Genomic DNA, 144,179 nt, shown 5'->3' with positions numbered 1-144,179 from the left:
TTAGGACTCCAGAGTCCCTTGGTTTTCCTGATATCCCACTGGCTTTTCCTTTCCAACCTCCTTTGTTAGTTTCTCCTCCGCGTTTATCTAATCTCTAAATAACGGAGTCTACACGACATTTTGTCCAAGGCTTTTTCTCCAGATTATATGATCCAGACTCATGTCTGTCTAGTAAGCATCTAAACTTTAAAACACCCCTGATTTCTACCCACAAAACTGATTTCCCCAGTGTTCCTCATCCCGTTGAACGGTGCCGCTACAAGCCATACTGCTTAGGTAACGATCCTGTGCGTCTTCATGTTTGATCTCTCGCTCCGTGGCCAGATTCAACATTGCAGCAAACGTGGTGCACTCCTCCTTCAAACATATTCCAAACTCAAGCCCTACTGACCAGCTGCACTACTAGCATTTTGGTGCAACATACCAACACTTTTGAAGCTAAAGCAGCGCTTAGAATGAGATTCATGGCTCTAAGTGCCTAGTTTCTCTGCATTGATATCCTCTATTTGGTGATACATGGGTCTCCTGGATTCCTTGTGTCCTTTGTCCACACTTGCATTTAGATCATGAGTATATTTAAGATAGTTGATTTAAAGTCTTCTGAACAGGGGCGCCTGGGTGGCTCAGTCAGTTAAGCGTCTGACTTTGGCTTGGGTCATGATCTCACAGTTTGTGGGTTTGAGCCCTGCGTCGGGCTTTGTGCTGACAGCTAGCTCAGAGCCTGGAGCCTGCTTCGGATTCTGTCTCTCCCTCTCTCTCTGACCCTCCCCTGGTCACGCTATGTCTCTCTCTCTCTCTCTCTCTCTCTCTCTCAGAAATAAAAAAAAATAAGGTCTGCTGAATAGCAACATCTATGCTTTTTCAGGGAAAGTTTCCATTGACTACTCTTCTGCCTACACGTGAACCCCATTTTCTCATTTCTTGGCATATCTCATGACTTTGTGTTGACATGTGGACATTTTATATAAGATAATGCACCGATGCCAGAAATCAGATTCCTCCTTATTTTTGCTGTCTGTTGTTTACTTTTTCAGTCACGTTCCCAGATCAATTTCTCTCTGAAGTCTTGTGTCTATTATAAGTAAACTCTTTGTCATGTGTGGCCACTGAAGGTGTCTGCTTGGTTAGATTACTGGTCAACTAACGACTACCCACAGAGATTTCCTAAATGCTGGAACTTAAAGTCTCCCAGTGTCAGCCAGGGGTCTCTGCCTTCCTGGTTCCTGCACTCAAGACGGTGTACAACACTACTTTAGTCTTTACGTCCTGCTTGCAAAGAGCCTGAAGTTCAACTCAAGGTAACAGCTTAGGATGCTCTCAGGTCTGTCCTGAGTATTCACAAAAGCATAGGAGCACATACTTCCCAACACATGTGCACAGCCTTCCAGATTTTTAGGAATAGGTCAGAGCTCTTCAACATCCCCGAAGGACATCTTATCTCCAAGCTTTCCTTTTAAGCTTTTTGGTTGGCCTATCGTTTACTCTGTTACCAACGCCTCAAAGAGCTATAATTTTAAACAACTGCTGTAATTGTTTTGAACAAACGCCTTTGAGAAAAGACAGCATGGGGGGACTTTTGAGTTAGGTCAAATAAAGACAGGCCTCAGGAATGGCATCTTCCAGGGTGCTTTATGCTGGTCTCAGCCTATAGACAGTAATCCTATGGGCTACACACCCCTGGGGGCCCTTCCCACAGCCATCTCCTTCCAAACCAGAGTCAGGACTGACCTTTGTGGTTCTCACTATTGCAAGAGTCCCTTCAATAACAACCATCAGGAAACTTTGAAAAAGGGAGGTTTACTGCGTATACGAGTGGGAAATCACGCATCACACCTGTGGCCACGTAGCCGGGCGGGGATAGGGAGAGAGACTGAGTGAACACATGGGCTGGGGCTCTGCTTTTATTGGGGTCAAAGGTGAAAGCATAGGGTTTTATGGGCTCATTTCTTATTGGTGAATTTAAAACGTAAGAGCACGAATTTAAAGGGGGGGGGGGGCGGAGAGACAAGTGGCCCAAACAGTCAGTTACTGAAATCAACCAAGAGCCCTAAACCAAAGGAGCCTCAGTGCAGAGAGGTGGCCTGGATCTTTACCTACTTCCTGGGTCAACAATATGTTCATTCCAGAAAGCCAGATAGCCACGTCGGAAGTAGACGCCTAGGGACACCTGGGTGACTCAATCGGTTAAGTGTCTGACTTCGGCTCAGGTCTTGATCTTGTGGTTCGTGGGTTCGAGCCCTGCTTCAGGCTCTGTCCTGACAGCTCAGAGCCTGGAGCCTGTTTCAGATTCTGTGTCTCCCTCTCTCTCTGCCCCTCCCCCACTCATGCTCTGTGTCTCTCTGTTTCAAAAATAAATTTTAAAATTAGGAAAAAATTTTTAAAAAAGGAAGTGGACGCCTAGGCAATCAAAGCTTGTCAAACACCCGCGTTGACAAACAGGAAACAATAGAAAAAGGAAATAACCCACAACAACTGTCAGGGCTTCCCCTACACCGGGAGCCCCGGATGACACAATGATGGTGATGTGGCTCTCCTCCCCAGTGGCTGCCGGATTGCTGCCTTTCACTCAAGTTGCGGGTCGTTGGCGTTTGAGGCTGCCGTAGAGCAGGGAAGAGGGGCCGAGGAACAGGGCAAATCAAAATGCCACAAAACTCCTGCCCTTACCAAGATTCAGTTATTTTTCTTGAATAAATGTTCCCAGATTGTTCCAAACCTCTGGTGAATTTCCAGAGTTCTGAAAAAATTGATTCTGACAAGTTCTGCCAGTGTTTTCATTGCTTTTCTGGGAGAGACGGGTTTCGACGTTCCTTACTCCACTACTCCCCCTGAGCTCACCCAATCGCTGGTATTCTGACTAGAATGTTCCTTCTGCGAATCGCTGCATAGTTGGCTACCTCACTTCAGTCAGAGCTTTGCTCACATTGCAACTCCTCAGAGTGACCTTTTTCACCCACTCTTTTGCCCTTACCCTGCTACAATGTCCTCACGGCACCTGCTGGGTGCTAGACATTTAACCATGGTCCTTCCCTCTAGAGAAGCACTCAGGAAGAATGTGGACTTTGTGAAGTTTGTTTACACCTTTAACTCCTTCACGTAGCACTTTTTGGCACCTAGTATAAGCTCAATAATTGTTTGTGGAATAAATTGAGCTATTTCTTTTATTCTTCTCTCAAATAAAATATATGGCTTGAGGTGCCTGGCTCGTTCAGTAGGTTAAGCGTCTGACTCTTGGTTTTAGCTCAGGTTGCGATCTCATGGTTTATGCGATCCAGCCCCTCGTTGGGCTCTGTGCTGACAGTGTGGCGCCTGCTTGGGATTCTCTCTCCTCTTTCTCTCTCTGCCCCTCCCCCACTAGCGCACACACACCCTCTCTCTCTCGAAATAAATGAATAAAACATTAAAAATAAAGTAAAATATCTGACTCAACATAATCTATTTTTGATAAAGTAATATTCATTGTTTTGTATGTTAATGTAGGAAATACTAACTAAACTATGGAAAATCTAGAAACGTATAGAAAGGAAATAATTACCCATAGATATTCTTATGAACATTTTGTTAGATATCATACCAATTTCTCTTACAGAATAAGATTGTTTTTTATCTGAACACATCTCTATATGTGGATGAAGCATAATTTATTTAACCATTTTATTTTTATTGATGGACACTGAAGTTGCCTCTAATCTTTTTTAAAGTGTGATGAACATCTCTGTAGTAAATGTTTCATTTTTATGTCTGTTTCCTAAGAGTAATCCTACAATTAAACTTTCTTGTCATAGAGGGGTACTTGGCTCATTCTGTCAGTAGAGCACGCAACTATTGAGGTCAGGGTCATGAGTTCAAGCCCCACATTGAGCATAGATAGAGCTTAATTAAAAAAATAAATACATTTTGTGATCATGGAATAGACAAAATGGCAAATAATTTTACTAAATTTACTAAATTTCACTCAAGACATGATTTTATTAACTTATAGCCTGATCAACGGTGTTGGGGCTTTCCTATCCCCTCACAGCTTGCTTGCTTTCTATTTTTTTTTTTTTAAGATTTTTTTACTTTAAAGTAATCTCCACAGCCAACGTGAGGCTCAAAGTCACAACTCCAAGATCAAGAGTTTCGCACTCTACCAACTGAGACAGCCAAGTGCCCCTCCCTCAACACTTTCTAACCTTGAATACTTTTATATTTACTTTGTCATTCCTTAAGCCAATAAAAAGCAATGTTTTATCTTTTTTTTTTAATGTTTTATTTATTTCTAGGAGAGAGAGAGAGACAGCGTGAGCAGGGGAGGGTCAGAGAGAGAGGGAGTCACAGACTGAAACAGGCTCCAGGCTCTGAGCTGGCAGTCAGCCCAGAGCCTGACGCGGGGCTCGAACCCACGAACCGCGAGATCATGACCTAAGTGAAAGTCGGACGCTCAACCGACCAAGCCACCCAGGCGCCCCAGCAATGTTTTATCTTAATACCCATTTCCTTAAATAAAGCTGTGAAGTGTCCTATGTTTATTGAAAATATCCATTTTGATTTTATGATTACTTGCTCTTTGATTTTTAATCCTTTTTTATCATTCAATTTTTCCTTATTGATAAGAGAGGACTCAATTAAGCACACATTACTGAATATGTAAACTCTTTCTTGGGTCCTCCTTTCTACTTTAATGTTTTAATTTATTTTTTATTTTTTAACATTTTTATTTATTATTTTTGAGAGATAGAGAAGGAGCAGGGAAGGGGCAGAGAGAGAGGGAGACACAGAATCAGAAGCAGGCTCCAGGCTCCGAGCTGTCAGCAGAGCCTGATGCAGGGCTCAAACCCACCAACTTTGAGATCATGACCTGAGCCGAAGTCGGACGCTTAACCAACTGAGCCACCTAGGCGCCCCTAATATTTTTATTTGTAATGCTGCCAAATGCCACAATTTTATTTATGTAAACATGGAATATTACTTGTGTTTAATTATTGATATTTTCTTGCTGCTGTGAATAGGATTTTTGTTCTTTATTTTTTTGAAATAATACTATTGGTATATAAAATAGGTCTTGATATTTAATTTTAGTAAGTCTACTTCTTTGTTCTAGACAGCATTATCTCTGTTTAAGAAAAGCCAAGGAGCCTGGAGCCTGCTTCGGATTCTGTGTCTCCCTCTCTCTTGGCCCCTCCTCGGCTCGCGCGCTCTCTCAAAAATAAATACACACTTAAAAAAAAAAAGAAAGAAAAAGAAAAGCTAAGGAAATATAAAAATACTTATGAAAAAGTAAGCAGCAGAACCTAGCCTGTCACTGATGGATCAGTCTCCTAGGAAGATTCTCAAACTATAATACTCAGGGTCAAAATGAGCCATGTTGCTAAATGAAAGAGCATTTGCCCGACTGCCCACGTACTTTTCTGAACACTGCAAGTTCTGGCTTCGAAATTTAACAGAACCAACTGCAATGGTTCTGGTTGGAAAATACTCCCCCTCCTCAAAATCTGTAGCTGCCCTATTCCTGGCCAAAAAGCAAAACTCACGTTGTTATCTTGCAAAAATATAATCACCTTACACGCTCAGTAATGATCTGCCCGATGCTGTTCATTTCCTTTCCAACATTTTATCACGATCACTGTTCCATTTTCTGCCTCTCTCCACTCCATGTTTTCATTAACTGTCACTTATTTCAAGTTCTTCCCCAATTTTGCCCTGTCACTCTTATAATCAATCCACTTTTATTTTTCTAAACTACCTATTAGTTTATTCTCTTTGTTTGCATGCAGATTGTGATGTCACTTAAAAATAAGGATTCATTTATTCCTGCATTCACCACACCTTTTTTCAGTACCGAATCCAGGCCAGACACTGTCCCTCACACGGGGGATATGTCCCCAACTATGGAACAAGACAGACGATAACTCTACCCTTACAGCAGAAAAGAGATAATGATCAAACAAAACCTCCTACAATATATCCAGGTGGCGATAAGTGTTATGAAGAAAAATGAAACAGGGAAAGAGGATATTGGGTGATGATGGCAGAGAGAGGTTGCAATTTTAAGTAGGGTGGTTCAGGAAGGATGCTCTGATAAAGTAACAATTACGAAGAGACCTGAAAAGGGGCACCTGGGAGGCTCAGTCGGTTAAGTGTCCAACTCTTGGTTTTCGGTTCAGGTTCATGAGTTTAAGCCCCGCGTGGGACCCCGCATTGGGCTCCGCGTTGGCAGTGTGGAACCTGCTTGGGATCTTGTCTCTCCCTCTCTCTCTCTCTCTCTCTCACACACACACACACAAAATAAATAAACATTTAAAAAAAAGAGACTTGAAAGAAGTTGGGGGTTAAGCCATGAAAAGATTTTCACCTGGGTAAACAATGTTCCAGACAGAGAGAACCGCAAGGCCTTACATCAGAAATGAGTGACATTTTCAAGAAAAAGTTAGAAGACCAGTGTACTTGGTTTGGAGTGAGCATGCAGGGAGAATTAGGTGAGGTGAGAGAAGTGGGGAGGGTGGGAGAAGAATGTGTAGGACCTTGTCAAATTTGCACTTCTACTCTGAGCAAGGTGGGAAACCATAAAATAATTGCAATGAAAAAGGCAACCTGACCCGACTGAAATTTTATAGTGATTACTCTGGCTGCTAGATGAAGAGTAGGCTGATGGGGTAGGATGGAAGCCCGGAAGCTAGTAGAGAAAAGGCTATGTGTAGACAAGAGATGATGACGGCAAGGGGGTTGTGACGGAAGTATTTGGATTACGGATATATTTTGAAGGTAGAACCAATAATAGTTACTCATGGGAATTATTTAAATTAGAAAGGGGATCAATAGCAGAGACAAGTATTTGTCATTCTGGGGACTGACTAACTGCATTAATGCAGATGGGGGAGTTCGGGAAAAGATCAGATTTGGGGTGGCAAAGGAATCAAGGGTTCTGCTTTGTACACATTAAGTTTGAGCTTTCAAGTAAACATCCAAGTGGAGAGGCGTGTAGCCAGTTGAAACCACAAATAACAAGTTCAGGGGCATGTCTGGGCTAGAGATTTAAGTTTGGGATTCATCTGTTTGTAGATATAATTGAAAGCCATTGGGGTTGGAGGAGATCACCAAGTAATTTTGCATATGAAGACAAGATCTCAAAAGTCTGAACCCTGGAGCACTCTCCAATATGTGTGTGTCAAGAAAATGAGGAAGCGGGGTGCCTGGGTGGCTCAGTCGGTCAAGCATCTGACTTCGGCTCAGGTCATGATCTCACGGTTTGTGTGTTTGAGCTTTGCACCAGGCTCTGTGCTGACATCTTGGAGCCTGGAGCCTGCTTCAGATTCTGTCTCTCCCTGCTCCTCCCATGCTCATGCTCTGTCTCTCTATAATAAAAACTTTAAAAATTAAAAAAAAAGAAAATGAGGAAGACGCAGGAATGGAGATGGAAAGGAGTGCCCGTGACAACCAAGAAAGACAACCAAGTGGTGTCATAGGAGCCCAAATCAGAGAGAATTTCGAGGAGGGATTGGCTATGTTCTAAAATTTATATTTCATTTATTTATTATTGCATTGTCTAGGAATTCCAACACTAATAATATTAACAGTTAAAATCCATTAAGTACCTAGTATGAATTAGACATGGGTTAAGCACTGTACATGCATTATACAACTTATTTCTCATATTAATCTTAGGAGTAGGCAAAAATGATCATCATTTTTTAATGTTTATTTTTTTAAAATAGTTTATTGTCAAGTTGGTTTCCATATAACACCCAGTGCTCATCCCCACAAGTGCCCTCCTCCATGCCCATCACCCCCCTTCCACTCCCCCCCTCCCCCATCAGTCCTCAGTTTGTTCTCGGCATTCAAGAGTCTTTTTATGCTTAGTTTTGAGAGAGAGAAGTCCGATGCTTAAGGACTGAGCCACCCAGGCACCCCTCATCCTCATTCTCTAATGTGCAAATGCTTCAAGTTTCACGGCTTGTAAGTCTTGGATTTGTATTTGAACCCAGGTAGTTAGAAGTTAAAATCTGTGTTCTTAAACACTATGCCATTTTGCTGAAGTAGTGTTAATTATTAGTGATTTTTTAAAAATCTTTTTTTAGCATTTTTTATTTTTGAGAGAGAGAGAGAGAGAGAGCGAGCGAGCATGCAGAGGAGCGCCAGAAAGAGAGGGAGACAGAGGATCCAAAACAGGCTCTGTGCTGAGCACCAAGAGCCTGATGAGGGGCTTGAACCCACGAACTGAGCTGAAGTCCAACACTTAACCAACTGAACTACCTAGGCACCCCAATTATAAGTGGTGTTAATAGTAATCATTATTGGTTTTGAAATACCTTTTACATTTATGCATTGAATATGATGCTGGCTGTTGATATGTTCATAGATTAGATGATACAGAGATAGACATATAGACATAATCATGCTATGAAAATGTAAGAAAATGACCTACTTCTAACTTAGTAAGAATTTTTATTAGGAATAAATGCTGAACTTTTTAAAAACCGATTTGGGGCTTTCGGGGATAAATATTGACAAGATTATTTAAAAATGTATGTGGAAATTAAAAGTATTTAGAATAAGAAACAATTTTCAAAGAGAATGAAGTTAGAGAACTTACTTCCTCTGATTTTAAGACTTAATATAACACTACACTCATCAGGACAATGTGGTATTGGCATAAGGATATAGACATTCAGGTCAATGGAATAAAACAGAGTCCAGAAATAGACCCATACATATATGATCAGTTGATTTTTGACAAAGGTGCAAAGGCAATCCAGAGAAAGGATAGTCTTTTAAACAAGTTATATTGAATCACTTGGATGTAAAACAACCTGATGCTTTTTTTGTACCATACAAAAAAATTAACTTGAACCACATCATAGACCTAAGTCTAAGATCTAAAACTATAGAGGCACCTGGGTGGCTCAGTCGGTTAAGCGTCCGACTTTGGCTCAGGTCATGAACTCGCAGTTTGTGAGTTCAAGCTCCGCATCAGGCTCTGTGCTGACAGCTCAGAGCCCGGAGCCTGTTTCAGATTCTCTCTCTCTCTCTCTCTCTCTCTGTTCCTTCCTCTCTGTCTCTCAAAAATAAACATTAAAAAAGTTTTTTTAAATAAATAAAAATAAAACTATAAAACTTACAGAATGAGAGAGAGGAGAAAATCATTCTGACCTTAGGTTGGGCAAAGATTTCCTAAAGGGGACACAAAGGGCATGAAAAGAAACTCTGGAAAATGGGACTTCAAAATGAAAAAGTATCGCTCTTCAAAATACATGGTTAATAAAAAGAACACGCAAGCATCAGATTTGGAGAAATGGTTGTGAAACATACTGATAAAAATCTTACATACGAAATATACAAAGAACAGTTCTACAGTAAGGTACACAACCAAATAAAAATGAACAAAAGAGGTGATCAGAGACTTCACAAAAGAAGGTATATGAATGGTCAGTAAGCACATGAAAAGATGCTCAACGTCACTAGTCATCAAGAGAAGGGCAATTCAAACCACAAGGAGATACGACCACATACCCTTAGAATGGCTAACATTTACAAAATGATAGTAAATGATAACTGGAACAGTCATACATTTTTGGTTTGGATATAAAGTAGTATAACCACTCTGGAAAATAACTGAGAAATGTCTTATTAAGTTAAACATATGCTTATCATGTCGCAGCAATCACACACCTACATTTTTATCCAAGAGAAATAAAGCCATATGTGAATGTCCCATAGCAACTTGGTTGGTAACAGCCAAAAACTACATCTCAAATGTTCATCAACTCATCCATGCAATGGAGTACTATTAGCAAAAGAAAGGAACGAACTACTGATATATGATACATCATAGATGAACCTCAAAAAACTTAGGCCAAGCAAAAGCAGCCAGACGCAAAGAACATAGAGTGGATTTTCCCATTTATATAAGACTATAGGAAAGACAGCATAATCCCTGGTGACAGAAAACAGATTAGAAGTTACCTGGAGCTCGTCACCTGTATGGACTGAGGAGGGTTGACAGTGGTGGGATCATGACGGGACCTTGATGACAGAAAGATACTTTGGGGGATAACAGAAAAGTTCTTTATCTTGACTGTGGTGGTGGTTATAGGAGTGTATCAACTTGTCAAAACTCAAAAAAATGCTCACTTAAAGTTGTATTCTAGTGTAGATTTATGAAAACAACAACAAAGGGCACCTGGGTGGCTCAGTTAGTTAAGTGCCCGACTCTTGATTTCGGCTCAGATCATGGTCTCGCAGTTCATGGGCTCGAACCCCGTGGAGGGCTCTGCACCGGCACTACTGAACCTACTTGGAATTCTCTGTCTCCCTCTCTCTCTCTCAAATTAAAGAAATTAACTTAAAATAATTAACTAAAAATAAATAAATAAAAAAGACAGCATGTTTAGGTATCCATGGTGGTAATCTTATGGTTTCTCCTTTCAATGATTAATGTAACAAATGTACCAATAAATTTCCTAATATGTAACTTCTTTGCATTTCTGAAGTAAAACACATTTCATATTATTATTCATGGACTATCTTGCTAGATTTCAGTTTTTAGGGCTGCATTCAAGGTATTTGCATCTATTTTCATAAAATTGGTCAGTGATTTTGGTTTTCTATTATTTGTTGGATTTTAATGTCATGGCCATAACATTACAGAGAGATTTGGAAGCAGTTTTAGAACCGTTTAATGATAAGAATACCCATTTCCTGGTTTACAGAACTGGAAAGTGCAATGATACTCATTTTAGGCAATACTGTAGCCAGATATAGGAACGATGTCATTAATTTTCTGTTGTTCTTAATTCTACTTTTCTTTTGGTTGGCTTAACTTCAGGCTGATCCATTTGGTGACCAAGATGGCCCTCAGAACTTCTAGCTACACATCATCATAGCTACTGATGCCAGCAAATAAGAGCATTTATTGCCATACAACTTCGGGAAAAGTCTCACAGAAGATTATGATTGCCTCAGCTTGGGACATGTGCCCATCCTTAAACCAATTATATTGGGCCAGAAAATGGTATGCCAGGCCCCGGCCTGAGCCATACGCTCACTCGTGTAGTGGTTGAAGGAAAGCTCAATCCCATTAGAAGCACATAAAATAGGCTCCCAAAAGGAACAAATGATTTGTTACCAGAAAAAGAGGGGACAGCAAATGTGCTAAGAACGCAAACACTGTATAAACCACACAATCCTCCAAGTACACTTACACTTCTTACCTCTCTCTCTCTTTTACTCCCTGGTAGTTTTTCATAGTCTGGTATGAGAGATCAAGTTCATTACTATTGAGTTAGAGGTTTTGCTTGTGCATTTTTTTTGAGAATTATTTACATAATCTTTTATAACTTTATGTAACTTGCTTAGTGAATGACCTGGGCTCTGTAGGGACCAGAGGAAGCTCTTTGCCTGTTTAAAAAAAAAAATTGGGGGGGGGGAGCAGAGAGTGGGAGACACAGAAACCAAAGCAAGCTCTGGGCTCTGAGCTGTCAGCACAGAGCCTGACGCGGGACTCAAACTCGTGAACTGCAAGATCATGACCTGAGAGGAAGTCGACCGCCTCACCGATTGAGCCACCCAGGCACCCCACTCTTTTGCCTCTTTCTTACCACCTCCTATTAAACTTGCTCTATCAGTCTATTACTCAATCTCCTTAGTTAAAATATTGGGCATGTTCTAGGTCTCTTCTGGTCATCTTCAGGCAACAGAAAAGTTGCCCAGTGACTTTCAGGTAAGGAAGAGTACATTTCAGTGTAATATCAACGTCACATGTCAAGCTCTCCAAACAGTTCTCTTGAAGTGGCCCTGACTTGGCTTCAGGTGAGGAGAAATAGCTTCCTCTCCACCCTCATGAGGTCATGAGGGATTCTATACATCACATCAAAATTCTAAATGTGTCACACTCTTCAACTTCTCAAAGAATTCTTGGCCTTTGCTTATATGACTTGGAGATGAATGATAAACACATGGTGGTAGATCTAGTTTGGGGACACACCCTTTACAAGTCCTAATAGGTGGCTTAGCTCCTCCCTTTAGAAAGCAGAGGTTTTTGACACCTATTACTCTCAGCCTTTGGACTTTCTGCAAACATCCCGATGCCGCAGGAAATATCTCATTAAACAATCAGCTACATGAGATTCAAGTTATTTAAAGTTAAATCTGTATTTAACTGGTTTCAGAAGTCACATTTCCCATTTTTGGGTTATTCATTTTCATATATCAGACTTTTGGCTGATGAAAGTCATTGTGTATATATATATACACACATACATACACACACACATATATATATATATGTATACACACACACACACATATATGACCAAAAGGATATTTTGGTCATTCTCTCAGTTATGCAAAGGCTCAAAAAATATGTCTATAATATCTTACCTGAGCAGATAATATTTAGCTTAAAACACTTCCCTCAAAACGATTTCCCAAAACACATTTTGTGAATGTAGATTACTGACTATTATCACATGAAAAAAGGGGGCTTTAATACATCTTTCTCACACACAAAGACCAACATGAGTGGATGTTCCTTCTGTACACTTCTTACCTACCAGTGTGCTATTCAAGAGACTGGGCAGATATATCTATTCAACATAACAGTTGGTGATGGAGCAGGGTATGGAAAGGAAGTTGGTGCTTTGGTAAAGCCATTGAGCTATGGGACAGCCTTTCGTATTTAGAGGTCTTTTAGCCTCGCCCCCATTCAGGCTCTTTGATGGTTCTGTCTGGCCTTCTTCCCGGGGCTGTGGTCAGCAATGGAGCGTCTGTACAACTGGTGATTTGCTCCAGGGAGCTCCGTGCATCCTGGAACCTTCCAGGGTAGCTGCTTGTTGAGATTATGGCTCTTTATCCGCACAAGGGGCTCCAGAAGTCTTGTTTCACATCTGCCCTAAGGTTCACCCTTGCCTGCAGCCCTTGGCCTTCCCAATGAGGGGGTCATGGTTGGCTTTTTCCATGATGGCCTGTACACGTAACCATAATTGTCTGACACCTTTTCACAAGAGAGGGGAGACCGGGATTGGCGCCTTTCTTCAATGTGCTGACGTGCTCATTATATTTAGAAGAAATTCCTTGAAATTTCTAGTATGTAAATAGCACTCCTACCTACTTCCCAGAGATGAAACAGGTACCCTGCTATCCTTTTAATTCCTTTGCTAATACCACAGGTGGATATTTGGGAAGAGGTAGACACTTCTATTCATGTACATAGAGTTCTAGAAATTCACTTTAAACATCTGAAGACACATAAACATTCAGAAGGAAATTAAATATCTCGGCTCGAAATGCAAATGTCCTGCTAAATGGCAGTTGACATTGAATCAAATCCATTTCAGCCCAATCAATGATGTAATGCACTATGAAGGGACCTAGTTTGTGGCCAAGGGCAAGGGAATTAAAATTTCAATTTCTCCATTTCCTGATCTGTAAAAATGTTTGGAGGAGAATATAGTTAACTGAAACTACACAGAAGAAGAGTAAACTATCCCATATCTGTACTATGAACTTCAGGATTAAATGAACAGAAGAAAGGGACAGAAGAGGGCATGTTTTTGTTTACTTTTTTTAAAGTTTATTTTGAGAGCGAGTGTGCATGTGTGTGTGCATGTGAACGGGGGTGGGGGGGCAGAGAGAGAAGGCGACAGAGAGAATCCCAAGCAGGCTCCTTATGCAGGGCTCAATCTCATGAAACTTGAAATCATGACCTGAGCTGAAATCAAGAGTCTGACATTCAACCAGCTAAACCACCCAGGTGCCACCAACTGTTTTTTTAAAGTAAGCTCTACACCCTTAGTGGGGCTTGAACTCATGATTCAAGATCAAGAGTAGTATGCTGGCCCGACTGAGGCAGCCAGGTGCCCCTAAGAGGGCATGTTTTCAAGGCAGGAAATAGCAGACAATAAACAAAGATTCTTTCTAGCTTTGATATTCTACTACATCATCTGTTTCAGTGTGTGACCAGACATTTCTTGAGATTACCACTCTCATAAAAAATGGGCTCCCACGTTCCCAAGAAATATATACATTGAATATATATGCAACTACTTATATACATATATAATTTGCACACACATGTACATATTAGTTATTTTTGATTTGGTGATTTTTAGATTTTAAATATATTTTATTTTCTACAGTTTGCAAATTTTCTACAAAGCCATTCTTTTGGGGTTGCCAGACCCAATTCCAACGTGGGAGGGGGATTCCTCCCACGCCTCAGTTCTGATGCTATCCACCCAGAGCTACATCAGATTCCACAGGTTAAGGGTTCAGTCCTCCAAGACTGCTCCCTGCGCGCCCCACTTCAGACACGAGACACGAGCCTCAGGCTCTTACCTGTGCTTCTGACCAACAGGCTGCAGTGAGCAGATCCAACAATCTCCCCCTCAGGTTCTTTTAATTTGTTAGAGCGACTCACAGAGCTCGGGGAAACACTTTCGCCAGTAAAAGTTATGATAAAGGATACCAGTCAACAGCCAGATGAAGAGATGCGTAGGGTGAGGTCTGGGGAAAGGTGCAGGGACCCCCACGCCCCTCCAGGTATTCACCAACCAAGAAGCTCTTTGAACCCCCTCCATTTGGGCTTTTACGAAGCCTTCATTGGATAATCATGATGAAGTCATTGGCCATTGGGTAATTCAACTTCCTGTCCCCTCGCCTCCCCGCAAGTGGGGGGAGGGTTAGACTAAAAGTTCCTCTAATCACTAAGTAGGTCCTCCTGGCAACCAGCCCCTGCCCTTGAGGGGGGGGGGGCGGGGGAGAGCGTCTCATTAACATAACAGAAGACACCTTTATCCCCCTTATCACAAGAAACTTCAAGTGTTTTAGGAACTTCTCGCCAGGAACTTGGACCAAAACAAAAAAACATGGTCATCTCAAGGACCAAGGATATAGTTCCATACATCACATATCACAACCAACATATTACATATTTAATAATAAAAAAGGGAAATGATCATTCTTTCTCCATAACGACGACCCATTTGGATAGGGGGCTGTCTAACAAAGACTGATGGGCTACACAATATTCCGCTATTAGTTTCCAAAAGAGATAATAGAACAGCGGAGGCAGCAGCAGCAATAATGACAGAAAACATTAAGCTCTTATTTGAGCCGTTTTTTGTTTTATACTTGTAATTTGGTGTTATAAAATACAGGGAAAATTGCTCGTTTGCCATGTGCCAGTGCCTGTTCTAAACTCTTTGCCTAAATCTTCGTGAGAAAACTATAAGAAAGGTACTATTACCATCCCCGTTTAATATATTAAAAAACCTAGGGATATGGAGCTCTGTATCCTCAGAATGACACACCGGCATTTGAAAAGCAGAGGGGGACCATATCAACCCAAAGAACTCCGGGTCTCTGGTGACGGAGCATTTAGAAAGTGCTTTCCCTCTTTGTTCCCTAGAGCTGTCTCAGTTGTGTTGAACTGATACATAAATTGTGAAGGATGTCAGGCATGTTTTGTTACTAATACCAGTTTGGGGCGCCTGGGTGACTCAGTCGGTTGAGTGTCCGACTTCCGCTCAGGTCTCGGTTAGCTGACAGCTGGGCTGACAGCTGGGAGCCTGGAGCCTGTTTCAGATTCCGTGTCTCCTCCCTCTCTCTTTGCCCCTCCCCCACTCTGTCCCTTTCTCTTTCTCAAAAAATAAACATTAAAAAAACCCAACTAATACCAGTTCAAAGTGAGCTAATCATGTACTGTTTATAATGTTAAAAAAAGTTTTTAATTTTTTTAATGTTTTATTTATTTCTGAGAGAGAGAGAGAGACAGCGTGAGCAGGGGAGGGTCAGAGAGAGAGAGGGAGATACAGAATCAGAAACAGGCTGACAGCTCTGAGCTAGCTGTCAGCACAGAGCCCGACGCGGGGCTTGAACCCACAAACCGTGAGATCATGGCCTAAGCAGAAGTCCGATGCTTATCTGACTGAGCCACCCAGGTGCCCCCTTTTCAAATTATTTTTTAAAGTTTTTTTAATTTTTAATTTTTTAATTTTAATTTTTTTAATAGTTTATTGTCAAGTTGGTTTCCATACAACACCCCGTGCTCATCCCCACAAGTGCCCTTCCCCATGTCCATCACCCCCCTTCCCCTCTCCCCCACCCCCCACCAACCGTCAGTTTGTTCTCAGTATTTAAGAGTCTCTTATGGTTTGCCTCCCTCCCTCTCCTTAACTATTTTTCCCCCCTTCTCCTCCCCTATGGTCCTTTGTTAAGTTTCTCCTGTTCCACATATGAGTGAAAACATATGGTATCTCTCTTTCTCTGCCTGACTTATTTCACTTAGCATAACACCTCGAGTTCCATCTACGTTTAGCAACTTTATTTGCAATAGACAAAAAGTGGAAATGATACAAGTGTTGTTCAATAAGTAGGTGGTTAAATATACTGTGGCCCATCTATACTGGGGAATACTGTGCAGCAATAAAAAGGAATGCACTTGATACATGCGACAATGTGGATGGACTACTCACTGATTTCAATAATTATTGATTGATTTCAGTGATTGATTATCATTATCATTATTGATCCTTCCAGCAACTTGGATGGATCTCAAGGGAATTTGACAGAATGAGAAACGCCAATCTGAAAGCGTCGCACACTGATGGCATTTATTATCATATCCTTGAAATAACAAAATTGTAGAAATGGAGAACGGATTACTGATTGCCAGCTTCTATGGGTGGGGAGGATGAGAGAGAAACAAGTGTGACTATAAAGGAACAGTATAGGGGTCTTGTGACATTGAAACAACTCCACATCATGGCCACTGTGGTAGTTACACATGTGATAAAGTTACACAGGCCCATACGCATCCATGAGCACATTATAAAATAGATGAAATCTGAATATGGTCTGTGGCTCATACCAATGTCATGTCCCTGGTTTAGCATTGTACTATAGTTATATACATGTGTTAATATCGTCCTATAGTTATGTAAGGTGTTATTATGAACTAGGTAAAGAGCACATAAGACTTCTCTGTACTCTCTGCATCCTCTATGAATCTATACTTATTTCAAGATGAAAGTATGAAGCAATCAGAGGAGACTGCTTATTCTTCCAATTGTAGTATTGCACTCAACTACATTCTTTTTGTTATTTTAATTTTTTAATTTCAATTCTAGTTACTTAACATGTATGGTAAAATTGGTTTCAGGAGTAGAATCCAGTGACTCAACACTTAACATACAACACCCAGTGCTCATCACAACAGCTGCCCTCCTTAACGCCCATCATCCATTTAGCCCATCCCCCTACCAATTTTTGATGTCTGAGTAGTATTCCATTATACATACATACCACCTCTTCTTTATCCATTCAACAGTCAATGGACATTTGGGCTCTCTCCAGTTTGGCTATTGTTGATAATACTGCTATAAACGTTGGGGTACGTGTGCCCCTTCAAATTTATATTTTTGTATTCTTTAGGTAAATCCCTAGGAGTGCAATTGCTGGGTCACAGACTAGTTCTTTCTGAACTTTTTGAGGAAACTCCACACTGTTTTCCAGAGTGGCCATACCAGTGTGCATTCGCACCAGCAATGTAAGAGAGTCCCCTTTATCCACATCCTCACCAACACCTGTTATTTCTTGTGTTGTTAATTTTAGCCCTTCTGACAGGTGTGAGAATATAGGGGAAGGGAAAAAAGAGAGAGAGAGGGATGCACTTAGCTACACTGTGATAGCTTTCTTCATGTAGAGAGAAGAGGTGGGAGGAAGTCAGAACTAGTAATCAGGAAATTGAAAAGAACCACAGTACATCCATTTGAGTGACTATCATGGCAGAAACACAGGCTGTGAAGCATTCTCTTCTGGTACCACAGAATAAAGAAGGATAACCCAATGATGGAGAGAATGGAAAGAGTATAGGTTTGCTTATTTGGGTGTGTGTATGTGTGCGTGTGCGTGTGTTTGTTATTAAATCTTTATCCTGTAAATGTCTCATAGTGAGTTTCAAAATGATAGTCTTTCAACCTCATTTTATTCTGCGTGAACATTTCTGGTTCGGAGAAAATGTAAAATCTTTGATGTGTTCTTATGCTAGCAATGCCAGGAAAGAAGGGGCAGATGAGTTTTCCTTAAAAAACCCTACAGCCCAATGGTCTGAACTGACTCGGTTTCTGTAATTGGCGGCAGGAACCCTACTCTTTGCTATGATGTCGCTAACGTATCAGAATGTGGTCCTGTAACACTTGGTAAATATTATATTAACTTCCAGTCAGTAGTGGAATTTATTTGTAGACATCCTGTCTTCCTCATTAGACCATATTATTTTCTAGGACAAGGATATCTTAATTTCATCCCTATATTCTGTCTACATGAGACCTGGACCTTAGTAAGAACCCAATAAATGTTTGATAAGCAAATGACTGAGTGTGGCACATGAGCTTATCAGTCTTGAAAGATGTATATTCCTTGGTCCTCAGTCTTTTTTAAAATATTTTTTAAGTTTTTTTTATATGTTTGAGACAGACAGAGATAGCATGAGTGGGGCAAGGCAAGGCAGAGAGAGAAGGAGAGAGAATCCCACGCAAGATCTGCACCATTAACACGGAGCCTGACGCAGGGCTTGAACCCATGAAACCACGAGATCATGACCTGAGCCAAAATCAAGAGTCAGACGCTTAACTGACTGAGCCACCTAGGCGCCCTGGTTGGTCCCCAGTCTTGATGATGTGGGTAACATATTTCATTGTCTTTAGCATTTTAAGTTTCACATTCAGAATTTGAGGTCCAAATACGGTCCAGTAGTGGAAGAGTTCTAGACTCAGAGCCAACTTAATGCATAAATAGACTGGGAATTGCCCAAGTGTGATGTTTTGAGGGAAGGACTTCACCCAAGTATCTTTCTCCCCATCAGATACCTAAAAGGCCTTTGTCTTTGTCCATTTGGGCTGCTGTAGCAAAATACTACAGATGGAGTAGCTCAGAAACAACAGACATTTATTTTTCACAGTTCTGGAGGCTGGAAGTCCAAGGTCAGGGTACTAGCACTGTCAGGTGTGGGCTCCTCTCTGGGGTGCAGACTTCCCAAGTGTCCTCATGAGGAGGAAGAAATGACAGATCTCTGTGGGGTCTTTTAATAAACACTGATCTCGGGGCACCTGGGTGGCTCGGTCAGTTGAGCGTCTGACTTCGGCTCAGGTCATGATCTCTCTGTTTGTGGGTTTGAGCTCCACATTGGGCTCTGTGCTGACAGCTCAGAGCCTGGAACCTGCTTCGGATTCTGTGTCTACCACTCTCTCTGCCCCTTCCCCGCTTGCTCTTTGTCTCTCAAAAATAAAAAAATGTAAAAAAAAATAAACACTGATCTGATTCATAAAAGCTCCACTCTCGTGGCTTAAGTCCGTCTCAAAGGTCCCGCCTTCTAACACCATCACATTGGCCGTGAGGATTCCAACATATGAATTTGGAGGGAGGGGGGACACGAACATTCCAACCATAGCAGCTCTCACTATAATTCTAGACTAGGATAACCAGAGTATCCTTAAACACCATTGATTCGAAATCCCTCATTTTCTAAACGAAGCAGCTGAGAGAGAGAGGAGATGCATCTTATCCGAGGCCATCAAGTGAGTGAGTAAGAGGGACAGAACTAGATAAAGCACATACCTCCCAAATACTAATAAAATGAAAATCACACTCAGCTTCTTTCTACAAGGATAAGACTTTCTTCAGGGAATGAGGAGTGTGGACTGAAGGGATGTAGTGGGGTCATGTCATGTATAACATGTGAAAGGGAAACTTGTCAGCTTACTACAAACGTCCATTTAAAAAAATCTTTTTTAAGTTTATGTTTTTATTTTGAGAGAGACAGAGGCAGCATGAGCATGGAAGGGGCAGAGAAAGAGAGAGAGGAGAGAGAGAGAGAGAGAGAGAGAGAATCCCAAGCAGGCTCCACACCATTGGTGCAGAGCCCAATGTGGGGCTCAAACTCATGAAACCGTGAGGCCATGACCTGAGCCGAAACCAAGAGTCGGACGCTTCACCAACTGAGCCACCCAGGCACCCCTCTAATGTCCATCTTGAAAATAACTTTCTTGTTGAGGTCACAGTAACAGGACAAAAGAACACCTCAAACGTGCTGCCGGCAGAATCGTCTGGGAGTAAAGTGAAGAGAAAATTACGCATCGGCATCATTGCGCAAGTCGTGGAGGAGCTGAAGTTCTGACCCACTCCTTGCTCAGGGCTGAATCACGCGTCACGGTGTAATGAAAGGGACTGAAGTGGTTCTGGGAGGTTGATCAATCCACAGACCCAAGAATACTTTGAAAAGATAGGACCTATCAATTAAATAATCTAAGTCTAAGCCGAAATAGTTATTGAAAGGCAAGAAATGTTAATGTGGTGCAGCTATTAAAAATAATAGGAATGGGTTTTACTTATGATCGGAGATAACATTTTAAAGTTACACCTTGTAATATCTGGAAAGGCTGAATTTTATGTAGTCAGAATGACATTGTCAAAGGGCTCAAAGAGTTACCGGATCACACACTTATTTATAAAGACGACTGGGAGATGAAGTGGGAGAGTTGGAGAAAGTCCATGTGTAGAAAAGCCTCCAAGTCCAAATCTAGCGGTTTAGAATTCACCAGATGGGGGCACCTGGGGGCTCAGTAGGTGAAGCGTCCGACTCTTGATCTCAGTTTGGGTCATGATCTCACGGTTCATGAGTTCAAGCCTCATGTTGGGCTCTGCACTGGCAGCATGGAGCCTGCTTCTGATTCTGTCTCTCCCTCTCTCTGCCCCTCCTCTGCTCATGCTCTCTCTCTCTCAAAAGTAAATAAATAATCTTAAAAAAATAAAGTTTATTTATTTGTTTTTGGGAGCAAGAGCAAGCTGGAGAGGGGCACAGAGAGGGAAAGAGAGAGAATTCTTAGCAGGCCCCACACTGTCAGCGCAGAGCCCAATGCAGGGCTCGAACTCACAAACCATGAGATCATGACCTGAGCCAAAATCTAGAGTTGGATGCTTAACCGACTGAGCCACCCAAGTACCCCAAATAAATAAACTTAAAAAAAAGAATTGATCATACATTATTAAACAAGGTAATAATATGGCCTAAAAGACTGTTAGAAAGATAATCTAACCGGGATGTGAAGGGGAGATAGTGGGTGACAGTAGCATTAATGTAGGTAGAATATTCCAGAGAAGGTAGCAGTAAGACTGGCAAAAAAAAAAAAATGGAAACGCAAGAGCAAATATATACTTGGCAACCTTCAATGATTGGCTGAGTGTGGGAGACAAAGAGGCAATTCAAAGACCTTGTTTGTCTGAACTTGAACCTGGGAAGGATGATCTTAATCCTGATTCGAACCAGCTTGGAGGAAAGCCTAATGAGTTCGATCATTTACTGATGTGGAGAAATGTCTAAGCTTTAGGGGAATGTAGACATGGGTTTGGGTTTGAATCAGACTTAGCTGGAAATGAAGATCTGGAGATTCGTTAATTAGCAATGATTAGTGGAAACACGAGGTGAGGTGAGCACTTTGAGGGGATGGAAAAGGAGAAGGGCAGAAGACCAAAGAGCGAGTCGTGAGGGACACCTCCAGCTACCAGCAAAGGACCTCGAAAAGCCATCTGGGAAAGAAGAACAAAGCTGAAAGAATTATTACCTGACTTCAAGCCCTACTCCAAAGTTATGGTAATTTAGACAGGGTGATATTGGCATAAGAATCAATAAGTACACCAACAGGGTGGATTAGAGTATCTAGAAATAGGTTCACGCATACATGGTTATTTGATTTCTGACAAAGACACCAAAGCAACCTGATGTGAAAATAAAATTATTTTCAACGAGTGAGGCTGGAGAAACTGATATCCTCAGACAAATAAACTTAACCTCAACTACGACCTTACATCATACACAAAACTCAATTTGAGCTGGATCATAGATATAAACATAAGTGCTAAGGACAGGACAGAAAAATCAATAACCATAAAAGAGAAGAAGTTAAGAAATTAGACGATCAAAATGAAAATTTCTGCTCGCTCAAAGTCACCGCCAAGAAAATGGATACAAATCGATAAACTGGGAGAAAATATTCACAAATCACATATCTGACAAAGAAATGGTATCTAGATTATATAAAGAATCCCTACAAATCAATAATAGAAAGACAATGCACTATAAATGGGCAAATCAGGGGAGCAGATACTTCACAAGGGAAGATAGGTGAATGGCCAACAAGCACATGAAAATGTACTTGCCTAACCAATGGCTGGGGACCTGGGGATTAAAAGCACATGTGATACCACGACGCACATACCAGAATAACTCAAATTAGAAGGACTGGATACACCAAATGTGGACGAGGATTTGGAACGACTGGGAGTTTCATACACTGCTAGTGTTACTACTTTGGGAAAAGTTGGAACAGTAAGCTCATACAAGGAACCATACACCTACCCCAGGGCACCGAAAACCTCCTCAGTATTTACCTAAGACAAATGCGAGTGTATTGCCAAAAAAACCTTGCATAAGACTGTTTCTAACAGCTCTCTCCTCAAGACAGCGCAAATCTGGAAACAGCTCAGGTGTTGACTAGAAAACGGATAAGGAAGCGACGATACACCTTCGTGTTGCGGAATGCCACTCAGCGAGAAAAAGGGATGGGCTTTGCGACATGGACGGATCTCAGAAACATTTTCCTGAGCGAAAGAAGACTTCCACAAAAAGCACAGCATGGAATGGTATCTGTAATAAATTCTAAAACGGAAACAGGTAATTTAACTTAAAAATACCTAGAGCGCTGGCTGCCTGAGGGTGGGGTGGGTGGGTGAGGATTGAGTGGGAAAGGGATGAAGGTGATTTTCTGTGGTGATGGAAATGTTCTATGTCTTTTTCAAAAATGTTTATTTACTTTTGAGAAAGAGAGAGAGAGAGAGAGAGTGAGTGAGTGAGTGGAGGAGGGGCAGAGAGAAAGGAAGACACAGAATCTGAAGCAGGCTCCAGGCTTTGAGCTGTCAGCACAGAGCCCAATGCAGGGCTTGAACTCATGAACCGCAAGATCATGACCTGAACTGAAGTCAGACGCTTAACCGACTTGAGCCACCCAGGTGCTCCGAAAATGTTCTATGTCTTGATAGGGGCTTCGGTTCCATTGGGTATGCATTTGGCAAAACAAATGGACTGATACACTTAAGAGAATTGTACATTACCTTATTTGAAAATTGTAGCTCCCCTAACAAGAAGTGTACAAATATCACGTGAGCATGTGTGTGTGTGCACACATGTGTGTATGTGTGTGTATGTGCAATCGAGAAAGACAAGAGGGAGGGTGGGAGAGACAAGGGCCATTTTCAACCATTTTGGAAGTCTGAAAATTCCAAATAAACTGAACTCAAAGGAATACAAATCATTAAACTTCCGCTGTTGGATAGAAAGACTGTGTTTGAAGCAAGTTTCCCTTGGATCATCTCGCTGCCTTTTTTTTCTTTTTCTGCGTGATTGCACTGGCCAAACAGCCCGTAATACTTGACAAATCCTTGTCGGAGCAGACAAAGGGCAGACTGTTCTAGGGCAGAGAGGGAAGGATCGGGAGCCCAGTCCACCCTGGTCTAATGAGCAGGGCTGTGAATCACACTTGGCTCATAGGCTGTTTCCTTGGGCTTTTGTCTCCTGAAGAGACCAATGTACTCACTGGGTTTCTACATAAGAGGGAGCAACCAGGTGTCGGAGACATTCCAAGAACCCAGGCCTACGCGGCTCATGGTTTCTTTCAGGCATTGAGACAAGAACACAACGAGACATGGGGCTGGGGCGTTCTTTCCCCAAACATCGTTCACATGACAGGGGTTGCGCCTTCTCTTGTGAGGCCTCACGAGGCTTAATTAATGTCTCCTGGACACTTGGTGCCATTTCACGACTCTGTGTCTTTCCCTAGAACAGATTCTGACCTAGAGTTGTCTATACTACCTTTCAGGCTGTTGAATCACTAGTAACTTTTAAGACGCAACTAAGAAAATAACTCCTCTTTGAAACTTTTTCGAGTTCCCGAATCAACTCTTTGTGTGTGTGTGTTTATGTGTGTGTGTGTGTGTGTGTGTTCTCCTGCACCTTGATTGTACTACAGCATTTATCAAAATAATTTGGTATCTATTTAGTATGTTAGCCTGAAAGTTTCTAGAAAGGAAACCTGTGTATTTGGTTTCTAGCATGGATTATAGTCACATGGTTTTATACTTAAAGCATGTGACTCAAATGACATTTGAAGATCTCTTTACTGAAATCTCCTTGAGAGTAGGTAGCAAGACTACTTAGCGTACTACCCCACAACACACACACACACACACATGCACGCACACACACACCCCTCATAGGGCAGTGTTCTGTGTGTATTTGGCATTCAGTATGTTGGTGAAAATAATCATTACGTATTTTGGAATGTCCCTAATGCCCATGAACCCACGAAACTCCAGCATCGATCAAACTGTTTTGTCCAGCGATTTTATATTAAAGGGGAAACTGTATTATATAGCCAGCCTTTGAGGATGAATTCTTTCTGGTTTTGCAGTTTTGAAAGAAGAAAAAAACACTTGTGTAGGAAGCATCCAGTTTGTACAAGGGTATTAGCAACGGAGAGGTTCACTCACGTATGGACGGAATGGAGACATGAATAATTATTTCCAACTGGAGTTCCACTTTATTAATTCCGGTAAGCAAATAAAACTTCCCTGTTGCTAAACCCCAGACTATCTCTTTTCCTGCAAGACTGACTCAGTCTCAATCCATTTGTCCTTGCGGGAGTGCTTTATCCAGGCCTCAGTCACCTGCTGCGCTGCGCTGACAGCTTAGAAGGTAGTAAATATCCACGGAGCCCACAAGGTGAGCAATAAGGGAGCTGAGCTTTCACTCATTCTCCACCCTCGTATATTTCTCTTACTCTAATTGTTAACTTTACACAACGGCAAACAAATTACTGCAAGGGCGGGCAGAATTATTTAGGGGACAGAATGTGCAGACATGTGAACATGTTGAGGGGATGGGCCTGGGTGACACTCCTTAGTGTACGTAAGTGTCATGGCTGGTAGGGCCGGGGAGGACTGGCGTTTTAATGTCTGTTCCAGTCTCCCTACTGAATAGATCTACGTTCACCCTCTCAGAGGACAGAGCATCTTTGAGACCTTTCAGCACCCACATCTGCATGTTGTGTGCCTGTGCGATGTGACCATATGAGAGAGAGGGAAAGAGGGGGGAGAGAGAGAGAGAGAAAGAGAGAGAGAGAGAAGCAGAGTGTTTGTAGCACAAACTAATAAAGGGGCGCCTAGCTGGCTCAGTCGGTTAAGCGTCCAACCTCGGCCCAGGTCATGATCTCACGGTTCGTAGGTTTAAGCCCCACGTCGCGATCTGTGCTGACAGCTTAGAGCCTGGAGCCTGTTTCCGATTCTGTGTCTCCCTCTCTCTCCACTCCTCCCCTACTCATGCTCTGTTTCTGTCTTAATAATAGACATAAAATTAAAAAAAAAACACTAATAGGAAAGGAGAAATGGGATTGCTATTTGGTTAGTTTAGTTTAGAATTCTAATACTGAAAACCATCCACATTGAGTGTTCTAGAAAGACTTCCTGCACAATGACAGACTTGCAGCTGTTACAAACCTCTTGAAGAATGCCCACAGAGAAACTGGAATCCTCCCAAAATGCTGCCATGTACTTTTCTGTAGTTTTTATTAGAGTAAATGTGATGAAGACAATACCAGACACTTGTACTCATGTGATATTAGCAAAAGGGCTGGTTGATTTGGCAAAGATTATTGTTCTCGGTGCGACGAATTCAAACTAACATTTAAAAAGCGGCAAAATGTTTAGGAGATTAAAAAGGTCCAGCAGAGGGGCGCCTGGCTGGCTCAGTCAGAAGAGCATGTGACTCTTGATCTTGGGGTGGTGAGTTCGAGCCCCACGATGGGTGTAGAGATTACTTGAATAAATGAAACTTGACAAAAATAAATAAATAGGGAGCAACTGGGTAGCTCAGTTGGTTAAGCATCTGACTTCAGCTCAGGTCATGCTCTCACAGTTGGTGAGTTCGAGCCCCGCCTCAGACTCTGCACTGACAGCTCAGAGCCTGGAGCCTGCTTCAGATTCTGGGTCTCCCTTTCTCTCTGCCCTGCCCCTGTTCGCACTCTGTCTCTCTCTCAAAAATAAAAACATAAAAAAAATTTAAAAAAAAAAATAGAAGGGTCCGGGAAAGTTCTCTGAAAGAGTAACACCCACATGCTGTTTCTCCAAGTTTGGATTTTTCTCTTTTTTTTCCTTAATGTTTTACTTATTTCTGAGAGAGACAGAGTGCGCATGAGCAGGGGAGGGTCAGAGAGAGAGGGAGACACAGAATCAGAAGCAGGCTCCAGGCTCTGAGCTGTCAGCAAAGAACCTAATGCAGGGCTTGAACCCACGAACCGTGAGATCATGACCTGGGCCGAGGTTGGACGCTTAACCGGCTGAGCCACCCAGGCGCCCCTCTCTTTCTTTCTCATTTAGACCTAAAAAGCAGCCGAGAATTAGAAACACAGCCTGTTGTGTGTACTAGAGCATGTAGGATTCTCAGTCCTCAGGGGGAAAAGGCACAACGCTAACTGACGGAATAAGGAAGTGTGTCAGCCTGGTGCCTTCGTTCCAGGGTAACCAGACGCATCAACCCAAGCCACGGGGCCACATCTTCGCATCCAAAGTGACGAAAAGTATGAAAACTTGTCATCGTAAATATGGTTCATAACGTGGGGTACTAGTGTGCCCCGCCTTAGCTACAGTTCTCCACTGTTTGTTTTCTAAAGTAGGCTCCACGCCCATCATGGGGCTTGAACTCGCGCCCCTGAGATCAAGACCCTGAGCCAGCCAGGCACCCTTCCACTGGTTTTTCTGATTGGAAGTGGTCATCCATTATACCACTGTCACATCCCTGTACAGACTTGGGGACTGGCAAGTGGCTGCTGCTATAATCAATACCTAAAATGCATTGTACATTTACAATGGCTCTGGGCAAGGGGTGGAGGAATTTTGAGAAGCATGGTATGAAAAGCCTAGGCTGTCTGAAAAAGACTGTCGGTCCCTGCTCCCCTCGACCGTTTGAGGGTTCCATGGCAATGAGTATGTGCTCCCTCTAGATACAAACAACTCCTGGAGGGAAAATGCTGCCATTTGTTTTGCTTTTATTTATTTACTTTTTAATGTTTGAGCGAGAGCGTACGCAGGGGAGGGACAGAGAGGAGACGAAAGCGCGCTGTCAGCAACAGAGCCCAACGCGGGACTGGGACTCGAACTCACGAACTGCAAGATCATGATCCGAGCCCAAGTCGGACGCTTGCTTAACCGCTGAACCACCCAAGCGCCGCTGTTTTGCTTTTCAATAGTTATGAGTAACTCAAAGACAGTGTTATTTTCTGTATCGTTGCCCGAGCAGAGTACAATGCAGGGATTGGATACACGCTCCCAGACCGTGGGGACAATATGAAATTGGGTGCTGTGTCATAGAGCAGGGGTCCTCAAACTGGGGTGGGCATCGGATTCAAGATTCCCAGGCCTCACCTAAAGCCACGGAAGTGGATGCACAGCGCATGTGACTCAGGTGCCCGCGAGAGGCTTGAGCCTGGGGGTCAGTATGTGCTCTGTGCGACTACGGATTTGTGGCCAAATACATCTCCTTCTCCCAGTATTTCTCGAAAGTGAGCAGGCTTCCTTATCACAGGGCCTTTTAGAATTCAGCGTGCTAACAGCACATTCTGAATCCCGAAGAAGGGACAAGTGTATGTCTGGTTCTCAGGGAGTGCTTCCCCAGGACCAACACTGTGTCACCTGTGAAGTTGTTAGACATCCGAAGTCTTGAGCCCCCCCTGGGCCTCAGCAGAAACTCTGGAGGTGGGGTTCAGCAGGCTGGGTTCTCATAGGCCTTGTAGGTGCTTCTGACGTGTACTGAGGTCTGGGAGCCCACAGTCTTTGCAGCATTTTCCAAAACCGTTCATCAAGCCTGTAGCGGAGCTAATACTTTCTACCATAGAAGGGTGTATGTGTGTGCATGATGATGTGTGAAATTGTCACTTGTAGGCAGGGTTCTAGGATGGCTACTGAATTCTCGATTTACTTAAACACCACTTTCCGTTAAAAACAACTTGAAATGGCCCAAAGAGAATGCTGGGGCTGACAGATTCGCCCTGGGTATTTCGGCCACTGTTTAGTTACACCCAGCTTCCCCCGGACACCAATGTTCCGATCTGCTTATTGCCAGCAGACCTATGCTGTTTCTGAACAACGAGAGAGCGAAACCAGCTACCAAAATGGTCAATAACCAACCCCCCAAATCCTTGGAACAAGAGGAAGACGATGTGTTACTTTTCTCTACGATGGAAAACTCGTTAAGACTTACTAAGGGGCAGGTTGAGTGATTCTACACGTGGTACATAAAAGGCCCCGGAGTCGGAGCTAGCCAGGCAGCCTCACTTCATGCAGGGAGCCTTCCGAGCTTGGACAGGGTGAGGGCTTAAGATGCAATCGCAAGGTGACCGGGCTGGACTAGGAGCCCCTGCTGAGTCTGGCCCACACACCTCAGGAATGGGAAGCCACCCCTCTGTGCAAAAGCTTGCTGCTCAGTGGGGGGTGGGGGGGGGGGGACTCTGTTTTGATGGATGCCCTGGAATGCACCAAGCAATTATGCTTTCACCTGTTCCTCCACTCTTTCCTTCATATATCGACGATTCCCGAAGCATGCATTGCAAGGCAATGGCAGCTTTGGGGAGTTAAGTGTGAAGTCACTGACACGAAAAACGCTTACGTTTTACCTCAGCCTTCGGAGGGAGGAAGGGACTTTAGATATTTAATCCTATACCTTCCTTCTACCGAGAGAAATGAGCAACAGAGAGGGGAACTGATGGTGTGAACGGCAGGGAGAATACCAGCACGTAGGCCTCATTGGTACAATTGCATCACTGAGTGGGAATGAGAATTCTCTGTTCTGATCTGAAGTCGTACAACAGACACACTTGAAGGAGTGTTCACGTTAATATGAATGTCTAGACCGTAGATTATGGGCGGGGGGCAGTGACCTTATATACGGAATTCAACATTCAGCTCCAGTGTCTATGACACTTAATGACACGTAACACAATAAGTGTACAGTGAAGGATTTTTCTTTGAATGAATATAAAGAGTTTATTTGGTGCGTATTTGGGTATACAACAACACATATTAAACAACTTTTTTTTTTTACTTTTTTTTTGTGCACAGGACAGAAAACTGCCTGCACATGCTATGTCCACTTTTGGAACACAGATTTTAACAATTATTAATGCACAAAATCTTACATGTCATGCAACTCTATGCCAAGATTCCAACTTTCTTCCATGCAACAGATATGAAGATCTAAATGGAAACCTAGCTAAGTCTTAAACACTTTTCCAGAAGCAAGTATAAGTATATGTTGGTTAGGGGTAACCAGTCTTAAACGTTTCCTTGTACACGATATTCACATGCCAAATACAACAACAGCAGGACTCAGTAGTACATGTACAGATAGGACGTTTCTTACTGTAACAACGCAAAAGACGACACCACACTTCCACAGTTCGTGTCTTTGTACAAGAAGCCACAACAATAGTTTAACGTGGTAACACAAATGGAATCAAGAGAAATCTACACTTGAGGATAATCTTTTTTTTTTTTAAGTAATCTGTACTGACTGGGGTTGACGATACGATTCAATTTCTATGCACAGAATACAGCACGAGAACTTGACCAGAATACACTACAAATCTAAAAAAAAAAAAAAGAAGAAATTGGTAGAATCACAAGAACACTGTTACCTTGAGCCTGAGAGGCCAATTCAGATTCAACCCTGAATTTGGTTGATTTGGATTAAGTGACAAGAGTCAGTAGAACCGCTGAATTTTGGAAATCACGGAGTCGCACTATTACGAAAGTGAAGAATACGTGTGAATCAAGCGTAGATAGAAAACATGAAGCCAAGAAAACAACACAGGTCACAGAAGTTTTGTTTGCCCCTACAAAACATTTAAGCAGTTAATTTTGTTTTGTTTTTGTTTTTGTTTTTGAAGAGCGATTGTGGTCTTTTACATTTTCTTGGTTGGAGCGCAAATTTTGATTAGCATTAGTGCTGTGAAAGATTTTTGGCTTGTCATCCCCAGAGCACAGGTGAGATCATGAGAAAAATTGGGCAGGCCCTTCTCTCCAGGATTTAAGTTCACTGATCATGCTTGGCCATCTTTTGCACAAGCTCTCTCGAAATTATGGGGCTTTAGTGTGGATGATCGGAAGGTTTTAGGGCAGATAGACTAGTGAATTCTGCCTGTTTGTTTGGTAAACGTCACTGACACATGTGAACTTTTGGGCGAAGGACCTGCTAGAATTCAACAGCACCTGGAGGTAAGGTTCTGTTACAGAGCCCTTGTTTTGCCCTCACTGGCTACGTTGATTCATTGTGGCTCATGGATTTGCCTCCGTTCAGCACGCCGGAGACGCTTCTGCTCTTGGTTGGGGTGCCGCTTCCGGACCGGGAGAACTCCGTGAGATCGTGCAGTGACGGCTCCTTGTACATGGCCACTGAAAAGCACACACAGGTGGAGTCAGAGGCCTTCGAATGCGCACCCCCCACGGGCCCCCCAGCTCCTCTTCTGGCTTTCAGCCCGACACGGAAAACGCCCCTGGCTCAGCTTAAGCAGAATCGAGCCTTGGTGCAGTGTGCAAGGCACGCTAATGCCTCATTTCCATCCCTGACGGGTTATGTACATGAGAGGATTAACAAAAAATGCATTTAATAATGCTCTTCGAAGTTTAAATATAATCTACAGCACGCTGTGCAAGCCAAATATGAACACTGAAAACACTGTAAAACACTGATTTCCATCAGACTCGAGATGATACTCTCCAAGAGTCTAAGTGTTAGTGCAATTCTTAATGAATGCAATAAGCGCTGAGCATTATTGGTGTTGGGCTATGGGTAACAACACTGGCTTCCGCCTGCAGAGCGCTTTCGACGTGCTAGGCACCGTTCTAAGTGTTTCGCACATGTCACTTCATTTAATCCACCTAAAATTATCCGTAATTTCACAGTTGAGAAACTCGAGGGCCCCACACACGGGTCAGTAGTGCACCCGTGACCATCCGCTTAGTAAAGAGTGGCACTGGGACTTGAATCCGAGTAGTCTGGCTACAGAATGTATCGCCGTTAAGCGTGCTAAGCTCATCCGACGGGACGGGCCGCCGCTACTCGGACCTCAGTTCGAACCCCAGGCCGGCAGCCTCTTGGATGCCTTGCTCTGCTTTGCCACGGTCCCTATCCCTTCTCTACTACGTCTCAGCGTCTTCTAACAGCCTCATCTTGAGCACCCCATTTCTATCCCTCGTTCTTTCCAATCTGCCACTAATCTCCTACTAATGGCTGTGAGACAAACGCCATGAATGAAAACTGTTGGGACGATATTGCCGGGCCCCACCGAGGGCCCAAGGAGCTTCCCGGTACGTGAGTGTACATTTTAGCATCTGCGTTTCTATCCAGGCACTGTTTTGGCATCATTTGGCATTCTTGGCTCTCCTGAGTTAGCAGTCAAGGTACTCCCACATAAGTAAGGTGTTACTATCTATAGATGTACTATGAGAAAATGAAAATCAGAAGATCAGGTGCTATGGTCAATGCTTTCAGGTTTTAAGTATGATAGAACGTTACCCAGTTTCGGTATAACTGCCCTAATGGGGAAGAGTTAAGGTCCGCTTAGAGAAGCATGATAGAGGACCGACTGAAGTACTGACACTCATTTAATGCACGGTTCCTATCATATCAAGTTTACCTTTCAGTGGTTTGGGCAGAAAGTGGGCTGCAGGCTTGTTCTTCTTCACGTGGTTTCCTTTCATGATCTCTCCTTCTTTGTTCAGACCCAGATACCACCCTCGGCCTGACTGCTGCTGACGATATATCATCGACGAATAGGTCACGTAATAATTTTCAAACACCGATTCTTTGAATTTGCACTCCGGTGTAAAATGTTCCTACAGGAAAAGCGAATAAACCACGGCTCAGTATGCACTGCTATGAATTTCACGGACTGTCCTTCAGGTATTTCCTTCAGGAGTTTTGTTTTTGGACATACTTTGTTCAAACTTGTACGACCGGTGCTCTATTTTAATAGCATAACTTATCGTCGCTGGAAACCACGACTATATATAACAGTTCACGTGATGCTTTGGAAAAAGCCCTAAGTATAAGTGCTACTGATCAATGATTAGCTCGCTCTGTAATAAGATAATGGAAAAATTAGAACCAGCTGCATAGCTGGAATATAGTGGACAAATACAAGAGCTAAAGATTGAAAAGACAAGTATAAAGCTTTCACATGAACTTTGTTCCTGTCCGCCGTTTGGATTAAATATGAGAAAATAAACATTTGGTCTTTCTACTTAATTTTCAGAGGCTGTCTGGTTACTACATACTATAATTGTCAACTGCCCAAGGCTAAGATCCATGTTACAACGTTATACTACAGGCTGCCTATATTTCTAGAGGGACACTACAAAGAAAGGCCACCTTTGGCTTTTAGGTAAACCAAATTGATTTGTTTTTTAATCATTGAACCTTGACTTAAAAATGAAAAGAAAATCCCCCCCGCCTCCCCGCCTCATCCTTGCTTTACAGTAACGTTTACAAGCAAATCAATAGAGAAGCAAGGAATTTACAGTAATTCTACAAGCAGACACGAGAGAGCAGCCCAGGGGACTTTGAACCCTGGAATGTGATTTCTGCCTTGTACTTGGCCGTGTTTTCTTTGGATTTGCCCACACAAATGAAGTGCTCTTGCTCCCACGGAGTGTTTCAGAAAGAAAACAACCTGAAAACCTTCTTTCAGGTTGTGCAGACGTGTGCGTGCGCTATAAACAGCCATTAAAAATAGCCTATTTGTAAGCCCGATGAAATGAATAGCAGATTCTCATCTCTCAGTAATCCACGGAGTAGTAGAGCATAAGGTAGAAAACAACAGTTATTTGCTCAGATGTTATCAGCAGTAACTTCTGATAAAACCCTACAAAAGAAACCACCCTGTAAAAATATTGTGTGCTTTCTGGACACCACTCTTTTCTGAACAATGCCTCCATGGTCCTACCTTCTTTCATTTTCATATTAGATAGCGGTCTAAGCAACGCACACTATCTGAGCGACAGAATCTGAAGTGCTCTCAGACAGTCACTTCAGCAAAGAGGGACAGATTGTTCAAATGAGGCAGCCTTTCTCTGAAAGTGAAACAACAGAACATTCTCTTCTGGGAAGTCACAAAATCCGTGTCACTCCATAATGTCACCGAGTGCATGGATCAGAGTCATCTCTGGGGGTTGTTTCCGCCTAGGGGCACACGTGATAGGTCCTCCGAAGGTTCACACAAATTCAACCTGGTCAAGCAGAAAGGGACTTCCAAGGTGACCATCGCATGCAGAAACCAAAGGGTTCTGTTTCTGGGCTGTGAAAACTCCTCTGTAGGATTCTCAACATAGGGAAATACAACGTGCGCCTACAAAGGAACTTGACTACAAGTTTCCACCTCTCATCTAGTGTGACGAGGACAGCTGCATAGAACGCTGGTGAAATTCTTTGGGAATGAAATCACCATTTGGGAAAAAAAAAATCTCACCCTTGGTGGGTGAATTTTACTTTCATGAAGAGTCAGAAACCATTTGAAAATCAATACGGTAACGGATATGATTGAGGTAAGTGATACTGTGTAGGCGCATAGACATACTATGTGATGGACTCCAAAATGGTGGAATGGGGGGGGGAGGGGGGGCTGCGTGCTCAGGCCGGTGCCGCAAAACGGCTGCATTTAACGTCTTGTGTGATGGCAACATTCATTCATTTATACACATTTTCCGACAACGCACTGTATGCTTGGGTGGCACTAAGAGTTCACAGGTAAATACGAAGCGGCCTCAGGAAACTTGCAACGTATTCGCAGGAGTCGGCCATGCACCCAAATGACGTGGACGCAGGTGTGCTGCTGCTAAGCACAGAAAGGGAGGCATAAGGGAGGGGTTTTATGAGGACAGAGGAAGCCGGGTTTCACTCTCGCTGGGGGCTGCAAATGGGCAGGGTTCACAGAGAAGGTGTTATTTTAGCTGAGCTTTGAAGGATGGGCAGGAATTCAGACCAGAAAAAGGGGTAGGATAACACTTAAAACAAAGAGCCATAGTCCCTCTAAATTCCACTTCTGTGTCCCCTATGTCTCAGTAATTAGTACCATCCATCCTATTCTGGTAGCTGCTCACACTTAAAACCTTGGGGGACCTTCAAGTTCATCCACAATCTCTCCAGCCCATGAGTTTTACCTTCCGTTGCCACTGCTACTGCTCTGGCTTGCGCTTTCTGACCTCTCCGCTGGGCCTGCGGATTCCCCTCCTAAAGCAAAGGTCCCTTCCTTAGGAACTATTGAGGATGCCACCTGTCTTACAGTAAAAAGAACATCCTGACATGGCATCTAAAATTCCCCAGGGGCGCCTGGGTGGCTCGGTTGGTTGAGTGCGGACTTTGGCTCAGGTCATGATCTCACAGTTTGTGGTTTTGAGCCCCGCGTTGGGCTCTGTGCTGATGGCTCAGAGCCTGGAGCCTGCTTCAGGTCTGTGTCTCCGTCTTTCTTTGCCCCTTCCCTGCTCATGTTCTGTCTCTGTCTCTTTCTCAAAAATAAAATAAAAAACATTAAAAAAAAATAAAATTCTCCACAATTCATGGGGCACCTGGGTGGCTTGGTTGGCGACGCTTCCGACTCTTGATTTTGGCTCAGGTCACGATCTCACGCTTCATGAGATCAAACCCCGCATGGGGCTCTGTGCTGACAGCATGGGGTCTACTTGGCATTCTCTCTCCCTCTCCCTCTGTGACCCTCTCCTGCTCACGCTCTCTCTCCCCTCTCTGAAAACTAAATAAAAGCTAACAGAAATAAAAAATACAAATAAAATAAAATTCCCCCCAATCCAGTCGCCACTATGACTCCGGCCTCACCCTCTGCCACAGACTCATGTGAGCCTTTGTGCCTTTCCCGATGCCGCTCATTTCCTTTGCTTAGAATGTTATTCTGTCTTTACCTATTGGCTTTCCTCTCATCCTTCAAGGCCGGGCTCAGCCTGCCTCTGGAATCACGGACGACCTCTCTGAAGAGATCCTCCGCCAGAACTGATGACACTTCAGCCCTCCCTCCACCTCTAGCTGGCCCTGTGACTCCAGCACAGGTGTGGCCAACTCCAGATGGCAGGCGACTGGTCGCATTTTCTGAACCCACCTTCTACCCTCGCAGGCGACCGGTCGAACTGCCTCGCCCACAGCAGACTGCTTAACTACCACTTAGAGGGTTCGCATTTCAGAGATTCAGATTTGAGTTTTGGAAAGTCCAGGATTCAGAAGCACCAACCAGTAAAAAGTCTGCAGGGAACTTCCTTAATACCATATGGGGACGGCTGCCTGCAGAAGGAGGCTGTCACTGCACGGACAGGTCCTCTCCATGTGCGATTTAGTATCTGTTACGAATAACAGATACTACACAGATACCGGCACCTACGATGTTAGGAGGCAAAGCTTGGTGATTGTTACAACTATTGGAAAATGGCAAGGAAGGACTCAATGAGCTGAATGCTCTGTCACATCCTGGCAATTTCTTAGTCATCACCACTAAATTTGGACTCAAAAACTCAGTAGAAAGGAAAATGAGGCCAAAAAAAGAATGTGGAAGCAACCGAGGGACTGTTCTGTTCTGTGTGACACTGTCATTTCATCCAGTGCTGGGATGAGTAGGCAGAAGAGGCTTCGTTTTTATCCAGTGTGGAAAAATGGGAACTTCCCACCCAACACAGGAAGGGCCCGCACAGGGAAGAGGGGTAACACCTGCCTCTCCGTCTCGGCAGTGAGTCACATCGGTAGCACATACTGGATTTGACTTTATCGGGGAAGCCCTGTTCAGGGGATGCCGGGTTCACAGGGCAAGGAATCAACGTCCTCTCATCGATCGGGAAATGCTTAGTAGTGCTCACAAGAAAAGGTACTGTTGTAATTTAAGGAACAGAACGGATGAACATATGGGAAGGGGGGTGGTAAGAGAAGAGAGCGAAACAAACCAGAGACTCTTAATGATAGAGAACAAACTGAGTGAGGGCTGACGGAGGGATGTGGGGTGGGGGGACGGGATAGATGGGTGATGGGCACTGAGGAGGGCACTTGTGGGGATGGGCAATGGGTGTTATATGTAAGGGATGAATCACTGGGTTCTACTCCGGAACCCAGTAGTGCTCTGGGTGTTGACTGATACTTAAATAACAATTTGAAAAGGAAAAAAAAAAAATAAAGAAAAAGGTACCCTGGTGGCCTGGAGCATCACTTTTCTGTACTTCATATGCATTAGATAAATATCTGCTATCATGATAAATGAACAGTTTCCAAAGACGCCAAGCATTCCCTGAGCAGGCGCTAAGAAGTTATTTGGCACAGGTACAAAAGAAAGGGTGCTTTCTTTATATCTGACAACTTTTTATGCATTGATTACTCTTAAAAGTTGTTCCTCTCGCGTATTCATGTATTTTTTTCCAGACGAACAACGTCTTTTTGGTTCATGAACTAATCAATCTGTCTTTAAGTCTCCACTGTACCATCATCTCTATTCTCCTTGAAGTTCAAGGTTAGTGTTTTCTCAGTGAATATTGAACCCTTTTATCTGAAGAATCCATACCAGTTAGTTATAATGATTATATTTTGGGTAAGGGAGAAGAATCTGTGCAGAATGAGCAGATCCAGGAGCAAAATCTAACATTTCTCTTTAACAGTTTACTCACTAGTGAGGGGGAGGAATCGTTTGTTGGAGGTTGAAATATCACTGACAAGAAATGTCTGCAGCCCTCCACATCACGGTGACAGAACACACTGGTCAGCCACCCTTAGCAGGACTCAGGACCTCTAAGCAGATTCTTTTTTTTTTTTTTTTAATTTTTTTGTAGTTTATTTTTGAGACAGAGAGAGAGAGACACAGCATGAGTGGGGAAGGGGCAGAGAGAGAGGGGGACACAGAATCTGAAACAGGCTCCAGGCTCTGAGCTGCCAGCACAGAGCCCGACGCGGCGCTCGAACCCACGAACCGTGAGATCATGACCTGAGCCGAAGTTGGACGCTTAACCGACTGAGCCACCCAGGCGCCCCAACTATGCAGATTCTGAGAGGCACGGAAGAAGGCATTAACACAATCAGTAATGTTGGTTATGTCCAAGTAACCCCCAGAGCCCACGGTGTTCCAGAAAACACCTTCACCTCAGAAGAAAAGGTGGTGGATCTGTGTGAAGCACTCTTTTCTATTAGGCCCTGAAGAGCGACAGTGCCCTGGGTTGCCCTGACACTGAGAGCCAAGGATGGAGAGGGTGCGATACCTCTCTGGCCTCCTGGAGCTGAAGCCGGGTTAGAAGCACCCTGGGCTGCGATGGTGGTTTCCCCAAGGGCGGCCACGTAGGGGCCGTGTCACTTAGCAGGTGCTGTGGACCTACATCCCCGGGGGCTGTGGCGAAAAAGGTGTGGAGCTAAAAAATATCTGCACATCCTTTCCATCATCTCAGTGCCCTAAGCGCATCTCCAATATCAACACACACACGCCGTGACTAAAGGCCTTCCTGATTAAGTCACTCGGCAAACATAGACCTTACTAGCAGATTGTGCATGCTTTGTCCCGTTTGCAGCCGTGGTACCACCGGAAAGGTGGCAGTGTTTCACAGGAGCCTGGAGGTCAGTACGATGGAAAGCTGGGAGGATCGCCACGGACACCGTAAATGTTCCCTTTGAACACGTTGCTCTCGAAGGAGATAATTTGCAATTTTTATTTATTCATTTATTAAATGTTTATTTATTTTTGAAAGCGAGGGAGTGTGAGCTTGCAAGTGGGGAAGGGGCAGAGAGAGGGGGACAGAGGATTTGGAAGCGGGCTCTGCTCTGTTCTGACTCTGTCTCAGAGCCCGACGCGGGACTTGAACTCATGAACCGTGAGATCATGACCTGAGCCGAAGCCGGAAGCTCAGCCTACTAAGCCACCTGGGCGCCCTGCGAAATAAATGTTTTTCAAATGGTTTTCAGTGATTCCCTAGGATCTCAAGACAGCAACAGAGTCTACTGAGCTTGTCCATACACAGAATGGCGACTCTGAGCCTTTGGACTACAGAGCAAAAAGCTCGCACGTTCGGTATAGCCTTTCACACATGCATGTATCATGCTAACTGCACACAACCTGATCTAGGTATATTTCTCAGTACATTTTGTTTAATTAGCGTTTTGTAAGCCAGACACCAGAGGATGCAGAAACAAAAACAGTAATATAGATATACGGGTGGCCTTTTAAAGAAACTTTTAAGAAATGCACGTAGTAAAACGTGGATTTCTTCTTTGCAGCAGGTTCTAGAAACATATTGCCAGTACTCATGTCTCCCTTTAATCCTCTCACTTCCGGCCTCCTGTCTTCTGGCCACATTTTCAGTAGCCTGGCAGTCCAATTAATGTAACAATTACTGCCAAAAGCAAGGGTCACTCTTCTAATTCTGAGCCATGTTCGGATGACAATTAATTCTCTAGATTTAAAGTTAGCAGGTTACTTAAGCACGTCTGACTCGTGTGGGCCAATTATTCCCCAGCCTAATGAAAATAATATGCAAATTAAAACTAGATTTTCAACTCTGTTAAAAATTAAAAAAAAAAACAACAACCCAGAATCTGAAAGTACAAATCATACCCATGGGGGTACACTAACTAAACCTATACTCTATATAGGTCTCCCCTCAATCAGTGGTTTCAAAATCCAGGATTAATTATTATGTTCAGGACTTTGATGTTCTCTCCCAGGGTTTATTTGATGTGAATGAACTTCATTATTGTTAAGATCAAAGAATGGGAAGGGAGAGGTTGGAGGAGAGAGTACTCACCCAGTGCACCGCGGCGAAGCACAAGTACTAATTCGTGATAAACAGACAATGGTTTGTTCATTCAAATATCCTCTGGGCTGGGAGATGCACCGCGGCGAAGCACAAGTACTAATTCGTGATAAACAGACAATGGTTTGTTCATTCAAATATCCTCTGGGCTGGGAGATCCTTGGAGGGCAGCTTCCAGCAGAAGGCCGGGCTTATAGTCAATGATCAATTTCACAGGGGCGCCTGGGTGGCTGCTTAAGCCCCTGACTTTGGCTCAGGTCATGATCTCACAGCTCGTAAGGGTTTAAGCCCTGCGTCGGGCTCTGTGCTGACAGCTCAGAGCCTGGAGCCTGCTTCGGATTCTGTGTCTCCCTCTCTCTGTGCTCCTCCCCCGCTCATGCTCTATCTCTCTCTATCTCTCGAAAATGAATAAACGTTAAAGAAAATGATCAATTTCACAAGTGGTGAAAGTAACAGTTGGAAGAATGGAGTATGAAGGGAGCTCGGGAGCTCCCTTGTACAGATCCAGAAAGGGGTTACGTGGCACCCAAGGAAGAGAGGACTGTGTCAGAGGGGACACTGAGGAGTCAGAACCTGCCTGCAAGGGCAGAGACAGCACTGACTAAAAGGAGGAAGGAAACCTACAGATACATTCATCCTAAGAAACTGGAGATGGAGGAAAGCGAGAGAGAGAGAGAGAGAGAGAGAGAGAGAGAGAGAGAGAGAGAGAGAGGAGGGAGGCCTGAAGGATGGGGGTGGGGGAAGGGGGAGGGGGGAAAGACCAGGGGTAATGATAGAGAAGAAACAGTGCTTCAGCTACAAGGATAAAGACACTTCCTGTTAACCATGAGAGGGGTGCTAAGATTCTACTCTTGGTCTCTGGGTCTGCAAAGAGTTAAACATTTCAATTAAGCTTTATCTGCTTGAGTTCTGTGCCAATGGCCAGGGGTGGGGGGTGGGGTGGGCAACAAACCCTACCCGTCCGTCCCGCAGCCCTTCCCGGACTGTCGTTCGAGGATCCAAGGGGGTGAGGTATGTGGGGAAAAAAAGCCCCATAAACATGGAAAGTGGGACAACTTCTCAAAATACATGCCTGGGAAACCAGGGCTAAATAGTCTCTCTTCTTTGCAAGGTGCTTCTTCATTCCGGAATCCGTTTATAAAGGGTCTGCCTATATGTGTTTTATTAACACAGAAGAATATCAATTCTGCCCCCAAATTGGGACTGCGCATGACTTACACCTTGCACTTTGTGCTCTCCTCCAGTATACAGCACTAAAGAAACGAAGTGCTTCCGAATGGGCCTCCAGAAAATACCATGTGACAAAATGACCTAAAAGTACACGTGCGATTTAGCAACCGTTTGCAAAGAAATGCAAATTATAATTAATATTAGGGACATGGGCCTATTTTTCCTCATAGGGTTATGATGAAATTTCTTGGAAGTATTTTCAAATTCCAAGAAATTTAACAGGTCCTTTAATTAATATTATGTTGACCCCACAAAATACACCAGCATGGTTTAATGCTTTTTCTCCTCAATTTTTTGCAAAACAAAAACGACCAAAAATATATTAAGGAGCTTGTCAACCGATGTCCTGCTTAAACCAGAGTTAGGATGCAGATAGGACCATATTTTAGGCCTGGAGTTCATTTAGTCCTTTGTACTGGCTCGTTCTGGACTCTCATATACTTCTGTAGTATAGTTTCACGTAGTGGATTGCCCAGGATGCCACGTTTTTACAGAGGAATTTATTTTATTAAAAAAATATTTTTTAATGTTTTTTTTTGAGAGAAAGACAGTACGAGAGGGGGAGGGGCAGAGAGAGAGGGAGATGCAGAATCCGAAGCAGGCTCCAGGCTCTGAGATGTCAGCACAGAGCCCGACAAGGGGCTCGAACTTACGGACGGGGAGATCACGACCTGAGCGGAAGTCAGATGCTTAACAGACTGAGCCACCCGGGCATCCCGGGATTTATTTTAGTTTTATAAACAACGAAATAAGCTAGAAAAAAGCAGGAGATAGAACAAAAACGATGTATTTTTTTGTTGAACCTAAAAGGGATTGTTTTTGTCATGCTTCAAATATTATGTGATCCAAAGGCCTCACTCGGCTCCAAACCTGGTCCAGCAAATGTGTTTGGGAATGGAAGTAAATCGCTACTATTTGTGATAAAGACGACGATGGCCCACATGTCTCCGAGGCTGTGTCATTGGTCCAAGATGGTGTTAGTGTGACCCAAGCCTTGCAGAAGAATACAGATTGTTTAGGCAATGCAGTTAGGTAGCAGAAGATGGACTTCATTTCCTGCAAGATACACTGCAGAAAGACAGGGTGACCATAACATGAGTTTTCGAATCTTGGATTTAATCCTCCTGCCTAACAGAAGTTTGTGGCAAAGTATTTTTTGTTCCCAAGAAAGGAATACTTCTCTTAACTGAATAACTCCCTAAAACTTTGGTTTTCGGTCTATGATGTGCATTAACCCTGGATGTTGGTTTTTCCTACAGAATTCACTCGTGCCCATTGGGCAAATCTTGCCTGTTACTATGGTGCTTTCTCATCCGTGAATCCAGCGCCAAGAGAATGGCCTGGGAAGTATTCAAACCCCGGGGACTCGGAAGACTTTTCCCAGCAATCCGACAACCTGTTTTGCAAAGGAGAAAGGATGTTTTCTTGCGGATCAAATAAAACGCTGTGGTGAGGTAGGCGGCCTGTTAAACATGAAATCATACCAACATGAGTGCCCAGGATGTTCTAGGACTTGAGGCAGTTTCGAGGACCGTCATTTTGATTTGCATTGGATAGCGGTTGTGTCCAATTTGAGAGGGTCTGTCTCTGGAGCAGAGAGTCGCTCACAATAAGCGGGTGTCTACTTCAAAGACTTTCAAAGGAGACTTCTTATGTCTTCTCTTGCACGGGTAGGAAAAGCAAAGCTAGACAACAGTGCCTGCTCAAGTGGAAGTCACTAACGCGTGCTTTCCACCACAAGCCACAAAACCCAGAGTCCCGGGGCCAGGTGCAAAGGCCTAATCGATAAAATCAAGAATGAGGAAGGTGTCACAGAGGGCTACCGGACTGCCACATCACATGACACCTGCAGATTACTTCCGGGGATAGGAAGTTGTAAAGAGAGTCATCTTTCTATGAAGAGTATGTATTTCTAACTCCCATTTGCCCCTTGAAAGGAGCTCACAAGACGATGCTATCGATAGTTACTAACCATGAATCCAACTGGGGGAAGTCAGCTCATTAAATCAAGACACAAATGGAAGAGTTTGTTCTAAACTCTGACTTTCCGAAAACCTGACATGTGCCAATCGCTATGGGATTGTGTGCATACACTGTGTGTATGCAATGATCCGATTTAACCGCGATGGCAGCTCTCTGTGATCATTCAGAGGGATGGTCCGAGAGAGGAGCCCCCTCCCCCACAAGGGACAAAATCACGGGAAAGAAGACCTTAAGCCCTTTCTTTACGAACTTGGTCACAAGTGTGCCTTTTTCATACAAATCATCACTGTGTAGACAGACAATGGCCATGATGTCCATTTTCCTCTAAACGACAGTTGCAGAAGGTCCAGCCCTTCCCTCTTTTCATGAGCCCTGCGTCTCTGAACCCTGAAGGGCTCTGTTCAAACCCGCCTCTTCCACTTTCCATGTTGCTGACTTGGGGCAATACGCCTGGGCTCTGACCCCGCACCCATGAGAGAAGACCAGCATCGTGTGTCTCAGAGTGGGGACCACAGGGGGCCGTGGAAGACAGCTAGCCCACGGACTCCGGGATCCCTTCCCTCGCCTTAATTTGCAGCTCGTGGGACACAGAAGATGCGGCGTCCTCCCCACCCCACTCCCAACTTAAAACCAGTATAAAAACACGTGGCTGGCTATGAAAACAAATCGGCAGAGAAGCACCCTTCCGCCTTGGGAGGGGTTCACGTTACACACTGAAGTGTACGCGTGAGAAATCGCTTTCGGTAGGGATTCCTTTTCCAGGCTAACAATACGTGAGCTCTGAATTTGGGGCTTAAAATAGCCTAAGATTCTAAAATTTCCATTACTATAACGTGTACGGGTGGAACTCACATGGTAGTAAAGAGATCTGTGCAATAAGCCGGTAATAATGGGCTAAACGGCATTTGCATGTCTCGTTTTAATTACGACGCCACCAAAAGTACAGCATTATCTCACCTTCTTTTGTTCCAAACCACTGTTTTGCTACTTCTACTTTCATGATGTAGGTTCCTAATAACAACAATCTTGAAAAAAATCTAATAGTCCCTTATGTTTCAGCGCTGCCTACTTTTAAAGTTTTCTATGATGGCTTAAATTGGTATGGCATTCAAGTGACAGCTAAGGGACGGTTCAATAGTGATGATGACAAAGGGGATGATTCTAATGGATTCCGGTAGCCTTTTTTCTTCTCTCTACAGGGCTCTTTTTACCGCTGAACAAGTGGAACCTGAGATGCTCATTATATGGGAACCTGGTTTTCACACTTTCTTCTGGAGAAATCTTCCAGAGCAAGGACGCAGCTTCTTCCAGAGGAAGCCAGAATCTGCTGAAGGTGGCTGGTGCTGACGTGTGAGAGGTCCTTATTTTAAGGATGCTTCTGGGGCTGCAAAAACACTTGGGAGTCTGCAGCCAAGCTGCAGAGGGGGGCAGGAAGGACTCTAACACACAGCTCAGCCCAAGCCGGCCTGTCTCAGCCGCTGCTTTCTCCGTCTCGCCAGATAGCTCTCCATTAACGTGATTTGCCCTTCTCCTAGACTGTGCCATGAAAAGTTCATTCTTCTTCTTTTTTTAATGTTTATTTATTTTTGAGAGACAGAGAGAGACACAAGAGTACGAGCAGGAGAAGGACAGAGAGAAGGGGAGCCACAGAATCCAAAGCAGGCTTCAGGATGTGAGCCATCAGCACAGAGCCCAATGCAGGGCTTGAACCCGCAAACCGTGAGATCATGACCTGAGCCGAAGTCGGATGCTTCACCAACTGAGCCACCCAGGCGTTCCCCAAAAATTCATTCTTCTATTGTAAAATGTTCATGCCTGAATTTCAGTACATTTTTTTTTCTTTTTCTACCCTAGAAAGTTTCAGGGCGTGACCCCAGAGCACACTTAGTGAAACTAGGTGCAGGTGCAGGTGACGGGTAAGGAGGCATAGAGAGAGATGGGGTGGGGGGACAAACAGAAAGACAACAAAAAGTAAAAACACAGAAAGTCAGTGTGAAGATTTGTTTTTCCTAATTCTGTAATCCTATCACCTCTGAGAACTGCCTGCCATCCGAGCTCCCCTACCAAGGTTTAATGGGGAAGGCAGGAAAGCGAATTGTCTCTCCTCTGCTGAAAAAAAATCTCTGTTTTCTGTCCCAATTGCCAGGTGTGCTCAGAGCTTCAGGGTCAAGTGTGAGAGGCCACCCAGGGCAACTTATGTTCTCCTGTGAAGTCAGTCCCTCTAGAGGAGCCTGATGGAAGGATCAACCTATTTCTTGCTCAGGATTTTCCTGCGTGGAACCCACCTCCAACTCTGAAAACAACGGAAACAACGAAGGGATCCGGGGCTCTGGAGAAAACTCAGGATTGTTGCAGACAAGTCGCGTGAAACTTCATTAAAACAAGACACTTTGAATGCTGCTGTCCTAAGATGGGTTATATTTTCAGAAGAGAAATGTAATGCTGTGGTGTGTAGCAATGTCGCAGTAAACGAAACCTGTTCCCTGTTTATGACTGAAGTGCCGTCACCACTGGTATGCGATTGATTCTCATTGTCATCTTACGTTACGGTCACGCAAAAACCATGCAAAAACCATGGCAGTGATGCCTGAATTCTAAAAACGCAGTGCTTTTCAGGAGTGTTTAAAGCACGTATCCGGCCCCGATTCGTAACTAAGCTTTCGGTAGCTTAGCTTAAATTAAATTTGGCTTGTTCTGTATCTCTGCGAATACTGTAACATTTTTATATTAATTTTTTTAAAAGGGCTTTGATGACATGAAGTTTTGAAATAGGCAAATTACACTGCTTTTATCAAAATATGCAATTTAGATTTTCAAATATTTGTTACCTAAGTATTACCGTAGTTGAAAAACACAATGCCAGAAGAGAATATAAACCATGAGAATCTGTAAAAATGATTAATACTGCATAAGCTTCACGCAACCATGACCTATTTGGAATAATTTTTGGCTTTCATTTTCAACTGGGTAGACTGTGAAAGCCTTTGCATGAGAATGCAAAATGCATAAATTATCCCTGCAGGGAACACTTAAAACTTAAGGTAATTATATAGCATAGAAGTGGTTTCAAAGAACTCACACAAAATAACAAATAATCCCACAGTCACTCTTTAAGATGATTATTATTCTGTGTTCCCAGTGATCTGGATCACGAGAATCCCTCTCTTTACAATTACATTCGCATTATCCATTCTTACTTTGTTCTTTTACCATCAAGCTCTTAAGCTAGCCCTGCAGCTCTGCCTGCTGTAAAGGCTGAACTAGGCAGCTAGTAGGGATGACTTCTCCGGTTATATTCATGCTGGGAACAGAACCATAACACTCCCTTAATATATCTTATCATTGCACTTTTAAACTAAACACGCATCCAAATCAAGTCCTATTTTTTACATTCCTCCTGTTCAAAAATCTTTTAATGGCTCCCTGCTGCCTATAAGGATAAAATCCCAAGGGCCTGGCCTGGCGTTCCAGGTCTTCCACAATCTCACACATGATCCCCCTACAATTGTAGCAAGGACGCTCCTCAACTTAAGGCAGACTGGAGAAATTAGGCCAGGACCAAAAGTAGCAGAGATCTGTCTTATGAATGGGAAGATGTCTCCTTCAAACCAATGTGTGTTTTCGAGGCTGGGGTAGCCGCTGTGATTGCCGAGAATTACTGGGTCACGGGGAATATGTAAGTGATCTCCCCTGAGTTTCTTCCTTATGTTCTGCAGGACTATGATTTTTTTCATTAAAAAAAAAAAATGACTTGCACTTCTTGAACATCCAAGCTGCCTTGTGTCATAGTTCCGTGCGCTAGGTCTACAATTCTCTGGGGGCTCCTGGCTAATAATCGGCACACAGAGGGAAAAGAATCATACGTCAGCATGTCAGAAACCTCCATGCTCAGCCTTGGCTGGAAGGCAAAAACACTTTATAACTGATTATTTCTGAAGAGTTTTCACAGCATCAAGAAAGGGGGTAATAGGGGGCGCCTGGGTGGCTCGGTTGGTTGAGCCTCTGACTTCGGCTCAGGTCATGATCTCATCATGGTCTGTGGGTTCGAGCCCTGCATCGGGCTCTGTGCTGACAGTCCGGAGCCTGGAGCTTGCTTCAGATTCTGTGTCTCTCTCTCTCTCTCTGCCCCTCCCCTGCTCAAGCTCTGTCTCTGTCTCTCAAAAATGAATAGACGTTAAAATTAAAAAAAAAATGAATAAACATTTAAAAAATACAGGACTGTCAGGTAAATTTGAATTTCAGATAAACAATGTATAATTTTTTTTAAAGGGGGGGTAATGAGGGGCGCCTGGGTGGCTTAGTCGGTTAAGCGTCCGACTTTCCGACTTTCGCTTAGGTCATGATCTCGCGGTTTGTGGGTTTGAGCCCCGCGTCGGGCTCTGTGCTGACTGCCAGCTCGGAGCCTGGAGCCTGTTTCAGTCTGTGACTCCCTCTCTCTCTGACCCTCCTCTGCTCACGCTCTCTCTCTCTCCTAGAAATAAATAAAACATTAAAAAAAAAAAAGGGGGGGTAATGAAATTATATCTGAACACAAGAAAACTAAATTATTCATCTCATACTAACTGTTACCAGGTGGCTGGTGATGAAAAAAAATCTACACCGGCAAATATGCTGTATATATTACTCTGAAGATAATCGGGGGAGGAGGAGAGCCTAAAACTTTATTTTTTTTTTTTTTTTTTTTTTTTTTTTTTTTATTTATTTCTAGGAGAGAGAGAGAGACAGCTTGAGCAGGGGAGGGTCAGAGAGAGAGGGAGTCACAGACTGAAACAGGCTCCAGGCTCTGAGCTGGCAGTCAGCACAGAGCCCGACGCGGGGCTCGAACCCACGAACCGCGAGATCATGACCCAAGCGAAAGTCGGACGCTTAACCGACTAAGCCACCCAGGCGCCCCGAGCCTAAAACTTTAAATGTTCACAATATTTGGTCTTTCATGGCTTGTACTGATTCCCTACAAAAGTTCTTCTAAATGCACATGATTGGTATATGAGAAGTTGTATCACCAAGGCATCATCTACTCATGAATCGAATCAGCAGTTGGCTGCTTCTCTTTTTTTAACCTCTCAGAGAGAATAAATCTGGGAGGTTGCCACATGACGGTGCCTACTATATCCCTCGGCATTGGGAGGGTGCAAACAACACTCCTTCCCTGAGAGAAAGAGAAGGATACGATCCTTTGGGGAGATCACAGTCCTCAGAGTTAAACTCTCTCACTTGGCTCCAGACAGAACTAGTGGAATGCTGACTTCCAACTAAAACGGTCAGTTGACAGAAGGGTGACGACTGTAAGGGAGACAGGGCGCCCCAGATGTACAGGCTTTTCCTGTTCTACCCGAGTTCTGTCTCCAGGGAGGGGGTGTGTGGGCTCGGCATTCAATCCTTCCCTCCCCCTCCCTGTCACAGATCCATTTTTTATTTGCTCTGAAACCCACCATTGGGAGAAAGGAGACACAGAGTTGTTCTCTGGTTGAGTCTCAAATACCAATGGTTTAGGAGAGGAGAGGAGACGTTCACTTACACGTGCTGGTTCACATCAGACAATGCAATTTTTCAGATGAGCCTCGCTATTCTACACTGGCCTGTAGGTAAAGCAGGTCCGTTCCAGCCGCAGAGAGGAGTCGGTTTATGTGCCGAATCATAGGGCGTGATCTGCCTAGTGAGTCACAGCTTCTCGGAATAACATCTTTATATAATGGTTATTGTTCTGCAGAATGTGCACTATCGTGTCTGGCTGACTTATGAAGACGGATTATTTTAGATACTGTCTTCTGGGGATTATGCTCATTTAAGTCAACACAGATTTCTTAAGGGCCGATCATGGGCTCTGTTGCTCCTAAACCAGATGCAGACACGCATGATGTTTAGCATTTTTCGAACAGCAATTGCCTTCTCCAGATGGTGGTCCTAAGAGCACTTCCCAAGCTACCTCTGGAACTTGTGCAGTGGCCGGAAGTGTGTTCCTATGGTGAGAAAACACACCCAAACTGACTTCTGTAGTCTCCAGCGGCGCAGCAACACAGAGCCCTACTGTGCGTAAACAGCTTCCTACTAGGATAACCTGACTGAGCATTTCTTCCACTGGAAAGCGATTCATTTGGTAATTTCATCTGCTACAGTTAAATGAAACTGTGCGGCTGTCCTAGGTCAAGGAATAGATTAGAATAGAAATAGCTTATGCTGAATCTTAAAAACAGATGGTTCGGAATCAGAAGAGGATGGCCAAAGTCGCCACTGTGACCGCACCTGAGAGAACATATATGTTGTACATTCTATGTCTCGCTGACCAGGATCCATTTTTAAATCACCGTCCTGCATAGTGAGATCACAAGCACGCCAATCACCAAACATGATGTGGTTCCTTATTTAAATTTTTTTTTCTAATGCTCATTTATTTTTGAGAAAAAGAGAGACAGAGCCTGAGGAGGAGAGGGGCAGAGAGAGAGGGAGACACAAAATCGGAAGCAGGCTCCAGGTTCTGAGCTGTCAGCACAGAGCGCAACGCGGGGCTCGAACTCGCGAACCGTGAGATCATGACCTGAGCCGAAGTCGGATGCTTAACCGACTGAGACCCCCCAGGCGCCCCCAGACAGGATATGCTTTAAACACACTTTGGTGTCACTGAACTTCTACCTCCTGCCATTCTGATCTATTGTGAGCATGTTTACAGAAGCTGGGTATTTGCTGAAAACCATAGGGGAAAGGAATGAACTTGAGCCTGCAAGCTAAGTGACCAGAATAAAGGACAGTACAAATGCTCTGAGTAAACACTAAGAGGGTTTCAAACCGCATAGCTTTGGCGGGGGCGCCATAGGCCATGCCCAGCTGTCAGGGACTTGTTAATTTCCTAGCATTAGAGGGCAACAGGAGAAGACGAATTAAATAGGTGTGAAGCCATTAGAGCGGCAGTGTTTAATTTAGCTCAAACACATAAAATTATGTGCACGACTTCAATAAAAGAGCAAAGAGGGGTGCCTGGGTGGCTCAATCAGTTAAGCGTCCGACTTTTGGTTTCGGCTCAGGTCATGATCTCATGGTTTGTGGGTTCAAGCCCCACATTGGGCTCTGTGCTGATAGCACGGAGCCTGCTTGGGATTCTCTCTCTCCCACTCTCCTCCCCTCCCCAGCTCATGCTGTCTCTCTTTCTCTCAAAATAAATAAATAAACCTTAACAACAACAACAACAACGAGAGAGCAAAGAGATGATGTGCAAAGAGCAACCTTAGTCACTGGACGACAGACAGACACACAAAGCTGGCGTGGGAATTGCTCCAGAGTCCATATCTGCCTTCTGAGCAACATAAACTCTCTGTCCTTCTAAAGAGACTCAGTGTTTACCCACAGTTGCTTAACTGTATTTTGAGCAAGCAATAACAGGTTCAATTGTCCCGGAGCCTGAGTCACAGCCTGGTAGTAAATTAGGTGCTTGGGAAGGTGAGGTACTTGCTGGGGGCCACTGAGCCATCATTTAAGGCATAATATGCTTGCTTTGGTTTATAAAGATGCCACTGACTCACTTCGGTGGGAGTTGTTTTTCCTGCATTGCTGACGGCTGAATTCCACGAATGTACTAGTTTTTTTCCTCCCCGCAGTATGGACGGGATGGCCAGATCTAATTGCACATTCCTGCCAATTCCATGGTGACCCACAGAGCGAAGGCCCACGACATCGGGCTCACGTTTGAGGCTCATTCTGCAGCTGGGGTACAAAGCACAGTCAGTGGGGGTTGGGGGCGATCAGGGACTCCTCGGCAGCAGTTGCTAATTGACTGCGGTAGCTGGCCACTGGTGCCCTAAGGGCCATATTGGTAGGTAACCAGTCATTTACAACATAAGGCAAATCATGCCATCCCTCCCCCCAGCACTTCCAGATGGCTCGCCGTCTCACTCAGAGCCAAAGCCGAAGTCCTGGACTTGGACAGGAAGACCACACACTACCCAAACCTGGCTACTTCTCGGTTCTCATCTATCATTTGTCTCTTTTGCATTTTAGGCCGGTCACACTGGCTTCTGAGCTTGTCCCTTGAACGCGCCAAGCATCTTTGCACCTTAGGGCCTTTCAGTTTGATGACACCTCCGTCGGGAATGTTTTTCGTTCAGATTTCCACCTGAACCCTCCCCTCTCGTCCATCAAATGCCACCCGCACAGAGGCTTTCCCTGACAACCCCTACGTGGAAATGGTCCCTATCTCTCAGCACACCCTATCCCCCTAATCCTGCTGGCTTACTCGCTAAAGCGGATGATATATTAGTTTATTTTTCTACCATCTGTCTACCTCCTCTAGAACATAAGCCCCGTAAGGGCAGGGATTATGTTTTATACACTATCTTCTAGCATGTGGAACAGTACCTGAAGCTGTGTATTCATGCCATAAAGATTTGCTGAATGAATAGATGTATGAATCCTGGTGGCCTGATAGATTAAAGGGGCAAATTATTTCAGATTATTAAGGTCTTTGCATAAGTATTACAGAATTAGAGCTGTCACAAAATTATATTTAGCCTCCTCTTGCTATCGGGGCTTTCATTTTCACTGTGGTTATGATCTGCATTATAATTATAAACTAGCATTACTGCCCCAAGAAACAAAATAAACCTTTACTAACACTCTTTTGAGCTCTAAGTGAAAGGTTACTCAGAAAAAAGGGTAGGTCAAGATGAAAGGAAAGAGCTAAAAAGAATACCTTTGAAAAGTGTGCCAACAGGTAATTAATCACTGAAAGCGGCAAATCTTCATGGCTAGTAAATTTCAAGGGCTTATCTTGGTAATATATGAAAGCGCAATCTTTTTCTTAACATATTAGAAATGTCAGTTCATCGTACTGAACAAAAGAATAAATGAATACGTATTTCCGAAGAGGATGCTATTATTTTTGTTGATTTCATTAAAGCACACTAACTAAAGATTAAAATATCAAGAGGAGTTTAGTCAGGGATCCAGTGTCTAACGCTCTCTCAAAGATAAGTAAACATTTTAAAAAATGAGAAAAATAATAGTACTTTCTTCATAGGGTTGTTGGGAGGATCAAATAGGTGCAAATTTGTAAAGGACTGCCTGGCCCATAATCAGGTATAGCATTTTCTTTAAAACAATTTTTTTTAACGTTTATTTTTGAGAGAGAGAGAGACAGATCGTGAGCAGGGGAGGGGCAGGGAGAGAGGAAGACACAGAATCTGAAGCAGGCTCCAGGCTCCAAGCTGTCAGCACAGAGCCCGACGCGGGGCTCGAACCTACGAACCATGAGATCATGACCTGAGCCGATGTCGGATGGTTAACCGACTGAGCCACTCAGGTGCCCCTAGAATTTTCTAAAGCAGACATTTTAAACTCAGGAATGAATGGCAGTAATGTAAGACATTTGCATTTATGCAGGGCACAATTACTTCGTGCCTGAGTAAGATACCAGGGCAGTGACGGCTGCTAACAGCTGCATCGCTCCCGCGTCTAGACCACAGCAGAACTGACCATGGATTTGTGCCTGCAGTCAGCAAATTGACTTCAGTAATGATCTAGGAGTCTCATTCCTAAAATGGGGTGGTGGCAGGTGAGTTGATTTTTGGAGAAGATCCTGTTTTTGTTGTTTTTTTTATCTGTCCTTCATTAATCATCCTGAGAGCACAGGTTACGATCCTCCACCCTCAACAACTGCAACAATAGTTTGTCAACATCTGGCTAAGACAATCCCTGGGAGATTTCTCTGGGGACGTGCTTCCCCTCCTCTGCTCTTTCTCAGCTTTTGAGGAGCGAAGCCGCCTTTCCTGTTGCCAGGCAATGAATCGCAAGAGCTTAACTTCAGATAGTGACTACTAAAAATGTGTCTCATTCTAGTGCACCTCCTTCTCGTCTGCATCCTAGTTCCCAGGCCCTTCTCGTTGCTTCGCTCATAACCACGTTTAAGGACAATGTCACAGCGCTGCTCTGCGACGGCAGTCTGCTCACGGACGTCTTCACCTGGTCAGATACTGGTACAAAGGGGACCTTGTAGATACCTGACTGTAGTCAGCAGTTCAGAGTCTGTTTCTTTCATTTGATTTCAAGCTCAGAGAAGGCAGGGGCTGTGTTTGCCAATTCCTGGGCAATCAGTGGATTATGGCTTGGGTGGATGGATGGAAATCTAGATCAGTATCTCAGAAAGCTATTAGGAAAGGAGCAGAAAAGGGGTCCAGATAAAACGGGAGCAATAAGCATTTATTCAGGATCTTACCAGCTAGTTAAAGGAAAATGAGAGAAGGCGCGATTAGGTGTATTATTTGGTGAGATTACCAAGAGCAGCTGGAAAAGGGGGAAAGTGAGAGAGGGTTAAAGTGTGCTCAGGAGGGGCTCCCAAGGTTACTGGGGGGGAGGGGAACAGCTCCTTGAGGGCCGAAGTTGCTTTGCCTTTTAGGGGCTGCTACCTTAAGCAGATCTTAGCCGGGCAGCCATGAGAGTGCACGACGATGATGATGGAAGGAGAACTATTTACCATCCAATCAAAGGATTTGTAATTAATATTTAAGTGCGACTAGTCTTGCGGCTTCCAGCCTGAGGTGAACGTGGGGGGCACAACTATAAATATTCACGCTCCGCATGTATTCACGGCACATGTTTATTGTGCTAACTCTATGTGTTGAGGATGAAGCTAGAGGATGTGCACCCTCTTTGGTGACTACCCTTGCTTCGTGGGAGCCATTCAGTGCCTGTGAGAACAGGGCATGCCAGTTCTGCGTTCAGCAAATGTTTCCTGAACACCTACTATGCGCATGAAAATCTCAGATGCGAGGCTACATACTAGGGCTATGTCAGTGGATGAGACGGAGCTATTTCTTTTTTTCTTTTCTTTTTTTAATAGTTTATTGTCAAGTTGGTTTCCATATAACACCCAGTGCTCAGTCCCAAAAGTGTCCTTCTCCATGCCCATCACCCCCTTTCCCTTCTCCCCCCCCCCCATCAGCCCTCAGTTTGTTCTCAACATTCAAGAGGAGACGGAGCTATTTCGTTCATCAGAGTTGGCAGGCTGGTGAAAGACACAGGGGCAGGAGAGCGAGCTGTGCCATGTGCAAGTGCCGTCTGGCAAGCTGAGCACTGAAGGACTCAGCACGGCGCACCAGGAGCCTGGTAAGAGCGGCCTGGCCCCGAGTTTAACAGCCCTATCAGCCTGAGGACCACTGAGTTATGCCGGAAGGTAAAAGGTTGGGGGAGGGGGGGGAGCGGTGGGGAGAAACACAGCCTCTCTTCCAATCCCCTGCGTGGGTCCTACTAAAATGTAAAGCGAATGACAGAGGCACCTCTGGACCTTGGAAACCAGGTACAATGTCCCGGAAAACAGCCGGCTGGGAATCCTGCTCCAGGAACATTATGAGGCACCTTGACCATGGAAATGCCATAGGCAGAAAGGAATAAAGTGCCGGTGGTGGGTGTCGATAAGGCCTCCTTTCCTCAACCTGACTGCTGAATGGAATAATCCCTTGCATTTAATGACCCCGACTGAACCTTTTCAGACACAACTGGCATTTCCCAGAACCCCTCCCCCTACCACACTCTGAGCTCAGTTCCCAATTATCAGTGAAATGACTTCTTTAGGTTGTTCTCCTCCCATGAAGCCTTGTTCTTTAGAAATTATAGGAAATCAATCTTAGCAAAAACAAAGCTAATAAACTGGCACATGTTAACTGACTGCCTATGGGCAGGGTACTGTACGAGATTCTTGGAAACAAATGAAAAGATTTCGTTGAATCTTCAGTTTTCATTTTGATCCGCTAGGGTCTCATTTATCACGAATAAACACAAGCCATGAAAGCCACTAATTTACAGATTAGGTGTCTATGTGACTGCATCTACTATTAAAGTAACATTAATCACTCCATGCTCTTCAATGATCTTATTAGAACCAGACATGGATGGACCTCCAGTGATCCCCAACTTTACACCAGCGCGATCATTTAAAATGGGCCCTCGCCTTTTCCCCTAAATAGCCTGTATTCGAAGCTTTTCTCTCAAATCACATGGGAATACATAATCTATTGGAAAGTATTATTTTAAAATGTTGACTCAGTGTTATACAACTCTACCGCATGTGATGTTGGAACTACACTGCCTACTTTTTATTATCTCCATTTTTTTTTTTTTTAACTTTACAGCTGTGGCTAGATGCTTCAAGAAACCAAATCTTCTACTGATGACTGGGCTTGATGAAGGCTGATTCTGCTAATCCACAAGAGAAACTGTTTACTTCCCAGCATTTTGCCTGCTGGAGAAACAACCAACACCCAGTCTGATTACTGCTCTGATGGCACAAATTGCAACCTGAGATATGTGATTAATACGGGTCTTTGAGGATTCTGTTTCTCTTTCTTTTCTTTTCTGTTTCTTTTTCAATGGCTATCCAAGACTGCAGAGGATTCTAATGAAAACCTTGATGTCCTGACTTGCTTCAGATTTTTAAAAAAAAATTTTTAATGTTTACTTAATTTTGAGAGTGACAGAGCAGGAGTGGGGGAAAAGCAGAGAGAGAGGGAGACACAGAATCCGAAGCAGGCTCCAGGCTCTGAGCTGTCAGCACAGAGCCGGATGTGCGGCCCGAACCCACGAACCGTGCGATCGTGACCTGAGCCAAAGTTGGCCGCTTAACCGACTGAGCCACCCAGGTACTCCCTTGCTTCGGGTTTTTAGTCAGAAAATAAGCCCCACTTCTGAGCGCAAAACCCCACGAGACAAAGCCTCCTTGTGAAGCTGAGCACTTAGATTTCACCAGAACTAAAATATTTGTGCTCCGGAGGGAGGGGGCTATTTTCTAAGAGAGAAGGAAAAATATAAATTTCTGCACTCAAGTAATTTTCCCAAGTAATTTTCAGAATGAGCCAAACCGGTGAGCTTGTCAAAACAGACAAGTTTCCTTTAAAAGAAAGGTATGAGCGAATACAAGCAACAATTTTGCAGAGAAATCGCCCTCACAACAATAGCTATCAGCTAGACTGCGCAGCACACGCAAGGAACGAGTCCTTAAAACCTTGCTCCCTTTTGTACGGATGCTGAAATGAAAGCAACTAGCTAATCCAATTATTCTAATTGGACTTTTTAAATTAAATTTTCTCATTTATTTTGGCTAGGTAGATAATTCAACAGTTACAATTCTGACACATTTGAATTCAATTTACCACTACAGAAGAGTAATCATTCCGAGAAATGCATTACAGGAAATAACTTTTTGGTTTGTCTGAAAAATATTTGAGCATTCCAGCACCTACTAGGGAAGCTTACAGGAGTCCGGTTACATTCTGTTTGATCAAGGACTTGTCGTGGGGAAGGACCTTTGGATCTGCTACCAGATGTTAGTAAATACTGGTCAAGGGACATGAAATTTACCTGGGTTTCCAATTTAACTTTATTTTTTTTTATTTTAATTAAAAAAATTTTTTTTAATGTTTTTATTTATTTCTAGGAGAGAGAGAGACAGCGTGAGCAGGGGAGGGTCAGAGAGAGAGGGAGTCACAGACTGAAACAGGCTCCAGGCTCTGAGCTGGCAGTCAGCACAGAGCCTGACGCGGGGCTGGAACCCACGAACCGCGAGATCATGACCTAACCGAAAGTCGGACGCTTAACCGACTAAGCCACCCAGGCGCCCCTCCAATTTAACTTTAAAAAGATTTAATCTTTAATTGTAAAAGGAAACCATTGTTAGAACCCACTCCCCTAAAATGAAATGCTGTAGCCTTCCCTGAAAATCTGGGCTGTGAATAAAAGCCTAATCATTTTTAGGAGAGGGAGACGTTGTGGGGGGATGGGGAGAGCAGGTGCAGAGGAGGGGCAGAGAGAGAGAGAGAGAGAGAGAGAGAGAGAGAATCCCAAGCAGGCTCCATGCTCAGCTTGGAGCCCAGTGTCAGGCTGGATCCCGCAAATCCTGAGATCAAGACCTGAGCCAAAATCCAAGAGTTGGATGCTTAACTGATGGAGCCACCCAGGAGCCCCCTATAGGAATGGTTTTATTTGATTCAATAATTGGGATATAATGAGAAGTAGAATCAAGTTGTGCAAATGTTCAGGGCATAATCCCGCTTGCTAAGTGCGGTTTCTTCCAATGCAATGCAAATTTCATTAGGTGGTTCTAACTAACTTTTATCACTGTGGCTGTTGGGAAAAGTAAAACACAATCCTCAACAGAGACGCTAACTTGCATATTAATCAAGTTTTGCTTCTCTTTGGAGGAGGCAGGATAACAGAGAATGACCAAAGCGTCAATATAAGAAACGAGGGGATTTGCATCTACATAAAACATTATCCAAGTCTATGAGAAATACAAACAACTCTACATGGGGGCGTCTGGGTGGCTCAGTCGGTTAAGCATCTGACTTTGGCCCAGGTCATGATCTCACAGTTCGTGGGTTCGAGCCCCGCGTCGGGCTCTGCGCTGATAGCTCAGAGCCTAGAGCCTGTCTTTGGATTTTGTGTCTCCCTCTCTCTCTGACCCTCCCCTGCTCACACTGTCTCTCCCTCAGAAGTAAATAAAACATTAAAAAAAATTAAAACAAACAACTCCACATGATTAAAGATGAACTTCACGAGGCCCTAAGGACATTCCTCTGACTTCTACAGGCCTGGCACTGAATGACTGGCTTCCTGAGCACTGACAAACTCGGATCTATTGTTCCTTTAATTTTACTGTTTTTTTTTTTCCTATTAAAAAAAGGTTCTTTTTATACAAGAGTGCAGTAATAGGCAATGACAAGTACAATAAAATTGAGGACGTTCTCAGTTAACAACGAAGGATTAAACGGTCTAAGCGGCAGTCAATACGGTTCCATGCTCTTGCTGTGTGAGTTAAAAGATGCCTTTGGAATGTGCTTTAACCATCATTTTAGTACATATATTGTTTAGCCTAAGAAAACGAGCTTACTAAATAATGTTTTCAAAAAGCACCTGAAAACACATGCAGCAATCAGCAACACATACATGGAATCCATGTCTGGAAAATGTCCGTTTGTGGATGGTAGAAAGCATGGTGGCCATGACCGAGGAATAACATGTAATTCAGGTAAAGTGGCATATCTGACTCAGAAAAGGGCATCCTGATTCTATTCAAAAAGTTGCTTCGAGGGGCGCCTGGGTAGCTCAATCAGTTAAGCATCTGACTCTTGGGTTTTAGCCCAGGTCCTGATCCCACTGTTCATAAGTTTGAGTCCCACATTGGACTCCAAGCTGATAGTGTAGAGCCTGCTCTCTTCCTCTCTCTCTGCCCCTCCCCAGCTCATTCTCTTTCTCTCTCAAAATGACTCTGTTGTGGTTTAAAAAAAGCTGCTCCGAAACACTGAAAGCATCAAGGGCCTATTCAGTTTTCCAGTTGCTAATTGTTTCCATGATCTAGTCTGCGATTTAAAAAACAAAACAAAACATGGCGCACTAATGGATAATCATTAAGAAGGCGGGAATGGCTTTCATCTAGATCCCATTCTCTTGAGGTCCAGAAAATACATCAGCCGGGGTTTGGAGGCTCCGATACTGACTGAGTAACAGCTGGGGGCTGTCACCAGCCGGCTGACAGATGGGATAGCCGGAGTGTCCCTTTGCTCCAGAAGCTCTAAATGTTCCTATTTCCTTTCTTATTATCTGACCCCAAGCTTTACTCAGGATTTCTAAGCTACCTGTGCTTTGTAAGGAGCTCCGGCTTGCACAAGACCAGCACCTTCCTCACTCCTGAAAGCTAGATTCTGGACTAACAGAAAGAAAACAAAATCAGGAGAAGTGAGCCAAGAAAACAGATGACCTGAAATGTGTTTCTCCTGGAGTTCTCTTATCGTGCAAGGTGGTGTCCAGGGCAGACGTGTTGCTGTCTCTAATTCTATTTTGCTTCGGTGGATGTTAGCGTGACTGTGTATCTTCTGAGCCTCTTCAGACAAGGTGGAAGAACTGGGAAGTGAGCTAAGGCTGAAGTGGCCTGGAATGTAACATTCTGTCCGTATTCAGATCACTATTTCCATGTCCTAATCACCTTTAATCAATTCTGAGCCACAACCGCTCTACAAAATCCATAACGTGGTTAACGGTACCTTCATTATTTCTATATAGAGAGTGGATCGCTGACTAATGAGTCTTAAGGAACAAAATCTACAAAGCAACTGATGCCCTCCGTGAAAAAGTACACGTCAAACCCACACCAGAAACCAGGGCGGCCATTTCCAAACTGAGTCCTTGTGTGCAAACATCCATAAAATCCTGAGAATGGCAATATCTGAGTTACAGGTGTGTGCCGTATCTAACCCAAACGAGTCATCTGCAGCTCGTCTCCCTTAATTGCCAATATGTGAGCGTCCGCGAGACAAAGGGACATAGGGTCTTGGACAACCTCAGCCACAGAAATTCAGATAAATAGGTACATTTCATTTATTAAAAAGCAAACTGGCTATCTAAAATCCAAATTTACATCAGAAATAAGAAGGCTGCTGTGCGTGCGTGTGCACGAGAGGCAAGGGAAACCCTGAGAGGCACGCGCACCCTGCTTGGCATTTTCAATGCCTTCTACTTCACTTGACATCACTGCAGTTGACACTTTAGTGATTTCGGAGTCACGGTGGGGAAGCGCTACAGAAAGCCCGACAACATCACTTTCTGTGATTCACCTGTCTCTTTGGTGCCCTTTGTCATCTGATCATCTACTAGGCTCATTTAGGGCTCTTTTAGCTCACCCCCATGGCCCCTCTTCCAAACGGGTAGGCGCCCCAAAAGCAAATTCTAATTTTTTTTAATTTTTTAAAATGTTTCTATTCATTTTTGAGAGACAGAGAGATACAGAGCACTAATGGGGGAGGGGCAGGGAGAGAGAGGGAGACGCAGAATCTGAAGCAGGCTGCAGGCTCCGAGCTGCCAGTACAGAGCCTGACACAGGGCTCGAACCCATGCACAGCGAGAACATGACCTGAGCCGAAGTCAGACGCTTAACCGACTGAGCCCTCCGGGCGCAACTTCTTAAATGGCTCCATAAATGAGTAAGTGAAAAGAATGGCTCAATGGTGCAACCCCCCAGCCGGCAAATTCCCCAGGAAGTACCCACTAGAAGAACAATCTGATTGAGGCAGTGAAGTCTGAAAACCGTTATGGCAAGAAGCTCCCTATGCAGATTGGGAGGAACCTTTGGCGAACGTAATCGGTTAAGGACAATCATGTGAAAGTCTACCTTGCTTTTGTTTCTTTGGGAGGCGGAGGGGCTGCTCAGGCTCTCAGGAAGCTCAAAGTCATTTCAAATGATGAAGTCAGTTCTGACGTATTATCCTCAATACCTGTACAGGCTCTGAAAGATGCATCACGCCTTTGTTTCAGCCAAAGTGCCTCATTTAAGATATTTTAGGAGAAAATATTCCAAAAAGCAGGCTCTGAAGTGCGGCTGAAAAAAGGAACTTGTTATGAGAGATCAGTTGCTCGTTAATCCTCAAACACTAATCTGAGGGTGTGTGTGTGTGTGTGTGTGTGTGTGAGAGAGAGAGAGAGAGAGAAGGAAAATAAATTAATAAAATCTTAAGAGAAAAAAAATCCCTCCACAGATGGCTGGGTATAGAACACTTGGCAGTCAGAAAATGCCAAGAGGGTTTCCCACGTAGGGCAAAGAAAGACGAGTTTACCTCCTTTGAAAAGAGGCACCGGCAGTATGACCAAGAACCCGGGAAGAAACAAGGAGGTGACACAACGGAGCCAAATATCCAACCACGGTCCGGTTGCAAGAGGTCAGCAGCACAGAGTAACTAGTTCAGCGCTGCGAGGTCCAAAGCAACCCAAGTATGAGAAATAAGTTCCCTCCTCACCCCCTTCTACCTTCCTCACCCCTGCCTCACCCACTTTTACGCCCATGCTGTTTTCCGTTTGGCTGAGCAGCGACCTCAACGCTCAAGGACATGCCAGATCCAATGAGCTCCCGGGAAGCAATTTAGCTGAGATGTAATGGCTTAGTTCTTGAAAGAGAAGCTAAGTCTTTACCCTCAGAACAGGTGGCAAAAGTGTGTGCCTGACCACTTGTTTAAATTTATTTATTTATTTTGAGAGAGCGAGCAAGCACAAGCACACAGTGGGGGAGGAGCAGAGAGAGGGAGAGAGAAACCCAAGCAGGCTCCACACTGTCACTGCAGAGCCACGTGCGGGGCTCGAACCCTCGAGCCCAGAGACCATGATCTGAGTCAAAGTCAAAAGCCAGACACGTAACCGACTGAGCCACCCAGGCACCCCACCTGACCACTTTTTAAATAGGCACTAGGATAAAACAGGGCATCAAAAGGTGCTAGTTTTTAATTAAAAAGAATACCAATCTGCTGTGAAGGAAGAAAAAAACCGCAAGAAGCAATAATGCCATCAACTAAATTCAGCTGACACAGGGCTGGGAGGCACGCAGTCATCAGTTTCCCAGGAAGTCAGGTGAGGAGGGACCCCATTCTGGGCACAGGCACATCCAGCCTCTCTTATGGTCTCTCTCCCTCACGTGCGCGCGTGGGGCAGACAGACAGACGGACACACACACACACACACACACACACACACTCACACACACTTCCCACTCCTGCTCGCCATCAGCCTGGGAACGTAACTGAGGAGAGCGCTATGAGGCAGGCTATTCTCATTGGCACCCTCCAGCCAGTGCCTTTTGATTACAGTATCTATTCTCTAAGAAGTTTCTTCTCTACGATTTTTTAAATGCTTATTTATTTTGAGGGGGGGGACGGGCAGAAAGAGAGGGATAGAGAGAATCCCAAGCAAGCTCCATGACAGTGGATCCCGATGCGCAGCTCAAACTCACCAACTGTGAGATCGTGACCCGAGGTGAGATCGAGTCAGACACCCAACTGGCTGAGCCACCCAGGCACCCCACAACCTTTGAGAGGGGGGTTTGCCCTGTGGTTTAGTTTCTTGGCACTTACACTACGTTTTTTTTTTTTTAATAAATTTTTTTTATTTTTTTTTTATTTATTTCTAGGCGAGAGAGAGAGAGAGACAGTGTGAGCAGGTAAGGGTCAGAGAGAGAGGGAGACACAGACTGAAACAGGTTCCAGGCCCTGAGCTGGCAGTCAGCACAGAGCCCGACGTGGGGCTCGAACCCACGAACCGTGAGATTATGACCTAAGCGAAAGTCGGACGCTTAACTGACTAAGCCACCCAGGGCGCCCCTTACACTACGTTTCTTAACCTGACTATCCGTATTTTGAAACTAAGATGTTCAAACTCTGAATGGCTGCGGTCCATCTCCCTAAGCTATGCAAGAAAAAGAATGGATTTTCGTGTCCCTGAGAAGAGCCCGAGGTACTTCATAAACATCAGCATGTTTGCATTTCTGCAAGGACAAGCGTGTTTTTATCGTTAGAATTTACCCCCATTCTGATTTCTGCTAATGAAGAAATGAAACTGATGAGAAAGCTACATTCTTCTGAGTTACGACCAAAACGTGTGAATAAGAATTGTTAGAAAGAAGCCCTTAAGCAAAATGTGCCGGAGAGAGGACCCATCTGGAGTCACAAGACTCGAGTTCAAGTTCCAATTCTGCCACATATTTAGGAAGCATGTGTCCTTCGGCAAGTCCCTTCGTCTTTCTGACCGTCAGCTTCCTCATCGACGAGGACATGACTATAACCCTTGCCCTGTCTATCTCCCAAGCTGCCGGGATCAAACCAAGGAATGAACGTGAAAACACCATACATTTTAAAGTGTCAGTTAGACAAATGGCAGTTTCTGTTGTTATGGGTGAGCAGGACGCAGTACAGTACAATACAGAATTTGTAAGCTATTCCATTTCCACACCCTTTCTCAAGGATTCAAGTGCCCTGATCTAGACATGGAGGTTGCACACGTTTAGATGTTTCACAAAAACAAAACCAAAGAATCCGAAAACAACTTAAACAGACTACTTACTATTTGGCTACTGAAATGATGATGTGGAAGAATATTTTAATATATAAGGGAATATTCATAATAATGACAAAAGGTTTCAAACATGTTATATATAGTGTGTGTGTGTATATACACATATATGATCCCCACTTGATATATATGATCACACACACACACACACACACACACACAGATTTATATATGCAGTTGACTCTTGCAACTACACAGGTTTGAACCATGTGGGTCCACTTATATGTGAATTGTTTTCAACAAATACAGGATAGTGCTGTACATTTTGTCTTCCTTATGATTTCCTTAGTAACATTTTCTTTTCTCTAGCTTATTTTATTGTAAGAATATAGCATAAAATACATAGAACATACAAACTATGTGGTAACTGACTACGTTATCATTAAGGCTTCTGGTCAGTACGGGGTTGTAAGTAGTGAAGTTTTGGGGGCTTCAAAAGTTATACACAGAACTTCAACCACACGGGGGTTGGTACCCAACACCCCCCATTGTTCAAAGATCCAGTGTGTGGAAAGAAAGAGAGAGAGAGAGAGAGAGAGAATTAGACAGCCACTGTAAGAATGTATAATAGAATGTTAACAGTGGTGGTCTCTGGTTAGGGTTTTGTTTTTTCTTTTTAAGCATGCATGTTTATATTTTCCAATTTTTCTACAAAGAATATCCATTGCATTGATAAACTGAAAAGCAATGCAAACAAACTCAGGGTTCCTTTAGTGACAAGGAGGGGAAAGGGACAGGGGGAGGGGTGGGTTCGGTTGGAAAGTAAGAAATCCTGTCTGGTGGAAGGCTGGAAGGGACTTACAAGGACATCGCAAACTACTGAAGAGGCTGATCAAGGTCGAGCTTCTTCTTACGAGCAGACCCGCTGAACGTTCGCGAAGCGCCGGACTGGCGGGGGAGACTCCAGGTGAACTGGCGGCGGTAGCCTGTGCCCTCCGTACGGGAAACCCTGCTCTGCGCTCCCTTCAGGAAGCTACAGATAGAGTGCAGGCCAGGGTCTCCCAACAGCAGCTCGGTCAACATTCCGCTTCCGGTTTCCTCTCCTTGGCTGTGACCGTGTGGGAGCAACGGACGGCCCGCTGCGTTACTCTGCCTTTTGAACTGGCCCACTGCAGTGACGCGTACCGGCTGTGTCCCTGTGGGTCGCTTTGTCCCCTGGGAATAACCATACTCTTGGACTATATAGAAATCTTATGAATTCAGTCTCAGGAAAAAAAAAAAGCAAAATATGACAACGAAATACATGATGAGATTTTCATAGTCTTCCAAGACTTCTAGGCTGCTACCTATTGGCCTGCACTCAGTGTGTCACGATACAGACTGTGACAGCAACTAATGAAATCAGACGTTTATTAACCCGCTGTGCTTAATGCTATAAAATGCTGTGCGTGTGTCATCTCATTTCTTCTTCTTCGGGACCCTATGATGTCTCTACTACTATTACCCCATGTACAAATGAGGAAAGGAAAGGATGGAAGGATTAAGTCCTTTACACAAAATCACAAACCTTAGAAAAGAACAGCAGAGGCGGGTTTCATAGCCACACAGTCTGGCAGGACCCTCCCTCTTAACCACTGCGAGCATCTTCAAGGCAAATATTATCAAGTATTAAGGATGCTGGAGACTGCTTAAACCTAGGACATCACAGAGTGAGAAGCAGGGTCTTCTGTTCGACTTTGAAGACAGATTCACTGCTGACTATTTGCAGTCTGAAGACCCACCAGTGATGGACGAATGGAGATGTGCCGTCAGGTGGATATACACGTCTGGTTCTCAAGAGGAAAGCTGTTTGCATATGGATGGTGACTGAAGCCAAGCCAAGAGAGTACGTAGAGAATAGGGGCCAGCCACTGAGGCTGGAATCTGGGGGCAGGGAAGACATCTACAGTAAGAAGAGGTGAAAGAAAGAAAGGAAGGAAAGAACAATGGTGGTGTTGGGGAACAGAGGGCAGTGTTGTGAAAGCCAAAGTTAGTTTCAAGGAGGAGGAGGCAGTGATCAACATAGTCCAATGGTGCAGAAAGGAGAAACGAGGTAAGGGCCAAAGGGAACAATGGATTTTACTTGGAGGTCACTGGGGACCTTAGCAACAGGAGTTTAAGGATGGTAATGAGGGCAGAACATAGAATGGAAAGCGTTGGGGACTTAGGATGTAGATAAGAAAATAAAGAAGGCTCTTTAAAATAAGATAAGTAGATAAGTAGATAAAATAAGTAGATAAGAAAATTAAGCTGGCTCTTGGCTCTCAAGGGAAATAGACAGGCAAACAGTTTGAGGGGGAGACAGAGTCTCAGGAGGGACTTTTTAGGATAGACAGTCCTTGAATGATCTGCACGCCAATGGGGAGAAGCCAGTAGTCAAGGATGTAGTGAAAGCACGAGAAGAAAGATAATTGATGGGTCTAGATCTACATGGGCTTGGGAAAGGACACGATCAGGGGAAAGATTGGGGAGCTCAATCCTGAAAAGCAAGAGGAGGCCTTCTTTTGGGAGAGGGAGGTTGAACCGAATGACCTATAAGGCCCTTCACAATACTAATATTCTTTCATAAAGGATAAAAAAAAATCGTACAGCTATGGTAGTGGATTTTGGATAACTAGGAAGGAAATGCACCCTTTGCACAAAACAAGGGGATGTTCCAAGGATCCAGTCTACCTCTGACAACCATCAATAAACCCCTTCTGTGGATGCTAAACCTAGACTTTTTCCAACAAAGGTCTCTTTCTCTCTTTTCCTGTCTCACCTGGTTTCTTCTAAGAGCTGAGAACGACACGTAATACTTTTGCTTTAAAGTGACATGTAATAATCTCCATATAAGTGGACAAGAATACATCAGAACTAGGTTGCTTTAATAATGTGGATTGAAGCTCCCGCCCTCACCTCTGGCCCCCTGCACTCCCTACTATCTCTAGATCGCCCTTCCTGCGTCTCCCTAAAATACCTTTAGGATTTCTCCCGTGTGCATAACAAGTAACAGCATGATGTACATTTCAGCACTTCTTCAAAGAGGTTTCCAGGTGCCAGATACAAGCAGTAGAAGATCCTGTGTTTTTTTCCCTTAGATCTAAATAGTCTGAATCTCAGTATTGCTCATGGGAACTGTTTCAAAGGCTCAAGTGTCAGAATCCGAAAGGAAAGAAATGTGTGGGTGGGAAGTTGCTACATGCAAACCTGTCATATTCTCCTTTCATTTTCAGACCTGAATATGCATGGATGCAGAAATTATAGCTTATTCCAAAGTTTTTGTTGTCAGCATCAAACATAACACAAAATGTCAAGAAGATAAGATTGGTATATTTAAGTGAAAATGTTCAACAGATTTGATCTTTGACTCAAATAGCTCTATCTGTTAATGAGCCCTTTTATTCCCTTTGAATATATTTTAAGAGAGGGCTCTGGGGCAAAGTACAAAGTAAAATCTCGTCTATTCAAATTTTGCTACTTTGAAACTTACAGTAATTAAAAGACAAAACAGGGGAGGAACTTACTTTTGTTAGACGGTCCATTTATACAGAGTACAAAATCACAACGCTAAAGAAGAAACTTGAAAAATATGCATAAATCAAATTTTCAAAATGCATGCATGAGGATGTCCACCACAAATTGTTTTATAACAATAAAAAAGGACACAATCTAAACTTTCATCAGTAGAGGATCGAATAAGCAAATTATGGTACAAACATACAAACATACAAAAGTAGAACATTATCTACTTTTTAAAAATGTGAATGCACATTTTTTAACATAGAAATAGGTGTGCAAGATGTATGCACATACAGAATTATCACATTTACGTACAATCAAGTACACGCGTGTGTGTGTATGTACGTGCACGTGCGTGTGTGTGTGCACTCACACACAAAGAGGCATATGGATGACAGACACAAAAATCTTTCGATGGTGGCTTTGAGGTGATATTTAACTTCTCTTCATTTTCATGTAAAATAAAAATTAGAAGCCCAAATGTACCTGTGAACAAACTTTTCTGGAGTCCTCAAATAACCTAAATTCTCATGTAAATAACTGAGGCATTAATTATACATGATTTCATGAAATCGGGTCATTTCACGACCCTTACTAAAGAACGGAATTAGATAGTTTAGTTGATCTAGGGAATAGGTATAATGGCATCTCTTTAAAAATACTTTATAAGACTGACCCACTTTGTAATTCTTTTTTAGTCGTGAGTGGGTTGTGTGCGTGTGTGTGTGTGTGTGTGTGTGAACTGGATGCCAAGTCTCAAAGTTGGTCTTTAGCTGTGGCACACACACACGCATGCACGCACACATCAGCACCACCACCATCTATTAATCTGTATCATCGTAAAGCATACTTAAAAGATATTAAAACTGATTACATAACTTAGTAGAAATAAACGTATACTTAAAACAGTGTTTCCTAGCAACAAATCTAAACAAGTGAGAAAGGAATTCACTGGTCGGACCACAGAGGCTCGGTTATAAATTAGGCTGAGTGACATCCCCGCTGCGTATAGGGAAACACTCTTAGCAAGAAACACCTTCGGCTTTTATATTTATATTTAGCAGTTCTTAAAACAGATCAGCATTTCCGTGTCAGGGAGTTGGATTAAGATTCTGAATCTTAAATACGCAGTCAATGGTGACCATTACGTTTTCCTCATACAACACTTGGGTATTTATTCATCACACTGGCTTGGGTTTGAGTGCTATTTGTGGAAGTGGTTGAAACTAGCTGAATCAGCTTGAAAGCCTGAACAAATCAACCAACGAGATGAATATTCCAACATTTGTGTAGTGAGCATGCACTATAAGCCAGGCACTGTTCCAGGCGCTGGGGATAGAAGACTGTCCCTGCCCTCAAGGAGCTGACATTCTAGGGGAGCCCGACAATAAACAAACATATACATATTCATTCATTCCACAGAAACAGTGAACACAACAAACTATACAGATAAGATACACAAATCGACACTTTAGTCAACAAATCCACATTCAGTATATTTATCATGACTTTACCTATTCATACGTGCTCCATAATTTAAACTCGTCATGGAAGCCTCTTTGATAAGGTGATGTCTTAAAAGAGATGTGAAGGTAGCGAGAGTGAGCAGTGGGGGGTATCTGGGGAAGGGGGGTCCGGCAGAGGGAACAGCCAGTGCAAAGGCTCTAAAGCAGGGAAGGGCTTGTCATGATGTGATGGAGGTACGGCACGGGAGCCAACGTGACTTAAGCATAGTGAGCGGAGAGTGAAATGCTAGTGAGTGTTCGGGGGGGACAGTCAGAGAGCTGGAACCCATGCCACAGACGGTCTTATGGTCCACTGTAAGGTCTCTGAATTTAACTTACTCTGAGCAAGCCATTGGAGGAATGTGAACAGCGGGGTCATTACATGATCTGACTTACACTTGAAAAGAAGGACTATATGGAGAACAGAGCAGAGGAGGCACAGAATGTAAGAAGGAAGACTGACTGAGAGGCTGTTGCCATCATCCAGGTGTGAGATGGTGGACTTAAGAAGCAGAAGTGGAGGGGCTGAAAAGTGGTTTGGTTCTCAAGTGCATATATTTTGAAGGAGAAGCCAACATCGGCTGATGCACGGAGTGTGTGACGGTAGAGTCAGGAAAGAGGCAAGGCAATTCTGAGGATGCTGCCCTTAGCAACTGTAAGGGTGAGGTTGCCATTTATTGGGACGGAGAAAACTGTGGGAAGAGCAAATCTGGGGAAGGGGTATGAAGATTTCCATTTGGACAAGTCAACTGAAAGATGCTAATTAGGCATCCAAACGGAAGAGTTGAGGAAGTAACTGGAAACACGATTCTGGATTTGAGAGAAGAGGTCCAGACTACAGAATTTGGGGAGTCACCCATATGTCGATAGTATTTAAGGTCATGAGAGTAGCACACCAAGAAAGCGACTATACATAGAAAAAAAAAAAAAAGAGGCCCGGGAACTGAGCCCTGTGACCTATGCAAGTCTAAAGGCGAGGAAGAGAAAAAAGAACCAGTAAAGGAGACAGAAGGATGGGCCAGTAAGGCGGGGGGAGGGGAAAACCAAGAGCATGTGGTGTCCTGGAAGCCAGGTGAGGAAAGTGTTTTCAGGAGGAAGGAGTGGTGAACGGCATCAAACACCACTGTTGGGTCACGTAAGAGGAAGACAGAGGACGGGATTTTGCGAAGGGTAACTGGGTAGATTAATGGGGGAGGAGATGGTAAGAGCCTGGTTGGAACGAGGCTTAAGAATGTGAGGAGATGAGGTGAAGACAAGTATACACGTCTTCCAGGGGTTTTGTTCTAATAGGAAACTAATAAATGGATTGGTAGCCGGTGAGGGATACCTACTAAAGGGAGCTTTTCATTTTTCTTGCGTTTTTAAAGATTTTTAAGTGTTTTTTATTTATTTTGAGAGTGTGTGCATGCATATGCAAGTGGGGGAGGGGCAGAGAGAGGGAGAGAGAGAGAGTCCCAAGCAGGCACCGCGTTGTAAGCACAGAGCCCGACGCAGGGCTCGCTCCCACAAAACAGGAGATCACAACCTGAGCTGAGGTCAAGAGTCGGATACTTAACCGACCGAGCCACCCGCGTGCCCCTAAAGGGAGATTTTAAATGGGGAAAATAAGAGCACGTTTATGTGCTGCTGGGGATTAGATGTGAGGGAGGGAAAACGGGGGTCACGGGAGGTGGGGGCACAGGCTTTGGAGCGATGATCTCGAGTAAGAGATATGGGGTTGAATCCAGGGCAAAATGATAAGGGCTGGCCTTATGTGGGAGCCAGGAAAAGTGATCTGTGAAAACAGGGGGGCAAAAAGCAGACTATGTGGGTAACATAAAAGTGGGTGAGTGATACGCGCTGCAAGTACAAGGCCAATTTTCTTCTTTCTATTCGCTCTGTGACACAAGAATCTTAGCCTGAGGAGGCGGAAGGGACATTCAGGATTTCAGGAGAAACAGGGTATGAAGTAATCAACTCGGTATCAAAGTAATTCACCTAGGGCAATCCTAATAATACTAAAGCTAATAAGACGAAGGTGAAGGAAGAGGAGAGGGGCTGAGAGGAGGAGAAATTAAGCATTTACTATATAGCAGGCACTATTTTATGGGCCTGATGTAGGAAAACATTGTTTATTGTGTGTGTGTGTGTGTGTGTGTGAGAGAGAGAGAGAGAGAGAGCGAGAGCGAGAGCGAGAGCGAGAGAATGTGCTGTGCTGGGGAGGGGCAGAGAGAGAGGGGGAGAGAAAGAGAGAATCCTAAGCAAGTTCTGTACCACCAGTTGCAAGCCCAACACAGGGCTGGATCTTACAAACTGCGGGATCATGACCTGAGCCGAAACCAAGAGTTGGCCGCTTACCCCGCTGAGTCCCCCCAGGCGCCCCTGTGAGAACATACTTAAATCTCTCAATTCTATGACATAGTTTTCTATGATTATCCCCATCCTATAGATGAGAAAACAAAAGTCAGCAACTGACTGTGTAGTAGGCTTACTGGGTCACGAGTTTAAAGTAAAATCAGTCGGCAGAACCATTTTCCTTCAGTGGCACTAGTGTAGATACTGAACTGACAGAGATGCGGAATGAACTAGGGTTGAGGTGCCGCCAGTCACTTAAAATGGGGGAGGAGGTTTTTGAGGACACACACAGTTCCCCTCGTGGGCCGAGGAAACTGTCAGAGGCGGGGGACTAGACGGGATGAACCGTAAAGGTAGAAGGTTATATAGTCAATGGCTGAGATGCTTGAAACTGACACGGGGCACAGTCACTTTTGAAGTTTTCCCTAACAGTGGACAGCTGAGATAAGGTGGACAAGGTCACCGGGGAGGAAAAGGTTAAGCAACTGAGAGGAGAGAGCACTTGGGAATAATCTACACGAATAGTGAAATCGTCAAGATGTACAGCAAGAGTAACATTCGGAGGGTGTGACACCGATCTAGGAGGTAAGACTGTCCAGGGGCAATGGACAGTGGTGTTGAATGATACTCAAATGCAGGAGAGGCTCCCCTTACGTCCCCTTTACAGGCGGTGCAACCGAGGGAAAACTGAACAGTGGTGTGTAGCACAAGGTAAATAGCGGACCACAAGCGAGCTGGTTAACTGTATGAATGCTCTTTCAGGTCCTTTTTTATTGCAATGAAGCAAGCTACGCTTTGTAGGATGCGAAAGCAGAGCTCAAGTGTGAATAGCTCCAAACAGAAACGTTGGTTAGATATACACAGTTCTTTAAGAAGTTCTCATCACCTAGTCCAAGAAAGGGGATTTACTGAATGAACACCAAGGCAAAGGATAAATGAAATCTAAATCTTCTTTAACTTTGAGCGAGTCATGATTTTAGTCTGAAAATTGGGAGAAATCATAATAGTCATCTGCTATCTTTTCACCTCTGTATTGCATACCACGTGTGATAGTAGTTTGTAAAAGGAAAGTTCTCATGATTTTTATATCTGTTTTATTATGTAGTTTACTCCCTTTTTGCCCACTGAGGCAATTCTGATCATCTACTATGCATCTTAGTGACAATGTCGCATTTACAATGATAGTAAATCAACACCTACAAACAAAGGGGAGTAGAAAAATTGAGGTAAGTTACACACTAGCTGAAGAGCCCACTGCTTGGCTTTTTTATCTTTTAAAAGGTAATATAATAAAAATAATTTTAGGAACCTCGATAAGGGCATAACTATAAGAATCACATGATTCTGTCATGTGGCAATAACCATTTTGAATATTTTGAGATATGTGCCTCCTTTACAGGGAACGAGAGGCAAGAAATGGGGCCTGAGTGCTCGGAGAGGTATTTCTGTTGCATCTTCTCAATCTTTGCATTTTGCAGTAATTCAAGCTCCTGTTAAATTATGGGGAGGGGCGCCTGGGTGGCTCAGTCGGTTGGGCGTCTGACTTCGGCTCAGGTCATGATCTCACAGTTTGTGGGTTCAAACCCCATGTCGGGCTCTGTGCTGACAGCTAGCTCAGAGCCTGGAGCCTGCTTCGGATTCTGTGTCTCCCTCTCTCTCTGGCCCTTCCCCACTCACGCTCTCTCTCTCTTAAAAATAAGTATTAAAAAAACTTTTTAAATTATGGGCAAAATACATGCTAGTTCTAAGGCATCATTACTATTGATGAAAGGTTCTGCTGTAGACTGGAAATGCTTGTTTTAAATGTATCATCTTTAAATGCTTGTCTTCCATGTATCGTCATGTGGCTAGTAAAGATGTCCTGGGTTGACCAAAGATTAGAGGGAACAGAAATAGACATAAAGAAGAAAAAGCTGGAAAACCTATACTCTGGTGGACCTGCAGGTACCTGGTCCCTATGAGATCTGCTTGCCCAGAAGCCTAAGAAAACGGCATAGGTTCTCGGGGCCAGGCTGGGTTCAAAGGCTTTTTTTTTTTTTTTAACATTTATTCTTTTTTTTTTTCTAATTTTTATTTATTTCTGAGAGAGAGAGAGAGAGAGACAGCGTGAGGAGGGGAGGGTCAGAGAGAGAGGGAGACACAGAATCTGAAGACAGAGTCCAGGCTCTGAGCTGGCTGTCAGCACAGACTGACACGGGGCTCGAACCCACGAATCATGAGATCATGACCTGAGCCGAGGTCGGATGCCCAAACCGACTGAGCCACCCAGGCACCCCTAACATTTATTCTTTTTGAGAGACAGAGCGCAAGTGGGGGAGGAGCAGAGAGAGAGAGAGACACAGATTCCGAAGCAGGCTCCAGGCTCTGAGCTGTCAGCACAGAGCTTGAAGCGGGGCTCGAACTCACTGGCTGTGAGATCATGACCTGAGCCGAAGTCGGACACTTAACCGACTAAGCCACCCAGGCGCCCCCAAAGGCATTTTTAAACATGGATGGGATCAATGCACGTGGAAAACCCAACTGAATGTCTAGTAACAGACTGCTTCCACGAATACACGTTTTTCTTCCCCACTGTGTATCCCTGAATTCAGAAAGCCTCACCTGGATCCTCTGTCTCCCGATCTACAAAAAAGCTAGGCTACGAAGGGAAAAAGGTAGATTATCTGAAATCCAGTGGACACTCTTTGTGGAGACAGTCATGATTTCCTTACCAGGAATTCACGGGACTCTGAACTCCTACCCAGAAACCAGCCATAAGGAACTGCAAAGGTTGGGTATATGGTTAACATTTAAAAGAGCTCTTCCTTCAAATTTAGTTGGTTCTCTCCCAGAGAGCGTTTCATACTTCACGGCCTGTTTTCGGACCATGTGCTGCCTGTTACAGCCATGCACTGCTAGAACACTTCTGCAAAAGCAGCGTCGCAGGGCTGGGGCTGAGCTATGGGATGCTATCTTAGGAATAACTCAGGGTTGCAAAATAAATTATTCCCTGCAACGGGGAACTAAGCTGTTAGATTCAGTCATGCCAGGGCTTCTTTTAGTAGCTTTCCCGTGATCTCGGCTCCTTTTTAACACGCGGCACATCCCGTTCACACCTGACCCGGGTCCACAATAGAGCTCGAAGGAGGAGAGCAGTCGACGGCTGTGATACTGTCACAGCCTATTTGCGCACGCGTGCGACAGGACCTTGGGTTTTCATGAAATGATCCCACACTTTGACCTGCACTTGCATGAGTGTCGTGGCTTTATCAACCAGGTAAAATAGGGTAATAAAGCACCCAAAGGAGATGTTTTTCTTCACAAAACTATTTCACACACACGCACGCACACAAAAACTCTCAACCAGGTAAAATAGGGTAATAAAGCACCCAAAGGAGATGTTTTTCTTCACAAAACTATTTCACACACACGCACGCACACAAAAACTCTAAAAAACTGATCACTTCTCTATAACCCGCCCTTATAAGCTAAACTTAAATTTTATTTTTGAAATAAAAAAAACACCTTATTTATTTTTGAGAGAGACAGCGTGCATGCACGAGAGAGAATCCCAAGCAGGCTCCTCACTGTCAGCACAGGACCCGACACAGGGCTCAATCCCATGAACCGTGAGATCAGGACCTGAGCTGAAATCAAGAGTTGGACGCTTAACTGAGTGACCCAGGTGCCCCCAAAATTAAGTTTTAGACTCTACAATTGCATGAGCCTCAAGAAATGTTTCCCCAACTTTTGTTACATTGAAGCCTGCCTGGGTGCAATGTTCATTCAAGCACTGCGATGGGGACGCGAACATTTATTGAGCGCCTATGTGTGCCAGCCAATTCACATCAGTAATCTTACTGAACCCTAGGAGTACAGAATACCTGTGTTTTAAGATGAGGAAGCTGAAGGTCAGAAATGGAAGATAACTTTCCAAAGGCTACACGGCTGACAAGTGACAGTATAGGGTGTATGTGGTTATGATGTCCGTACTGAGTCTCAGAGGTGGGTCCCATTATTCCTTTCTTTTCCGTGACCCTATGAACATGGAAAATAAGGCTGTCCATGGCTACCACTCCAATTCCTTCCGCTACAGTTCTATTAATATATTGTGAGAGAAAACCGCGTGCATTGCAACACCTAAGAAGTATTCACACTGCCCCTAAATGTCGTACCACTGAGGGGGGCAAAAGAACTGGTCAACGCTGGAGAGTGAACTTCTCCACAGTGTCCTCCAAATTAACTGTGCTCAGAATCCTCATACTTCCTGACAGAATTATACACAACTGCATCTTCAAACACATATATACTAGGTTTCTATAAAACGAAGTAATTTGTGCATGAATGGGAATTCTATGACAGAGTCAATGTCCTCTAAAAGTTATCTTTAATTTCCACTGCCGTTTCGAGATCGATGAAGGGAGATTATACTATGAAACAGCTTTTCCTGGCTCATTGATAAGGGACCAGGACAGAATTCCTTGGGTTTAATTTCCCCAAATCCCAAACATCGGCATTTTTGACTGCCAATGAAATTAAATATAAAGGGATAGACAAGCAAAACTAAGTCACTCTGGTACGTTAGCACTTCCTCTCCCTTCAGACCACCAAAACTTGGATCTTTTCTCTGCTAACAACTCCTCCAAAGAGATCTGAAGCGTGTTTGCTTGCCAGAAGAAGCAATATAAATTCTAGTCAATCATGGCTTGATACATTCATATTGCCATGGTTATTTTAGAAGCTTGCTGATATTTTGTAGTGATACTAGTAAAGCCTGTTAACATGTATCTAATTAGGGTAACTTTGGGGGGGAAATTTGCTTTAATGTAGTTTAATTAGAATTTGACCTAGGAGTATATATTTGTTAAATCCCGTACACTGAGGTATAGGCGGAGATCTCTTCTGATAAACATCAACTTTTCTAATACTGTTTTACTGGGTGCGGAATGAAACTATAGAATGGATAATTACCATCTGACAGAGTAAAACCTCTAACAACCACAATTATCCACATTAATTCAAACTGCATGAAAAGAGAAATAACAAATGTTTGGAAGACCGCACTGGGGGGGGGAGGGGTGGAAACTAAACAAACCGGCGCAAAGGAAAACCTGGTATTAACAGAGGAGAGAAACCATGTGTTTTTCTCTCGCCATACGGGGTAATGACAGCTGAGGTTTAAGTCTCCTTGGTTTGCTTCCTGGGTCATTACCAGTGGGGCACGAATACAGAGCAAGCAAATGAGCCCTCATTAGGTGACACAATCACTACATGTACTACAAAAGCATATTTTTAAGGCCAAATGAGCTATTTTTCAGTTTAGAAATGTCTAGTTATGGACCTTGCCGTTTTCAAAAGCTGTCTACCTCAGTTCACATACAGTTTAGTGGAGGCAATTAGAAGACACAAACTGTCATCCTTTATTGGTCAAGCCCAATTATGTCCCCAGTAGAATCCTAATGTTACTTTTATGTAAGTAAATCAGATAATCCGAGGCAGAGAAAATGAAGATAATGTTATCGTGAAAGATTCATTAGAAGCCCAGGTCCGCTCTTTTGATCACAAATAGAAAAGAATGGTCCCCTTCCCCAGGGAGAACCCATCTGTTTCAGAGACGGTCCCCTGGCCCACCAGTACTCAGGAGAGCTCATCGGACCCACACTCTACTCAGCACCATCACTGTGGAGTTCCTCAGAAACTGAATGACGGATTCAAAGCTGAGGTATTCATCACTTGCAAAACAGATTCTGGGGACCAAGGGAATCAAATCTAATACCCTCATTGAGCGAAATAAGTCAGGCAGAGAAGGACAAACACCATATGTTTGCACGTATAGGAGGATTATAAGGAACTTAATGGAGGACCATGGGGGAGAAGAAGGGGAGAAATAGTGGGGGAAAGGGAGAGAGGCAAACCATGAGAGACTCTTGAGTGCTGAGAACAAACTGAGGACTGATGGGTGTGGGGGGGGTAGGGGGGAGATGGGCATGGAGGAGGGCACTTGTGGGGATGAGCACTGGGTGTTATATGGAAACCAACTTGACAATAAACTATTTGTAAAAAAAAAAAAAATACCCTCATTTAACATCTGGGGTAACAGAGATCCTGATAAAGGAAAGGGGCGGTCCCAATTCGTACATTCATTTGAGCGCGGCTTAGGGGCTGCAATCCTAGATTTCTGGTTCAGCGCACAGCTATTGTGACATTCAGCACAATCATGACCTCACTACTCGTTCGGCCACTGTTTCTCATGTATACGAAAAGAGTTATGATTAATCAAATAGCATTTTCTTCACCACTGTTTAGGAATGGCAGCAAAGACTTGATAGACACACATGCCTCTGCGAGGAAGGGGACAGGCACGGCCACGTGCACACACCTGGAAACCCATGTGCAATTTGGGTCTCTAAATGGTTCCTTCCTAAACTGCACCCCATTCCTGATCGGGTCATCTCTTACCGTGTGAAATCGAGAAATCATTTGTTTGCTCTCCGTCTTCGGCCTCTTACACGGTAAAACATTCGTCTATCATCTATTTACTAAATATCAGTAGAGTGTCTACTAGGTCTTTGGCAATGAATTTGGGACTGCGGCAAATAGAAAAGGAGGAGAGGGCACTATTCTTATCCACAAGTAGCTTAGAATACCATTTGGGGAGATCGGATTCAAACACAAGAAACATCTGGGCAATAAACGAGGAACATGAAAATATTACACTGACTGTGCGCTGAGAACACAAAAGTGAGGGGTCAGGCTTCTATAAGGTGGTAACGTTTCCAGGTAACAGTCTGATATTATCAGATACTTCTTTTTTTAAAACTTTTATTTATTCACTTTGAGAGAGACAGAGAGAGTGAGAGTGGGGGAGGGGCAGAGAGGGAGGGAGAGAGAGAATCCCAAGCAGGCTCCGCACTGTCAGCGCAGAGCCCGATGCGGGACTCGAACTTGCGAACCGTGAGATCATGACCTGAGCCGAAATCTAGAGTAGGATGCTTAACGGACTGAGCCACCCAGGCACTGTTATGAGATACTTCGTAAATCTCTATTTACAATGACCTCAATGAAGCCCCAACTATGGCCTTAAGCACATGTAATCTAGCTTCTATCAAGGGACTTTTGCTAAATAAATGTGTGGAGGCAGGGAGTCCTTCCACGAGCAATTCAGTAGAGAGGGAAATGACTGCAGACCAAACAAACAATAACGCAAAAACACACACCAAAAAATCCTCTCCTTTGAAATCAGAATGTCACACCTGAAGGGAAAAAGTGAACTACTAGGTATTCTTATAAAAGAAAATTTCAATTAAAAGCAGACATTAAAACTCAGTTGGTAAGAAAGCTTCTTTTAGCAACCACAAGGAAATACAATAAAGCTGTCTAGAGGGACAATTTTCCTTTGAATTAAGTGGGATGACCGCTAATGACACATGACTGCCTTGGGGGCTACTATAGGTATCACAGCAAGAGAAACTTTGGAAACTCTCTGAATCTGCCACAAGGTCATGTCAGAGGTGGAGGTTCTGGAATTCTTTTATTTTTTTTATTTTTATTTTTTAACATTTATTCATTTTTGAGAGACAGACTGAGCATGAGCAGGGGAGGGGCAGAGAGAGAGGGAGACGCAGAATCCAAAGCAGCATCCAGGCTCTGAGCTGTCAGCACACAGCCCGGCGCGGGATTTGAACTCTGGAACCGTGAGATCATGACCTGAGCCGAAGTCAGATGCTTAATTGACTGAACCACTCAGGCACCCCAGGGATTCTGGAATTCTGTAGAAGACTGAGACTCATGAAACAGCTAAAGTTCACATATCTTGCAAGAAAGCCACTTAATGTTTCTTGGCCAGCAAGACCTAACATATAAAGATGACATACATTCCTATTATTATTTTAATATTATGATTACACTGGGCTGTCTCTGTAATTCTATCCCTAGAATTAGCCTTAGGACAAACTTAGAAGGGAAATTCCTTTTATAGCAAAATTTCTCTGGCATGACACAAAGTCAACCCTGTCAAATGGGATCTCCTATATAGAGAGAGTATATTTATATCAAGCCCCCTCCCCCATGAACTTGTGACCCATCAGGGGCTCTGGTATTATAGCCCTGCATGTGACTTCCTGAAAGATTAATGATCTCAATATACTGAATGAAACACTGGTTCATGAGGAAATGGTAATAGGTTGGGTGGCAATAGCCAATAAAGGTTTAATAAAACCCAATAAAAAGACACATTTTTTCTATTACTATAGTATTTACACTCCCCCTGAAAAAGAGGATTGTTTCTGAACATCTTGCTGCTAACTTTTAAGAACAAGGTCTAATCTTAGCTTCTAAGAGGTAATGCATTAGTTACGTAAACGTACTACTAGTTAGCTTCGATTTTTCCCTAATGCTCTAACAAATGTCTGAGAACGGAGTGTGGCCACTGGGTGGGTAACTCCAGAGGCTAATGTGTAACCTATGCAACAGTCATCGATTCACGAAGAGATTAAATGTTGGTAACATTTAGAAAAAAGGAAGTGTCCTTGTGCTTATAAAAGGGAAATGGGAACATGATGAGCAATTTGTGAAGTAATTAACTAATGTGCCAGAAATGAGCAACTTGCTGCAGATATCTGCCAGGTGTTTTTCACAGTGGGCTGTTTTCATGAAGTTTGAGATCCCTCAGGTTGAGGAGTGCTGAAACATACAGGAAGTAGGATTTAACTACTAACAAAAGCCATTTATTCAGTAGATCAGTGGGTTAATATCTCATACTCTCATGACACATTTCACACAGAGAGATCTTAATATGCCTTTACCTTTGTACAAATGACATCGATTACTGAACTTTGGACCTGATGAAGTCTATGTAATGTCAGCAAAGAAAATGACAGCATTAAAGGGATTACTCAAATTGTGTAACTGACACCTATACTTAAGGATGAGTTAGTTACACAGAGAAAAAGGCTAGACTGTCCACTTACAAAGCCTCTCAAAGGTTGACATCGGTCACTGCTCCATGATGGTTAACAATCCTTCAAGTAATGAGATAATAAGAATAATAACACTCAACAAAGTGTTGGTGGTTTAGAGCAAAGTAAAAATCCAAACCAACTAAGTGCCCATCTTCTTTGAGCCCACTTCTTATAAAGTCAGCTTTAGCCAGTACAAAAGCCACCACAGCACCAAGCAAATCTCGTCAGGGTTTCAAGTTTTAAACTAAGGCAGTCCACAATTATTCCGACACACATGGCAAGCACGACCCCCTGCCAAATGAGAGACTGACCACATAAACAGACTGCTGCATACATGCTTCTATAGTTACCAAAAAAAAAAAAAAAAACCCTTTATCGAATATTCCGACAGAAAATGCTAAATAAAATAGGAAGACCTGAACTTCAGGGAGGATATCAAATTATTTAAAACTTGTTTGCATAGCTGCCTGTACAAATCTCAGCGCAAATGGGGTAAAAAAACAAAAACAAAAACAAAAAAAGGCAACGATAGTAAACTTATTTGACAATATGTTCCATCTGGGGGCGCCTGGCTGGCTCAGTCAGTTGAGTGTCTGAGTTCGGCTCAGGTCATGATCTCGTGGTTCACGAGTTCAAGCCTCGCGATGGGCTCTGCACTGACAGCTCAGAGCCTGGAGCCTGCTTCAGATTCTGCGTTTCCCTCTTTCTCTGCCCCTCCCCCACTCATGCTCTGTCTCTTTCTGTCTCTCTCAAAAAAAAAAAAATATTTTTTAAAAAGAAAAGACCTGTCATCACATAATCTCCTCTATGGACTCAGTGAGTTTTGGCAATCTTAGGGCCCATCTTTACCACTAAGGTGGGGGCAGGGATTGTGAAGTACCTGGGCTCCCACACTGTTGACCCCTGAGGGTAGAACCTAGCACTTAGAGGCCACTCAGATCTTCAGAGCACCAGTAATGTTGTGGAGGGAACCGCATCTCGCTTTCACGTTAGCTCCCTAAAACTGCCAAGACTGACGTGCCCTGAATGCCAAAAAAAAAAAAAAAAAAAAAAAAAAAAGCTCTGAATCAGATCTAGTCTGAACTGTTTCAAGCACATCTGGAATTCTTACATCTCTTTACTATTATTATCCCGCCCCTGTTCGCTTGCTCCTTTTGTATGGTTGGATGGCACGCAGCTACAAAGCCCAACGCTACCGTCCGGCAGCCTGCAAAACCACGACCTCTGTGTCCACACCACGTGGGGGCCCCAAGAGGCGAAGCCCTTTCCTCTCTGAAAGCGAGAGCCGTCAGCGGTTTGTGCAAACGGACGAACATCACCAGAATGCGTTCTAGATACTGGAAAACAAACACGACAACAACAAAAATCCCTCCCTTGATGTCGAAGCTCTGCTCATCTCCCTAGGGCTTCAGAGGTTCCAAATCTGGAGAGAAGGCGGACCCAAAGTGATCCCAAACCACGTAAGATAAAAAGCTGCTCTGCACCCTGTCTGTGTGAACAGAAAGCAGAGCAAGGGCCGGAGCAAAGAAAGGAACTGAGCAAAACTGCTTGTCACGGGTCTGGCGAGCGCTACTCTCGAGGTTCATTATTGGTTTAAAATAAAGTCTCATGCCTAGACCAGGGACGCTACCAGTTAAAGCATTTCCGGAGCCCATTTGGTGACATTTAAGAACTGTGAGATTCAAATGCCCTTGTGGCCCACAAATGCTTTGATTTATTGACAGCTGTACTAGGAGCAGAACTTTGTTTGAGCAAATCATTCTAGGATATTGGGAATGCCGATGTAATGAACAGCTTTAATAAATGTGCTTTTTATCCACCTAACGTCTCTGTGGTGTTAACTACCTATGTATCTGCCCATCTAATCAGAGAGGAGTAACATGAGCAACCGGGATCTCAGAGGAAAAGGAGAAGGGACAGTCAAAACCTTACTCCCTTTCTTCAGCAGTCCTGAAAGTCACGGATAGGAAATGCTAATTCCAGTCTGAAGAAAGAAATACTTGGTACTCTTCAAAATAGTAGATGCTAATAGATCTTGCATATCATAGCTCTAAGAAGTTGTCTCTGGGTCTACGGGTCAGCATCGTTTCTCTGCTATGCCTACTACTGCGGCATGAAATTGAAGAAAACTGGAAGGGAAGACTTCCCAGTGGCATTGTCCAAGCACACTGGACTCTGGCGTACCTTAAAGCTTTGGTTGGTTGAACCCACTGTAACCTACCTGTGTCAGGCAAGCGGAGTCACACACTTCCAAGACTTTTAAAACGCTTCACCTTACACCATTCCTTGATATAAGCGAAAGCCACTTCTCCATTGTATTCAATTTTACAGCCCCATGGCATACAAACATGGTCTTGATGTGATCTGCCCAAGACTGGCGCCAACTATCTAACATATATTGTTTAACACAACTGGTAAATTTCCATAATGAGACCCTCAACCCACCCCCATCCCCAAGGACATTCAAATTGTTTCCTTATACGGCATTTTCTTACAGTGAGTTCTGGACTAAAAATAGCATTGCCAGGCTGCAGAAGCTGGGGAGGAACAAGTTTATGCCAATCCTTCCTGGGGTGGATCAACTATTAACAATCCGGACTCGGAACGCAGGATAGAAGACTGTAAACTCCAGCCATCGTACAGATCAATGTGATCACTGCGGTGCCTAGCATCCTGTGGACGGATGTTCCACAGAGATCTGGTAATTGATAGGTTGACTAAGCTCCTAGACCATCTCACACTTCCGGTTCTCTGGGAGTTGACACATGTGACTAGGCTTTCTGAAACCAAGAGTGCCGGGGTAGGGGGTGGGGGTTCAGGAGATCTCTGCTTTAAACACTGCAATACAGTAAGGATGCTCTCAGCTTCTGTAGGCTCTCAATCTTCTTCAGTGCAAAGAGGCTCTTTGATTAGCCCTTGTATTGCAGATAATCGTTATGATGTGGGCAGAATCAGGGAATACTTGCTACAATATTCTTGAGAATCCTTTACCCAAACAACCAAAACACTTTGTTGTCGCCTTGCTGATTTTGTGGCCAGATTACAGCAATGGATTTGTCACGCACAGGCTTTTTTGTTACGGTGTTTGCTGTATATAATGGAGTTTGTACCAGATGGAATCTCTTGTCCGAAGGCTGTCACTGTCATTTTCTGGTGTCTTGTCAATTATGAAAGTATTATGGGGTGATTCATACACACACACCCCTGTTAAGCTATTTTCATCCTCTATATTATCGCTAAGTTGTTAATACCTTGGGGTCGTTATTTACATTTCATTTTTCAACTATCTATAATGACTTTCTTTTCCTTGGGTAAAAACGGACATCGTCTCTAAGTCTGGCTACACCTGTTATGTGCTGCGCCAGAATTCCCATCCACATCTGGGGCCGTTATGGAAGGGGGTGTTCAATATTACGACTACTGGCTGTCTGCAAAATCCGTCCAAGAAATCAATTGAGTTTCCCAGCAGCTCCATTTCTGGGACTGTCAAAAGCAGTTAGCATCAGAGTATCTGATGAATAACTTAATCAGAATTTTAGCACAGACGTGTTATCTATTCACACATTCAGCCTGGGTAAAACATATTAAATGTATTAGTCAAGGGCTTGCCAGTTATTAACCTTGGTCACAGCTATTATAATGATCAGAGAAATGCTTTCATTTAAAGTTTCTCTGTTGGGAAGTCGTAATTCCCTCTAAGCGAGGTAACAATTGAAACCAGGGCTGCTGCCTTCGAATTTTTTTCTCTTGTGTGTCAGTAATTCACTTTCTTATATAATCTGGAAATGTTAACACTTAAGCGGATCCATGAAGGTTACATAAGTGGGCGCTTTGACTTACTTTAAATATTTAAAAGGCCTGACAGAAATAATATAGTTTGCCTTTATTTTGTCTTATTCACAGCTTTATTAATTAGTTTACTAAATACTTGCCAAAAAGGTAATTTTGGGGGAAACATTGTTCTCTAAGTAGGGGGTGGAGAAAAATCAGCTACTACTTAACGAGTATCGAATTTGGTTAGGTATAAACGATTTTAAGACATGGCTTTCATGGAAAGGGCAATAAGAAAAAAGGCCTTGATGGGCTGTTTTTTTCTATCATATTGTGGATTAAGATTGTATCAATAAGGGAGGGACTAAAAGCAATGCCTGCACCAAGCCATGAGACTCACTGGATAATTATACAAAATGTAGCTAAGAGATCTCATTTGCTCTGTTCTGTAAAGCTAGTAAGCATTACCAAATATGTTGCTAGGGCAATCGCCAAAGGTATTACATGTTCAGCGTAGGAATATATATTTAAAACAGACTTATTCTGGGAATTCCAAAATAACTGGTCCCGTAATAGCAACAGAGTAATGAACATGACTGGCTTCTTCCATTTGTCTTTGTATATGCGTGCTGTGTTTGTGCATATTACGTGCGTGCGTGCGTGCGCGTGCATGCATGAATTACCCCCCTACATCTGGCTCTACTTGCTAAAATTCTTCTCCCTTGTTCTTGCCAATTATTTTATTCTTTAGTTCCAAGAGACTGGCTTTTTTCCTACAAATGTGAATTTAGCTTCTGCATTAAAGCCATGAGACACTTTTAAATATGTGCCCTGTGACCTCTCATTTGAATTATTTTTTCAACTTGGCCTCAAAAACAGAATATGGGGCCAATCTTGCTCTGTTTAGCTAGCTGCAACTTCGCCGGTCTCCTTGATTTCTGAGAAAGTACCATCTTCAGTCATTGTTCCACCTAAGAGACTATACCTTCACTGTGAAGCGTTTCCCGGTTTGGGCGATGTTTTTACGGAGACCATATGGAAAAAGCACTTGACTGCGAGGTTACAAACAACCGGATTTATCTAATTTCATACTCAAATACTGCCAAGCGAGATTTTCCTTCACATCTGAATGAAACTTCCATGAAATGGAAAGAGAACTAAACGTGAATCTGTGACTTGGGAAATGTATTTTGGGGTTTGGAAATTACGCTGATTCACTAGTAATCTGAAGGAATACTGAAGTGAATACAGCTCCTTCAGTAAGTTTTTCAATACAATAACTATAATGACTTCTACCTCAATAGCACCAACATAGTAACTCGAAAGCCTCTGTGAAACATAAAAATTTAGCTTCTTGAGCTGGGAGAGCCATTCATTAACAAATAAAATGTGCTTGTTTTGTCTGCTTTTCTTTCTGCAAAATAATTTCAGTTTCTTCATAGTCCATTCTCAGTGATATCACTTGGAAATAAGTGTGTATGTTTATAGTTACCCTTATAATCAATCCCCTTAGTCTGAAACGAAAATGCCCATCAAAAATGTTTAGTTCCACAGCCACTGAAAACAAAAAAAAAAGTCTGTTAGGTACAGGCACCAAAATTGGGAACCTAAGTTTTCCTAGTCAACCCTTTCCTAATTTTATTGTCAAACTCAACAATTTGTGAATTCATAAGCATACAGATAGGCTGAAGCTATAATTAGGGATTAGGATTTGTGTCTATTAGTTTTGTAGGGGTATTACGTATGAGGGCTACTGGCTATATGCAAAATCCATCCCAGAAATCAATTTTGATTTGATAATGATCATGGTCTCCTCTACTGGAAACGAGAGTGCTTATATTTATTTTAAATCTATTTCTTTTTATAACGGAGTCAATCCTACTTCCCTCAACAGTTGTTGATGTTTAAACCAGTGCCCTCCATTGAATTCTAATGAAATTTATAAGCCTCTAGGACAATAACCCTAGAGGTTAAATTATGTGAACTTGCTGATACACAGATTTGGCATAACTTGAACATTTTTATAAGCTACCGATGTTTGCTAGGAGGGCATTCATCACACTGAATTGATGAATGAGTTCACCTGAACTTGAACGTCCTTTCTATATTAGAATATGGGCTACAGCTGAGAAGTCGTGTCACCGAAAATTACGCCTTAAATTGTGGAATCAGAGAAACGAGACAAATCTGCAAAAGCTTACTGAGCATCTGAGGCCTCAGACAAACCCCGCCCTCCCCCCCCCACTCCACTCTGAATTTAAAACATATATCAGAACTGATTTTAATTCACCCAAACAATATAAACTGACCTTCCATTACATAATGGTTTTTAAGCCCGGTGACTAGAATGCTAAGCTCAGAAAAACCTTCGCTGCTGGATCCTATTTTTCTATGATGTTTCCTAGGCTTCAGAGAAAAAAGATGTTCATTTTTCTCTGCCTCAGTTTAGCCAGTGGGAAACTCATATGGCATAACCTAAGAATCAAGGGTCATTTCTCAGATTTTTGACGAAGTATCTTATTTTTCTACAGAGGTTTGGGATTCCTGAAAATACAATGTCAAAAACGGGGCTAACTTTAGGAGCAGGATATTGACTCCAAGCATTTCCCAATGGAGTGTGTGCCAGTTGCAAAAGAAAAAAACAAAAAGTAAGAGCTTATATGGTGGAAAATCAGACAGCATCTTGGGACTGGATCATCAAAATCAACATCCGTGATGGGAGAAGAAACCTGGTAAATTTAAGGTATGTGGAAATAATCCAGTAGAGAAGGAAAATCTGTCCCCATACTTCAGATTCCAAGTCGGGGCCCCTGGGATCAGGTACACACGCTGCCTCATTCCCATGGCATCAGCTGATTCTCAGAGACCTGCTGTTAGATCTTGCATCTAATGTGCTGTGGTAAGAGTCCCAGGCCCATAGAGCAGGGCCGTAAAATCACTCCTGTAAGTCCCCTCTAGAAATATACTAATGGAAGAGGTTTGCTCATCAAAGGATTTCTGCTTGGGTCCACATGTTAGCAACCCCAACCCCAATGACACCTCATGCTCTGGAAATAGAAAACTAGCGTGGATGAGAGGTAAAGACTTAGGCAGGTAAAAAGGCTGCTATGGAGTTCTGAAACATCCCAAAATGAAAACAAAAGGCTTTGGGTTTAGCTCTGACTTTGTATTATCCTGTTTCTAATATCTGTTCTTACTCCTCTGTTAAAATACATACTAGGACATTAATAACGTTTTCATATTTAAGACTCTTGATTTTCTGTAATGTTTATTTATTTCAACCGGTTCTGAAATATGGATCACCAACAGATTCATGCTATTAAATATTTATACTGTGAAGTTTTGAGGAACTCTCAAAAGCCTGCGTACAACTCATTATTATTGGCAAAGAAAAACCAAAGGTATGAACAAAGTTCTCTATGCACAATGAATAATAATTTCCTTACAGTTCCAGAAAGACTTAGTTCTATCATCGACACAAGTAAATATGTTATGAAATAATGGCTAATTATGATTCTCAGTGCCACAGATGGTTTCTCACTGCCACTTGAGCCTACATCAAGTCTGTCCCCCATGGCAACAAGAAAAAAAAAAAGGAGGGGGGAGGGCACAGTGCAAGAATCCTGAGATTAATCATGGAAAACAAATTACTATCTCTGTAGCAATAAAGACGTGACGGTATTGTTTCTTCATTTAATGGACAAAAGGGAGGAAGAAATGGTAAAGATGTAAAACTGAATTTCAAGGAAATTGAGGGAGGTACAAGCAGAAATGCAAACAGAGATAGAAAAAAAGGAAATAAGAAAGAGAGTCCAAGGATCAGCATCTTCTTTCATCTCAAGAAACAGTTCTTTGGAAATGTAAAGTCAATTTGTTTGCAAGAGCAGAAAAAGAAGACCAGCCTCAGAAATTTCAAAAACTAAAGGACAAAGCGCACAGGAGTTCACAGTTTCTGACTTCACGGCAGGGGTGGGGGTGGTTCTCAGCAATCATTTTTCCTGGCCCGGGATCAGCAGTTTTCAACCCAGGCTACCCGCTAGCATCAGCTGGGAAGTTTTAGAAAATATTCACGCAGACACCCCACCTTTCCAGATTCTGATATAATTGGCTTGAGTGGAGCGCAGAGAATGGAAGTTTTTAAAGGTCCCCAGGTGATTCTAATAGGTAGCTAAGTTGAGAACCGCGGTCTGACTAGGAGTCAGCAAACTTTTTCTGGTAAAAAGGGTAAGATAGTAAATAATTGAGGCTTTGCAGGGGCCCTAAGGGCTCCGTTGCAACTATTCAACTCTGCTGTGATAGCACAAAAGCAGTTACAGACAAGAAGCAAAAGAATGGGCGGGACTTGCGTTCCAATGAAACTTATTTACAAAAACAGGTGCTAGGCTAGATTTGGCCAGCGGCCCGCAGTTAACACAGCCCTGATCACCAGCCCTGGTCGCCAGGCTGTCTCCGCGCCCCTTTCCCCAAACAGCTCTTTCAGATCTTCACCTGTGCCATCCCTATGCCCCTGACTTTTAGCAGGTGACCTCTCAGCCGACTTCACCGGGAAAATCCAGGTCCTTCTGGCTGGAAATCCCTCAAGTGTCTTGTCCATCACCTGCAGACTTGGGACGCCCACATCTCTGTCTGTCCTCATCCCGGTCTCGCGTTGTAGAAGCAGCATCCCTCTGGTCCAGGTGAATCTAAACACTCAATTCCATCATTCTCAACTCCTTTGGGACCCCACTCCATGCACATCCCCGTTTCCTAGGTCTTTAGTTCCTTCCTCTCTGCTGGCTCTTTCCCTTCACCTAATAAATATATTCAAGTGTCTTACCCAAAGAACCCTCCAAGCCTTCCTCAACTCCTGTCTCTCCTGCTAGAAATTCATTTTTAGAAATTTTTTTAACATTTATTCATTTTTGAGAGAAAGACACAGCATGATCGGGGGAGGGGCAGAGAGAGAGGGAGACAGAACACGAAGCAGGCTCCGGGCTGTGAGCTGTCAGCACGCAGCCCAGTGCGGAACTCGAACTCATGAGTCCTGAGATCATGACCTGAGCTTAACTGACTAAGCCACCCAGGCGCCCCAGAAATTCTTTTTTTTTTTTTAAATAAATGTTCATTCATTTTTGAGAGAGTGTGAGTTGGGGGAGCAGAGGGCAGGACAGAGGAGCCGAAGCTGGCTCCACGCTGACAGCAGAGAGCCCGATGTGGGGCTCGAACTCACCAACCGTGAGATCGATCATGACCTAAGCCGAAGTTGGACGCTCAACCGACTGAGCCCCACCGGCGCCCCACTGTTAGATATTCTATACTTACTGCCTGTGCTCTTTCCATTCACTGCTCAACTCACTGACTCTGGTCTGGTCTCTGTGGCCATTACTCCACGGAGAGTGCTCTTGTCAAGATCACTGAAGACCTTCCCTTGATGTGTTCCTAGTTCCTGTGACTTGTTGTCTCTGAAGCACTTGACATTGCTGACTCTTTGGAAAACGCGCTCCCCTCTCAGCTTTTGTAATACATGAGATCTGCCTCAGTGAGTTCCTTTGCTGCTGCTGGCCACTTACATGATGGCAGTCCCTAATATTAGTTGACAAACCCTCTTATCTTTTTGTGCTACACGTTCTCTCCACTATTCTCATGGCATCAACCACCGCCTACACGCGAGAACGCCCACATTTTGATCTCTAGCTCCCATCTTTCTCTGACTCGATGTTCACATTTTCAAACAGCTATAGCAAGCGATACTCAGGTATCTTCTTCCCAGTTCTGCCTTTTCCTTTAGTCTCCATCGTGGTTGACCGCTTCACCGCCAAAGCAATTGCCAAAGGTAAAATTCTCCCTCTCCCCCTGGGGCCCCTGATAACCCACCATGGCGCCAAGTTTAAAAAGTGTCTCTACCCGAAGCTACTTTATACTTCCATCTGTGTGGCAAAGGGCAAGAATACACGTTTGACCACACGCGATGGTCCCGCTTCCCCTCCAAATGCAGTCAGCCGTAAAATCCTGGCGATGCTACCTCTAAAACAGCTATGAAGAATGTGTGCCCTTTTAGCCAGTGCCAGTGCAGATGCTTTAAGGCAGACCTCTGTCATTCCTCACCAAGGTTATTTCCAATAACTTCCTAATAGATTTTTTTCTTTAACTGGCCCCCATCAGTCGCCCCCACCTCCTTTTCTTGCTTGTGCTTCCTCCTTAGGTCACTGTCCAAACCTATCTTCTCTTTGCCAAGCGGCACTTAACAAAATGGCATAGTGTTTCAGTAGCAGAAGTGGCATAGTTACACATAAGGGGGGGGGGGGTGGTGATCCTTTCTCTTCCCGATGAGGCCTATTTCCTATAGCTTTCTGGTCACAACAACATGAGATGCGACAAGAGTCGTTAAGACAGGCTCTGTCGTCACAGAGTCTGGGCACCAAACTTTAAACAATCATGAGACAGAGTGCTCAACACCGCTGAGGGTCAACACTGTAAAGGGGCTCCAGACCATGATCCATGAGGAGTAATGAGAACTGGAACACGTACCCCAGAGAAGATTCAGATTCTTTCCTGGAGCAGATAATAAGCTACTTTTCTCTGCATGAACTCTGGGATTATCAATCAGATGTCTTTCTTCCTTAACGAAAGCAGTTTCTTTTCCTTAATAGGGAATGCTTATTTTAAGATTGCTTTTCCTTAATGGAAAATCCATCCCGAGTGTCTCACATTTTGCTATCAGCTTGCCCATCATGGAAAGGAAGCCCATCTTTATTTTTTTAATTTTTTTAATGTTTTATTTATTTCTAGGAGAGAGAGAGAGAGACAGCGTGAGCAGGGGAGGGTCAGAGAGAGAGGGAGTCACAGACTGAAACAGGCTCCAGGCTCCGAGCTGGCAGTCAGCACAGAGCCCGACGCGGGGCTCGAACCCACGAACCGCGAGATCATGACCTAAGTGAAAGTCGGACGCTTAACCGACTAAGCCACCCAGGCGCCCCAGGAAGCCCATTTTTAGAAAGGAGCTCATGTTGGCATTTACCGATTTGCTAAAATAACGGTCAACCTGAATGCTAGGCTATGCATTTTGGACATTAGTTCCCGACGTGTAATACTGAACGCCCTAATTTTCTTGAGTGGGGGCACCCGACATATTACCAAACTTACATGACTTTTCCTCTAGCTTAAATATGATTTCCAAAGGTAAAAAAAGAACAATTACGGTTGCAAGATTAAAAAAAAATTCACCCTTCTGGATTCTTGACCAGTAATTATTTCCTAAGAATTATTTTCTATGCCATCTGGTATTTACCGTCTCAAAAGTACGCCTCATATATATTCCATTTCCTTCCCATGCCTGCATGGTAGTTTCAGAAAACAGTCATTTATTTTATTAACGACCTACCTTTGTATCTGGCCCTGTCGAGGTAGTCTGTGGATCTAAACACGGTGAATTAAAATCCTTCTTTATTAAATTCTCTTACCTTAACGTGCAAATCTGAAAAACAAATCCCCTTTCCTATTGTTTATAATAATAGCAGTGTATTAATTACTGATGGGTGTCATGAATATTACAATAAACCCAAATTTATCAGTTGTAAAAATAAGAAAACCCCTGCATTTATGAAACACAACAGTTGAAATGGCCTGACGGGAACGCTGACCGCGACCAGGGTTAGAGGATTATGCTGGTGAATAACATTCTATCGTGATATGAAATGAACTACGCAGTTTGCCAAAGGAATGGGCCCTCTGTGGTCTCAGTCTTCTCTCACCTCTTTCCCAACAGACTTTCCACACACCTGGCTTTGCAGTAAATTCAGGGAATGGCCAAGAGCAAATAGTACTGAAAAGTTAACCACTTGGGCGCATGGAGGAATAGATTTGTCTAATCATGGTAAGAGCCTCCTGCGAGGGTATCTGGTGGGAAGTTTGGCAAGCAATTTTCTCCATTTTAAACATCCCAGCCTTTTCTGAAAACATACGAAATCCAAAGCGAAGATTACAGAGGATCCATGTATTAAGCAGTCTCCTACAACCAGTAACTAGATCTCCTGATACGAGTGAAATCCTAACCGCGGTAACTATACCGCTTCTGCCTCTAACTACATGCTAAACATTTTTAAAAAGCTTCCTGTTCCTAACTGAAGTGTTGTCTACATTGTTTACACGTTTCTTGGGAAGAGAAGGTATTGGTACGTACGGAGAGGCTGAAATGTGCTTGATGGAAACATAGTAGAGATCACAGATGGGGCGCAGCTGAACTGCAGATACGAAAAGAGAGGAACTTCTAGAACTGTCCTGTACATCCTAGAGTTAACTGGAGGAAGAGCTCTCCTTCAGTTCTTCAGGGTAAACATGGCTAAACAGATGTTGAACTGACTGACAGAAACGACTGCTTTCCGCGGGTGCATAGCAAAGACAGCCACCCAGAGCATTCTATCAACTCAAGTGTCATCATGTGCGAAAATGTTTCGTGGATCTTTGATAGCAGACCAAAATCGTTAGCTGCAGATAGTTAACTAGCAAGAGATAGCATTTCCACTGGACGTTCATTTGTCCTCTCAAAGGAGCCATTTCCATCAAGAACATTCTTCCTCATCTCCCAGAAACCTGCAACGGTTACGCATAGGTAGCATATTTTCATTCACGTCAGGTGGAAACTAGAATAATCCAGACATGAGCACAGTGAAAGTCTTACCGAGGTGTACAGGTATCCCTCGCTGTTCATTGCCAAATACAGCTTGGTTTGAACTCCTTGAATAGCCACCACTCGAAGACCCACAGGGATGAGGTTAAACAGAGCTAAAATAACAAAGAATGTGAAAACAATGTTATCCTTTGGAATTCCATAGCTTTTTAGGTTTCCAGCAGGTCTGGCCCTCTAAAAGTAACGTGTGCTTGGTAAAAATAGACATATATATTTACACACAGATAGGGCCTTTTCTACCCTTTTAATATTCCACCCTTGATTTCTGGTGGCCATCACGTAACTGGAACTATAACTACATATTCTCAAACACCCTGGGGGACAGGGAAGACAATTCTATGGTTTGTATAGTGTCGGAAGGAGGGAATCCGGATGCTTTTGGAGCGACAGGCTTCCAGGAATTGGTCTATATATTAAATAGCTCTATCCTCAACGGACTATTTTAAACTGCTCCCCTAGATGACTGCTAAAATTCACAGACATGGTTATGATCTACCAGTTGGGGAGAGATTCCTACAATCTTAGAAAAGATACTAGTCCAACTCCCTCGTCTAAATTATCTGTATTATTTCCAATGGAACAACCCAAAAATAAATCCAGGCCTTGAAAAAAAAAAAAAAAGTCATTTTGTAATCTTATGTTCCCAGAGTAGTATTTCTTAAAGAACCAACATTTTCCAAGATAGGGTTGAGGAGGGCGGAGTGCGTGCCTAGCTTTCAGTCTCTAGGAGCAAAGGTTAAAGGGATACGAAAGATGAACTTGAAAGGTTTGTTTGTTTGTTTAGCAAAATAGTTGTAAGGAGGCGGCCAGCTGGTACCAAAGCGGCCTTCATGTCTCCATTTGAAGGTTTGAGTGCCTGAAACTTACACCCATGCTCTCCTCACACTCACACACCACTCACTGGAGAAAACCAGTGGGCGGCCTCCCCCTACCAGCTGTCTACTCCCTCCTACACTGTGAATAAAAATAAAACAGTACATTTTTAAAACGTAGTGCCTGCCACACACATCTTTTGAAGCTAGCCTGTGCACCTTTCTCTCAAGTCATAGACCAATACTGAGGAGTTTTGCCTTGGTGTGTAAGTTTACTGAGGATGATGTAGCAGTCTGCTATCATTTCTGTGAACACGAGTGTAAAAGAGTCCCCACATGGGTAAGAAGGGCCTTTCTGCGATCTCTTACCTTGATGTGTGTGTGTGTGTGTGTGTGTGTGTGTGTGTGTATGTATGTATATAGGTGGGGTACTATGGATGAGAAACATTAATGAAAAACTAAATATTCCTTGGGGAGCCTACAATGTATATTTCCCTTAAAACCAGGGTGTTAGCAGAGGAGCTAGGACATATTGTACAGTTCAAAGTACAAGTGTTCCTACCACATGCCACTGATGGCACCCCATTCAATGCTCATCATATTAAGAGCTGCGCCCTTCTGTCATGTGAGGTAAAGGAAAGTAATTGCGCAGATTGCAAGCCAGGATCGCGTGCTATATTTGACAATGCAACGCACAGGCAAGAAGTCTGATACCTTTGTGTATGTCATGTATATATCTTTCTCTTGATGATGCCTGGCTCACAGCAGGTGCTCAATGCACATTTGTGGACTGACAGCAGTATGTATGGTGAAAACGTGGTAATAGTGTATTTTTGGATTGTGAGAGGTCACATTCCCATTATGTAGAAGTTCATAGTTTTAAGAATTCTGAGTTCTAAAGAACCAAACACGAACTTCCAAGTGGGTTTGGTATAAAAGCCATATCACTCTGTACTACCAGACAACTGGAATACCAGCCTGTGTCTGAATCCTAGCTTGGTCATCATAAGAAGGGACAGGTAATGATCAATGAAACTCAGAATTCTTTCTAGAACTTCATTTTTTACAACATTTGTAACCTCCTTAGTTCTCTTCATGCAGCTTATAACAAGTAAAAAAAAAAAAAAGTAAGAAAGAGAGTGAAAACGATTTGATTTTCACCATGTGCCTCAGCTACTATCTGGTGTGGGTTTCAATGAGCAATAAAATGCTTAAGTTACAAACATCCGATAGCAGTAGGTGGAAGAGAAGCAAAGACCATCGGTAATCCAGGATTATGTAATCAGGATAATGCCCAGGATTATCTATTCTTGAAAAATGGTATTAACAAAACAGAACATGAATTTTTCGCTATGTACCATAAATTTCTATGAAACCCGATTCAGAATAAGAAATCAGCACTCTAAAACACAAATATTGAAGAAAGCAGAAGCAGACAGCGGCTAGTCTTATGAATGCAGTCTTGTCTTTTCTTTAGACATTCAAGAGAGATAATACACTGGGTTGGTTGAAAGCCTAAAGGGGCATCAGCCTTTCCAGATAAAAATGCAAAGAAATCATATCAAGGGTAAGCTTGGGCAGAATCACTATTTTCCTACATGCCTGTGTTTCTCTAAATCTGGAGTACTTTCTCATGGACAGAAGACGTTATTTTAATTAGGATGAAAATATTCTAAATGAGAAGAAAACAATTGATTTCATTTGTGTATCTAAAACACATTCATTAAATACCTAAAATCTCCTCCTCCATTTCCATCAAAGTTTTGAATAAGCTTTTCTTTTTTTAAAGTTTCTTTTGAGAGAGTGCTTTTGGGGGAGGGGCAGAGAGACAGAGGGAGAGAAAGATGAATCCGAAGCTGGCTCCTTGCTGACAGCAAGGAAGTGGGGCTCGATCCCATGAAATGCCAAGATCATGACCTGAGCTGAAATCAAGAGTTGGATGCTTAAAGGACTGGGCCACCCGGGTGCCCCTTCTTATTAAAGGCTTTTGTTTCTCGTTTGTTCTCTGTTGGGTCTACAAAAAAACCAATGAAACGCCTTCTACCTTGAAGGGACCATTTGCTCAGGGATGAGCACAAGTTGGCACTTAAATGTTTACTGAATAGGACACTAAGGTCATCCTTCTTCCTTAGTTGGGCTAAGGTCAATTTCTCAGAGGGAGCAATTAATCAAAGCATATCTTATTGTCATTGGGAAGGCTTGACACATTGAACTGGGAACTCTCCTGGACATTTAAAGGGAAACTTACCTATTCTTTTAAAATAGCCCTCATCGCACCCAAGGCAGTTAATAATAAAACTGCTGCCATGAAATGTCTATCATCTTTTCTTTTTCAAGGGGAAATACATAATTTACAATGGCTGATTTGCTCATGAGGAGATTTTATTGAACTGACATTCACCACTGCAATAAACCTCAGGTCAGCTTAAATGTATAATACCAAACACATGTTTTTAGGAATAGATCTGAGTAAATGTGAACAAATTTGTTTTATCATGCTTTTGTTTACCACATCAGGATTAAAATAGTGTAAAATCAATTTGAACTAAATGTGAAAAAATGATGAAAGGTGCTATAAAAAATAAGAAAAATATAAACACAGCTCCAGGAATACATATTAAGGAAATACTATATACACAAAAGAATTACAGGCGAATAAAAAACAAACAGTTTTCTTGTTCTAGTCATTTAAAATAATTAATAAGTGCCAAGAAAATGGCTTGGCTTTAGGGGGAAAAAGGAACAACTTTACATGGCTGGACTTCCGTTGCAATGATGGTCATTTTAATCATCATTTCAATCATGAAACATTCTTGTTTCATGATGACTTATGCCCTACAATATCCTCGGTCGGGAAGATCACCTAGTCCCCTGGCTTCTGGGCACACTTGGTATCTGGAGCAGGGTCAAGCCCACAGATTTGCAATTTCTTCTGAGATACTTTTCATTTGTATGCTCCATGTTGTGGTAATACTTACCGCCACCAGCTGACTTACCTCTCCTTACTGCTTTCTGCCTAAACACAGACTCTGGTTACCAGGCTATGCTCTTTCAAGGTCTTACAGTATCATTAGTACACAGAAATGCCATCCATACCAGAGGTAGAAGACAACCAAAGGCAGAAGCTATGAATATGTAGGAATTGAAGAGTAAAACCTAGTACATAATTTACAGCCAGAGTGTAAGTATATCTGTATGTGTACAAATGATGTGAATATATGTAGGTGTGTATATGTATCTATGTATTTCTTAAAATGGCTACATACCAGATGATCTTGGCACTGTTGGGCACGTTGCTATTTAAAAAACACAACAAACATGCTAATGTCTCCTTTTCAAGCAACACACGTGAACACTAGACCCCAAATCACGTCTTCTCTGATTTTAATCTGGAGAAGTCAGAAATAGATGGGGCAAAAATTGACTGGGTGGGGCTCATGAGTGGTTACTCATAAGCTTCCTTTTTCAATAATGCCCAACAGATCTATTCTGCTGAGGCACTTTGAACACCAGACCAACTCACACCCTCCCAATTCCTTCCCTCAATGCTGATTTCACATAAAATTTCTGAGAATGTTTTATTACTGCTCATTGGGTACGAATGTTTGTATAGGATCACAGTAAAACTTCGTTATGCCTGATTCTGTCAAATAGAAGAAGAGTCACAAGAGAGCGTCTAGGGTACTCATTGTAGAATTAATATCACAGCAGTAACACAGCATTTTGCAAGAACAGCGAGGGACCATTTAGTATAGATGTTCCTCATCCTGGTACCACCAGGACTTTCTTCAAGGATAATTAAAGGTGACTTGAGGTCACAGCTTGGCCATCAGCCCCGGGGAGCATTCTTAAAAGGTGAGAAGTTCTGTGACACTTAACCTTGGGACCCCTGTCTATGGCTTTGCTGTCTAGAGCCAAACATCTCTCAAAATGCCACCGAGGACTTGTGAGCACTGTGACCGGCTTTCCTTGGCTGTTTTCTGAGTCCATCATGGAGACGTTGCTGGGAAGTTAGCAAGTTCGGAGGGAAATGCAATAGAAATGAGGGAAAACAGAGAATGGATTGTGGGAAGCAGGGGTTTTCAGCCTCATGGAATATTTAATGGGTCTGCAAAAATCTGTAGAAGGCACGAAAACACCAATCGTTAATGAAGAGGGGGCTATGCTATGTGGGAGGATTTTTTTAAATTATTATTATTTCAAATAAACAGTAATAAAAAGGTTATGCAACAGCTTAGCATCACCTTACTTCAATAATTAGAAATAAGATTGGCTTTATTTGTGATGTGCTTCCTTTCTGTTGGGTCCGCCATGATAATCCCAACTTGGCCTTTACTTAAAGCATGGTAGAAGAAAATGAATAAATAAAACGCTCTAGGAAGTCCCTCTCCCCGCCTGCTGAGGAATCTCAATTGTCAAAATCCCAATTAGTTCCAGGGTTATCAGTGTGTGCGGAGGGGTCAGGCGGGAACAGAAGCAGAAGTGCCTAATGATGAATTCTCCTGCCACGAAACCACTCCTCTCTCTTGGGAGGAGACCGATTCTTAAGAGTAGAGATAATGTGCTATTTCAGGATCAGTGTGTGGGTGAGTAAATTTTCTGTGGGGAAAAAAGTAATAAAATCCAAAGGACAGCCATACATCCATCCAGATTACCATGGAGATGACATTTGGATTGTTCTTCAGACGGTGTCAACATTATTTGCTATAGTTCGCCACTTTCGATACTAACATGGTCGACTGGCTTCAGGCTGACCTGCGTACACAGGAATCCGGGGTGGATGGTATTTCTGCACTCAGGTCAGGATTGAGCAAGGGTTGTGGATTTGAAAAAACAAAAACAAAAACAAAACAACGAAGGAAACACAATGTCAACAACGTGCTGGGATACACGATTTATTTTGCCGTCACTTACTGTAAGTGCTGTCCTCGTCTTTCGTGCCGTCGATGGCGCCATCGGCCTGTAGCTGCAAGTGGTAGCCTTGTCGGCTGTACAGTTTGGTAACTATACCCTTAAGCTGAGGCTCTGCAAAGAGAATGAGGATTTGCATCAATTGGTAAGCTGGGCACGTGCTGCGGGAAAGATTCTGATTTCATTTACAAACGTCGGCGGGCGTCGAGGGTCACACTACAACTTTTAAGGAGTCCTTGGAAAGGAAACGCGCAAGCCAGCTCCCGGGTTTCAGAGCAAATGTCCAAAGTGAAGAAACATTTGCTTTCTACCTCGCAACTCAGTAAAGCCCTAAAGCTTCTGATGGCAGCTGGTTTCTGACAGCGTGTCCCCTGGCTTCCAGAGCGGTACTCTGGCTCATTGAGCATTCAGAACGGGTTGGCAAATGGCAGGTTCTGCCTTTTCACAACGTGCCACTTTTCGCGTGGAAGGAAGGGGAGAAATACGAAGAGAAGTTAGAGTGGTCTGCCAGCCAGGGACCAAAACCACACTAACAGACTTCCCTGAGAACCATAGCTATTTGAATACAGAGTCCCCTCCATTCTGAGAATGTTGAAAAGGCATCAATGATCTGGAAAACCAAGCTGTGGTACAAGAAAAGAGGGAGAGGAGGGGGAAAAAAAAACATTATCATAGTCTATCATGTTAATTATGCTTAGGGAAAAATGGGTACAAAAAGGGCAGGGCTTTTGTTGGTGGGGAGGAAAGAAAACTAGTTTATACTTATTTTCACATTTAATATCGGAAATATGGTTAACTAAAAGATGGGTTTTCCAGGAAAATGATTTTTCAATTTTGAATCACCACAGATTAATAAAGTACCTACTTCACCAACACCAGCCATGTTATCCGAAATTTGCTTTTACTGAATTCAGTCACCTGCACTGAAATGTTATGTATGTGATCATTCGGGCCACGTAACCATGCTTTGCAGCCGCTTACCCCTTTGGAAAACAAACCCAATTCCCAGCCAATGCCTTCAAAACTTCGAGCAAACAGAAAATGGATGTCTGCGTTTCCATCCCACAGTGTGCGGCACCCATACACAGAGAAAGAACCATCCGATGGATAAGTCTGACATTCTGTATCATCTATCTCGTTAAAAGTAAGAAAAGAGCAGCGTAAAGGCTTCATTTGGTGAAGAATGGCCAAATACGCTGCAAGCTCGCCTGAAGGGCTACCTTGACGCAACCTGACACTTAGAGCTGTGTCAATTTCCCCGGCGCCAGAATATCGCGCCCCTCTCCTCACGGAACAGGCTCCAAAGGACCTACAATCTGGCTAGGAGTTTAAATCCGCTCGTCAACCCTGCAGTTTAGTAGCAAGTAACCAGGCTCACTAGTCTAACCAGATCACTAAGCTCTCTGCCACAAGGTTCCAGGAATCCACTCCCCCCTTCCCCGGCAAATATTTCAAAGGTGCACCACAGGTCAAGTCTGTGCCGCTGAGCTTGGAAGCGATCAAAGAAACAGAATGCCTAGATCGCGGAAGCTCACGTCCCTGGGGGTGGGGGTGGGGGGTATGGAAGCTGGCGGGGGTGGGGGGGGAAGGACAGAGTTTCAGGGGTAACGGCAAAGGAGGGTTTCCCCGGGGCTCACTAAGGCGGGCGGCGTTGTCTGCCCGGCCCGGCGCCTGCAATTTCCACGCCACACACACGGCAGCCACGTCTGGGTGTCGCCCGCAGAGCCCCGGGGCATGCACCCATGTGGCACGTCCGAAGCCGCGGGCGCGCCTCCCCGGGCCGACGACGGCCCCGGGCTCTGCGCCTGTCCCACGGCAGTTGCAATGCAGCAAGCCAGTTACCGTTACGAAGGCGGCGAGAAAGCAGTCGCTTCCCACGCACGCACACCGGCTAGGTGGCCACATCCGCACCAGATGGGCCCCCGACAAACTCACCTACGCTTCCACACACGCCCTCCAGCCCCCTCCACGCTCGTTAAGTCTAGGGGGGACCCCAAAGCCGGCCAAGCGCCCCTTCCAACCTGGTCTCCTCCTGCGCCTCTTCTTGGAGCCGAAGAGTTTGACCCGGGAAAAGACGTTTAACTTGTTTTTGTCGCAGCTGGTCTTGCCTTTGCTGGGGCTGCTGACACACTTGCAGGCGTTGGATTTCTCGCGCTCGCGGGCTTGTCTCTTCTGACGGATCAGCGAGCTGGCGATAGCCGCCGCCATGGCCACGACGCCCACCACCACCACTTCTTTGGCGGCCCCTCGCCGGCTTCGCCCGCGCCTCCGCCGCCCGCGCCGCCGCGGCGCGCCCCGCTCGGTCTGGCGCCGCGGCCGCCCGCGTCTCCCCGGCCGGCGCTCGCCCGGGCTTCTCCGCGCTCGGCCGTCAGCCGAGGAGGGGGCTCAGCATGCCGTCCGGGCTTCCCGGGCGGTGGGCCGGCTCCCGCGCGGGCTGCGGGCTGCGGGCTGCCTGGGTCCGAGCCGACGCCACAGCCCGCGGGCCGGGATCGCGGCGGGAGGCTGGCGGCGGAGGCGGCGCGGCGCGGCTTGCGTGCGCTCGGCCCCTGCGCCCCGAGGACACTGTGCGAGTCCAAGCGGCTCGGGTCGGAGTTTCGCGGCACCCCCCGCCCTGTGCCGCGCGGAGGGGGCCGGAGCGGGGAGGCGGGCGGAGGGAGCTGCGCGGGCGGGAGAGAGGCCGCGAGCGCGGGCGGCGGGAGGGGTGGGGGGAGGAGGGGAAAGCGCGCGGGGGAGCGCGCCCTCGCCCTGGCCCCTCCGAGCCTCGGACTAGTCCTCGCAACTTCGGGGCCGGGCGACCGGGAAAAGTTGGCCCGTGCCAGCTGGCCGACGGGGATCAAACAGGTAACGGCCTCGCATCGCGGCGGCGGCGGCGGCGGCGGCGGTGGTGGCGGTGGCGGCGGCGGCGGCGGCGGCTGCTGCTCTGGGCGCGGCACAGTCTCTGCATAGGATTCCGGTCGCCGCAGGCACCCTCCGGAAGAGCGCCGCGGCCTCCCCGAGGCCCCCTCCCCCGGCGGCCCCTCCCTCCCGGAGCCCAGCCCGCCGGCTCCCGGCCGCCCCGCCCCCCGAGGCCCCGGCGGGCCGCGCGCGAACACCTGTAGGGGCTCTGGCGCCGCCCCACCGCCCGAAGCTTCCTGCCCTCCTCTTCCCGAGCGCAGCCTCGGCAGGAGGCGGCGGCGGAGGGGAGCGCCGGGAGGGGGCGGCTGGGCTGGAGGCGCGGGGTGGGGGCGTTTGGCCTGGAGACGCTGGGGGCCGGGGGAGGGAGGTGGCGGGGCGGGCTGTTGCGTTAGTGCTGGCCTCGGAATCGGCCACGCAGCCCCGGGGCTGGAGCCCCTGGGAAGTTCGCCGGGTCCCAGCCCGGGTCTGCGACTCCCAGCAGCCCCTCCCCCGCCCCGAAACACACACACACACCCGCCGAGGCGCTTCGCCTGGCGACACTTGTAGCCCTTCGGGAGCGAGGCCAGGGCTCGCAGACGGGTTCAGCCCTCGCGGCGGCGGCGGCGGTCGCAGCAGCAGCGGGCACTGCAGAGCTGCGCCCGCACACCACGCTGCCACCCAGTGGTTTCTGCTGACTTTTCAATTTCAGGCCAGTTTGTGCGGTCCCAACCCCGTCTTTCCCTTGCCCCCCGCCCAATCTTTCGTTTGGGTTCGGGATCGCAGCGGAGAGTGGGCGGCGGGTACAGTACGCGGTACTGGGGAAATGCAGGGCCGAGCCTCTCTCCTGAAGCCCGGGCCCATCTCCAGTCTCCTAACTTGCTTTTTCCCCTCTGCTCCTCCAGATGTAGCAGGCTGTCTCCCTCCAACTCGGGAATCAAGCCCGGCTTTTTGCTCGCCTCCCTCTAGTCACAAGTTCCGTCCTTTCCCTGCTCTGTGTTTCATCTGGGGGAGAAGAAAGAGGACTTTGGGGTCGAGAAGGCAACGAAGAGAGAACGTACCATCCACACCCCCATTGAAGACAAAGGGACACTACCGTTGTACTATTTTACTTGCTTTCTGATGCCAAAAAGGAAGCCGCCAGTAGTAGAGCTGCTCTCCCTTGGATCTGCCACTACGCTCTTGGCTGGACCTCTCCCTCCCCACTTTCAGATCTTTTCGGAATTCATATAGATGCAAAACCAGATGCCCAGACCCCAGTCCTTTCTTGCCTGAGATCCCAGCCAGTGGACTCTGGGGGGCCTCTTAGCCGGTCATAGGTGGATCACCTGAACCTCTGGCCGACTTCGGGGCTCCCCAGGGAAAGCTGCCACCTTCCCTTCCACTGGGCCCCAGTCTTGAAATGTCTGTTGCCCTGTGAGCAGCGCTATTGTGTGTCTGCAAAGGCAGGCGGGGCTGAGGGCGGCAGACACTGAGGTGGAGGGTCTCAGGATCGCCCTGCCCAATGGGCTGAAATTCCCTGCGGGTCAGTCGGCTCCTTTGTGTGGTTTTGGTTTTCCCAAAAGCACACGGAGGGCGAGGTGGAGGAGCGTTTTAGCACCTCCCGTCAATCCAGGTATCCACTTCTTCAGGCTTTAATTCGTGCGGGGGAGTGGGGGGACCCTGCTTGGCTCTCATTGGACTGGGAACGCCTTGAACATCGGGACTAGGTTTTGGCCACCACTATATTCCCATCCCTTGGCATGGTGCCTGTCACGTAGTTGATGCTCAATAAACAGTTTGTTGAAAATAACTGATGAGTGACTGATTCACATGGGTTCTCGAGGGTAGGCGGAAGATTCCTCTCCCAGGATGTATGGGATTCGAATTCGAGTCACCCTGAAGGGAAAGAGCCTCACCAAAAGAGGCCTCAGAAAAAGATCTCACCCTCCTGGCATGCTTTTACCTTCCGCTGAGCACCAGGGCCTCTAGGCATCATCTTCCTGCCTATAGACCGGAAGAAGTCTCCTGTCTCTTCCCTTAAGAGAACTCACAGAGACCCAGGACAAGGAGGGGAAAGTGAAGGAAAGCCATTTTGACTTTGGGTCCAAATCATATTATGCAATCGGCTTAGCCACTAGTCGGGCGGATATTTTCACCCTTTCCGAGCTCTCATGTGTATTCCTCAGGGGCTTCTGAACTCCGAGAAGAGTCTGAGTAGAAGCCTCAACTTTCCCAGGGAGAACGGTGCCAAGACCCCGTTCACCTTAGAAAGGCGTAATGAAAGAAGCGCAGCCCACCCTAGAGAAGCGATTTTGCCTTTTCCTTCTGTCTTACTGCCGCCCCGCTGGCGGGATGGCATTTGAGTGCCAGAGTGAAGGGCTTTCCCTTGACACCTATTTCCACGGTGCCTTTTTTTCCTGTCTCGCTTTGTTCCCACCAGTTCACGCTGTTCCCTGCTTAACCCCCGGACCCCCAATTTCCCCGATATCACTGCCTATGCTCCTCCTGGACCTCCTCTTCCCGTTGCGCGGTCCGCCCAGCTCGCTCCTCAATCGTGTTCAGGTAGAAAAAGCAGCCTTCGCTCCTTTCTCCAGCTCAACTCACAAAACGTTGTAGCCTGGATCACAGGAGGCCTGCGTTTGAATCCTGCCGCTGCCGCGAATGGGCTGTGTGACTCTGGATATGTCATTTGTCCTGCTGAGGCTACAGTTTTCCCATCCTTAAAGCCATCCTTTAGACAATATTGATGGCTTTCAAATTGTATTCCGCATGGACCTAAGAGTATGTGGAGGTGATAGAAGTCCCTTCACCCATGTTTTAAAATTTTTTTAAGTTTATGTATTTTGAGAGAGAGAGAGAGAGCAGGGCAGGGGCAGAGAAAGAGGGAAAGAGAGAATCCCCAGCAGGCGCTGCGCTGTGAGCATGACGCGGGGCTCGATCTCACGAACCTTGAGATTAAGACCTGAGCCGAAACCAAGAGTCGGACGCTTAAGTGACTGAGCCACCCAGGTGCCCCTGCTTTCATGTATTTTATCTACTGGGCCTTATTGTAGGATTCCTTATGGAGCAAAATAACCAAAAAGATCCCACTGCTGAAAACAATACATTGGAAAACCTCGAGATGAGATAGACGAGATGTTCCTTAAAGTCCTCTGGCTCTGGAGCCTATGACGTCTTGGTATATGTCCCATGTCCCTCCTACCTCTCTATCTTCTCCTTCTCATGCTCCCCCTCTCCCCCTTCCCTTCTCACCCCACCAGAACATAAACTCTAAATGAGATTCCAAAGAAAAAGACACAGATCTTTTTGATTCCATTCCTCCCGGGTTCACTTGGGAACCAGGTTTTAGCGTTCTGTTTCAGGGAGAGTTATGTGAGTTATCGGAGCATGGGATGCTGATCGTTCTCTGCCAATCTCCTTTGGCAGGCCTCAGATGAGCTGTAAAGAAGCTGAGGGCATCTGCTCTCAAGAGGCATCTGCAGGAGAGAGACAGAAACCCAAACAGATGTGACTGTGATGAGTAAAAACGAGAGAATCCAGACAGCATATCAGGAGCAGCCCTCAGTACCTTCTGCGCAGGAAGGAATTGGCCGTCTTGCTGAAACTCCGAAAAGGAGAGATTTCAAACACCCGTCCTTCGTGAAGGTAAACATCATTGGAGCCACTTGCCAGTTGGCTCCGCATCTTCGCTAACAGCCCACCAAAATCTCTCCGTGACCAGTTACCAGGTGAAGGACTGACGATGAGTGCAAAGAGAGAGACCGGGGACAGCTTCCAGGGCACCAGGGGCGGGTGACGCCTGCATCTCACCGTTAACTGAGCAGGGCAGCAGCGGGGGCGTGTTAGAGACTGGGCAGCGAGTACCACCGTCTGTGGCCATCTAATTATGTCCAAAAGCCCAGAGAGACGACTGACTAGAAATACAAATGAGGAGATTAGAGAAAAGCCATTAGCAAAGGCTCTTGCCCCTTAACTCCAAGCCTCCAAGCAGGAAGAAAAACGCAATGGAAAAAAACCTTGTCAATGTCCCATCGGAATTCCAGGGACAGAAAGAGTGACTACCGTGTTCTGGAACATAACCTGACACATTTCTTAGCTGGCAAAGAGTCTCTCCCAGTCAGATCGTTGGGGGGAATTATGCTTCAGAAACAAAGGTCTCCAGAACCATTTTTTTTTTTTAAAGAAATGGATTGGCTCTTCTGATTCACTTTCAGAAGGAAAAGTCAGGGGACCCTAGGCTTGCATTGCACTAGGATGGTGGCTTGGGTTTCACTATAAGGTCCTCTCCCTTATAGACCATTCTCTAAATACTTAAGCTATGGAATTCCCTAAAGCCACCTCTGGTTTACATTCAAAAGCAAATAAACAAACACATAAAATCAGTGCGGAACACCCTGATTAATTCGGATCCGTAAGAAAAATCCTCTAACCCACATAAAAATTTTACTGTTCAGTCATAATTTATGAACGTTAAAAACCATAGAGCACCCTGATGGTATTAATCATATCTACGAATTTAGCTCTTTGCCATTTAATTAGCCATAGCAGCTGCAACACCAAGTTCAAGGCCTCTGATTACCTGCTTGGTCATTTAATCAAGAAAACCTGGGGAGAAATATGGGCTTTCCTGGGTGGAGGTTTCTCCCTTGATCATAAAAAGCAAACACGAGGAAATGGACGTCAGCTTCGATATGTGGGGATTTATTTAAGTTTTGTACAAGGAAAACCCCCCCCCCCCCCCGTAAGGGCTGTTAAAAACCATCATGGAGTGGTGGTTCTGGTATGGGAAGTTTTACGAATGCAACAGAAACTGGATCTACCTCCGTGGGTATGTGGGTTGGTTCCCCTCAAGGTTCTCACTCTGTCATTAAGACTACAGGGAGTAGTACGCCTGTGACCTGTGGCTAAGAAGCGCTCACTGGAAGAGGTACAGCAGTAGCATTATGGAGAATGCTCAAGGTCTTGTCTGATGCGGGGGCATGGGAGCTAGTGTGTGCCTTTGCCTTTGGAAGATCTTATTGGGTGAACTTGGATCCTGTGGGTCAAGGCGGTCACAATCCTTTGTGACTGCTTCTCTGGCAGGGGTGGGAAATACTTTGCAGATAATAGTAAATGTATTCTTAACCAAATGAGGTGCCTCGGTGGTGGCTGGTGACGGGAGCATCTGAAGCCAACACAAGCCCAGGCTTCTCTGAGTTCTATTCAGTTTTCTTCAATAACATTCCAAGACTCTGAAGGAACGCTTGCTTTTGTGTGAACTGTCTGGTGGCTATCAAACACACACGGGGTGTTTCTGTGAGAAACCATTTATGGCCGACTAAAAATGGGCCAGACTCCGAGGCAAAATATCTGTAACACTGGCTTCGTTTCTTGCCCGCTGAACTAAATAATCTAAATGCAAAGCTAAGGGGAAAAAATGACTTGAGGATTTGAGGCCAAAGCAGGCAATCCGGAATTTTTCTGGATCTAAGCTGTTTCAGGAAATAGGATTTCTGGAGGAAGGTGACCTAAACCCAAGATTTGAAGAAGGGAATGAGGTGTTCGCAAATGATCTAACGCTCACTGTTACTTAGCATCCGGGGGCGGCATTCGCAGCCAGCATAAGGAACTCTGGATTGATTTCCTCTTTGCCAGGGGCACTGTTTCGACCAATTTCCTATCAAGATTTGCCATGGTTTTTTTTTTTTTTAATTTTAATGTTTATTTATTCTTGAGAGAGACAGAGCATGAGCAGGGGAGGGGCAGAGAGAGAAAGAGGGAGGCAGAATCTGAAGCAGGCTTGAGGCTCCGAGCTATCGGCACAGAGCTCGACGCGGGGCTGAAACCCACGAATCATGAGATCATGACCTGAGCTGAGGAGTTTCTCTAGGGATTAAGAGACGACAGTCAATACACACTGTGGTTCTAACTGGGCAAACAACTTAAGCGCCATAACACGATTTTCTATAATCCTTACAACAACCTGTAAGGTAGGTGTTATCACTATTGCCATTTTATGGATGAGGGAGGTGAAGTCTAATGAGACTAAGTGATATAGATCTATGATTTCCTGGCATGTTCACAGGCGGCCAGTATTTAAACTCAGGATCCTCACCCAAGAGAAGTGATGAGTACAAGTCCAGCCCTTTACATATGCCAGTTTCCTCTTTGGCATTGGGTCTGGAATTTGAGTTTCTGGACAGTGGTGTCTGGCTCTGGCTGTCTCTTGGCTTGGGTAACAGGAAAAGAAGGAATATGGCATGCTTTTTCAACTCAGTTATGTTCTTTCCTTTTTCTAAAACAAAAACAAATTATAAAACAAATGCTATCTATACACCGTCATTAGCATACTTCCTCCACGCTGAACAATAACTTGTTAGAGTGACATTTTAAGAAGACATCACTACTTTTCTCACTAAATTGAAATGATCCTAAATCGCCGCTTAATACCATTCTGCGGTTCTCAGCCCCGGGAGTACTTAAACGCAGGACCTGGTCTGAGTCGGGCCATTTGGGGTTTGGGAGCTGCTTGGAGACCCGCGGGATGTCTTGTGGACTTTATCTTCATCACTACTCAGCAGAGGCAGGAAGGCAAAGCCTTCCAGTTCTCCCAGTTCTGTTCATACCGGGAACACTGGCTTTCCACGGCATGAGCTTTCTCATGCCATCTGCTTTCAGCTACGGGAAGCCTGAGTTCAGCCAAAAGAGAGAAAAATATTGCACACAGTGTGTTCAGTCCCACGGTCTGAAGCCCTGGACTATCCTTCTGAGATCCGGGGCTTCTCCAGTATCCATCCTAACTAATTGGCTCTAAGCTTTTCCGTTCCGACAAACAGCAAAGAGTCTTATCAACGGACTGAAATTGTTTAATAACTTCTCCTGCAACTGCTGAAGACCTGCAGCAATTTTAGAACCTGGTATCATCACAGGGACCTTGATGTTCAGTTAAGAATCTCATGTTAGAAAAGAGATGTGGGGGCGCCCGGGTGTCTCCGTCGGTTTAGCGTCCGACTCGTGGTTTCGGCTCAGGCCATGAGCTCCCGGGAACCGGGCATTGGGATTCTCTCTCTCTGTCCCTCACTGCCCCTCCCCTTCGCTCTCTCTCTCAAAATATATAAACATTAAAAAAAGAAAAGAGATGTGAAGCAGGAGAAGTTACGTGAATTTGTCCCTGGCGACACCGTTCATTCATTCATTCAAAATTTACTGAGAACTATTTGCCATGTACCAAGCTATACCCTAAAGGATGCAAAGCTATAATTTATGTATTGAGCACTAATATATCCCAGGCACTAAGTACTTTATCCTGGTTTGCTCACTTGACACTTACGACAGCTTCAGAAAAACTACTACCACCACCACCACCACCACCACCAGACCATGTCACTGAGGATGAATTTGGGAGGATGAGGAAGAGCGAGGAAGTTGGGGAATGAAATCGGGTAAAGCCAGACTTCAAACCTGGGTGAAACTGACTCTGAGTGCTGAATTCTTACTGGGAATTATGACTTCCCCTCAGCCGAGAGAACTTTCTTCCCTTTCCACTGATAGTGTTTAGCACATATTGTCACCGGTGATGTTCAAGTGTATGGTAGTTTATTGATTGACAACTGCCATCAGCGAAGGGTTGAGTGGAAGTAATCCCTTTGGAAGGAGGCCAATCAAAATGAAAATTCGACTGGCATGGAGGCCATAGTGGGTCAGACTGACTCCCCCTACAATAATAAAGGGGGAGCATGGGGACCAGAGGTTTGCATGTGGGCAGTTATTATATAGGTTTACGATGATGATGATAAAACTGTAAGCTAACAAAGGAATTAAAGAGTGTAGGAAAATGACTGTCTCAGCCAGATCATCCTAGTAATTCCCACCGGAGAGAGACAACTAGGATTTGGCTCCGATTTGAATATATTGAAAACATATTTGAAACATCTTCCTACTATCTGCATTCCTCTTCCTGTTACTAAAATGGCCATGCCTACTTTCTCTGTCTGAATCTTAGTATCCTTTGGTCTGAAAAAATATATACCTCACAGAATCGTTAAGGGAAGCCACAGTGCCCTCTTTTCACTATAAGAAGAACCAAAACCGAAACAAATCATCCAATTAAAAGATGGGCAGACCACCTGAATAGACATTTTTCCAAAGAAGACATACAGATGGCCAACGGACACACGAAAAGATGCTCAACATCGCTCATCACCTGGGAACGCAAATCAAAACCATGATGAGATATCACCTCATGCCTGTCAGAATGGCTAAAATCAATAACACAAGAAACAACAAATATTGGCCCAAGGATATGGAGAAAAGGGAACTCTCCTGTACTGTTGGTGGGAATGTAAATTGGTGCTGCCAGTGTGGAAAACAGTAGGGAGTTTCCTCACACACATAAAAATTAACATAGACATACCATATGATCCAGTAATTCCATTTCCGGGTATTTACCAAAGAAAATTAAAAACACTAATTTGAAAAGATATATGCACCGCTATGTTCATTGTACAATCGTGTATAGTAGCCAAGATATGGCAGCAACCCAGTGTCCACCAATAGATGAATGGATAAAGAACATGTCACATACACATACAATGGATTAGTACTCACCATACAAAAAGAATGAAATAGCGCCGTTTGAGACAACATGGATGGACCTAGAGGGTATTATGCTAAGGGAGAGATGTTAAACAGAGAAGCCAAATACATACACTTTCACTCATATGTGAAATCTAAAAAACAAAACAAGCAAGCAGAAACACACTCATAAATACACAGAACAGACTGGTAGTTGCCAGAGGGGAGGGGGCTGGGGGGACGGGTATAACAGGTGAAGGGAATGAAGAGTTACAAACTTCCAGTTATATAATAAATAGGTCATAGGGATGAAAAAGACAGCATAGGAAATGGGGTCAGTAATATTGTAATAACTATATATGGTGACTGATGGTAACCACAATTATTGTGGTGAGCATTTTATAATGCATATAATTGTCAAATCGCTAGGTTGTATACCCAAAGGTGACATAATATTTATGTTACCTACATAAAAAAAAAAGAACCTGGGACACCTGGGTGGCTCAGTCGGTTAAGCATCCGACCTCGGCTCAGATCATGGTATCACAGTTCATGGGTTCAAGCCCCTCGTTGGGCTCTGTGCTGACAGCTAGCTCAGAGCCTGGAGACTGCTTCAGATTCTGTGTCTCCCTCTCTCTCTGCCCCTCCCCTGGTTCATGCTCTCTCTCTCTCTCTCTCTCTTAAAGATAAATAAACATTAAAAAAATTTTAAAAAGAATCAAACCGACACAGTGTGTGTGTGATTGTGTGTGTGTGTGTGTACAGGCAAGCTTGAGGCAATGCTGTAAAGCTAGCACCTCAGCCCAGATGCCCACTGTCCTTATGAGGCCCCACAGGAATCTGTCCTTCCAGATATGACTCTAGGATCCAGGGTATCTTAGCCTTCATTATAATTGTCCCTTCCTATATCCTATCCCTGGGTCACTGCCTTCCAAGATGACAGCTAGTTAATCAGATACTCTCATCAGTGCTGGGTTAAGTACTAATATATCCTCATGACCCCACTCCCCCCCCGCCCCCCCCGCCCCCTGCAGCTGGCTCCTTCTAACCGGGATTTTATGGCGGCAATATTATACGACAAAAGAGAGCCTCTAATGGTGACATTTTAAATGACAGAACAGGCTGTGGGAGTAGCTTCTAGGAAGGAAGAGCTTTGGAGAACATCGCAATTTACAAGTTCTCTGCCATTTTACAGCACTGGTGCTATGCGTGTGTGTGCACGTGAGTGTACACATAAGGTTGCTGTGCTGAGTTTTATTCTTTTTTTAATGTTTATCTATTTCTGAGAGAGAGAGAAAGACAAAGACAGTGCACATGAGTGGGGGAGGGGCAGAGAGAGAAGACAGAGGGTCCAAAGCGGGCTCTGTGTTGACAGCAGAGAGCCTGTTGCGGGGCTCAAACTCCTGAACCCTGAGATCACGATCCTAGCCGAAGTCAGACGCTTAACTGATTGGGCCACCCAGGCACCCCTGGTTTTGCTATTCATACAGCATAAATTAATATGCCAGACATGCTCATTCAGCTCCTGTTCAATCTTTCCTTCTCTTCACAGCCAAGATTCTTCGAAGTCTTTACCAACAACCCCATTTCCTTATCTCCATTCACCATTCACTCTGATTTTATTATAAATTATATTATATGTGTGTATATTCCTAGCAATTCCCCTATGTAGATTTCAATATCCCTTTTAGAGATGGACAACTAGAATTTTCCTTCAGTTCTAGAAATGTACCATCAACTCTTCATCCACTGCCTCTTCTTAAAGCTCTTTCTGTTCTTCTGGAACTTCATTCTCCCCTCATGACTCCTCACTTCCCTTCCCCAGTTCCCTCTCTTTTATCTTTCCGTGTAGAATCTGGGAGCTACACTGATGCCCACTCTGGGCTTAGTCTATTGTTTGAGTTCATTGATACACACACATATACTATATTATTTATTATACAGTAATGCATATTATATATGACATGTTGAAAATTATATTCATATTACTAGACACATTGCTGGAGGCAAGAGAAACAAAAGTAAAAATGAACTATGGAAACTTATTAAGATAAAGAGCTTCTGCACAGAGAAGAAAATAATCAACAAAACTAAAAGGCAGCCTACAGAATGGGAGAAGATATTTGCAAATCACATGTCTAATAAAGGATTAGTATCCAAATCTGTAAAGAACTTTTCAAATTCGGCACCCAAAAACCAAATAATCCAGTGAACAAATGGGCAGATGTGAATAGACACTTTTCCAAAGAAGACATACAGAAGGCCAACAGACACATGAAAAGATGCCCAATATCGCTCATCATCAGGGAAATACAAATCATCAAAACCACAGTGAGATACCACCTCACACCTGTCAGAATGGCTAAAATCAACAACACAAGAAATAACAGGTATTGGTGAGGATGCGGAGAAAAGGGGACCCTCTTGCAGTGGTGGGAATATAAACTGGTGCAGCCCCTCTAGAGAGCAGTATGGAGGTTCCTCAAAAAGTTAAAAATAGAACCCCCCTACTATACAGCAATTGCTAGGTGTTTACCCAAAGGATACAAAAATACATATTTGAAGGGGTACATATACCCCAAAGTTTATGGTAGCATATCAACAATAGCCAAACTATGAAGAGAGCCCGAATGTCCATCAATTGACAAATGGATAAAGAAGATGTGGTGTGTGTGTGTGTGTGTGTGTGTGTTAACTAACTAGAATTTAAATAAAAATTAACAAAAAGAAAAACAGAAGTTATTAGTTGAAAAAATTATATACATATACATACATATACATGTGTATCTATACATATACATAATTTTTACAATTCTGTTTCATCTTTTCTAATATATCTGCTCTTCTTTTCACAATGCGTTGTTCATGCCTTATGGATTCTATTTCTTCCTTTATCTTATTGAGCTTTCTGAAGGTCTCTTTTATGTTGCCTTATTATACAGCTTTTCTGGAATGTGGGTTACCATGTTTATTGTCGCTGCTGACTCCCCTTGCAGTGATTTATTTCTCTTTTTGCTCTGTAAACTTGACTGTGGGCGCACCTGTAGCATGATAGTTGTTTTCTGCAGAAGTGCTGTATGAACACTGGATAGTAGAGTTATCTATTTTTATAGTTCTTTTTTTTAATGTTTGTTTATTTTTAGAGAGACAGAGACAGAGACAGAGCACGAGCAGGGGAGGGGCAGAGAGAGGGAGACACAGAATCTGAAGGAGGCTTCAGGCTCCGAGCTATCAGAACAGCGGACACGGGGATCAAACCCACGAACCATGAGATCATGACCTGAGCTGAAGTCGGATGCTTAACCGACTGAGCCCCACCAGGCGCCCCGGGTTCTACCTTCTTAATATCTTCTCTTAATTCCTATTGTTAAAACGTTCACCTATGCCGATTTCATCTCTTGCCTCAACTTCACCATAGCCTCCTCTGTGGCCTATGGTCAACCTACTGTGCTCATCGCGACAATTCTAACAGACAAAGGTGATCATGCCAGGCCCTGTTGGCAAGTCTCAGAGGCCCTCCGCTTACAAGCCCTCCGTCATCTGGCCCCAGACTTCCTTGTCACCCTTACGTCCTGCTTCAGACACACTGTATGTCAGACATGCCAAAGTACTTCCCTTTCCCCAAACACCCCCGTCCAGCCCTTTAGCCACTCCAACTACCGTACCTGTGAAAATTCTACTCCCTCCTACTCGGCAAACTCTTTAAGATCTATCTCTGGCATCATCTCCTCTGGGGAACCTTCCCCAACCATCTCCGTGCAAAGACACGTTCCTCTTCTCTGCTCCATAGCATCCTATGCACAGAGCTACCATGGCACTGGTATTTAGTTCTGTCTACTTGTCTGTCATGCGGACCAAACAGTGAGCTTCCCTGAGGTGGGGACCGGGACTTCACCGTTGCATCCCCATCTCCAGACAGAGGAGGGACTCAATAAATGATGGCTGCATGGATAAATGAATTAGCTAACTCCTCCTTCTCTGTTTAGAAAGCACCTAGAGGGGCGCCTGGGTGGCTTAGTCGGTTAAGCGTCCGACTTTCGCTTAGGTCATGATCTCGCAGTTCGTGGGTTCGAGCCCCGCGTCGGGCTCTGTGCTGACTGCCAGCTCAGAGCCTGGAGCCTGTTTCAGAGTCTGTATCTCCCCCTCTCTCTGACCCTCCCCTGTTCATGCTGTCTCTCTCTCTTTCTCCTAGAAATGAATTAAAAAAAAAAAAGATTAAAAAAAAAAGAAAGCACCTAGAGCAAAGACGTGTAGGACAGGCCTATTTTGACAAGAGCAGGTTCACGTGCAACTCACGGTCGAGTGAGACCATGTTCTAGTTACAAACAACTGAATAGGTGGGTCGTTGAACTAGAAGCATGGGAACTAGGGGGTCCTTGAGAAAGGGAAAGTTACATCAGGTTAAGTAATGACATTAGCCTCTATTTTCGTCAGTAATAATTCTTTAGAAGTCTGCAGCACTTTAAGGTTGGACAGAGCCCTTTTACGACCACTGTCTTATTTGATTTGCAGGAGAACCAGCGAGGTAGCCAGAGTAATTTTCAACTGCACGCAGTTTACACACAAGAAAACTGTTTCTCACCAAGAGCTCTTGGTTTGCCTAACATCACACAACTACTTTACTTATCAGTTTAGCCCCTACCTCATTCCAAAGAGGGATTGTAGTTGCTTCCAAAAAGGTGTACAGGAAAGTAAGGTTGGAGAGAGCAAGGAAAAGGGCATTGGCCTGAAGAGAGAAGAGTCAGACGCTAGAGAAAGGCCAGAAGGGTTTCAAGGCCAAGGTCCCATTAGGCTGTCTCCAGGAGCTTTTGAACCAGTGGGTGGTGATCGGCAGGAGTTTGGTTTGCATTAAAAGAAAAAAAGCAGCAACAATTTTGACATCACGAAGCAAGTAGCCTAGTATCTATCTGAATACTCTCCCATCAAATGTAAGCACTGAACATTAAAACCAAACTTGAATTACCGCAATTATTTTGCCTGGGCTAGAAACCTAAATCAAGCAACAGACAGAGGCAAGGTGAAATGGGCTGAGACCACAAAGAAAATTGGTCCATGAGGGCTCGGGGGGTTTGTTTTTCACAGCTACATATACATAAACAAATTAACTAGATCAAGAGGTGACTCAGTTTCCCAGGTAAACAACTTCCATTTTATCACATCACGTTTTATAGACATCCACGTGCCCCTGGAGTTTTTGATGAGAGTTCAAATAATAACGTGGCTTCCCTGGGATCCTGCGCCTTAACCTGAACCACAGTTACCATTTTCCTAAGTGTTTTTCTGAAATTGAAAATGATAATGCGTACAAAGCCTCTCCACTGCTGACATTTCCAAGCCTCTTGCCCAGCACCAGCAACATTAGAAAATGGAAAATATAACCTTTCTCGCCCTGTATTTTCTTCACGAGATACAAGATTGAAAGACAGTCTCTATTGCAGAATCATGACCAACTAGCAGGAATAATAACCGTGATGAGAGAGCCACTCTGGGCCAGGCGCTGTTTTAAACACTTTACATACGTAAAGTAACTCAGCCAATTCTTACAAAAATCCTAGGAGATAGGAACTATTGTTACCCCCAAGTTATAGATGGGGACAACGGGAGATCCTGACATTAACAGTTTGCCTAGGGTCACACAGCTAATGAGTGGTGGATCTGGGGCACTTAATCTAGATAATCCTGCTACACACAGACATGCAAATAATCCCAATTTAGAGTTGTGTGGTCAAATACATGGATCATATATTTTGTGGATCATTTCTGATCTTCTATACTCATGGTTGCTTTTTGCTGTTTAGATGGTTGCCGAGTAGCATTCCAGCGGTAGAGGCTCAGGGAAAGGAAAGGTACTATTAAACTTCGAGAAAGTTCCATGCATTTCTTCAAGAAGTGGGAATACTTCTTAGTTTCTTTTTCCCCCCTCAATACTCATTGCAGTGATTTCTATCATACTTTGTAACTTTCAAATCAGTTCTCCACGCGTACATAGCTAACTCTGTTGTTGCCATGGAGATTTAGATCAATGCCATGAGCTGGGTACTAATTTGCATATTCTGTTGATCAGCAAGGGTACTTGCTAATCTCTCCCATCCACTACCGTGCCTAGTCTCATGTGTTGGCGATGTATGGGATTCACGAATGCTGGGAACTGATCCTTTTCTGTTATTTAACACTTCAGTTCTGTTCAGCAACAGCTTAATTAAACCTTGAGGGGGAAAAAAGGTGAACAGAAAAATAAAATTGCATCTTTTAGGAAATTAGCTAATGACAACGGGAAGTTTAGAATTCACTGCCGAGAGGAAGAGCAAGGACTATGATATCAGAGAACAACACAAATGGAACATTTCATTCTGGGTATTCAGGAGTTGAGCACTCCCACTGACTATCATTTATGAAGAGACTTCTCCATGCCTGGAAGTGCGCCAGGTGCTCTCAGAGGCGTTATTTCATTTTGTTTTCACAATAATCCCACAAGGCCAGGAGAAGAGAGGTTGAGTCACATGCTCAAATTCAGACACATCAAGGGTTACTATCCTAACAGAACTGGACCTCCCACGTGTGTCTGGCTCTTTCCACACCACTGGAGTGGGGCTGTAGATGGAGCCTACTTCCCATCCTGTGTCTTGATTCTCTAGACGACAGAAGCAAGGCCAATAAAGACAAGCGAGGAAACAGATTGGGGCTCACTTTGGGGAAGCCATTTCTAACCACAGGGGCTGTCCAACAACGGACAGGACAGATTGATCATCCTGGGAGATAATCAGTGCCCTGTCACCGGAGTGTCCATAAAGGGGCCGTGAGGTTCACAGAGACCTGGTGAACACTTACTGGATGTTATAGAAGAGGTTCTTGGATTAAGTGAATGACTGATTTGAATCATGACAGACCCCTCGGTCAAAGCCCCGACACAAGGACCATCAGAGAAACACGTTGGTCATTAAAAGGCGAGTATGCGAAACATGCTGAGAAGGAGAAACTACCCCCTTGGCTCAGGCTAAGTGTCTGACCCTTGGTTTCAGCTCAGGTCATGATCTCACGGTTCATGAGATCAAGCCCCACATCAGGCTCCGCACTGACAGCATGGACCCTACTTGGGATTCTCTCTCTCCCTCTTTCTCTGCCCCTCCCCAACTCCCACTCTCTCTTTTCTCTCAAAATAAACTTTAAAAAAAAGAAAGTACCCCCCTTGATAGAATCTCAGTAGTGGCTGAAATCAGGAAAGTTGGCAAAGAGCATGTATAGGGTTCTAAGGGATGGGGTTGGTCATAACGTTTTTTTTAAATTACATTTATTTATTTTTGAGAGACAGAGTAAGACAGAGTGTGAGCGGGGGAGGGGCAGAGAGAGAAGGAGACACAGAATCCAAAACAGGCTCCAGGCTCTAAGTAAGCATTCAGCACAGAGCCTGACGCGGGGCTCAAACCCACGAACCGTGAGATCATGACCTGAGCTGAAGTCAGACGCTCACCTGACTGAGCCACCCAGGCACCCTGGTCATAACGTTTTTTAAAAATGTTTGCTTATTTATTTTGGGAGAGAGAGAGCATGTGCGTGCATGAGCTCGGGAGGGACAGAGAGAGAGAGAGAGAAAAAGAGAATCCTAAGCAGGCTCCATGCTGTCAGTGCAGAGCAGACCCCAGTGTGGGGCTCAATCCCACGAACCATGAGACCATGACCTGAGCCAAAACCAAGAGTCAGACACTCTACCCTTAATGTGTTTTCAGGCAGAACTTTGTAAGTATGGTCCTTACGAACTCAGACCAGAATCTGTAAACTAGGTGAGTTGCTAGAATGGCCAGTGGTCTTATCTTGGGGACACGTGAGCTATGTGGAGTTACTGTTAAAACAGTCTGAGCTAAACACCAAGATGCCACAAGACTGTCACAGACCAGGGGAGAACAAGACCTGATGATTACATTTGATATGATATCCTGGGGGGGACCCTGGAAGGATATTTACTTTTACATTAGTGGAAAAACTAGTGAAATCCAAATAAAGTCTAGGGCTTGACAGTAACATGTCAGTGTTGGTTTCTTACTTTTGACAAATGTACCATAGTGATTTAAGATGCTGACATGAGGGAAGATTGGATGGAGGACATTGGGGAATCTCCCGCACTACATCTGCACCTTTTCCATAAATCCAAACTTATTCCCAAAATGTTGAGGCTTATTAAAAAACAGCTTGAGTTTCATTTGTCTTGCTTTGGTTTATCTACCTTGTGGGTAATAGTTCACTATGTTTTGCAACTTGTGGTTTGGCTTTTGCTTCTCACCTTGATTTAGAAATCAACTCAGAGGCCTCGTGGTCAGAAGAGTTTCTATTTAATCTAAACTCTGGGATAGTAAGTAATGGAATTTGATGGGGTTGGAAAAGATGCATTGAAAAGAAGACCTGTCTTCTCCCATCCAAGTACTAACCAGGCCCGACCCTGCTTAGCTTCCGAGATCAGACGAGATCGGGCGCGTTCAGGGTGGTATGGCCGTAGACAAGAAGACCTGTCTTCTAATCATTCTTTTGTCCAGAGTTTATAATTTCCTGACTTGGGGGGGATCGTCTTGAACACACAAATGATACTGCACTGACGGGGCAACGATAAGATACCAGCTGAGTCTGGAGGCGGAGTGTCATCTACATACACTCTCCCTCACTCCCAACAGCAACACAACAGGTAAGACTAGGGAAGCCCACGATCCGGGTGTTCACCAGGAGATACAGCTCTTTGAATCCAACAACCAGCGCACAAGGCATTGACACAGCTCAACAGCGGCTCTTTTATGTCTTATTGAATCCAGCACAGCATTGGCTCTTCCTAAGAATGTGGGGCTGTGAGATTTCTCAGCACTAAGACTGCCAGCACGTATAGGAGGATTAGGAAGAACTTAACGGAGGACCGTGGGGGAGAAGAAGGGGGGGAAATAGTTGGGCAGAGGGAGGGAGGCAAACCATGAGAGACTCTTGAGTGCTGAGAACAAACTGAGGACTGATGGGGGTGGGGGGGAAGGGAAGGGGGAAGATGGGCATGGAGGAGGGGACTTGTGGGGATGAGCACTGGGTGTTATATGGAAACCAACTTGACAATAAACTATTAAAAAAAGAAAAAAAGACTGCCAGCACCAGACATTACAAAGTTCAAGTCTTTACCCCTTCAGAGGAGCTGGCTGCAGATGGTGTTTGTGATTGCAGTAGAGGAAATGCCATTTAGGGCAAAGAATATTGATAATATAATGGCTTCTCCCCTAACTGGGGATATTTGGCAAACATTTCCACGGATATTTACTTTTACATGCCCAGGAAGCTTGAAGCTCCTTTCCTCCTCCCTGCAAAAGTATTGATATTATTAGCAATGGACAGAGTATGACTTTGTATTTGGATAAGTCAGGACTAGACACTGCAATAAGGTAACTTCTGTTATAGGTTGGCACATGGTAATTAGAAACACTATTTAGGGGCCCCTGGGTGGCCTAGTCGGCTGAGCACCCGACTTCGGCTCAGGTCATGATCTCATGGGTCTATGAGTTTGAGCCCTGAGTCAGGCTCTGTGCTGACAGCTCAGAGCCTGGAGCCTGCTTTGGATTCTGTCTGTCTGTCTGTCTCTCTCTCTCTCTGCCCCTCCCCTGCTTGTGCTCACTCTCTCTCTCTCGCTCTCTCTGCCTTTCTCAAAAATAAATATATAAACTTAACAAAACAGTATTTAATTGTGTCCAAGGAAAGTGGTCATTTCCACTTTTGAAAGTATAGGCCTGAGGGGGTCCCTGGCTGGCTCAGTTGGTGGAGCATATAACTCCTGATCTCGGGGTCATGAGTTTGAGCTCCACACTAGGGACTGAGTTCACTTACACACACACACACACACACACACACACACACACACACACACACCTCTCTGGGCTTAATGCACTGATGGCAGCAAGAATCCTAGGTTTGAGTCTCGGTTCTCCTACTAACTAATCTTGGGACTTCAGGAAATCTCTGTCTATACTTTGGACTTCTATTTCCTCATTTATAAAAATAAGAGACCTACACACACCAAACCCCTTTGAGTTTAATTAATCCACAACTAATGAGGAAACAATGGCCACCGGAGTTTATCACGCAGCCATAGAATTATTTGCCCACTGCTTTCAGTTGTTCTGTCAAACTGAAAACGTCACGAGGCCCAGGGAGCCAGTGGTCCACGCAGCAGACTGGTTAAAAGCGTGGGCTCTGCAACTGGAAAACTTGATTCCGTAGCGTTAGCTGTGTGACCTTAGAATGCCAAGTCACCTCTCTGTTCCTCAGTGTCCTCAACTGTAAGATGAAAATAACTATGGTACCTCTTTCCTATGGCAATGGTGAGAACTAAGTGGGCTAATGTTTATAAAGAGCTTAGCATGTACTTGGCATATAGTATACACACAATAAACTGTACTTACAGTGTCTGGGACTTCTTTTTGCCGATACATGTTATTAAAGGCAGCTTTATCTGCACACATATCCTGACAAAAAGAGCCAGGACCTCCCATCCACCATCGACCACCAGAAGTGGCTGATACTTAGTGAGCCGCTAATTAGTGGCTGATAATGAATTGAGCCCTCCAGTGGTTTCTTGTCTCCTGAGCCCACCCTGGTCTGGGCTGCCTGGAATGGAAGACAATTAAAGCAAATAAGTATGCTGCACTTACTGTTATGTGCCAACCACTGGCCCTTTGCATGTATTCATTAATTTAATCCTACTGATGAGGTGGGTGCTATTATTACCCCTCATTTTTGGATGATAACATTGAGGTATAGGGAGGTTAAGCAACTTGCCTTGAGGCAGCTAGTACATAGGAGAGGCAGGATTTGGACCCAAATGGTCTGGGTCCGGAGTCCCTGCCTTTCAGACTATGCTCTTTTCACTGCCGTAATACACAGCTCGTACTTGTTAAGTGCCTACTAAGTGCCGTATGATCACAAGCCTTATCTCTAATTCTTAAGATAACCCCGCAAGGAAGGTATTAGGCTTACCTCAAGTTTCATAAATGTGCAAAGCAATGTTCAGAAAGACTTAGTACTTTGTCCGACCTCATGGAGCTGCGGGGGGCGGGGGGGGGTGGTAGGCTAAAGTCTGTCTCCATAACCTGTGTTCTGTCCACTCTACTGTGTTGTCTCCGAGCAAGAATGAAATTCACGGTTCGTTTGGTTTTTTAACTCGGAGGCTTTCTAGTGGGAGATGAAGGCAAATTTTACTCAGTGTCAAGTTTACGGCACGGCTGGATAACTCTCACACCAACGTTCTCTCCAGCAAAGATGTATAGCCCTCTCGTTAATGAGGCACAGGAAACAGCAGCCTTCACTGACGCCCCCTGTTGCCGGTCCGGGTCCCACGGGCACCGGGAGATCTGTGAGATTTCTCCAACAAGGAGATTTTCTCTTACATAAAGGGACGGAGTTACTGAAGCACATAAAGAAAGCTTTCATATGAAATTCAAATTTGTTCAACCTTCCTGAGAATGAATCTTAAGTGAACAAAATAACATTCTGACTAAAGCCCATAATCACATCACATTACATGATGAAATACAATGAGACACATAGAAGAAATAAATGTGGGACAAATTCGCCCTATTTAATTCTATGGGAGAACAATTCTTCGTGATAACCTGAGAAATACATAGGATATCAACGAGGCCAATATGTTTTTTTTCTGGTGATCTACTATGAAAATGTACCTAGTAAAATATGAAATGAAGCCAATGATTAATATCTCCTTGTCTTTAGATGCTTGGAAGTATAGCTCACAAAGAATGCTCCTGAAGGCATTCTAGTGAACAGAAGAGAATTGGGAAAAATATGCAAGTTCTGTGTGTCTGTGTGATTTTTATGCTTTTGCCATTGGATATTACTTGCATATACCTCCTTATTTTAATTTGGTGTAAACAGAAAAAACAAGGTCATAACACTAAATAGGAACTGAAGACAGAGGGGAAAGAAAACTTATATTTTAACCATAACAGTAACTTTTACTCATCCAGTATTTTAATATTATATTATCCTTTCCAAAGCTGCGTTTAGCAAAAACTGAAGAAAGATGTGTGAATTCATACTCTGTTGAGGAACCTCAGATTCAGTAAAATATGAACACATTTGTAGGAAATAAAAGCCTTTTATGAATAATAATCCATCGTGTGATGGCTTATTGCTTATACTCTAAGATGATACAATTCTTGTAGCTTTCCTGTTTTGGTGCTCTGAGTTATAATTCCAGGTTCTTCAAAATTTCAGAGAAGAGTCACTCTCTTCTAGCATTTAAATGTGGGCACACAGAGTCCATGTTCCTCTCTTCTCCCATCCCCAAATACTCCATCCCTTGAGTCATAGCCCCCTGACTCTTCAAAGACCTTTCACTGCAAATTTACCATGAAAAAACTCTGACCTCTAAATTAGAGGCTGTTGAAGCAGGCCGTGTGCGTCACTGTTGCTTAGTGAAGCGCGCACGGGATTTTGGCGTACTGTGTGCACGATGGAGAGTTTACTATTGTGTTGAGCTCTATTCCGTCTGCAACAATTGTACTCGGGCACAAAGCGAAGACAGGATGGTAAAACAAAGCTCGGGAAGGATGAAGCGGAGCCCCTTTCACGCTGCGGGTGGCGCAATGAGTAGGAGCGGTCAGTGGCCATTGGGGGCGGGGCAGGAAGTCCGTGGCGCACAGTGCGGGGAGCGCAGGGGTATTAACTGAGAAAAGCCCCACTGTGATGGTCAAGAGATTAAAGAGAGAACACGCCCTCCAGCCAGGGTTCCAGGAGGTTCCATACCCATACACACATGGGGTTAAGGAAGGAGAACAGAGACAAATTATCCACGTACTCAGATTGAAAGCCCTGTTAAGGAGAGGGTGGGATCCTGCTCTTCGAGAAAGTGAAGCTTGTCATGGATTAACTATAACTAAAGCAACAACGAGGCATAGATCCAGATCAGTCTAAGAATAGATTGACCCCGAACCAGGTACTCAAGCTCAAGCTCCTAGAAGAAAAGGTACTCCCATTTTGGGACATTAATATAAATTATCTCGGTTTCTGTTCATTTATACAGTGTGACTTTTATTCAAACAGGAATTATATAAACAAGGAAAAAGACTTTTAAAAAAAGATGAAAAGGGAAAACATTCTTATAAGATGAAGAGTCAAGAGAACAATTCCAGCAATGGCCTAGACGAGGGAATTATCAAATGGAGACTTTAAAATGACCGTAATAAATATTTTCAAGGCTCTAGTGGAAAAGGTAAACAACATGCAAGGACAAAGAGCTTCAGCTCTGAGACAGAAGCTATAAACAGAGAAAACTGGAAAAGCTAGGAATGAAACATGCAATACCAAAGATGATAAATCTGTTTGAACGGATGACCTGTCAGCTGGATAGAGGATGGAATTTGTGACTTGGATACACATGAATAGAAAGTATCTAAAAAGAAACAGAATGAAATAAAGGAATACACACACACACACACACACACACAACCCCAAGAACAGAGTGATACCTGTGGGAAACAGGAAACCATCTGACGTATGAGTAATTAGAGTCCCCGGGAGGAGAAGAAAGAGAGAAATGAGCAGAAGAAAAGCGTGAGAGGATAATGGCCAACGATTTTTCAAAATGTGTGAAAGACAGCGGCGCCTGGGGGGCTCAGTCGGTTGAGCGTCTGACTTGAGCTCAGATCACGATCTGGCGGTTTGTGAGTTCGAGCTCCGCATGGGGCTCGCTGCTGTCAGCGTAGAGCCCGCTTTGGATCCTCTGTCCCTCTCTCTCTCTGCCCCTCCCTTGCTTGCATGCTCTCTCTCAAAAATAAACAAACATTTTTTTAAAATGTATATGGGACAATCTTAAATATCCAAGCAGCTAGAGATTACCAAGCAAGATTGATAAAACTGACAAAATCCAGCTAGGCTTCATAGTCAGACTCCAAAACGCCAAAGATAAAGAGACAGCCTTGAAAGCATTGAGAGAAAACAGAAATACTACACACAGTGGAACAATGATAAAAATCATATATAACTTCTCATCAGAAACAATAAGACAATAGAATATTGTCTCATCTTTTGAAAGAAAAATAGACCCTGTCAAACCCCGAGTTACATATCCAGCAAAGAAAAAAAAAAAAATCCTTCAAAGAGGAAGGTGAAATCAAGAAATCTTTAGGAACCAAAAAAAGCTGAGAGAATTTTTATCAAGCAGACATAGGCTATTAAAAATGCTCAAAAAAAGCTATTACTTAAGTAAAATTATACCACATAGAAATCAAATTCTGTACGAGAAAATGAAAAACACCAGAGGGGGAATACATCGGTAAGTATAAAGGATCATTATTTTTAAAAATAGTATGTGTGGTCCCAATAGTTCATTTCTGCTTTTATTTCCCTTGCCTTCAGAGACGAGTCGAGTAAGAAGTTGCTGTGGCCAAGGTCAGAGAGGTTGTTGCCTGTCTTCTCCTCTGGGACTTTGATGGTAAAATCGACAAAACTAAAGGGCAACTGACAGAATGGGAGAAGATATTTGCATATGACATATTGGATAAAGGGTTAGTATCCAAAATCTTTAAAGAACTTAACCAAACTCAATACCCCAAAACCAAATAGTCCAGTGAAGAAATGGCCAGAAGACATGAATAGACACTTTTCCAAAGAAGACATCCAGATGGCCAACAGACACATGAAAAGATGCTCAACACCACTCATCATCAGGGAAATACAAATCAAAACCACACTGAGATACCACCTCACACCTGTCAGAGTGGCTAAAATGAACAACTCAGGCAACAACAGATGTTGGTGAGGATGTGGAGAAACGGGAACCCTCTTGCACTGTCGGTGGGAATGTAAACTGGTGCACCCCTCTGGAAAACAATATGGAGGTTCCACAAAAAAATAAAAAATATAACTACCCTGTGACCCAGCAATATCACTAGTAGGAATTTATCCAAAGGATGCAAAAATGCTGATTCGAAGGGGCACATGCACACCAATGTTTATAGCAGCGTTATCAACAATAGCCAAATTATGAAAAGAGCCCAAATATTCATCAGCTGATGAATGGATAAAGAAGATGTGTTATACACATATACAATGGAATACTACTCGACAATCAGAATGAACGAAATCTTGCCATTTGCAACAACATGGATGGAACTAGAGTGTGTTATGCTAAGTGAAATATGTCAGAGAAAGACAAATATCATATGATTTCACTCATATGTGGAATTTAAGAAACACAACAGATGAACACAGGGGAAGGGAAAGAAAACTAAGATGAAAACAGAGAAAGGCAAACCATATGAGACTCTTAAATACAGGGAGCAAACTGAGGGTTGCTGGAGGGGAGGTGGGTGGGGGCATGGGCTAAATGGGCGATGGGCATTAAGGAGGGCACTTGCTGGGATGAGCACTGGGTGTCATATATAAGTGATGAATCACTGGGTTCTACTCCTGAAGCCAATACTACACTGTATGTTAACTAACTTGAATTTAAAGAAATTAATTAAAAAAATAGTTCGTGTGTTTATGTGTGCGTGTATGTAGAAATCACACTGAAGACTACTGACTGTAGTAAAATTAATAATAAAGTCACAAGGGGGGCGAATAGCACACACAGAATAAAATATATAAGAAAACGATGATATAGACCAATGGAACAGAATTGAGAACTCAGAAGTGGACCCAAAAGTATACAGCCAACTGATCTTTGACAAAGCAGGAAAGAATATCCAATGGAAAAAAGACAGCCTTTTTAACAGATGGTGTTGGGAGAACTGGACAGCAACATGCAGAAGAATGAAACTAGATCATTTTCTCACACCATGCACAAAAATCAACTCAAAATGGATAAAGGACCTGAACGTGAGACAGGAAACTATCAACACCCTAGAGGAGAAAGCAGGAAACAACCTCCTTGACCTCCACCGCAGCAACTTCTTACTTGACACATCCCCAAAAGCAAGGGAATCGAGAGCAAAAATAAACTGTTGGGACCTCATCAAGATTAAAAGCTTCTGCACAGCCAAGGAAACAACCCAGAAAATTAATAGGCAACCAACGGAATGGGAAAAGATAGTTGCAAATGACATATCAGATAAAGGGTTAATATCCAGAATCTATAAGGAACTCACCAAACTCCACGCCCGAAAAACAAACAACCCAGTGAAGAAATGGGCAGAAGACATGAACAGACACTTCTCCAAAGAGGACATCCAGATGGCCAACAGACACATGAAACGATGCTCAGCATCCCTCCTCATCAGGGAAATACAAATCAAAACCACACTGAGATACCACCTCACGCCAGTCAGAGTGGCTAAAATGAGCAAATCAGAGAACTCTAGATGCTGGCGAGGATGTGGAGAAACGGGCACCCTCCTGCACTGTTGGTGGGAATGTAAACTGGTACAGCCCCTCTGGAAAACAGTGTGGAGGTTCCTCAGGAAACTAACAATAGAACTCCCTTATGACCCAGCAATAGCACTGCTAGGAATTTACCCAAGGGATACAGAAATGCTGAGGCATAGGAGCACATGTACCCCAATGTTCATAGCAGCACTCTCCACAATAGCTAAAACATGGAAAGAGCCTAAGTGTCCATCAACAGATGAATGGATCAAGAAGATGTGGTTTATCTATACCATGGAATACTACATGGCAATGAGAAACAATGAAATCTGGCCATGTGTAGCAACATGGATGGACCTTGAGGGTGTTATGCTGAGCGAAATAAGTCAGGCAGAGAAGGACAAATACCATATGTTTGCACGTATAGGAGGATTAGGAGGAACTTGACGGAGGACCAAGGGGGAGAAGAAGGGCGGAAATGGTGGGGGAAAGGGAGAGAGGCAAACCATGAGAGACTCTTGAATGCTGACAAAAACTGAGGACTGATGGATGTGGGGGGGAGGGGGGATGGGCATGAAGGAGGGCACTTTGGGGATGAGCACTGAGTGTTATGTAGAAACTAATTTGACAATAAACTATTTGTAAAAAAAAAAAAGAAAAGAAAACGATGATAAACGTTGTGAATGGGAGAGTTGGAAGAATAATGCTGCCAATTTCTTACCTTGTTTGCGGAGTAACAAAATATATATTCAAAGTAGCAAAGAGAATGATGCATGTTGTAATCTTGTGAAAATGCTAAAAACAATACAACTGATGTAATATGAAAAAAAACATTTGATTCACCCCAAGAATTCAGAGACTGTTGGACAAAGAGAAACCAGGTACCACTGTGGAAGATTTAAATTCAAATGTATCAAGAATTGTGATTAATAAATGGTGTAAACATATATATGTTTCTATAAAACATAAATGGTGTAAAAACTCTAAGTGAAAGGTGGAATCTAGGAATTTGGAGGCCAAGTCTCACTTATGTACATACTAGAAACACATTTTATTTATTTATTTATTTATTTATTTATTTAATGTTTTATTTATTTCTAGGAGAGAGAGAGAGAGACAGCGTGAGCAGGGGAGGGTCAGAGAGAGAGGGAGTCACAGACTGAAACAGGCTCCAGGCTCTGAGCTGACTGTCAGCACAGAGCCCGATGCGGGGCTCGAACCCACGAACCGTGAGATCATGACCTAAGCGAAAGTCGGACGCTTAACCGACTAAGCCACCCAGGCGCCCCTAGAAACGCATTTTAAAGAGAAAGACACAAAGAAGATGAATGCCAAAAGCTGGAAAACAGACGTATTGCAAACACTGAGGCTAACAAAGATGATGTGACTCTACTAATATCTACTAATGTGTAATTATAAAGTGGTCAATTTATGAAAAATATGAATCCCTCTGTGTTTGCAGTTCCAAATAAAAGGATGGGGTAAAGGCACAATCATGGTAGGGGATTTCAATACTCACCTCTAAGGCACTGACGGGATATGCAGATAAAAAAATTCAGACTATAGACTTGAATCACACTATCAATCAATTTGACCCGATGTAAATTTACAGAACACGACACTAACCAATAGCAGAAAACACATTCTCCTCAAGGGTACCTGGAATGTTTCCCAAGTAGGCTATAAGCTCAGCCATAACACCAGTTTAAATAAATTTCTAAGGATCAAAATCAAAAAGAATATGTTATCTGACTGCAAAAATATGGGGTATAAAATCAACATCAAGAATATAAATAGACCATCTCCCCAAATTTGGAAATCAGATATCACACATTTAAATAAGTCATGGGTGGGATGCCTGGGTGGCTCAGTCGGTTGAGCATATGACTTTGGCTTAGGTCATGATCTCACAGTTCTTGAGATCGAGCCCCGTGTCGGGCTCTGCACTGACAGGGCGGAACTGCTTTGGATCCACTGTCTCCCTCTCTCTGCCCCTCCCCCAGTCTCTCTCTCAAAAACAAATAAACATTAAAAAATGTTAAATAGGTCTGTTTTTGTGCCAATACCATACTGTCTTGATGATGACTGCTTTGTAGTAGAGGCTAAAGTCTGGGATGGTGATACCTCCCGTTTTGGTTTTATTTTTCAGTATTACTTTGGCTATTCGGGGTCTTTTGTGGTTCCATACAAATTTTAGGAGCACTCTCAACAATAGCTAAAACATGGAAAGAGCTTAAGTGTCCATCAACGGACGAATGGATCAAGAAGATGTGGTTTATCTATACGATGGAATCCTACATGGCAATGAGAAACAATGAAATCTGGCCATGTGTAGCAACCTGGATGGATCTTTGAGGGTGTTATGCTGAGCAAAATAAGTCAGGCAGAGAAGGACAAATATCATATGTTTGCACGTATAGGAGGCTTAGGAGGAACTTAACTGAGGAACAAGGGGGAGAAGAAGGGGGGAAATGGTGGGGGATAGGGAGAGAGGCAAACCATGAGAGACTCTTGAATGCTGACAAAAACTGAGGACTGATGGATGTGGGGGAGGGAGGGGGGATGGGCATGGAGAAGGGCACTTGTGGGGATGAGCAGTGGGTGTTATGTAGGAACTAATTTGACAATAAACTATTTGTAAAAAAAAAAAATGTTAAATAGGGGCGCCTGGGTGGCTTAGTCGGTTAAGCGTCCGACTTTCGCGTAGGTCATGATCTCGCGGTTCATGGGTTGGAGCCCCGCGTCGGGCTCTGTGCTGACTGCCAGCTCAGAGCCTGGAACTTGTTTCGGAGTCTGTGACTCCCTTTCTCTCTGATCCTCCCATGCTCACGCTCTCTCTCTCTCTCTCTCTCCCCCCCAGAAATAAATAAAAAACATTAAAAAAATTTTTTAAATGTTAAATAAGTTACGGGTAAAAGAAAAATGCAAAAGGAAGTTAGAAAATATTTTGAATTGAATAAGAATTAAAGTATTATATATAAAAAAATGAAATGAATCCAAACCTATCTTATAGGGAAATGTCTAGCTTTAAATGCCTTTATTCAAAAAAGAAAGGTACAAAGTATATGTCTTCTATTTCTACCTTAAGAAACTACAAAGTGATGAAGTAACTGAATCCCAAATAAATAGGAGGAAGGGATGTAATAAAGTGAAAAAGGAAACCAAAGGCAGACAAGAGGTAGTGATAATCAGCAAAGGCAAAAGTTGATGCTCTGAAGAAAATTAGTAAAATGTGAAACCACTAGTGACACAGATCATTAAAAAGAGAGAAAACTAGAAACAATATAATAAGTGGAACTGAGGGCATTACTAAAGAGGCTACAGACATTAAGAGGACAGTGGGACGCTGTTGTGACCAACTCAATAAGACAGAGAACCCAGTGCAAATAGGCAAACTGCTTGAGCAGACACTTCAATAAAGATGATCTACAAATCGCCACCGCAAAGCACCTGAACAACTACTCAACATCATCAGCCATCAGGCAGAGGCAAATGAAAACCAAAATGTAGCCTCATCATATAACACAACAAGAACAGGTAAAATGCCAATAATTGACAACCCCAAATGTTGGTGATTATATGGAACCATGAGACTTCTCATTGGTGGGACTGTAAACGGATGGTGACCTGTTTAGCAGTAGCTTAAAACTGACACATTAGTCTTATTACCCAACAATTTCACTCCTCGGTGCTTGTCCAAAAGGAATGAAAACATACGGCCACAACGTGTGTGTAAAAATTGTATACAGAAGATTTCCTCGGTGTGGCCAAAAGCTGGAAACAATTCAGATGTGTCCATGACTGGTAAGGCGAGGTAAACAAATCGAATGACTTACTGATAGAGATGCATGGGTGAGTTTCAAAATCATCGTTCTCGGCGAAAGTAGCCAGAGGCGCACCCCAAACATAATTATACTACAATGTTTCCACTTATGTGAAGTTCTATAATTAGTTCGGTGGCTGCTCTGGCAACAGGGGAGTGCTGGGGGGATGAAAATGTTCGATATATTAAATACAGATTACAGGAGTGTGCGCACTTTTCCAAACTGATCAAACTGTCTACTAACCGTATGTAAATTACACCTAAAGAGCAGAAAGCTTTGAAAGTAAGATACGGGTAAGCGAAGGATGACAACAACGATTGGGAACACAGTAATTAGTGGAGAAGAAAAACTTACAGGAGGATTTCTCTGTGACATATGTGTGGTTTTCCTGTTCCAGAATCTCATGCAGTCCTTGTTAAAATGTAGATTCTCGGGTTCCAACCAAATTAGCTAGGGATCTCCAATTTTAACCAGTTTCGCAGAGGAAACTGACGGTACACACTAAAGTTGGGGAACAGCTGGGTTATAGAATGTTCAGTCCAGAAAACGGAATTTTATCATATAGAACCAGTGAAGTTAGACAACACTGTGGCTAAGGCTTGGAATGTGATTTTGGATAGTTTCACGAGTTATGAGTGTTGTGAGTCAGCTTTCTTATGTCTATAAAATCAGATTATTTTATTTTATTGAGAAGAGTTGACATCATAATTTTTAGTTGGATGCTTGAAACTAAAGCACTGACAGAAGCCATAACTTTAACTGAATTCTAAATTTTCCTGTTATTTAGACGAATTGTCAATATCTATCCATGTAAAAATGTTTAAGGCAAGTGAGTTGTATTGTATCAAAACAATAATTTTACTTCTATTGAGCATAAAACATTTGTAGGTTTGCTATTAGAACATAAAGACACCTGCTTGGGGCTGAGAGTAACCCAAAGACTACCAACCGCTTCCGTTGGAATTTTATTTTTACTTACTTACTTTTTAATTTTTTTAATTTTAGAGACAGAAAGAAAGCACGAGCTGGGAGGGGGCAGAGGGAGAGAGAGAGAATCCCAAGCAGACTCCACCCTCAGCACGGAGCCCGACGCAGGGCTCGATTCCATCAAGACCTGAGTTGAAATCGAGCATTGGATGCTCAACTGACTCAGCCACCCAGGCGCCCTGGAATGTTAAACATATAAAGGTGTTGCAATCAGAGCAGTAACAATCAGCCAATCAGCAAGCTAATATTTCCTCAAAATCTATTCTATCTGGGATAGTATGGCATTGTATGAACCTGTTTTAAAGATTGGCTCCAATGTTCATTAACTGGGGAACTCTGTCTCATTGTTTAACCTGTCTGGACCTCAGTCTCACTTCCCTCAGTCGTTAAATGAGGAAGTATTCACCTGCCTTGAAGTGTTGTTGTAAAAATTAGTTATACCCGTATGGTATTTAAGCTGGAGACTGGCCCCTAGTTGATGCTTAACAAATGGCAGTTGGTTTTACTTGGTCACACGGTCTAGCCATTAGGGTGATTATTTTTAAGCCTCTTTTTCTGAATGAGATTATTTTTAAGCCTCTTTTTCTGAATGAGGAGGAACAAAGAGACTGGTGACCAAGAACAAGGGTCGAGTGGATCACATCTTTAGAGAATGAAATATCATGGGGAGGGAATATTATGAAAGACACCTTATGGGCTCATCTTCCCTTGTTTTTGGACGATTAAGCTCTCTAGGATAGGGCTGTGATGTGGCTTAGGGGAAAGGGGCCAAAAAAGGCTGTAACACAGGATGTTGTCATTGTAAATTTGTTGAGTGAATGAAAGGGGCAAAAGGGATCTTCCTAGTTCGTATGCACTCCAGTCAGGCATGGTGAACTTGACTCGTTTTGTTCTCTGTCTTAGCATACTCCTGGGTAGCGGTGGTTAACTACGAAGTCAAGGAAGTCCCAGGACTCAAGCAAAAGGGTTCCCCCTCCCCCGACATAAATAACATTTTTAGTGACTACTGTTATTAGCCCTTTAATCTTGATGAGGGAGATAAAAAGAAGTGTTGAATATGAGCCTTGCCCCTTAGGAATGTATACTCCAGTGGGGAAAATGAGCACAAAGTTTAATACAATACAAAGTTTAGAACGAGTGCCATGATTGGTTTAGCCACTAGGTACTATGAGAGTTGTGGAGGCAAAAAAAAAATCTTATGTTGGCAGAGGGGACAGGCAAAGCAACTCAGGAGACTCATTTAAGACTCCAGTGAAATTACACCGCCGTCATGAGGCCGTCCCAAATCCAGCCAGCAAAAGGCATCTCGACTGGTCCTCATCCCTGTGGCTTTTTGTATTTTCAGTAGAGCACTGTGCCTTCCCGGAAGACAGGGCCCACAGCGCGTTCACCTTGGCACCTTCCTCAGTGTGCGACATATCATAGAGAGGGCACTGTGTAGAGTACACATTAATGAGTTGGACAAATTGCTCTAGGTGTAATGGAGGCAATTGGATTGACTGAGCAGTTCTTTTATGGAAGGAAGGAGATAGGACTGGAAAGGTATGTTGTGAGATATGTTTACAGAATAGTCAACCCCCCCCCCAAGTGGTTGGCATTCAGAGTGAAGCCAGTACAGGGTTTTATAAGGACACCTTACCTTATCCCATTAAATTAGCGGGTGTTAGAGCTGGAAAAATACTTCCCTAGTCAACAGTTAGTTTGTTCTAAGTTAGAACAATGAATGTTAGAAAGAATGGTTTCTAACCAAGAGTTTGGTATGCTGGAATCCTAGTATTTGCCTAAATATCACTCGTCTTGTCATGTAAGGAAAGGATCCTGGATCATAATTGTTAGCCCACTAAAAACAGAATAAAGGAGCACCTGGGTGGTTCAGTCAGTTGAGCGTCTGGCTCTTGGCTTCGGCTCAGGTCATGATCTCACAGTCATGAGATTGAGCCCCTCATTGGGCTCAGCACTTGGTGCTGCTCTCTCTCTCTCAACAACTAAAATAAAATAAAGACAGAGTAGATGATGGAGTATGTTGTGAAAGAGTCATCATTTGGACATTGCAGGTACATGTTGAACTAGACATAGAGAATTGGGATGGGCAATAAATTAAGAGTTTTGGGTCCGGGAGGCACGTATATGCCCTCTTTAAGTGTGTAAATGATCATGCCTGTTATTTATAACTCCTTTTGAGTAAGGTTTTAAAAAAATTCTATTTTATAAGGCAATAGTATCATATCAGATAATATGTGCTAAATCATAAAAGAAACACTAATGAGTTATTCAGAAACCTATAAAACAAAGACTTAAATGTAACTGTTTCCACATTCTTACAAATGAAGCACTATTCTATTAAAACATACTTCAGGGGCGCCAGGGTGGCTTATTCAGTTAAGCGTCTGGCTCTTGGCTTCGCTCAGGTCATGATCTCACAGTCTGTGGGTTCAAGCCCCACTGGCAGTGTGGAGCCTGCTTGGGATTCTCTCTCTCTCTCTCTCTCTCTCTCTCTCTCTCTCTGTGCCCCTCCCCCCGCAAAGAAATAAACTTAAAAAAAAAAAAAAAAAAAAAACTTTAACAAGCCCTGGCCAAAGAATGCCTTCTGAACAGAATGTAGCTATCATGTTTTCATTCTGGTATAAAAAAATTCAGGCTTTCAAATGGATAAAGAGTAATCCTTTAAATAGATCTACTATAAAAGAAGTCTTCACTTCACAAAAGCAGTCACCAAAAGGGGCCTTTCCTTAAACACTCCCCGTGCAGATCTCCAATAGGACCTGATTTACATACAATTCTCTGGGAACTTTAATTATATAAATCGAGATATGCTTGTCCTGTTGATTGAGATTTGATTAAACTTTCAGGCCATGCCCAGCGGCGCTGCTGGAGACCAAATGAGAGTTATGCTATATTCATCTTTCGGCCATGGAACTGGTAGCCCAAGGGGAACTTAACAGAACATTTCCTACTCGAGAGGCCCTTGTTTCCCGTGGATGCTCTCCTTTGTTCCCAAGAGCGGAGCTTAGATTGTTTCATTGTTTGCCCAAAGCAAATGAGCGGAGCTTAGATTGTTTCATTGTTTGCCCAAAGCAAATGCACTGAACTGATGTCGATACGCAACCACTGTGTTCATTCACCCAACAGACCCCGAGAAGGCAGCCCGAGAGACCATCCGGGTGGTAGGGGGCCTCGGTGTTTCGATCGAGTGATCTAAGCCAGGGCTGTAAGTACACAGCTGCATCTCCTGAAATATAGACCGAGCAGTTACTGATAAGAAAACCGTGAATAAACCGATCATTTCCGGAGCACCTCTCAACAAGAAACCAATGAACAAATAGACTGCTTCCTCTAGTTCCCAAAGACAGGGACATCTGTCTTCCCCTGGCCTAAGTTTCGGAAACTCTCAGGCAATAGGATGTGTGGACTGCTAGGCAAGTGTAGGCATGGCCACTGAAGAGAAGGCCTAGAACCAGCCAGAAACAGAAAAGAACGCGAAGGGACCTGGAGAAGCTGAAGGAGTCATGGATGAGCGGGAGGCGGTGCAGGCAGGACAGAAATGCCGAGAGAAAGAAATGGGTGAACTGAAACAGGGCTGCTTCCACACAGGGCTGCTAAAGAAATTTGGATCCCTTGACTGCAATAAGCCTGATGACCAGGGCTTGCGGGCTGTGAAAGGTCACACGGAGCACAGCTATTGCCTCTTCGTTTGCTCCCCTGAGGTCCAAATGAGAGGCATCAGACTTACCTAGCGACTGAGGGATTTAGGGTGAATGTTCTTGCCCCGAGAGCTGTTGAAATGAGTCCTTCAGAAGGTTTGGGACACAGTCTTTTTGTGGATGAGGGGGGACATGTGTCCTCTCTAAAGGCAACCTGACCTTTCTGGCAGCATAATGTTTTCTGCTGGTCTCCTTTGTGCGGTGCCGCCCTGGCCTTGGAGCTCAGCCTGAATCACACCTGGTATATTTCATATTCATTTCAAAGAGAAACTGAAGCACTCCCGGCCACTGACCATATGTGCCGGGGTCTACATTCATTCCTGCAAGGGGGCTCCGGGTGCCATGAACATACATCTATTTGAAAGAGACACATCTATTTATAACGTTTCATCAATCAATCTAGAAGTCGTTTGTAAGCATAAAGTTGGTGTGGGGCTCAAATCTCACCAGACAGCTTAGATGGCCATCTGATTTCTTCCAATGAACACAGGCAGTACAGCGACAACACAGTAATTGGTGAAAACGACCTGTGTCGCAGACCTTACTTAGCAAAGAATTCGGGTATGCATTCCACTCAAATATTTTATAAGCAGAGCAATGGCTTTAAATGTTTCTGCCGCATGTACACAGAGTTCCCGCAAGGGACACAGAGTCTGTAGCCCCATCGTTTAAGGAAGGCTATAAGCTGTCTCCCATCTGACAAGAGGAAGATATGGTAGGTTTATTAGAGGCATGAATTGTGAGACTAATAAAAAAACAAAATTCAGGACCGAGCTCACAAATTCTATGATTTTTGTCACTAATATGGCCCCTGACGCCCTAACCGTTCCAATGAGCTGGGTTTTTTTTTCTCCTTTTCATGGTGAAATTAATTGGAAAAAACAAATAAACAAAGCCCAGGCAACATGACAGATCAATCTGACCCTTCGTTTGGGGTTGCTCCGGGATCACCCCAAGTAGTTCAGGAGATCCAGCAACGTACTCAGAAGGAAAAGCCAAGTAATTCCAGTTAATTCCATGCATAACGAACTATAGAAATGATCCCTGAAAGTACAGTCTTTAATTCCATGAAGAAACACAAGCTATTCAGCAGTTTCAGGACAGGTGGAAGGCTTTGGAAGAAACAAAGCTCGCAAAGAGTAGCCACTCGTCTGAATGAGATGTTCTAGCAAAATCAACCGTTGAGAGGGGTTAGCATTCCCTGGGATCCGCTGGAGTTCAACGATCAAGAAAGCACCAAGGGTTTCAATGGAAGCGATTGCCTGATGAGGCTGCGTCGTTCAACCCTCCCAAGGAATCCCTATCTGCCGCATCTCCCCTGCCGCCATGAAGGGACAGGGACTCCTCTGCTTTTGCTTCAACATTATGAAGTGCCTATCTTCTGTGATTTCCCAGAAGATACACCTAATACGATTCTCCGAAGTAAAGTGATTGTGTCCACCTTTCCTTAGCTCTACGTTGCCTTCTCTTTCCCTCCTTTCCTTAAGCTAAAAGCAAAATATATTTAAAACTGACTATAATTATTTATTCTTTTTTCGTCCTTTAGAAATTCAAATGAATGTTTTGTGCTGTCTGCAGACTAAATGCAAATCTGGAGGGAGGAAATCTCTCTCGAATCTGTTAGTGTCACAGTTTTCTAAATATAAACAGGACTTTACGCAGACAGATATACACAGTCACTCTTGTATAACGATTAATATCTACCATTTCTCTTAGGAAAAACAACAACAACAACAACAGACAAAGGAAGCATTTTTTAAACAGTCTGCTCGATATCCAAACATCATGGAGTACGGGGAAACTCAAGAGCCTTGTCCCATCCAGAACGGAAAGATCTCAACACAAAGAGCCCTGGCATAATTTTGTTAATTTCTATAAAGACGTTCATGTCCAGGAGAAGCTTTCAAATCTATGGCCTTCAAAAACATTGCTTAAATAATTCTTACCTGAATACGACTTCCTTAACAAAGCCATGCTTCTTCATAAGCTGGTCCTACCCAGACAATTGCTGTCTACATTTGGAGCGGCCACAGAGAAAGGAGATCAGAGAAAGTTTAAGGCATATCTAAAGTATTCTCCAAGGTACTGGCCAGAAACATCAAGCCCATACTCGCGGTATAGAGAGATCATTAATGGGCATTAGTGACAGACCATTATGACTCTCACAGATCATTAATGATTCATCATGTAGCTGTATTCTTCTGGCAATAATCAGACCATTGCTTGGACGCAGATATAAGCTTTGCCCATACTATTTGCTTAAACTTATTATTTCCAAGCATAAATTTTTATTTTGCCTTCTAGAATTACGAAAAATGGTCTGTAACAGGATCCCTCCGCGCATTAGAGGAACTTTTGAAGCTTAGCTGCCTTCTTTGCTAGACGCTTCTCCCACTGTCAGGGATCTTGTAGTCTGAGAGGCTCCCCGATAGCTTTTGGGATGTAGAAAATGTGTCTTTTATTTTGAAATTGAATTATTGATGAATAGAAAAATGCTACAAGCAAAACAGACATTTAAAAGAATGACGGTTGCCCAGTCCTCTGTAACAATTACTTGTAAAATGCTGAAATCCTACCTGACTTTTGCGGTTCTTGCCAAAAATTACATTTTCATATCAGAGTCCTTTGTCAAAAATTCAGAGACTCTACCATGAAAGCCTATGACAAGGCTTTCAGCTAATTACAACAAAAAGCAAGAAACGCAGGCCATTTTAGCATTTAGCCATACATGTTACTGCAGCACTCACCAGTGTTAATATAGGAATGAACATTCTAAGGAAAAGAGAAACCCCAAACCAAACTGCCATTCTTTTTATTTTTGCCTTATGGAAGATCCACTATTTTGGTTAAAAATGGAAATGAAAATGGAAATTTAGTTATTCCGGGAGCAAATGAGTCTTTCCTATTGAACACATTGGATTCTCCTTCTGTGTGGCTCGGGGAAAGCTTCCCTTGAGTCAGAGAGAAAGGAAATCTGTTTCAAGGTCTGAATATCGTCACTATCGATGAATATTGAAGAATTACCGACACCCACAAGGAGCTATATTTATTGAGCCCCATCACCCATACTTTGCGCTCTATGGAAAGGAAGATTATGTCTATCCAGAAGCATTCCATAAACTTACATAATTTTTCCCCTTAAGCTTCTCTGCATAATCAGAATTGCCCTGTGCTCCCTGCCTCTACTCTTCCATCCAACACAAAGAGCGTAACAGACAACAGCTGCAAGCATGAGCCCCTCCCAAAGGGATCCAGCCTCAAGCGAAATCGACCCTGCACTTGGTTTCATGTTTTCCTTTTCACCATTTTTAAATTCTCAACGGATTTTCCAACACAGGGCACAACTTTTGAGCACGTTTCTCTTGTACTCGGCTCTGCACTTTGGGCAGCCAGTCCCGTCCCCTAAAAAATCATTTGGTAACTAGTCAGTCAAACTTAGAGGGGCCGATAATCAGCTTTCAAGGGTGATCCCAGGGCCTTCGCCGCCGCCCTTTGACTAGGAAGCCGAGCTAGTCCTCAGGCCACCAGGCAGACAGTTGCGTATGCCTAGGTCCCTGGTTGCAAACCAAAATGGCTAATGGAAGAATTTAGGCTTCAGTGAGCTCCTTACGCAGAGGAGATGCCAATTTCCTTCAAACAAAAATAGAAAACCTTAATATGGAGGCAGTGTCCCTTGGCCAGTATAAGAGCTCTTAAAAAAAGAGCATTTCCCAAGGGGCAAAATTAAGTCATCTCAATAGGAGTGGTCTTCTCAGGTCTCATCCAGAGGCTCAGTCTTTCAGCTGTGCTGTAGCCATCGCTTCTCACGGCCCCGCAGGGGGCTGCGCCGCCAGTGCAGGGCGGCAGGGGGTCCCCTGGGATAACAGCAACTCAATCTTCTGATGTCTAGACTGCACAGAAATAAACAAAGGGAAGGCCGACATGGAGCCAAATTGCAAGGCCGGTGAAATTTACTTCTGCTATCCTGTCTAATTCTCAGCTGCTCAGGGCCCTGCTTGCTGCTCTCATGTCGGAGCCCATGCTTCTACCTTCTCTCGCATTCCGTCTCTACCTATTCTCTTAGCCCTCGATGTGCCCGGTGTCGGTCGGGTGTGATGGGGGAAAGCGATCCGATTCACACAGATCTGTGAACAAATGACAGAAAGGCGCAAGGGATCGTAGCGCTCACCTGTTCTACGGGGCCTCCTGTGGTGATGTATTTCAATGTCTTGATCACTTCTTTATTGATATCCGTTTCTGAACCCTAGGGCTAAGGTCCTCCCACGCTTTCAAAAGCAGCAAGGGGGGATGGGTTTGGGCTGATCCTGCCCTTTGGCTCAGGGCACCGCTCCCAACCTTACACAGCAGACTGAGTTCTCCGTCCCGTGCTCTTTCACACCATCACAGGGCTGTGCGAGATCTTCCCCCACCTTGGGGTGCCCTTCTCCCTTTGTCTGCCTACTAATCTCTTAGGCAGGACATCTTCCTCTCACGCTAACCGTGGCCTCCTTGGGGCCTCCACTGTGCACAACACCAGCTATCAGACTTGACTGCGTTCGGCTGTTTCCATGATCTTACCCCCCCCCCCCCCATTTACTGGACTTGAGTAGCTGGAGGGCAAGGACCACGGGTGATCCGACAAGCACCTGTGACTAAAGGGCATCGCCGGAGAATGGCGTGTCCTGACGGCGAACGCACCGGACGTCTGGGCAGGTGTGGCCTCACAACTGTGACACACGCATATTTGCAGCTTGTAGGGGGCAGCTTGCTACCGGCGGTCTTCACTTCTGATAGTTTTAATCCAGACGGAATCAAGATTAGGACGAACGCTCAGTGCCAGATGGCTCACCCTCTTCTAATAGATAACCGTCAGCAACTAACTGTTTCCCTTCGGCCATCCACCGAGAGCACCCCTCCAAAGTTGCGATCCATCGTCTGCCCCTGCGGGGCAGAATGCGACTCCACAGAAGCTGACGGGCCTAGTTACCTCTCCGGTGAGTGGCCTTTAGTCCCAGCCCAAGAAGCTACAGATCTCCGAGCTTTCATCGCATTGTGGTCAAGTGGCCTGAGGACGCTTCCTGCCATCCTGAAGGCCCCCGATCAATACTTCGCCTTCCTCTTAGGGCCCAGACACATCAAACGCAATAATACCTGATATTTAATCATTTCCTATTAAAATGCAAAGCTCTGTCTCCCGGTCCCCTTGACACTTTAATTGTTTTAAAACGTCTGTAGAAGCCGAGGTAAACAGATTTGTAGTACATTGTTTACTTGCTCTATCACAGCCTCTTGGCTAATTAAGAAGAGCATTTTGCTGCAACTGGGCATCTTGGCTGCACCAACCTCTCCTCCTGGTGGGAAGAAGTTACAGGAGGGTTTATGAGAGGAAAGACAGATTTTTTTTTTTTATTAAGAAGTACCAGTGAGTGGTAATTTTGTCTACACAGAAACCAATGCTCAGATGTTTCTGGCAGCTTTATTCATCGTTGCCAAAACTGGGAAGCAACCAAGATGTCCCGCGGAGGTGAATGGAGAAGTGAACTGTGGTACATCTAGTCAATGCACTAGTATTCAATGATGAAAAGAAATGAGTGATCGAGCCATGAAAAGACACAGTGGAACCTTCAATGCATATTACTAGAGCAAAGAAGCCAATCTGAGAAGCTGTATATGTGTGATTCTAACTATAATGACATTCTGGAAAAGGCAAAAAAGAATTGGAGACATTGAAGTGGTTGCCAATTGTTCAGAGCCACTGAATGTACAACATCAAGGATGACTCCTAATGTGAACTACACACTGTGGCTGATAATGATGTGATGATGCAGGTTCATCAAGTGTAACAAATGGATTACTCTGGAGGGGGTGTTGGTAGTGGGGGAGGCTGTGTGTGTGCGTGTGAGGGGAGCAGGGGTATGTGGGACCTCTCGGTACCTTCCCCTCAATTTTCTTGTGAATCTAAAACTGCTCTAGAAAGAAAAACCAGGGGTACCTGGTGGCTCAGTACATTACACGTCTGCCACCAGGTTCAGGTCATAATCTCAACGGTTCGTGAGTTCAAGCCCCGTGTTGGGCTCTGTGCAGACAGCTCAAAGCCTGGAGCCTGCTTTGGATTCTGTGTCTCCCTCTCTCTCTGCTCCTCCCCTACTCATACTCTGTCTCTGTCTTTCTCTCTCAAAAAAAAAGTATTGGGTCCCTAATATGTTCCAGGAACACATGTTTTCTCATTGAATTCTCATGACAACCTTGTAAAGTTTTCTTTGTTATGCTTTTTGTTTCTGTGGATGAGGAAACTCCAGCTAAGGGGTGGGGATGGGGTCCTTGCCCAAGGTCACATGGCTGGCAACTGGCTAGGATACTGTCAAGGGTTTCCAAAGCTTGCTTGGTGGTTAAACTGGATACCCTTTATAGTTCCTCCCAATAGAGGGTTGTTGTAATTCCACGTCCCTCCTCCTCCATAAAGCATTTTCCAGCGCATCCAATTGCCCGAAGTTCGCCAGCACTGCCCAGTGTCTCCTTTCCTCTGACAGTAAAGAGTCCCCAGAAGAAAAGGGAATGCTGTACAGGCAGGCCCCTGCCCAGTCAGAAGATAGAAGCCACTTGACTGCTGTCAGCTACCAAGGGCCGCACCCCCTCGCATACCACAAGGCAGCCAGGGAGATCCATGACGCCCCCTGCTCCAAGGATCACAGGAGTCAACTTCACTAACAGCCCACTGACTGTCTTTCCCACAGCTCGAATCCTATCAGCACAACCGTGGCTCTCAGGCACGAAAGGCACAGGTGAAACCTTGGCCCCGCCCGGGGAACGGGGCCTCGTTGAGTATGTTAACGTACGGCCACAATTGTGCAAGAAGATGGGTGGTTGGACCGCCAGTGATAATCATGGCTTCTCTGGGCTATTACAGGAATGAAGTGAGAAATTCACACGAAGTGCTTAGGGCAGTGTGAGTAGTCCACGGAAACGAGTGCTCTTCTCTTCCCCTTCGTCCCTTCTGGCCCATTTGCTCATATCCCCTGTAATATCATTGTTATCCTTCCCAATGCGTTTGGCAGCATTTTTATGGAAACTGATCAATAAGCAAGCAATCTACGAACACGGAGTCCTTACAATGTACCTCTGTATAATGAGCCTTTGCCATATGCGGAAGATACAAACACGCATACACAGAGCTCAGAGTCTAAAAGGACTTGAATACAGTCTGTAAGGGACATGCTAAAGGCAGTAACTGGAGCTATGATGTTGAAAACAACCCTTGATTTGCCTAAGTCACTGGCTATACAAACTACTCTACTTCCCAAATATGGACCACGTTGTGTGTGTTCTGCCATGATGGCCTCCAATCAAAGCTGAACTAGCGCGCAGGAGCCGGTACTGCCGTGTCTGGGTGCTCTTGGTAACAAGAGCTGACTGATATCCAACTCTAATACTTGGACAGGTCTTCTGTAACAGTCTATTCAACGTCAGGGTTAAAAGCAGCATAGCACATTTTATTCTGCTCGATCCTGCTTCTGACAGCATTGTAAATAACACCTACATCTGTCAATAAACAAATTTCAGATCTACAACAAATCACACACCTTTAAACTGGATGCCTGGATCTTTTAAAGGTGCTAGAAGGGTGTGTGTGTGTGTGTGTGTGTGTGTGTGGACCCATACATATGTGCATCTTATTAGCAGAAAGACTTGGTCCAAGCATGCATGATTTTCAAGCATGATGGGAGAGTTATTCACTTCTGGCAAAATTGTACGCAATGCAGGGAAAATAAAAAAGTTATTTGGTTTCTGCAGTTTCCTCTCTGAGGGAACAGATTAATGGAGAGATGTTTCTCTTTGTGTTCATAGCACCCCCTGGTGGAGAACTAGCATATTTCGGTTGCATATCAATCCTCCCACCTGCAGTGATTTTTATTTTCCTCTCAAGAGCTTTATGGAGGGAGAAATTCAATATTTTTATTTTTCTCGACTCAGGGCTCATGACCATAGGAACAAAGAATCCAATTACAGTCACTATGTTCACTTATTCTGAAGATCTTCTTGGCCGATTTAAACATTAATGTCAAGTGCTTGCCTATTTTAGGGAAACTACCTTTCACTCACTCAGCAAAGATTTCCTGGGTGCCTGGGGCGCCTGGGTGGCTTAGTCGGTTAAGCGTCCGACTTTTGCTTAGGTCATGATCTCGCGGTTCGTGGGTTCGAGCCCCGCGTCGGGCTCTGTGCTGACTGCCAGCTCAGAGNTGGATGCATAAAAAAGACCAGATTCATCTATATGTTGCCTACAAGAGACTCATTTTAGACCTAAAGGCACCTGTGGATTGATTGCAAATGAAGGGGTGGAGACTTATTTCTCATGCTGATGGAGGTCAAAAGAAAACTAGAATAGCTGTACTTATGTCCAACCAACTAGATTTTATTTTTTTATTAAAAAAAATTTATGTTTTGGGGCGCCTGGGTGGCCTAGTCGGTTAAGCGTCCAACTTTCGCTCAGGTCATGATCTCGCAGTTCGTGGGTTCTAGCCCTGCGTCGGGCTCTGTGCTGACTGCCAGCTCAGAGCCTGGAGCCTGTTTCAGTCTGTGACTCCCTCTCTCTCTGGCCCTCCCCTGCTCGCACTGTCTCTCTCTCTCCTAGAAATAAAAAAAAAAAGATTTCCTGGGTGCCTATGATGTGCTAGGTCTTTTCTGGGTGCTTGAGACACAGGAATAAATAAGCCTGGATCCCTGCTGGGGAGGAGCTTGTCCAAAGCTGAGAGGGAACCATGAAAAGCCATCTTCAAAAGTGCAAGGCTGAGAGGCTGAGCCAGACCTCGTAAGGTTCAAAGGTGAATGGAAACGAGACAGCGCTTCATTTTCTTTTTGAGAGAGAGAGAGAGAAAGAGAAAGAGAGAGCAAGAGAGTGAGCGAGCACAAGTAAGCAAGTGGGCATCCCACGAGGGGGAGAGACAGACAGAGAGAGAGAGAGAGAGAGAGAGAGAAGCCGGGCTCACTGAGGGCTTGGGCTCACCCAAAGCAGGGCTCGAGTTCACGGACCCTGAGATCACGACCCTGAGCTGAAGTTAGATGCTTAACCCACTGAGCCACCCAGGCGCCCCAGACAGGCTTCAGAGAGCAGGTGGTAGTGGACCTAAGTACTGAAAAGTGAACAGGTGGTTTGCAAGGTAGAGGGGGCTGGTGAGAGAGAGAAGGTATTCCAGGTGGAAAAAGTAGAGACAGCAAATACTGAAAGGTATGAAACATCCGGAAACCAGATGGGACCCACCCGGAATCAGAAGCCGTTTGGCATGGCCACAGGCTAAGCGATGACAGTGGCATAGAGGAGAGGATTTTGGAAGCGTCAACTGGAGAAGTAGGCAGAGGATACGTTAGAAAACTGATTTAAGGAGCTTGGGCTTTATCCCAAGGGGGATCGGGTATTTATTTACTTTGAGAGAGTTCGAGCACGAGCAGGGGAGGGGCAGAGAGAGAGAGAGGGAGAGAGAAAAAGTCTCAAGCAGGCTCCGTGCTGTCAGCACAGAGCCCGATGAGGAGCTGGATCCCACGGAAGGTGGGCTCGTGACCTGAGGCGAAACCAAGAGTCGGACGCCCAACCGACTGAGCCACCCAGGCGCCCCGGGCCAATGGGTTTTATACCAACAAGGACAAGACTGCTTTCAGAGAGGTGACTCGGACTGCCGCGTGGAGGATGGGAGGGGAGGGGATACGCCTGGAGACACGGAGCCCTGTGAAGGGATGCAGGTGAGAGACAGTGAGGACCTAAGTTGTACTTGACTGTGTGGGTGCAAACTGGACTAGTAGTTTCCCCCTGGAGACCCCACCGAAGCCTAGATCATTGTCTGTTTTAAAAAACCCTGCTACTACTGACTCTAAAACAATCAAGTTTTGGGTTGGGGACAGGGGCAGGCAGTGATTTTTCAGACAGTCATCTAAGCTGCTCTTGTGGCCAATATGGTGCACATGGGCGCCATTGATTTGTAGACTCACAAGGAAGCAACAGAGCAGAGAGGTAAAAAGCATGGGCCCCAGAGCCACACAGACGTGCGCTTGAACTCTGGCTGTCCTACTCATTGTAAGCTTTGGCTCCTTGGGACTATTGCCTTGACTCTCTGAGCCTTGGTTTCTTCCTCTGTAATTGTATATAATAATTGTATCTATTTTGTTGTCGTAAGAACTCAACTAGGGAATGTAGAAGGCACTCACTGCAGCGCCGACCACACAGTAAGCAGTTGATCAGGGCTGGTTTATTTCATCTTCCTCTTCCTTGTTCAGCGGGACCAAGCAAACTGGTCTTTTTGTGAGATGGCTGGCGTAGAAGTCCCATAGTACATCTCCAGGGTACTCTGCCTTGCGCTGAAAGGAGAGCCTGTACTTGAAAGGTGATTTCAGCAGTGAGTTTCCTTCCTAACCGGAACAGAGTGTAAGGTCCACAGATGGAGTTGAGAGCAAGCCAGGTTCTCACGGTCCAGCGGGCCTGGGCTGCGTAGCTGCCAATTCTCGCCGGAAAGCGCGGAGCCTGGAAACAAGGTGAACAGGAAAAGGCCCGGCCAAGATGGGAGGCCAAGTGGATCTGGCATGACTGGGAACCGACGGGCAGCTGGTACAGAGAGGGAGGCAGCAGGGCGAGGCCTGGAGGAATCCCTTGACTCAAGGTGCACCTAACCTAATGGCTTTTTACACGATTGTCCCAGAGTTAGCCGTCGTAACAGTGAGTCCTGTGAACACCAATCCAACCAAGGTCCTCTGACTGAAAAGATCCTGGGATCAGTTGGTTTAGGAAAGGCAGCTCTTGGAGGCTCATATTATACATGTGGCTTCCTGAAGGTTCTAATAAAGCCTACGGTAAAGAAACCCATCGATGGTGAAAAACTTCGGGTTAAACACACTAATTTGCCTCTCGAAGCCTTTATTTCTTACAACTACTAATTGTCCTTAATACTCAATGAAAAAGAGTTGGAGCGCACGCCAGGCTAATGTGTCCTGCGCGCCAGAGAATCACGTAGGCCCCTATTAGTGGCCTCCCAAGGGCCCAAATCCCAGGCTGGCATCGTATTCTCAACCCATGTATCAGGTGGTGACAGAGATGGGGTCGGAAAGTGGCCCCTGACGGGGCCAACTCCATCGCTTCTGGTATTTTCCGGTTTCTGACTGGGGCTCCCTTAGGGAGGTTTAGAATCCCTGGTACCTAGAAAACGGTCCCACTAAAGCCCTTGAAGAAGGCAGTCCACTTGACCCAGATAGAATGGAGCTTCTGGGCTTACCAGAGCGATTCTGGGCGTCTGAGGGGATGGAGGATGGAAAGGGAAAGAATTCAGATATTGTTTCTGCAGCCCAAGGGGTTTCTACTTGTCCCTGCACTGCTCCAGCTGCACGAGCTTCCTCCTCGGACCTGGGTAGCTGGGTCATAGGTTGGGGTTAAAACCTATCCTGGGACTTTTGCTGCAAGACCATTTAAATATTGGGCTTCATTGAATGGCACACATTTTGGTTAACCATGGGATGCGTACCTGTGATGGACTGAATTGTGAGTCCCCTCAAATTCCTGGCCCCCAATTTGGA

The 144,179-nt window shown here is 44.3% G+C and overlaps 1 protein-coding gene across 1 annotated transcript; it reads right to left on the bottom strand.

Annotated features, from left to right (window-relative positions):
• Positions 1 to 29,177: 29,177 nt before the first annotated feature.
• FGF13 (fibroblast growth factor 13) lies at positions 29,178 to 98,635 on the bottom strand. Its single transcript, XM_039220955.1, has 5 exons — positions 98,416 to 98,635; positions 96,398 to 96,508; positions 90,663 to 90,766; positions 31,770 to 31,968; positions 29,178 to 30,525 (listed from the first exon to the last, which is right to left on the bottom strand). Exons 1-5 carry the CDS (start codon positions 98,600 to 98,602, stop codon positions 30,389 to 30,391), a joined length of 738 nt encoding a protein of 245 aa, XP_039076886.1. The 5' UTR covers positions 98,603 to 98,635; the 3' UTR covers positions 29,178 to 30,388.
• Between the last annotated feature and the right edge of the window lie 45,544 nt (positions 98,636 to 144,179).

This window comes from Hyaena hyaena, unplaced genomic scaffold, assembly GCF_003009895.1.
Source record: "Hyaena hyaena isolate Hyena2069 unplaced genomic scaffold, ASM300989v1 scaffold_929, whole genome shotgun sequence".
Classification (NCBI taxonomy): domain Eukaryota; kingdom Metazoa; phylum Chordata; class Mammalia; order Carnivora; family Hyaenidae; genus Hyaena; species Hyaena hyaena.
This window is presented reverse-complemented; position numbering and strand designations above follow the sequence as displayed.

Bases quoted from the DNA above. Each gene is read 5' to 3' on its own strand.
- FGF13 (XM_039220955.1), bottom strand. From the start codon at position 98,602: ATGGCGGCGGCTATCGCCAGCTCGCTGATCCGTCAGAAGAGACAAGCC. The intron at 96,509-98,415 runs GTTGGAAGGGGC...TTCTCTTTGCAG, and splicing joins GAGGCGCAGGAGGAGACCAG to AGCCTCAGCTTAAGGGTATA. The intron at 31,969-90,662 runs GTAAGACTTTCA...CTTTTCCTGTAG, and splicing joins AGGGATACCTGTACACCTCG to GAACATTTTACACCGGAGTG.